Raw genomic sequence first — 144,179 nt, forward strand, 5'->3', positions numbered from 1 at the left:
GTGATTGAGCATGGCTCCAACAGGGGAGGGCTGGATGCCCTGAGGACCACACATGTTCCCTAGACTGTCAAAATATTTTGTTTGTTCATTGATTGCTCTCTCAGCAAATATTTATGGAACACTTACTGGGTACTTTACATACCTTACCTTGGATCTGTTCAACAACCTCAAAGTAATGCCTGGCATGCACGAGTTGCTGAATGAACATTTGTGCAAAAAGTCAATGAATGAATAAAAGTTTGGTATTACAGAGAGGCAAGGATACTACAGTGCCTGAGAGATGGGCTCTTCTGCCAGCTGGCCTGTGTTCAAACCCCAGCTGTGCCACTGCATAGCTGTGTGACCTTGGGCAAGTTCATTACCTCTCTGTGCTCCAGTGATCCCCACCTGACAAGGGCTGTTGCAAAGATGTAATGTATTAATACATGTACAGCAGATAGTACTGTCTCTATAGTTAGTAATAATAAATATCAGCTATTACTATTACCCACATTTATACCACTACACACACAGGTTCAGCAACTTGCCCTGGTGACCCAGCGAAGGTGTGACAAAGGTTGCATTCACCCCCAGACCCATCTGAACAGAAGGTCATGTGCTTTTCATTCCGCTCACAGCCTCCCTTAGACATTTAAGGAGATGTTAAAGTTCTATTTCCATTCTGGTTTTCTCAGAAATAGTATCTTAATTTTCCTATTCAGATCTATTTTCTCAGTGAGATTCAATGTAGGCCAACCTCGTCCCAGATCCTCCTGCCAGGCACTTTTCCTGGGAACCTGCCGACCTCCCCACAGCCCTCCCCGTTGAGACCCCACCCAGGTGAAAGCAGAGCCAGAGAAGCCTGTCCCCTCTGCCCGCCCTCCTGGTCACCACTCGACTGGCCTAGTGGGGAAGCCCCCGGTCTGTTCCTCTGCACATCTCTGCTTTCCCTAAACCCCTTGTAGTGGTAACAACAACACAGCAACCAGTACCGGCTGAGTGCTTGGTGTGTGCTGAGCGCTTCATTCCATTCTCAACGCCCCCCACCCCCCAACTTAAGGCACTTGGGTTTGGGCGCTGGAGCCAGACAGCTTGGACTTGGTTCCTGGCTCTGTCACTTTCTAGCCCTGTAACCCGAGACAGGGGACACGGCCTTTTGCAGCTGTAAAATGGGGCTAACAACAGGACCTACCCCACAAGGTTGTTGTGAAGATTGGATGATTAATATCTATAAAGTGCTTAGAATATTGCCTGGTACTTGGTGAGCAAGATATCCATGTTGGCTTGGAAAAAAATCGTTGAAAAAATACGCTCCTGTTCCCATTTTGTAGTTTGGAGAGGGACTTGCCCGAAGCCGGGCGCTCACGAGCTGCAGAGTGAGGAGAGGACCCCAGGCAGTCTGAGGCCCCACCCCACAGCGCCCCCTGGAGTCCTGAGTGGTGCCGGGGCCTGACCACAGCTTTGCCCCCACCCCAGCTTCCCATGGGAGCCCCAGGCTGAGTGCTTGGGGCTGGTCTCACCTGATGTTCTCAAATGTGGCAATGAGGATGCCCAGGGCCAGCCCGTGGGCCAGGGCTGGCTGCAGCAGCCCCATGTTCGTCATGTTCTCGATGACTGACATGCACCCGATGAACACGAAGAAGGCAGAGCCCAGCAGTTCAGCCAGGCAGGGCTGCACCAGCCGCTGGTACCAGGACACACGCCACCTGCCACCCACGCTCGGCTCCTTTGCCTGGTCATTGCCAAAGTTAGAGTCACACATAGCTACCTGCGCAGGGAAAAGGGACAGTGGACATGGGTGGCAGGAGAGCCCTGTCAGGAGCCCCTGACCCCCAACCTTGAATTCATTCGCAGCCACCCCTCGCCCTGCCAGGCTGCAGAGGAAGATGCGGCAGTGGGCTCACCTCTACAGACATCAGGACAGGACGGCACAAGCCCCGGGGTTCTTGCCTGAGCTGCTGGGAAACCGCACCTGTTGTCCTGGACACTCTTGTCTCCACTGGTCCCACACCACAGGCTCTGCCTCTTTTAAAGGGCTGCAGAGGGTCACTGACAGTGCTCAGAAGCCAATAAAGTCCTCCTGGGTGGTGGCCCTGAAGCCCAGAAGAAGAAACTTTTTTATTTCATCTCGCCAGGGCAGGGCTGGGGTGGGGAGTGAAGAATTGCTGAGCTTCCTGCCAATGAGGGGAAAGGCTCTGGCTTGGCTACATCACCTGGACAGAGCGCACCAGGCCTTGCACTCCAGCCCTCCATGGTTCACATAGGGCCAGCATGTGTCAAGGGGCATGCAGAGAGCCCCATCGCGCTGGGACCTCTCAGGTTAAGAAACAGGAAACTCATCTTCAATTGTTTTTCCCCAGATGCCCACAGGCATCTCCTTCTACCTGAGGCCCCAGCACCTGCCCTCACCCTGATGGCCTGACCCGGGACCCAGTGGCAGAAGATGATCCCCCTCTGGGTGAAGCCGCACAGGCTAGCAAGAGGCCATGGGGTGCAGTGCTAAAACCTGTGCATCTTGGAAACCAGCTTCCTGGATTTATTTATTTTTTTATTTTATTTTATTTTTTTTTTTGAGACAGAGTCTCTCTCTGTTGCCCAGGCTAGTGTGAGTGCCGTGGCGTCAGCCTAGCTCACAGCAACCTCAAACTCCTGAGCTCAAGCGATCCTCCTGTCTCAGCCTCCCGAGTAGCTGGGACTACAGGCATGCGCCACTATGCCCGGCTAATTTTTTCTATATATATTTTTAGCTGTCCATATAATTTCTTTCTATTTTTAGTAGAGATGGGGTCTCGCTCTTGCTCAGGCTGGTCTCGAACTCCTGAGCTCAAACGATCCGCCCACCTCGGCCTCCCAGAGTGCTAGGATTACAGGCGTGAGCCACCGCGCCCGGCCAAGCTTCCTGGATTTAAATCCCAGCTCTGCCATGAACCAGCCACGTAACCCTGAGCACATGCCTCAACCTCCCTGCTCCTTGTTTTCTCCTCTGTTAAGCGTGGGTGGTAGTGACAGTAGCCATGTCACAGGGTCATTGTGAGGTTTAAATGGGCTAATATTTGTAAAGTGCTCAAGACAATGCCAGACATAATAAGCACAATACCAGTGTCCATTAATTTAAAATATATTCTTAGGTATAACTAATGTTTATTGAGCATGTGCTATGTGCCAGGCACTGGACTAACTACTTTGTATATAGTATCTCATTTAAAGCTCACAGCAACCCTATGAGGTAGGTACTATTATTACAATCAGTTTGTAATTGGAAGTGGAGTTTCAGGAAGGTTGACTTTCCCAGGATTGTACAGCTTATATGATCACAAAACTTGTGGGATGTCACAAAAGGACAGACATTGTATATGATTCCACTTACATGAAACACCAATACTAGTTGAATTCATAGACACAGAAGGCAGAATGGTGGTTCCCAGTGGATGGGAAGAAGGGAGAAAAGGGAATTTGTGGTTAATTGGTACAGATTTTCTGTTTGGGAGGATGAAAAAGTTCTGGAGATTGATGGTAGAGTTAGTTGCGTAATAATGTGAATAGACTCAATGTAACTGAACTGTAACCATTTTAACTTAAAAATGTTAAAATGGTACATTTTATGTATATTTTACCATAACTGGAAAAAAAAAAGCCTATGGGCTAAGCTACTACATTCTACTGCCTTTCTAAGATGGATGGATGGATGAGTGGGTTAGTGGATGGACAGATGGAAAGATAGGTGGATGGACAGATGGAAAGATGGATGGATGGATGGGTGGGTTAGTGGATGGACGGATGGAAAGATGGATGGATGGATGGACGGATGGAAAGATAGGTGGATGGACGGATGGAAAGATGGATGGATGGATGGATGGATTGATGGAAAAAGGAATGGATGAAAGAAAGGTATGGAGGGAGGGAGAGATGGGTTTTCTTATTCTTTCATTCTCCAAATGTGTAAATAGCTACTCTGAGACAGTCACTGTTCTAAGGGCTGGCTGGAGATGCAGCAGTGAACAAACAGGCGAGGATTCTGCTCCGTGCTCATAGCTACAGTCCGAGTGTTTGTATGTCTAGCTAGAGACAGAGAAATAATATTACAGATAAGGGAATTTTAAGGACCATTTCTACCATTACTAACTATACATCCAACACCGTGCTAAGCACTCTGCACATATTCACAACAACCTTGTAAGTCCCATTACTTCTTATCCCCATCTTCAGGTGAGAAAAATGAGGCACAAATACGTTAAAGAACTTACCCATGTTTGTGTAGATTCAAAGTATCTGTTTCAGGACAGACGTGGATATATCTGGCCAGAGCTGGGACAGTTTGTTGACAGCCGTTGTCAGCACGAGGCTTGGGAATCCAGGACTTCTGTTGAACATCTGCTCATCTCAGAAAGTTTCAGGATCTGCCTTCTTCCAATTATCTTTAGCTCTATTCTCTCCCTCCACCCTATCCCACAACATGTGGTCTAAGATATTCCTTAGACCTTCCTTCAGATTCCCTGTAAATAGCAATGAAGACAGTCGTCCAACCCTGAGCTTCTCCATCTCCCTCATTCTTTGCTCAAGTCCTGCCAGTGCTGCTTCCAGGATAACTCTCTCCTGTTTTCACCCAGGCCTTCAGCAGTGCTTGCTTGGTCCCTTGAGAAAAATCAAACTAACATTCCTTATACACCTTCCAGATGCTAGGCCCAGCACTGGACACCTAGATGCACCCTCTGAATTCATACTTACAGTATCCTATTATTTAACCCATTTCACAGCAGAAACTCCCTGCTGGAGTGGAGTGCTATAACGCCTCACCTGGTCTCCTTGCCTCACCCAACTGTCATCCATTCCTTTCACACTGGGAGCCAGCAGGGCACAGTGGTAATGGTGGTCCCCATCCCCATAGGGATCTTGTGTGTATGAAATGAGGCAATGCACTTAGCACAGTGCCCAATTCAGAGCAAGTACCCAAGAAATAGCAGCTCTTGGTTTGGTTTGTGTTAGAGTAGGCTAATTGCTAAAAAAAAAAAAAAAAAAAAAACCAACATTGCAATGACTTAGCATAATAAAAGTTGATTCTTTGCTCACATAATAGTACATAGCAGGCTCTTTACCAAATGGTGACTCAGGGGTGACTCAGGTATCCAGACCACTTCCATCTTGGAGCTTCCCCATCTAAGTCCTTGAATATCATCCAGCAAATAGGGAAAGAGACAATGTGGAGGGTTACTAAGGATTGGGCCTAAAAATGGTAAATATCTGTTTCATCCATATTTGATTGGCTAGATCTCAGTCACATGGCTTCCCCTCACTGCAAGCGATCAGGGAGATGTAGTCTAGCTGTGCACCCAGGATGAAAAGAAAGGCATTTTGTGAATACCATGCACTTTCTACCACATGGTAGTTGTTATTTCCCAGACTATTATTGCAATTGGGTCCATCCCTGACTTAAAACCTTTCAGCATCTCCCATGGTTTCAGGACAAAGTCAAACTCCCTTTGCAACCACACAGGCATTAAGTCCTAGCCCCAGTTTGTCTCTTGCCATATAAACATGAAACACTTTCTCAGATGAGCCAGGCACACTCACCCTCCCTGTCCATGCCACCCCTCTGTTTGGAGTCTTCATTTGCCCTCTTGGCCAACTTCTATTCCTTATTCAAATCTCAGATCAGAAATCTGATCTCCTCCCTGACTCCTGGCCCAACTAGATGTTAGTCCTCTGGACAAGCCCCTCCTTCACTAGAGTAAAGGTTGGATTCCATAGAGCTCCAAAACCAGTGGATCTGCAGAGAAAGTCTGCATTCAAGCAAAATAACGTATTTTCACTGCATGAGAATTTTTGCATGCCCTGATGTTCCTACACAATGTACTGGTCTCCCCCAAAACCATTACAATACCCAGTGGGCTAAGGAGATAGTATTTTCCTAAGAAATTCCTTGGCTGACAAACTTCCAGTGTCCCAATTCCAGGTCTAGTTGACATGAAGAAGGCCTGTAATTTTTATCCCTGTGTGAACGGCAACAGTTCAAGACATCTCTTCATCGATACCCACCCTGTCTGCCAGCTATCACCAGGAACAGATGGAGAATGAAATATCACATTTTACCAAGACACATTGCCCTTCACTCCTTTCTTGAAGTTGATGACTGCACTGTTGTGCAAGAATGTGATACTGGTGCCATGGCAGCCATCTTGAGACCATGAGGTGCAACGATGCAGAGGGTGGATCCTTGATGACATCACCATGCCACCAGACCAACCCCAAGACCACCTGCTCCAGACTTCATGTTAAATTAACCTGCAGTTTCCAGATTCTGTGCCAGGGCACCCCAAGGAACCACAGTGCACTCACAGAGGGGCTCTGGATATTTTAAACTCTAAGGGAAACACAGTGATGCTCAATGTCTATCAGACACCATGGGATCTACTAGCTCAGTAATTTACTGTTTTAACGTTATATGGTCCTATATTCCTTTCGGTGACAGTATATCTCTATGATGCTGGTTTTATGGCAGTTGCTATCATAACATGCAAGGACTTCACGAAAACCAATGTGGAACAGGAAATGAGATGGCAGTATCCAATATGATTCTAAAGTCTATGAAATTATGCAGTGCCCCATTGGCACACCCAGCCCGTGTTAAGTAATTGTAGTATTTAAGAATGAAAGTTAGGCCAGGCACAGTGGCTCACGCCTGTTGCCCTAGTGCTTCAGGAGGTCAAAGGGGGAGACTTGCTTGAGGCCAAGAGTTCAAGACAAGCCTGGGCAATAGTGAGACCCTGTCTCTACAAAAAAATACAAATATTAGCCTGGCATAGTTATGGGCACCTGTGATCCCAGCTACTTGGGAGGCTGAGGCAGGAGGATCACTTCAGCCCAGGCATTGGAGGCTGTAGTGAGCTCTGATTGTGCCACTGTACTCTAGCCTGGGTGACAGAGCAAGACACTATTTGAAAAAATAAAACAAACAAAATGAATGAATGTTATTTAATCTCAAATTATTTATTTATAGTAATTTAAGAATGAAATATAAAATATGTGCATTTTTTTCAATGTATATTATTCAATGTATGTGTATTTTGAGCCTCCACCATGCAGAGGCTTCATAATTTGGACTGATCCTGAGATTTGTGCTCTGTGGACAACCATGGAAACACAAAGCAGAAGCTCTCATTCTCTTCTGAAACTGTGGCTTTACTTCTATCTAAATAATCATTTTCAGTTTACGATCACTTGGCGCTCAGGGCAACTTAGCTTTTGGAAATGAGTCTAGTTTTTACCTGCCTGCTCAAATTGCAGCATTAGTTTGGACCTGAGCAACTTCCTTCCTCATGGAAGTCACCGTCACCTTCTTTTCTCCCCTGCAGTGTCAAGTTCAAAGTGTTGAATGTCTTTTAAGTCACTAGCAAGCAAACATGTTGGCTATTTCAGAACTCTTTACACCCAGAAAGTCCTTGAACTAGAAAGCAGTCCACTACATCTCGTCAACAAGGGTCCATCTTCTCACCATCTGCATGTTTTGAATAATGAAAAATGGCTACCATTTACTGAGAACTTACTGGGAGCTTCACACTAGGAACAAATTTTATGGGAATAATCAGAATACTCCCATGTCATCTTTTCTTTCCCTTTTATCCTTTCCTCTATTATTCAAGTTCAATAACTCTATAGAAGAGGAAATCTAAATGTCTGATAAACATAAAAAGACACTTAATCTCTGGAATAACCAGAAAAATTTCAAATTAAAGCAACAGTAATAACATTTTCACCATTAGATTTGTAGAAAAAAGTTTTAAGCTAATTAATATCCATTGCTGACAAAGGTGGAAGAAGCATGTAATCTCAACTAACATATAATAATATTTTTGTTCTAACAGCTTGATTGAGGTATAATGGATATACTACCCTTAAGATAAGATTTGATAATGTTTTTGTTTTGTTTTGCTTGAGACAGAGTCTCATTCTGTTGCCCAGGCTGGAGTGCAGTGGCCCAATCGTAGCTGACTTATAACCTTGAATTCATAGGTTCGAGGGATCCTCCTAGCTCAGCCTGCTGCATAGCTAGAGCAACAGGCGTGTTTCACCACACCTGGCTAATTTTTTGCACAGACGGATTCTGGCTATATTGCCCAGGCTAGTCTTGAATTCCTGCCCTCAAGTGACCTTCCAGCCTCAGCTTCCCAAAGTGCTGGGATTATAGGTGTGAGCCACATGCCCACCGTATGATAATGTTTTCAAAGGGAGTAGAGAGAAAGCATCATAGGAAATGTAAATTATGTATGCTGGTTAGCAACTGGATGAATTTCACAAACGCGATATGAAAGACACCAGACACCAAAGAGTACATACTGTGGATCGTGAAGCTCAAACCTCGGTAAAGCTGAACATGCTATTAGCTTTAGGAGGTGGTTGCTGGCCAGAGTTCTTGGAGACTTTTGGGGTGTTGTCACCTCTATTTCATGGTGTGGATGGTTAAGTTCACTTTGTGAAAATTCATAGAGCTGTTAGTAGAATTTGTGTACTTTGCAGTGTGCATGTTATACTCAAATAAAAAGTTAAAAATGAAACCAGTCTATTCTTACCAAGTTACCTTCCAGACATAATCAAAAGGAAATCTGTAGGTGGATCTATGGCACCTAAGAAGACAACACTGAATTCAGTCTCTATGACATCAGCTATAATATTTTTCCATCATAAAATGTAATTATAAAAATAAGCAAAGTTAGAAAGCCTTTACTATGAAATTGTTATCAATAACAATAAAGGTTAACAGCCAGGAAGTCCTAGCCCAGGCCTTGTACTGAGCATTCAGCAAATATTATTCTGCGTGTTCCTCGTGGTAATCCTAAGGTAGATATTCTTCCCAGTCTGCAGACAAGAAACAAAAGTTCAAAGACCTGCTGACTCACTAAAGACCATATACAATTAGTGTCTGTCGGTTTGCTAACTCTAAAGTTAGCAATTATACTTTTAAGAGGTAAAATATCTCTACAAGAGGTAAACTACCTAAAAACAGAAACCAACAATATCTTTTGACAGACTCATTTAGTTCTATTTCATTTGTGAAAACGGACTTCAGGATGAGGAAATACTGCCCTGTGGCAGAGTTAGGGAACAGATCTTGGCCTTAATTAAGGATCTTCTCCAAATTTATTTTATTCTCCTTCTTCTCCAGAACTTCTAACTTCTTCAGAAAACATTCCCATCTGGCCCACAACATTTAATTGGCTGTAAGCATTTGGACTCTAAGTCTCCTGGCCATCGGGGTCCCACTGAGGGCCTGAATGGAACCAGAGTAGGTGGCCGCACACCCCGGCAATGGTGGGACAAAATAAAAGCTTGGCCATTGATGTTCCCTCTGGCATAAGGGGGAAATGTGAGCTAAAATGAAATCCCAAGGCCCTGTCCACTGAACAGAACTCCTTTGGACAAGGGGACCCCAGAGAAACCTTAAAACTGAGTGCTCAGCCATGAGAGGATGAGAGGTCAGACAGTCCTCATTGTAACCCCTCCGTTACAGCCATGAGGCTTTCTTCCCTAAGGGCTAACAGAAACCAATCTCATGATCCGTCCTCGCTCACCAATGACCAGCATTCCTTCTTGATAAGGGTACACCAACCATAGAGTGCTTCTGATCAGTCTGTGGAGGCTGTACAGAGAGGGTTTTCATGTCCTCTGATTCACATTTTGATGTCAGAGGACCAACAAATCCACCCTTGGATCATGCTAACACTGCCATTTCTGAACATGGATCCCACGAAGGAGCATGAAATTCAACTGTGTATGCACATATTTCTCTTTTCATAAATATTCCTGTACATTTAGCCACCCAGCTCAGCATAAATTCTTGTTCTCATTGTTCCTCCCTTGAAGTACATTCAACTTCTGACCAAGGCAATTGCTTCCGAGCCTGTCAGAATGACCACCCTGCGTGATGAAACCCTCTGTAGGAAATAAAGCTCTCCTTTCAAATAAGAGAAAATATTGGTAAAGTCTAGTGTTGATAAGGATAGAGTAAAACAGTCTCTCTGGTGCATAATTGAGGATATAAATGTATGTTTTGACAATATTTAGCAAAGAGTAAAATGTCAAATGCTTTGACCCAATAACTCCATTTCTAGAAATTTACCCTTGGCGATGTATATACATACAAAGATGTTCATTGCACTATTTACAGGAGCAAATTAATAGGCAAGCTACATAAATGTACATCATTAGAAGACTACCTAAGTTTGTTGTTTTTTAAATGATGATGTAAATTAGGGTTGGCAAACTGCAGCCTATGGGCCAACTTTAGGTAGTTGCTTATTATTTTATAGACTACAGGCTAAGAAGGTTTTTTTTTTTTTTACCTTTAAAATGGTTATTAAGTATCTACATAATATCCTGATATTCTACAGTGTCTAAAATACTTACTACATAGCCATTTGAGGAAAAGAAACCTCTACTAACTTATACTAATAGGTCGCTATGTATGACTGTGGCAATATTGAAGCAAAAATGCAGTTTATAAAACAGCCTGTATCATATGATTCCAATGTGATAAAATTAAATACATAGACTGTACCATACGTGACTGTCTGCACAGAGAAATACCTGAAATATGCTGACCAGTGTATCAGTTGTCACTATCTTTGAATGATGCCAAATATATATTGTAAATTCTGCCATTTATCATAATAGTAGGCTTAACTAAATAGAATGACATCATGTTCAGTATTGTAATGATGTCAGTTTTCTTTTTAATGCCACCCTAAGTAAGACACAACAGGAGTTTAGGAGAACTTGGCAACATGATATTAAATATATAGGTTGTGTTGTAACATATAAACCCTTAACCTTAATGGCTTGAAAACATCATGTGGGTTATTTCTGTTCTTGTTTAATCACTCCTGAGTTTTCAGAAAGAGACCATCTAATGCAGTGATTCAAAGACCAGCTCCTTCCATCTTGTGTCTCCCCATTTTCTTGTCTTCTTTTTTTTTTTTTTTTTTTAACAGAGTCTCACTCTGTTGCACGGGCTAGAGTGCGATGGTGTCAGCCTAACTCACAGCAACCTCAAACTCCTGGGCTCAAGCGATCCTTCTGCCTCAGCCTCCCGAGTAGCTGGGACTACAGGCATGCACCACCATGCCCAGCTAAGTTTTTCTGTATATATTTTTATTTGTCCATATAATTTCTTTCTATTTTTAGTAGAGAAGGGGTCTTGCTCTTGCTCAGGCTGGTCTCGAATTCCTGAGCACAAACAATCCACCTGCCTCGGCCTCCCAGAGTGCTAGGATTACAGGCGTGAGCCACTGCGCCCGACCCCCCCCCCCCCATTTTCAATAATTGGCTTCCAAGTTTGCCAGAGAAGGAAAACAAGGCAGTGAAGCAGACCCATTTCTTAGCTACATCAGGCCAAAAGTGACCCATATCACTTCCACCCACATTCCATCGGTGTGAACTAGTCATGTGACCACACTTTAGATGCAAAAGAGTACTAGGAAATGTAGTCTCAGAAGGGGTATCAGCTCCCCCCACTCGCACCCCACAACGCTGTGGAAGGAGAGAATGAATCTTCCAGGGATTGCTAACTAAATCTGCCAACACTGAATTTCCGGAGGAAAAGTAGGTATGTGAGAATATCCAGGAGAGTTATGAGAAGGAAGAGAATTACAAAAAAAATAGCTGTACCAGATACCAAATGACAATAATTAAAATAGATTAAATAGTTTAGACTGGGGAAGAAATCTGTAGACAAGCCACTGGAATGGAATAGAGAGCCTAGGAATATCCCCAAATATTTTTAGGAATTTATTTTATGATAAAGGTGGAGTTTCAAATCAGTAGGAAGACCAGGGAAAACAGACTATCATTTTGGGGAATAAAAGAAAGCTAGAGCCTTACCTTTTTTTAGAACATCATTATCAGGGCAAAAAATTTTAATGTAAAAAAAATGTGGATTAATTAATTTTTACTATTTCAAATGGGGAAGACCTTTCTGAGCAGGACACAAAACACATAAAATATACAGAAAAAGACAATTTTGGCAAAGGTGTAAAAGCAATCCAATGGAGGAAAGATAGCCTTTTCAACAAATTATGTTGGAGAAATTGGACATCTATAGGCAAATAAATGAACTTCAACCCAAGACTCACATGCCATATAAAACACAACTTCAACATGGATCACAGGCTTAAATATAAATCGTAAACCTATAAAACTTTTAGAAAAAAATAGGAGAAAATTTTCAGCATCCAGGGCAAAGCAACGCAAAATGCTCTTTCACACCAAAAGTATGAATCCTAGAAATAAAAATTGATAAATTGAACTTCATTAAAATAAAAACATTTGGTCTCTGAAAGACTCCATTAGGAGGATGAAAAGACAAGCTACAGCTTGGAGGAAAATATTTGCAAACCACATATCTGACAATATCTAACAAAGGACCACTATCTAGAGTGTATAAAACAGCTCTGAAAACTCAATAGTAAAAAAAAAAAATCCAATGAGAAAATGGGCAAAAGGTGTAAAGGAACATGTCCCCACCCAACAGGATACCCAGATGGCAATTATGTCCATGAAAAGATGTTGAAAATCATTAGACATTAGAGAAATGAAAATTCAAACCACTATGAGAATCCCTATGCCCCTCTCAGAATGGCTAAAATATAAAAACAAAATAAAGTGAACACGCAAGCTTGCAATAACATGAAGAAACTGGATTGCCCATATACTGCTGGAAAACAGTTAGAGAAAACTCTAGAGAACAGTTTGATAGTTTTTTAAAAACCTATACATGACAAAATAAAGTAGTGTTGGACTATAATCCAAAGTATAAAATAAATGTTCATGAATCCATACTGATATATTATGGAATAAATAAATGAGGGAGAAGAACTCCACCCTCGAGGTGGAGCACAATTCTCCATTCCTTCACTGTGGGCTGGCCTTGGTGACTTCCTTCCTGTGAGTACAGTAGGGAAAGGGGGTAAAAAAGAGTAACTTTACAGTGGAGAAACCTGACAAAACTACCTCTGGCCAGGTGATCCAGGTCAGCATCAATAGTGATACATCATGTTGATGGCATCTACCCTTGATAGGATGTGATGAAAATAATGGATACATGCAACAATTTGAATGAATCTTCAGAGAATTATGATGAGAAAAAACCCAACAGGTTACATATTGTATGTTCCCATTTATATAACATTCTTTTTTTTTTTTTTTTTTTTTTTTTTGAGACAGAGTCTTGCTCTGTTGCCCAGGCTAGAGTGCTGTGGTGTCAGCCTAGCTCACAGCAACCTCAAACTCCTGGGCTCAAGCGATCCTCCTGCCTCATCCTCCTGAGTAGCTGGGACTACAGGCATGCGCCACCATGCCCGGCTAATTTTTTTCATATATTTTTAGTTGTCCAGCTAATTGCTTTCTATTTTTTTAGTAGAGATGGGATCTCTCTCTTGCTCAGGCTGGTCTCGAACTCCTGAGCTCAAACAATCTGCCCGCCTCGGCCTCCCAGAGTGCTAGGATTACAGGCGTGAGCCACCATGCCCGGCCTCGAGATGCTCACTTTTACTGCTTCTATTCAACATAGTATAAGAAGATTTAGAAAGAGAATTGGGGAGCAAAAAAAAAAAAAAAAAGAAAAGAAAAAAGAAAAGGCATCCAAAAGGGAAAGAAAGAAGTAAAATTATCACTGTGTAGCCGGGCGCGGTGGCTCACGCCTGTAATCCTAGCACTCTGGGAGGCTGAGGCGGGTGGATCGCTGGAGGTCAGGAGTTCGAGACCAGCCTGAGCAAGAGCGAGACCCCGTCTCTACTAAAAATAGAAAGAAATTATATGGACAACTAAAATATATATATACAAAAAATTAGCCGGGCATGGTGGCGCATGCCTGTAGTCCCAGCTACTCGGGAGGCTGAGGCAGTAGGATCGCTTAAGCCCAGGAGTTTGAGGTTGCTGTGAGCTAGGCTGACGCCACGGCACTCACTCTAGCCCGGGCAACAGAGTGAGACTCTGTCTCAAAAAAAAAAAAAAAAAAAAAATTATCACTGTGTCAAATGTCATGATTTCATACATAGGAAACCCTAAATATCTTCCAAAAAAGGTTAGAATTAATAAATGTGTTCAGCAAAAGTGAAGGATACAAAATCAACACATACAAAATCAATTGTATTCTGATATACTAAAAATGAACAATCCAAAAGATAATAGAACCATTTCATTTACAATAGCATTAAAAATTAAAATACTTAGGAATAAACTTAACCAAGGAGGTTAAACACTTGTACAGTAAAAATTACAAAACATTATGGAAAGAAATTAAAGACATAAGTAAAAGACATAGCATGTTCGTGGATTAGAAGATTTCTCATCCTCAAGATGTCACAAATGCTCAAGGCAATCTACAGATTCAATGCAATCCCTATCAAAATCTCAGTATTTTTTTTTCAGCAATATGAAAACCCACTCTAAAATGTTGTAGAATTTCAAGGGATGCTAAGGAGCCAAGAAAACCTTGAAAAAGAAGAACAAAGTTAGAAGTCTCACACTTCTTGATTTGAAAACTTACTACAGAGCTACAGTAATCCAAACAATCTGGCACAAGCATAAAGACAGCCAAATAAACCAATGGAATAGAATAGAGAGCCAAGTAATAAACCCTCTAAATATATGGCCAAATACAAGGGAGCCAAAACTATTCAATGGGGAAAGAACAGTCTCCTCAACAAACAGTGTTGGGAAAGCTGGATGTTCACATTCAAAAGAATGATATTGGCTCCTTACCTAATACCACATACAAAAATTAACTCAAAGGCTGTGCATGGTGGCTCACACCTATAATCTCAGCACTTGTGGAGGAAGAGGCAAGAGGATTGGTTGAGGCCAGGAGTTTGAGACCAGCCTAGAGAACATAGTGGGACCCCACCTGTACAAAAAATAAGAAAAAGCAGGGCATGATGGTATATGCCTGTAATCCTGGCTACTCAGGAGGCTGAGGAAGGAGGATCACTTTCGCACAGGAGTTCGAGGTTCTACTGAGCTATGGTCATGACTTTGTACTCTAGCCTGGGTGATAAAGTGAGACTCTGTTAAAAAAAAAAAAAAAAAAAAAAAAAAACAAGTCAAAATGGATCAAAAACCTAACTGTAAAACTATAAATACATGAATGGCCAAAAAGCATATAACAAGATTCTCAACATCACTAATCATTAGAAAAATGCAAATCAAAACTACATGAAATACCACTTCTCATTTGTTAGGATGCTTAGTGTGTGTGTATAGATAGAATGCAGAAAATAACCAGTGTTGCAAGCATGTGGAAAAATTGAAATCCTTGTACATTACTGACGTGAATGTACAATGGTGAAACAGCTGCTGTAATAAACAGTATGGAGATTCCTTTACAAATTAAAAATAGAATTACCGTATGATCCAGCAATTCTGCTTAAGGGTATATACTGAAAGGTACTGAAAGTGGGAATGTGAGCAAATATTTGTGCACCAATGTTCACAACAGCATTCTTCACAATACCCTAAATATGGAAACAACCAAATGTCCACCAAAGGTTGAATAGATCACCAAAATGTGATATATACATACAATTTCATATTACTCAGTCTTGAAAAGGAAAGAAATTATTATTTTTTTAATTTATTTTATTTATTTTTTATTTTTTTCCCCACCAGGCCACATCAGAAGAAAGGAATAAAATTTTGACACATGCTATAATATGGATAAACCTTGAAGACACTATGCTAAGTATCATAGGTTAGAAAAAAGAACCAATATCGTATGATTCCACATACAGGAATATCTCAAAAGTATTGCAGGTTCAGTTCCAGACCACCACAATGAAGCGAGTCACACAAAATTTTCATTTTCCCAGTGCATATAAAAGTTATGTTTACACTATACTGTAGTCTATTAAGTAGGCAATAGCATGATATCTAAAAAAAAAAAAAAAAGCCATATAAACACCTTAATTTTAAACTAGTTTATTGCTAAAATATGCAAACAATCATCTGAGCCTCCAAAAATCTTTTTCCTAGTGGAAATTTCTTGCCTCCATACTGATGGCTGCTGACTAATCAGGGTGGTGATTACTAATGGTTGGGGTGGCTGTGGAAATTTCCTTAAATGAGATAACAGTGAAGTTTGCCACATGCATTAACTCTTCCTTTCACAAAAGATTTCTCTGTAGTCTGTGATGCTATTTGATCGTATTTTACCCACAATAGGAACTTCTTTCAAAATTGGAGTCAATCTTTTCAAACCCTGACACTGCTTTGTCAAATAAATGTAATATTCTAAATTCTTTGTTGTTGTTTGAGCAATGTTCATGGTATCTTCACCATGAGGAGATTCTATCTTAAGAAATCACTTTTGGCCAGGTGTTATGGCTCATGCCTCTAATCCTAGCACTTTGGGAGCCCAAGGCAGGAGGATTGCTTGAGGTCAGGAGTGCAAGACCAGCCTGATGAAGAGTGAGACCCCGGCTCTACAAAAAAATAGAAAAATCAGCCAGGTATAGTGGCACATACCTGTAGTCCCAGCTACTCAAAAGGCTGAGGCAGGAGGATTGCTTGAGCCCAGGAGTTTGAGGTTGCTGTGAGCTATGATCACACCACAGCACTCTGGCCTTGGTGAAAGAGCAAGACACACTCTCAAAAAAAAAAAAAAAAATCACTTTTCTTTCCTCATCCATAATAAGCAGCTCCTCATCCTGTTAAGTTTTATCAAGAAATTACAGCAGTTCAGTCCCATCTTCAGGCTCCACCTTTAATTATAATTCTCTTTCTATTTCCATCATGTCCATAGTTCCTTCCTGCACTTAAGTCTCGAATCCCTGAAAGTCTACCTTGAGGGTGAGAATAACCTCTTCCAAATTCCTGTTAATATTGCTATTTTGACCTCTTCCCATGAATCATGAATGTTCTTAATGGCATCTAGAATGGTGAATCCTTTCCAGAAGGATTTTTATTTACTTTGCCCAGATCCCTCACAGGAATCCCTCTCTATGGAAGTTATAGCCTTAGAAAATGTATTTCTCAATAATAAGACTTGAAATTTGAGATTACTCCTTGATCCATAGGCAACAGAATGAATACTGTGATGGCAATTGTGAAAACAACATTAATCTCCTTGTACATGTCCATCATAGCTCTTGAGTCTCCAGGGACATTGACAAGGAGCAGTAATTTTTTGAAAGGAATGTTTTTGTTCTGAGCAGTGGATCTCAACAGTTGGCTTAAAATATTCAGTAATGCTGTGAACAGATGTGCTGTCACCCAGGCTTTGTTGTTCCATTTCTAGAGCACAGGCAGAGTAGATTTAGCATAATGCTTAAGGGCTGTAGGATTTTCAGAATGGTAAATGAGCATTGGCTTCAACTTGAGGTCACCAGCTCCCTTAGACCCTAACAAGAGAGTCAGACTTGCTAATGAATTGTGAAGCCAGGCATTGACCTCCATCTATGAAAGTCCTAGATGGCATTTTCTTCCAATAAAAGGCTGTTTCACCTACATTGAAAATCTATTGTTTAGTATAGCAAGCTTCATCAATGATCTCGGCTAGATCTTCTGGATAACTTGATGCAGCTTTTCTTTTTTTTTTTTTTGAGACAGAGTCTCACTCTGTTGCCCAGGCTAGAGTGAGTGCCGTGGCGTCAGCCTAGCTCACAGCAACCTCAAACTCCTGAGCTCAAGGGATCCTCCTGTCTCAGCCTCCCGAGTAGCTGGGACTACAGGCATGTGCCACCATGCCCGGCTAATGTTTTCTATATATATTTTTAGCTGTCTATATAATTTCTTTCTATTTTTAGTAGAGATGGGGTCTCGCTCTTGCTCAGGCTGGTCTCGAACTCCTGAGCTCAAACGATCCGCCCACCTCGGCCTCCCAGAGTGCTAGGATTACAGGCGTGAGCCACCGCACCCGGCCAGATGCAGCTTTTCCATCAGCATTTGCTGCTTCTCCTTGTACTTTTATTATTCTAGAAACAGCTTTTTTCCATAAACCTCATGAACCATCCTCTACTAGCTCCCGAGTTATCTTTTGCAGCTTTCTTACCTCTCTCAGCCTACATAGAAGTGAAGAGAGTTAGGGCTTTCTATGGATTAGGCTTTGGTTTAAGGGATGATCATGGCTGATTTGATCTTCTATCTATACCACTAAAAGTTTCTCCATATCAGCAATGAGGATATTTCGCTTTTGCATCATTCCTGTGTTGATTGGAGTTGCACTTTTAATTTCCTTCAAAAACTTTTCCTTTGCATTCACAACTTAGCTAAGTGGTACAGGAGGCCTAACTGTCAGTTTATCTCAGCTTTCAACATGCCTTGTCACTAAGCTTAATCATTTCTAGCATTTCATTTCAAGTGAAAGACTCGCAACTCTTCTTTCAGTTGAACACTTGGAGGCCATTGTAGGGTTATTAATTGGCTAACATTCAATACTGTTGTCTGAGGGAGCAGGGAGGTGGGAAGAGAGGGAGAGAGAAAGGAACAGGCAATTACTGGAGGCAGAACACACATTTATTGATTAAGTTTGCTGTCTTATGTGGGTGCATTTTGTGGCACCCCAAACAATTACAATAGTAACATCAAAGATCATGCATGGACCAAACATCACTGACCACAGATCAGCATCACATATATAATAAACAAGTTTGAAATATTGCAAGAATTACCAAAATGTGACACAGAGACATGAAGTGGGCACGTGGATAGACTTGCTCCTTGCAGAATTGCCACAAACCTTCAATTTGTGAAAAATGCAATAGGTGTGAAGTGCAATAAAGCAAAGTTCAAAAAACAAAGTGTGCCTGTATGAAGTGCCTAGAGGAGTCGAATCCATTGAGATAGAGATTAGAGCCATGGTTGCCAAGGAGTAGGAGGGAAGGAAAATGGTGTTAGTGTTGAATGGGTACAGGGTTTCAATTTGGGAAGACAGAAAATATTCTAAAGATGGATGGCGGTGTTGGTTTCACAAACCATGTGGATGTACTTAATGCCACCAAATTGTACATATAAAAATAGTTAACATGGCAAATGTTGTTATGTATATTTTACTGGAATAAAAAGGAGGGAAAAACACCTATGGTGACCCATGAAGATGAAGTCTTGGGGGTACAAAAAGAAGAGGAGGCAGTGGATATCCATATGCAGAAGATACCCCAATTGTGTGCCTATATCAAAATGCCACATGCACCCTATAAATATAAACAACTATTATGCACCCATAATAATAACAGGAAGAGGAGGCACTAGGGATGGAGAGAAGGAAAGGGCAGGTAAAGACGGGAAGGGAGTCTAGGCATCCAAGGGAGGGGCTGCGAGAACATTTCAAGGAGACAGGTGGACACCTATTCTCTTACAGGTCTTCAAGGGAGAAATCTGAAATCGGTTACCCTGGGCCAAAATCAGGGTGTCAGCAGGGCGGGTTCCTTGTGGAGTCTCTGGAAGGCTCTGAGGAAACAATCTGTTTTCCTACTCTTTTCAACATCTAGTGGCTGCCTGTATTCCTGGCTGCTTGGCCCTCCCTCCATCCTCAGAGCCCATCACTCCATCCCTCCATAGTCTCTGCCTCCCTCATCACAGTGTCCTCTCCTCTGATGCTGACCCCTCCTCTGTCCTGCTCATAGGACCCTTGTGAAGACAGCAGGCCCATCCAGGTAATCCAGGACAATCTCATCTCAAGATCCTTAACTTAATGCCAGTTGCAAAGCCCCCTTTACCACAGAAGTTATGCAGGTTATGGATATGAGGACGAGGACATGTTACGGGGCCTCCCACAGCCTGCCGCAGTGACCAGAACGAAGGAAGCACTTAGGCAGGCTAGCCTGACCCGGGCAGAAACAGGAGCCAGAGAAGAGCCTCAGCATCTGGTGGAGGCCAAGGGTTAGGGGTTAAGATACAAGGTCTAGTGTTATGACGCAGAACACAAGAGTACAGTACACAAAGTGGGTACAAGGTCATGAGCCGAGTCTGAGTCACAGGGAGTAAGCCAAGGTCAGAGTAGGACTCAGGATCCTCAGCTTCAGCCAACACAAAGGTGAACCACAGCCCACCCCGTGGAGTGCAGAAGGAGCAGCAGACAGCAGCAGAGGCCCACCACGCAGTCAATGGCAAGTGTGATTTATTTAATCCACAAGTCAATGGAAACAAGAGCTGGTACGACAACTTTTATGACTGAGGTTTCTCAGAGTGTGGGATGAGATCGGTACCCAAGGCCTGCCCTTCACTCAGGGAGCTCAGCGTAGCTCCCCTGGGAAGGCTGGTGGCTTCAGCTTCTGGCTCAGCATGTGCCTTCGACAGACTAATAAGTCATCTCCTGCAAACCTGAGGGGAACAGACACACAGATGCTGGTCAGAGACTCAATGTAAAGCAGAGAAAACAGCTGGGAGAATGTGACCCTGCCGTGGACCCCCAGGGACTGGCTCTGGGGCACTGGCCACACATCTGACCACGGCAGCCCTGCTGTCCTGTTATGGAAAATGAGATTTCACATGGAAACGAGACATTGGGCGAGACTGTGTTTATGGGTGGTGTTAAAGGGATTAAGAAAGCATTATAACAGTTTATGGCTTCTCTACAGTTAATGCCAAAAACCTACCCTTTCTGTGCTGAACTTTGAGCAAACGCAGAGAGGGTTCTTCAACACACACACACACACACACACACACACACACAAGCACTGATGTCCCAGAGCAGCCAGGTACATGGTGGGGACAAAAGAAGCCCCTTACATTAAAATGTGCAATAAATTGTTCCTTTGTAAGAATCACAGTTCACTTAAAAATATTAGAAATAACTTACATTCCAAAAGTGTGGGAATGTCAAGTAAAGTCACATATAGCTACATGATAAAACTTTATAAAGCCATTACAATTATGTTCATTGAAAGTTTTTAGTAGCAAGATGGAAATGCTTATATTATAATATTAAGTCAAAAACATCAGAAATCAAAGTTGCATAAATATATAAATTCAACTCTGTTGAAGACAAAACAATATGTAGAAAAAGAGGGCAAGGAAGAAGTTACTAGAGGTTATCTCTGAATGACAGGCATACAGGTGTATTTGCTATACATTTTTAGAAGTTTCTAAATTCTTTACTCAAAATTATATTACTTTTATCATTAGGAGGATGATAATATAAAAACAGCAATAAATAACTTTAATCAAAAACAAATTTGAAAGGACTTTTAAGGTGAACTTCACAGTTGGGGAAATTTGGAGAGGAGTGGAATGGTAAGCCTAGGGTGGCCGATTTTCAGTCCCAGGACAACCTGGGATGTTCCTACAGGTGACAGTTCTTACCTCTCTCAGGTTCTTTGTTTTGTATCAGCTGCCTGCCTGAGTTCCTATGTCTTTGGATGAGATCTGTAGGAAGCTTGAAGGCCAGTAGCCAGTTTTGACATTAAAGGCCAGAACTAGGATCTAAAGTGGTTGCCACTGGGATAGAGAGACACCCAGGACTCACGACTGGGGAAGCCAGCCCAGCACGGGCAGCTATAAAGGAGGAATTGACCCAAGACCAAGCTAACCAGGAACCCAGAGGGGATCCACACTTACCCCCTAAGGCCCTACTTGGCCATAGCCAGGGAAGTGGACCTTCATCATAAGAGAGAAGAGGGAGAAATTCAACCCCAGGTGCATGGGTTTGTTAGAGAGATGTAATGAGCCGTGTATTTAACATCCAGTAGCCTGGCAATAACTTGATCCAAAAGGTAATCACTGGTCAGTTTTATGAAGATTACTATTGAATCTTCAAGGTCTTTTACCTTCCAACTGCAAAAATTCCACAGTGGGTCTCTCCAGGGTTGTTCGTTTTGGGACACATGGCTTACTTAAATAGTTCCCTGGTTTCTGTGTTATAAAAACACAGAAGTAAGAGCAAATTTTCTGGATATGCTCATGGATGCACATATATGATCTGATAGTTCTTTCTGGGCCCAAAGTTCCAAACAAGTCTTTCATACTTTGGAGAAGAAAAGTTCCCCATTTCTAGGTCAAAGCAACAAAAGTAAAATCACATGCCTAGTTCATTTCCTCCTTTGGTTGCCCATCAATGGCATTAATGCTCCAAGAGGAGCTCAAGAAGCTCCATTTTGTCCAGTAATTCAAGTGATTCTACAATGGGCAGAGAATGACAATAGAATCAATAGAAGTTTAAACATTTAAAATGAAGATGATGCAGACGGGGGTGGAACGAGATGGCCGAATAGAAATCTCTGGCAGTTGTTCCTCCGCACAAACACCAAAATTCAACAATCATCCACACAAGGAAGCATCTTCAGAAGAAGCAAAAGACAGATAAGTGATCTCAGTACCAGATTTTAACATTATATCAAGGAAAGAGGCACTGAAGAGGCCCTAAAAGACCCCAAGCGCCCTCTCCCCCATCCCCGGGCTGTGTGCAGCCAGCACACCAAGTGGAGAATGTTTGCCCAGCAGAGGGAGAGTGAAGTGATTATGGGACTTGTAGCCCACCCTGCTGCAGGGGAACACAGCACAGGGCAGGACTCTGACAGTACCCACAGAGGAAGCATCTACACCAGCCCAGCCAGAAGGAAATCCTCCACCTGGAAACCCGAGTTCCAGCTTGCCCCATCACCAGCTGAAGAAAAGCAGACTAGGGCCAAAATGAATTCATAAGGCAGCCAGGTCACACGGCTTCAGTTCCTGAGCAACTCCTGTGGCTGTGCTGGCTCAGAGGCAGTGAACTTGAGGTGTTTGTGATCCAGTGAGACATGAGCAGTGCCTGGGTCAGCCCTCCCCAAATTCCAGGCATTGCAGCACAGGGAGAATCTTCTCCCACTGAGGAAAGGGAAGGGAAGAGTTCAGAGGACTTTGTTTTCCAACTTGGGTACCTGCTCAGACACAGTAAAATAAAGTACCAACCTGATTCCTGAGGCCACTGAGTCTAGGCCTTAGTTCTTGGATGGAATTGAATTTCTAGACCTATCTGGGCCAGAAGGAAACACACTACCCTGAAAGGAAGGACCCAGTGCTGGCCGGATACACCACCTGATGACTAAAGGGAACTTAGGTCTTGAATAAACATCAGAGATAGCCAGGCAATACTCACCAAGGGCTTTGGATGAGACTGTGCTGGTTGCAGGTGTGACTTGGTGCAGTCCAAGGTGCAGTGGCCATGAGGAAGTGCCCATATTACTCCTCCGCCAACTCCAGCAGCCCAGCACAGAGAGTGAGGGATGAGAATGAGAAACTGCTTGGTAATCCAGGGCATTTTCCCATATCTTACCCAAGTCCACCAAGGTGATACCATAGGAAGTACACAAGAATCACAACATTACTGGGCTTGGAGCACCCCCAGTACCGAAATGGATATAAATTCCCATTGAATATCTGGAATCCCTTCTCAAAAAGGACAGGTTCACACAAGCCCAGAGGGTGAAGATAAATACCGAACTCTTCAATGCCCAGACATTGACAAATTTCCACAAACATCAAGAACATCCATTAAAACATGACCTCACCAAAAAGAACTAAATAATAAGGTACCAGTGATGAGTCCCGGAGGGAGGGCAATATGTGACCTCTCAAGACAAAGCATTCAAAATAACTGTCCTGAAGAAGTTCAGTGAACTTAAAGACAACAGAAAGTAGGAATACAGAAGGCTATCAGAGAAATTTAACAAAGGGATTGAAAATAATGAAAAATGAACAACAAGCAGAAATTCTGGAGCTTAAAACATCAACTGACAAACTAAGTCTCTCAATGTAAATTAGTGCAACCACTATGGAGAACAGTATGGAGGTTCCTTACAAAACTACAAATAGAACTACCATAAAACAGAGTCATCCCACTGCTAGGCATCTATCAAAAAGAAAGGAATTAGTATACGGAAAACATATCTGTACTCCCATGTTTATTGCAGCACTATTCACAACAGCCAAGATTTGGATTCAACCTAAGTGTCCATTAACACATGAGTAGATAAAGAAAGTGTGGTACATATACACAATGGAATATTATATAGCCCTAACAAAGAAGGAAATCCTGTCATTTGTAACAGCATGGATGGAACTAAAGAAAATTATACTCAATGAAATAAGCCAAAAACAGAAAGATAAATCTTGCATGTTCTCACTCATATGTAGGAGCTAAATATTAAATACAATTGATCTCACAGACAGAGAAAGAGAAAAATACATTGATGGTTACTAGAGGCTGGGCAGTGATAAAGTGGGGATGATTTATGGGTAGAAAAATATAGTGAGATAGAATGAACAATATTTGATAGCACAAGTGACTATAATAAACAATAGTTTAGCATATGCTTTAAAATAACTAAACAAGTGGAATTGGAACATTCCTAACACAAACAAATGATAAATGCCTGAGGTGATGGATACCCCATTTACCCTGATTTGGTTAATTCACATTCTACACCTGTATCAAAAGATCGCATGTGCCCTATAAAGATAAATATAATGGTACCCATAATAATTAAAAATAAAACCAATAAGTTCGGGTATACTTTAAAATAAATAAAAGAGCAGAATTAGAATGGTCCTAACACAAAGCGATGGTAAATACCTGAGGTGACGGTACCCCAGTTACCCTGATGTGATTATTAAACATTATAGGCCTGCATCTAAACATCCCATGTGCCCTATAAATACATACTACCGTTACATGCCCATAATAATTAAAAATAAATAAAACATGAACATGATAACCCAGAGTTATGGTTATGGAAAATGTTCGTGGTATATTAAGTGAAAAGAAGCAGGCCAGAAATAGTACATATGGTGAGATTCCATTTTAATTTATTTTCATTGAAAAGAACAAAAAATACCATAAAATCAAAAGACAAATGACAAACTAGGAAGCTATTAATATATTTGGAATACAAATGACAACAGGTTGGCTTCCTTGCTATATCAAGAGCTATTAAGTGTCAATAAGAAAAATTTCAAAAATTCATTTACAACAGGGGAAAAGACTAGTTCACCATAAAAGAAAAACAAAGTTTCAAATTCATGTATGAGGAAAAAATGCAAATTAATATATAACATACTTTTTCAACTATCAGGTTGACAAAGATCAAAAAGTCTGATATACATTTCATCAAGGACATGAAAATAAAGGTGCTCCATGAATTACTAGTAGGATTGCAAAATAGTGCAACCTCTCTGGATGGCATCTTGATAATCTCTATCAATGTCTAAAATGTACATCCTTGGACTCTACAATTCTGCCTTTAAGAATTTATCCTCGGCCGGGCGCGGTGGCTCACACCTGTAATCCTAGCACTCTGGGAGGCCAAGGCGGGTGGATCGCTCGAGGTCAGGAGTTTGAGACCAGCCTGAGCAAGAGCGAGACCCCGTCTCAATAAAAATAGAAAGAAATTATCTGGCCAACTAAAATATATATATAGAAAAAAAAAAATTAGCCGGGCATGGTGGCGCATGCCTGTAGTCCCAGCTGCTCGGGAGGCTGAGGCAGTAGGATTGCTTGAGCCCAGAAGTTTGAAGTTGCTGTGAGCTAGGCTGACGCCATGGCACTCACTCTAGCCCGGGCAACAGAGTGAGACTCTGTCTAAAAAAAAAAAAAAAAAAGAATTTATCCTCTATGTGTACAAAGATGTACGTTCAAGAGCATTCACTGCAGCATCATAGCTCCAGTGTGGTAAGAAGCAAAGAACTGTAAACTAGAAGAGACAGTTGAATACTTTAAAGCACATTCATACAACAAAACCTGGGCTATGTCTGTACATAGTAACACGGACAAACTGTCAAGACATATCATGGAATTTAAAAAAGGAAGTTGCTTGGTAAGTAATTTGCAAAGTATACCACTGCCTATGTAAAGGAAAAGGGAGAGACATGTATGTCTTCATATGCACTGACTACTTTGAGAAAACACAGAATGAACTAGAAATGGTGGCTGTCTCCTGAGAGGGAAGACGTAGACTGGTAGTGAGGGGTCAGTGAGTTGAGTGGTTTTTATTTTTACCCTGCATGCTACATTATTCTGGTTTTGAAAAAAATATTTGCCTATAGGACTTTTCCAAATATATGCCTATAGGACTTTCCAAGTATTTTTAAATATAAACTTTTAAATACATACACACAGAGAAAAATGTGCACAAACATATGGAAATATCTTTTCTGAAAGTTTGTGTTAAATTATGTGCGTGCTGCTGAGGAAAATTCAGGCATTTCCAAAAAGTATGTGGAGGAAAATAAAAAATTATTCATATTCCCACCATTCACAATAGCCATTGCTAACAATCTCGTATTGCTATTTGTCCAGGCTTTGTTCAGATGTGTGTGCGGATGCACGCAGGTGCATACACATGTGCGTACGTCTGTGCACGTTTCTGTATTTGTGCATTCACTCCCGTCTTGGTATGCAGGCCCCAGGACCACATCTGAAGTGAGAATGACTATACATAAAGTGCTTTGGTTGCTTCCCAACTAATCTTTGCAGAAGATTTTCCAAGGCAGATTTTCTAATACCAAGTTCTAGGAAAACGCAGCACCATATCAAGGGCTCTGGGATGGTTATTACCAAATATAACTATCAGGAGACACTACTAATTATGAAGCTGTTCACTAGAATGTGAGCTCCCAACACCAGGCATATCTTTTGTCCTATTTTGTTCATTTTAGTATCCCTCCTGCTTAGAAAAGTGCCTGCCTGGCAGTAGCCAACACTCAACATTTGTGACATGAATATGCTCGCCTTAGACATCTACTCCACAGTTCCCAGCAAATGCAGAGACAAACTCTGTGGCATTCACAGAGGTGGGAAGGTTGTTCGGCCTGAGATAGACAGACCAAAGCTCTCCCAGTATTTTTACCCTCCTACCGTTAGGGTTACACGTTGCTGTCTACATGAGCCCATGGCAACACGAGACAAATGACTACCCAGAAGCAAGTTACTTCCCTTGTGGTTGGTGCTAGTGACAGACTCCTCTCTGGGCATCTAGAAGAGGTGCTAGAGCACCCCCATTACAGATGCCAGACCAGGGATATTCAAAATGGTTGTCTTGACCCATGCAAATAAAAAACATCCTATGCGAAAGAATGCTTCTAGAAGAACCCAGGAAGTATCGACTGATCATGTGGAGACACCACTTTCTCAACCCTTCAAGGCTTTCATTACCAATTATTCGTGTATGTACTTGAGAAAAGCAGCAATACTTCTAAATGTTAATAAGCTGTATGGCCCAGCAAAGCCAAAAATTCTTCTCATGATCTTGTAAGAGGCCAAACACTGTTATCTTAGGTCTCCGAAGGCAAGAAAAAAGCATAAATCAGAAATCACAGGCCAGGCAGGGTGGCTCACTGTAATCCTAGCACTTTGGGAGGCCGAGGCGGGAGGATCCCTTGAACCTCAGGAGTCTGAGATAGACCTAAGCAAGAGTAAGACTCAGTCTCTACAAAAAATAGAAAAAATTAGCCAGGTGCAGTGACAGGCACCTGCAGTCCTAGGTACTCAGGAGGCAGAGGCAGGAGGATCGCCGGAGCCTGGGAGTGTGAGATTGCAAAGAGCTGTGATGACACCACTGCACTCTATCCTGGACAACAGAGTGAGACCCTGTCTCCAAAAAAAACCAAAAAACAAAAACAAGAAAACCATCAGGAATCACAAAGGAATTATAAAAATAATGAAAATGGGCTTTAATATTGTGTACAGAGATGCATAGATGGTGATGTTCTCTCCAGTGCTGTTTGTAACAGGAAAATTTAAACAACATAAAAACAGGACACCACAAGTAAATTTCCAGCTATACACAAATTATTATTATCAATATATTATATCTGTATATCAATATAAATACTATGTGCCCTTAAACAGGATATGGTAACTCTAAACATTTTCATATGTAAAGATGAGTATAATCTATTGTTAAGTTTTACAAAAGAAAGATGGTTTACAGATCAATATATGTAATATGAATCTACTGACTCAAAAAAAAATTTTGTGATTTAACAAATATTTTTCTTTATATGTTATGTATAGGAAAAGAATATGCCCCGTCATGTTAACTGCTACCTCCAGCGTGAGACTACACAGTGGACGAAAACTTTATACTTCATGCACTTTACTTTGCTTGAAAACTTTGTTAGAACAATGAGCACATATTTCTTTTCTAATGAGAATAAAAGTCCATTTATACATCTGCCAGCAGATTTTTCTCCCCTTACATATCCTTGAGCTACATCATTTTCCTCCCTCTACAAACCAGGGATTATGCAAAATTGCCACTGCCAAGGTGGCTCTGGGAATTTTCCAGGTGCAATTGCTTATCTTGACTAAAGCAATGTGTTTTGGCATAAGCCTATCTCAGCTATGGGCTGAGATGGTTCCTAATCATTTTCGTTTGAGAGGCCCAAAGATCCTCACACAGGAATACTTGACTGAGAAGATACATAAGTGCTACATCTGTGTAGGTATGTCTTGTGTCACTTCCAAGTGACAGCTTGGCGACCCAGCCCAGCCCAGAAGAGGCCTGGCCCAAGACCACCCCCTACATTTCAACTCATTGAAATCTGCCTCTGCTTGTCTCCAGCTCCGTGCCTTGCAAGCTACTAGGACCTTTACACTCCTCCTACTTCTGATCTATCAATCAACAGGGTGATCGATTGGGAGTTACAACTCACTCCCCTGACAAGATCCCGAACACGGGTGGGAAGAAGCCAGACACCAAGGGTGTAAACATGCAGTCCCCCGTGTGCGACCTATGGGACCAGACAAAACTCATCCGTGGTGACAGATACCAGAACTGGGCTTGCTGGGGCGGGAGGGCGGAGGTGGAATGGCAAAGGGCACCAGGACATTTTCTGGGTGATGAAAATACTCAGTATCTCCCCAAGGGTAGAGCTTATGCGTAGGTGTATACAGACATTCGTCATAACGCCCTGATTTGTGCTCTTCAGAAGCACAAATGGATGCGTTTCACTATAGAAATTTTGCCTTACTTTAAAAAGTAACTGTGGCGTGAACATCACCAGCTGCAGAACACGTGTGCTCCATGGTACCGCTGTAAAAACATGAAATGAATGTGTGTTTTGCTTAACACGCGCTCACACACTCGGGGAAAGGCACTTGGGGGACCGCCCTCTGGGAGCGGGGTTGGGTGGTCTAGAGTCCCCGTGGCAGGAGGGGCGCGTGGCGCTGGGGAGACTCACTGACGCGGAGGGAGAAGGGCCACCTCCAGGGTGGGCAGAGCGCGGGCAGTCGTGGGGTGGGCAGGGCCGCGGTCGCTGGACGCCGCCCTAGCCAGGCCCAGGCCGGGCCTCAGCGTTTCCAGGCAGCGCCTGCCCTTGGGGGGCTCTGAGCCCCGTTGCCTAGAAACGCCCCATTGTGAGCCTGGCTGTCCTTTGTTGTAGCAACCGAGTCTCCCTAGGTCCTCAGACTAGACTCAGATCCCACTGCGCGGGACACTTTTCTCGGAGCGGAACAGGACCCAAAGCGACGTCGTCCTAGTTCGGTGGCCTTGGCTTCGGCTTAGGCCACTTCTTGGGGCAGGTTAGGTGGCCATGTGGCTACCGTCATGGACGTTGAACTTAAGGAACCTATTAAACAAAATGAGGAAGAGGCACTTTCTAGAGTCGGAAATAACTCAACACCACCTCTTAATCAAGACTCTAACAGTGATTTTTAAGGATGACTTAACGATAGGGAAGCTGAAGTGGGAAACTTAAAGCAACGTCTTTCAGAAATGAAACAGCATTTCGATCTCAAAATGGAAAATAAAAAGTTGATTTCAGCTTGTGAAGATGGAAGACACATACACCCCCAGGTCTTTTCAGCCAATCCTGAAGAAATGAAGAATTTGGAAAACACAACAGAACAAAGATCATTGAAAGGGATAAAAGAACCAGAACTGGACATGAAACTTCGTGAAAAGAACATGTCTTTAACTAAAAAGATGGAGGAGCTGTCCAGTGCGGAGATTTTCTGGCAGAAAGGTTTGGAGGCACAGTGTCCTCACCCTAGAACACCTGCAGCTTCCTGCACCCACCATGTTGCCTACCTTCAGCAGCAACTCCAAGCACGTGCTTTGGAAAAAGAGAATGTCAGCTGTTTGGAATGCGAAGGCTAACGAAAACAGCTATCTCAAAAGAAAGTATCACCAAAGGATGGACATCATTGTGCCAAAGAAGCAGCCAACAGCAAGCCACAAGATGGAAATAAAAAGTTGTCCGTTAGCTTTGGAAGTAGCAGACATGATGAGATGTTTAGAGACACCGTTCAGCATTTATCACGTCTCATTAGAGAAAAAGACCTTGGAATAGATGCCTTAAGGAAGAAGTGTCAGACTTTGGTCACATTTGGCAAACATCCAGCACTGGTAATGAGCTAAGAGGTACTGATAGTAACCGGTTTGAGGAACTTCTAGAAGAACGTGAGAAATTAAAACACCAACTTAAGAACATGGCAGAGTGGCAACAGCAGGCAGTGAGCACAGTACACACTATGCAGCATGAGGCGGCCCAAGCTTAAGGGGCACAGTTTCAGCACAGCAGGGGGCCGCTTTGCAATAGGAAGGTCAGTCTTTTAGGGCAACTCGATATTCTATCACAGCCGTGTATGGAATCATCAGTCTGGCCGCAGCCAGCCAAATCGCCAGAGGCAAGTAAGTCTGCTGTACTGAGGGAGCCTTAGAAACTGCTCCAAGAGGAGGTCGACGAACTGACAAAATCAGTGCTAGAAAAAGAGGCAAGCATTAGACCCCTCCCGGAAGATGATCAGAGACTCTCTGATTTAATTGCTGCCACCTCAGCACGGGAAAGAAAAGCACATAACAAATGCATTTGGAAATCACTCAGCTGAAGAAGAAACAAAATATTCTACACATGTTACTTAAAGGGAAGAACGTTTTCAACAAAGCCAAATATAGTTATGTTCTGTCAGGGAAAATCTCACTAATGAAATGAGTGAAAATGAGATTTTGAAGCAGGCAGTCAGCAACCCGAAGGAGAGAATATCAGTTTTACAAATGGACATGTCCTGAAAAATTGTATGCTGAAAAATTTCCTTCAAAGGAGAATGTCATTAATGTAATGTCATAGTTGTATTCCAGGAGAAAGCTGGGTGCAGTTAAGATCCTGCCTGCAAAGATTGTGTGGGATAGCAGAGCCGTCTAGGTAGCCTGTGGGTAGCAAGGTGAAGATGCATTGTGTCCGTTTGGAGGTGAAGGCAAACTGTGGCTGAGAGGCCTTTGAAATACTCAAGAGTACATTAGCCAAAACTGTAACAGCAAAATACTTACCTCTTTTAAATGTAGTGGGATTCTCAAGTATTTAAGAGTCCTCCCCCATCCCAAAGAAATTTCCTCAAGTCACAGATTTTTTTTGTCTCCATCAGATCACATGTGCTGTGGATCTTCTGAGTGGTTATGTGGAAAGGAAGCCAGAGGCCAGCCCCGTAGGGCACCGTTCTCCTACTCTAGGGGATGCCAGTCCATCTCCCCAGGCTGGGATTCATGTCCAGGAAGTTCATTTTTTCTGTGGCCCAGGTGAGAGCCATCAAGCCCCTTGATCCTGAGTTTAGTTCTTTGGCACCCTGTGCTAAGCACAGCCCCAGTGTGTTGGTGTAGAGTTTTGCATTAGGAAAGCAGTTGAATAGCAAATGCCCTTCCCTGTGACAGTTTTGTTCTTTATCATAAGTGCCAGGGCCACTGACTGCCATGGACATGCACTTCTTAGGGGTCAGGAGAGCACAGGACAGCAGCAAGGGAAGCAGCAGCACAGGAAACATCACTCCCCTTGCCTGAACAACAATAGCTGTTAGGAGGCAACCAGGGAGCCATTCTAAAATCTTCCCCAGGGCGATGGCCTCCTTCCATTCCACAAACACGAAGGTTGTCCCCAGGACGGCGCTGGGGGTATATTTCCCCAAACCATGTCTGTATGGCTGCCCCAAGCAGCCGGTGATGGTTATCAGGTTAGAGGCAGTGAGCAAACAGCTCTCGCCTGACTCCCAGTGAGTGGAACTCAAGCACCCACCAGATAGGATGTTGTGTTGTTGCTGCCCCCAAGTGGAAGCCTTGGAGAACACCTGCCTGACACAGGCTACACCTGATGGCACTTCACACCAGGATATATTCAGCTAACATTAGTTAGGGTGGGAAGTGATTGTAAAACAGGAAGGAGAGCAGGAGTGACTCCATGACAGGCTGAACCTCCCGGAATAGGCCTAAGTTTCGGTTTCCCGACGCTGGTCCTCCCCTTCCCCGAAATACCGCTGATAACAACTAAAAGGTCCCGGGACTTAAAACCAACCAATCAGAAGCCAACACGACCTTGGAGCCAACCAATCAGGAGCCAACACCATCAGCCACTTTTAAAAGAACAAATGAACTAAGGGAGGGAGATAGTGTGCCCAGTGCATGTAACCTACTGAAAAATATAAAAGCTTACTTTTTACTCTAGGGTGGGGTCCTGGTTCGTGGAGAGGCCACTGCGTTGGCACTCTGAGACTTAGACCCCAGCTCAAGCTAGCCAATAAACTCCTTTGCCTTTTGCAGCCTCTGTGACTCTGCCTCTCTGTTCCTGGGGCCGAGGGGAACCGGTTCCAACAAGATGACCACACCGAACTGAGATAACAGAACTCATCAGCTGAAGCGCAAGCTGGCCAGCACTGTGTTGTAGATAGTCACTGCCGCCTTATAAAACCAGTTAATTAGGGCCAGGTGCGGTGGCTCACGCCTGTAATCCTAGCACTCTGGGAGGCCGAGGCGGGTGGATTGCTCGAGGTCAGGAGTTCAAGACCAGCCTGAGCAAGAGTGAGACCCGTCTCTACTAAGAATAGAAAGAAATTATCTGGCCAACTAAAAATATATATAGTAAAAATTAGCAGGGCATGGTGGCGCATGCGTGTAGTCCCAGCTACTCGGGAGGCTGAGACAGGAGGATCACTTAAGCCCAGGAGTCTGAGGTTGCTGTGAGCTAGGCTGACGCCTACGGCACTCTAACCCGGGCAACAGAGCAAGACTCTGTCTCAAAAATAAAAAAGAAAGAAAAAAAAAAGCAGTTAATTAGCAAAGGAACAGTTAGTGAAAGCTGACCCAGGTGTCCTCAGTCAAGGATGGCCCATGCTGTTTGTGATGCCAATTGTTTTCTTCACCAACTCTTCACTCCATTCGTGAGGGAGGGATTCCCACTGTAGAGATATGGGAACGGACGAACACACAAGACCTGACACCAGAGAGATGCATCAACAGCAGTTTATTTGTTACATATACTCACAGCCTACGGGAGGAGGACACTGCACGCTATGCAGGGACACATGGGGTTGCGCTCCAGAACAGAGTGAACATGCAGGGACTGAGTAAGGTGACCCCTGGTTCCCACAGGACGGTGTGACTGGCTTGTCTCAATAATTCCTCCTTTAGCTGGCAGGGAACTGAAACCCACTGGCTGGGGATTAACAGACAGTGTGTCTGGTTCCTGTAATAAGGGGCCATTTAGCTAGAGGATGTTACCTGTGGGAGCAGAGAAGGAGGGGAACCTGTCGTTCGGGCATTTGAGGCCCTTCAGATTTTACCATCTGTCAGGACAGCACTTAATGTGGATCCTGCCTTCAGGCCTTATACCACAACAAACTATTAAAAGGTAATCCTTTCCAGAACTACTAATTGAATTCAGCAATGTCACAGGATACAAAATCAATATTCAGAACTCAATTGTACTTTTCTATACTAGCAATGAACATGTGGACACCAAACTAAAAATACATTGACAATCACTAATAAAACTGAAAAACTTAGGTCTAAATCTAACAAAACACGTACGAGACTTGGATGATGAAAATTACATGATGCTGACAGAGGAAGTACAATATCTAAATAAATGGAGACACATGTCATGATCACGGATTGGAAGACTAAACATACAGAACATGTCAGTTCTCCCCAAACTAACACAGAAATTTAATGCAATTCCTATCAAAATCCCAGCAAGATTTTTTGTAAGTATAGACAAAACTATGGAATTTATTCTAAAATACATACAGACTATCTAAAATAACTTTGAAAAAGAAGAATGAAGTGGGACATCTACCCAATATTGAAACTTATTATATAGCTGTAGTAATGAAGACTGTGCAATATTTACAGAGGGACGGACACACAAATCAAAGGAACAGAACAGGGAACCCGGAAATAGTCCCCCACAAATATACCCAACCAATCTTTGACAATGGTGCAAAACCAAATCAGGGGAGGAAAGATAGCCTTTTCAACAGGCTATAGCTACGTACAGCTTGTGAGAAAATCACAGGCCCAAAACTGGGAAAACAGGACAACACAGAAGGCAGATAGTGGTTCGACTGAGATTCTATTAGGTGGTGATGGGAGAGGAGGGAGCGTTTGCAACCAGTTCTCAGGGAGAGTTACAAGGGCTTTTCATCTTTCTGAATTTAAGAACGTGGACCTGAAAGCGTTATGTGACTGCTTCTGATTCATCACCTTCACAGGTGCTAGAGACGTTCCCAATCAGCCCCCACACTGCAAACCCGGGTCGCCCCAGACCCCATTAACCTTTCCCAATAGCATCATTCTCAGGCTAGCAAAAGGTAGCAAGATGGCTCTCAGTAGCTTCAAAAGCCTTGGTTCCAGGCCTGCCCACGAACTTCTGAGTTGTGTGGGAGGGGCCAAAAGAGCCGTCCAATGAGCGCCTCCGCGGGCTGAGAGTGCGGGGAAATTGCCCAATGAGCGTCACGGCGGCGGCGCCAATAAGCGCGAAGGCTGCTGTGCCCGCCCAGCCTGGTGGAGCCCAGAGCCTCGCTCCTGCCTCTCCCTGGGGCTCCTGCCCCCGCCGCCTGTAGACCCGGCTTCATGTCTCTGGTGGCACGGTACCGGGAACCTCCAGGCCCGTGGCCGCTGGCCTGAGGGAGCCCTCTGTCACCGCCTGTTTTTCCACCTCCAGCTGCGACACGGACGACGAGGGCGTGCGCGGCACCTGCGAAGATGCTTCTCTGCGCAACAGGTGCGTGCCGGGTGCGGGGTTAGGGGACGCGTCCGGGGCCGGGGGGCGGCCGGGGCCCAGGTGGGAGGCAGGTTTATGTGTGAAGATACATACACTTGGACGCCCAAAGGGATGCGGTACCAGACTTGAGGGCTCCTCGCTTCACACCTGTGAAATGCACAGAGCAGGGGGTCGTTAATAATGATAACGATAACTTCTGAGTTCCTGCTGTGTGCCAGGCGTGGTGCAAGCCTGGGGTACCGTGAGTGGGAGGACGGCGCTGACCCAGGCAGACGTGGTCTGCGTCTTCTTGAAGCTAAAGTCTTGCTGAAAAGACAAACATGCAGCAAATAAAAACTACAGTCTTGACGAGTTATTATTATACGAAGAGGAGAAGTGCAGGTTCTCCTTCCTTTGTAGGTTGCATTCGATGCGGGCTTGCCTTGATTCCCGTTGTGCACCTGAAACTCACGCTAATGAGGGGCAATTGACCTGGCCAGGGCCAATGACATTTGCTTGCAGAGCCAGTAGCCCTCTGCCTCCCCTCTCAGGGGTGCAGGCGGGGGCCTTGCCAGCATGGGTATGTGTCAGAGAAAGAGAAAATATGAGGCTTGAGTGTCCTCCATTTTATTCGTTCAACAAAAATTGTCGAGAGCTTACTTGGTGTCAGGCCCTTACTTTGGGCTGGTTGGAGGGGATTCAGTACGGGAATACATGATGAGCAAGACAGACATGGTGTCAGAGGTACTGGGAACTCACAGCCCAATCGGGAAAGACAGGAAACAAATAATTACCCATGAAATACATACATAATTATAGTTTTGTGTTGAGCACTGAGAAATACACTATGCCATTAGAGTTGGTAATTTAGAAAGTGTTGTTTAGGTTAAGGACAAAAGGATTAAAAAATCAGGGGTTTAGGAGAGTGTACAGGCAGAACAAGGAAGGAGTATGGAGTATGTAGAGGAACTGCAAGAATGCCTTCCAGGCCGGAGGAGGAGGCTGGGGCCATGTAGGAATTACAGAGTGGAGAAAACCACAGTTTTGAATTAAGCCTTGCACTTTGTATAGGTGCTTGGAGACCAGGTGTAGTGATTCAGATTGTACATTCTGAAGCCAGATTCTGTCAAGCTGAGTTCTGCCCCATACTAGGTGTGTAAAACTGGGCAAGTTACTAAATTGTTCTGTGCCTCAGTTTTTTCATCTGTAAAATGGGGGTGATAACATTACCCACTTCATAGGTGGCAGTGAAGATTACATGATATTTAATGTTAGTGGAGCTTGTAGAGAGGTGTCTGGCATGTAGCAGGTGTTAATGATGTTTGGTTAAATAAATAATCAGTATTAAAGGCTTAGAGGGAGTCCCTGGTGAAATTTGAGTACTTAAGTGGATTACACTCAGCTTTAAATTCTCCAGCTTTCAGTTGCTATTGACCACATCTGTGGCACTGTTGAATTAAAAATAATTTTTCTCATACTGCCTGCTATTTGCTAAGAGACTCTGAAGTGCCATCACAATTATTGGAGAGAAATAAAATTCTTTTCAGTAGCACAGAAGGGTTAGGTTGATTTAATATTTGTGGGTAATATTTTTTGTTACACTTTAAAAAAATTGATTATAAAATAGTTTAGACACAAAGAACAATACAGAGAAATAGTATAACTAGAGCATGCCTTTCCTTGACTCTCTGTTGGATAGTTTCTATAATTTCAGGTCTTCTCTGCCTCAGTTTCCCATGCCCTATGGGTCTCCAAACATCTCAACACAGCATGAGGAGGTTGGGTTTGGAACTGTAAAGAACATAAAGCAGCAAGTTCCCAGCACGAGCTGCGTGTCTGCATAGCCCGTGTGGAGCTTTTAAAAAAATAGATATTCAGGACCTTTTCTAGACTCATGAATCAAATCTGGGATAAGTCCTGGATAATAAAGACCACAGGTGTTTGCCATCCGGCACGCATTTCACAAAAGCTTTTTTGTACTGGGTTTTGTTTCATCTGAAACACGTGCAAGGAGATTGTGGGAAGAGATGGTGAGAAGTTAAATGTCTTTCAGACTCTGTGATATTGTGAACTACATCTTCACTGTAATGTATTAAACAATCTTGCCCAAAAGTCATGATATTAAATAAGGATTCCTTACGTGAATCATGGGTAAATTACTATCCTCTTTCTGCCTCATTCTCTTCATCTTAAAAATGGGTATAATTGTAACCTACCTTTTGAGTGTGAGGATTAAGATAATTGCTTCACAGTAGTTACTGTCAGGCACACAATGAAGCCCTGAGTAAATTATTATTGCTAGTTTTGATTTCCCTCCAGTCTAAGTATTGTTCAGCTGAAGTTGCTGAATATGTAGTGGCTATGGGTGAGGCTGGTTCCTGCCTCCCTGGGTGAGTTATGGCCATAAAATCTCTAAAATAACACTTAAAAGGCCAGTTAACATCCCAGACACCTACAATTCTGTTAACTCTGAGTTTGCTTTCTCCTTCAGTTCAGAGTCCTTCTGGGGATAATGAGGATGTTACCTGTCTCAGAGGGTGGTTGTGAAGATTAAATGTGGAGTGTATTCCAACAGTGGTTGGCATACAGTAGGTGCTCAAATCTATAGTTACTGTCATCAATTGATGGACACTTAGGTTGATTCCATATCTTTGCAATTGCAAATTGTGCTGCGATAAACATTTGAGTGCAGGTGTCTTTTTGATAAAATTATTTCTTTTTTGTGGGTAGATATGCAATAGTGGAATTGCTAAATGAAATAGTGGGTTTACTTTTAGCTCTTGAGGAATCTGCGTATGGTTTTCCCTGGAGGTTGTACTCATTTGCAGTCCCACCAACAGTGTATAAGCATTCCTTTCTCTCTACATCCACGCTAGCATCTCTTGTTTTTTTACTTTAATAATTGCCATTCTGACAGGGGTAAGGTGGTATCTGATTGTGGTTTTAATTTGCATTTCTCTGATGATTAGTAATGTTGAACGTTTTTTTCATATGTTTATTGGCCATTTGTCTATCTTCATTTGAAAAAAAATTGTGTTAATGTCTTTTGCCTACTTTTTTGATAGGGTATTTTTTTTTTTTTTTTTTTGCTATTTTGTTTGAGTTCTTTGTAGATTCTGGATATTAATCCTTTGTCAGACATGTAGTTTGCAAATATTTTCTCCCATTCTGTAGGATGCCTGTTCACTCTGTTGATTATTCCCTTTGCTGTGCAGAAGCTTTTTAATTTAATTAAGTCCCATTTATTTATTTTTGTTGCTGCTGTATTTGCCTTTGGGGTCTTAGTCATAAATTCTTTGCCTAGGCCTATGTCTAGAAGAGTCTTTCCTATGTTTGTTCTAGAATTTTTAGGGTTTCATTCCTTACATTGAATTCTTCAATCCATCTTGAATTAATTTTTATATATGGCAAGAGATATGGGTTCTATTTCATTCTTCTGCATGTGGCTATTCAATTTTCCCAGCACCATTTAATGAATAGGACATCATTTCCCAAGTGTATGTTTTTGTTGAAGATTAGTTGGTTATAACTGTATGGTTTTGTTTCTGGGTTCTTTATTGTGTTCCATTTGTCTATGTCTTTTCCCAATTTGGGTGCCCTTATTTCTTTCTCTTGCCTAATTGCTCTGGCTAGGACTTCCAATACTATGTTGAACAGAAGTTGTGACAATTGGCACCCTTGTCTCGTTCCAGTGCTTAGGGAGAATGCTTTCAACTTTTCTCCATCATGTATTATGTTGGCTGTGGGTTTGTCCTATATGGCTTTTATAATTTTGAGGCATATTCCTCATATGTCTAGTTTGTTGAGGGTTTTTATTATGAAAGGTGCTGGATTTTGTCTCTGCATCTATTGAGATGTTCGTATGGTCTTTGTTTTTCCTTCTGTTTATGTGGTGAATCACATTTATTGGTTTGCATATGCCAAACCATCCTTACATCCCTGTGATGCAACCTACTTGATCATGGTGAATAATAAGGGATATACATGTGTGGTTTTCTTTTTTTGTTGTGTCCTTTCTTAGCTTTGGTATCAAGGTGATACTGGCTTCATAAAATGAGTTAGGGAGGATTCGCTCCATCTCTATGTTATATAATAATTTCTGTAGGATAGATGCCAGTTCTTCTTTGCAGGTCTGGTAGAATTCAGCTGTGAATCCATCTGGTCTGGGGCTTTGTTTTGTTGGGAGATTTTTTTTTTTTTTTTTTTTTTTTTTTTTTTTTTTTTTTTTTTTTTTTTTGTTGAGACAGAGTCTCACTTTGTTGCCCAGGCTAGAGTGAGTGCCGTGGCGTCAGCCTAGCTCACAGCAACCTCAAACTCCTGGGCTCAAGCGATCCTCCTGCCTCAGCCTCCCGAGTAGCTGGGACTACAGGCATGCGCCACTATGCCCGGCTAATTTTTTCTGTATAGATTTTTAGGTGTCCATATAATGTCTTTCTATTTTTTTTAGTAGAGACGGGGTCTCGCTCAGGCTGGTCTCGAACTCCTGACCTTGAGCGATCCACCCGCCTCGGCCTCCCAGAGTGCTAGGATTACAGGCGTGAGCCACCGCGCCCGGCCAAGATTTTTTTTTTTATTACTGCCTCAATCTTGCTGCTCATTATTGGGCTGTGTGGGGTTTCTATTTCTTCCTGATTCAGGGTTGGGAGGTCGTTTGTTTCCAGGAGTTTATCCGTTTCCTGTAGGTTTTCTAGTGTGTGTGCATGGAAATTTTCATAGTATTCACAGATGACATTTTGTATTTTTGTAGTATCAGTTATAATGTTTCCTTTTTCGTGCCTTTTTTTTTTTTTTTGACAGAGTCTCACTCTGTTGCTCAGGCTAGAGTGCCATGGCGGCAGCCTAGCTCACAGCAACCTCAAACTCCTGGGCTCAAGCGATCCTTCTGCCTCAGCCTCCCGAGTAGCTGGGACTACAGGCATGTGCCACCATGCCTGGCTAATTTTTCTATATATATTTTTAGCTGTCCATATAATTTCTTTCTATTTTTAGTAGAGATGGGGTCTCGCTCTTGCGCAGGCTGGCCTTGAACTCCTGAGCTCAAATAATCCTCCCACCTCAGCCTCCCAGAGTGGTAGGATTACAGGCATAAGCCACTGTGCCCAGACTCCTTTTTCATTTCTGATTGAGGTTATTGGAGTTCTCTTTAATTTGTGGTCTATCAATTTGTTTATCTTTTCAAAGAATCAATTTTTTATTTTATTGATCTTTTGTATTGTCTTTTTGATTTCCATTTTATTTAGTTCTGCTCTGGGCTTTGCTATTTATTTTCTTCTGCTGGCTTTGGGTTTGGTTTGTTCTTTTTCTGGTTCTTTGAGGTGTGACATCAGGTCGATAATTTGTGTGTGAATTTTCTATCATTTTGATATAACATTTAAGACTATGGACTTTTCCCTCAGCACTGCTTTTGCCATATCCCATAGATTTTTGAAAGCTTTTGTCCCCTTTGCCATTTAGTTCAAAGAATCTATTGATGTCCAGATTAATTTCATCATTGACTCAAGGATCATTCAGCAGTAGGTTGTTTAGTTTCCATGACTTTGTGTAGATTTGATAGTTTCTCTTGGAATTGATTTCTAATTTTATTCCACTGGAGTCTGAGAAGACACATGGTATGATTTGATTTCTCTGAATTTTCTGAGACTCATTTTGTGGCCTAAGATATGATCAATCTTGGAAAATGTTCCCTGTGCTGATAAAAAGAGTGTTTTGTAAATGTCTTTTAGGTCGATTTGTTCTGGAGTCTATTTAAGTCCAGTATTTGTTGATTTTCTGCTTTGATGATCTGTCCAGGTTAGTCAGTGGGGTGTTGAAGTCTCCAGCAAATATGATGCTACTGTTTGTTTCTTTGCTTAGATCTAGTAGGATTGTTTTATGAATCTGGGAGCTCCTGTGTTAGGTGCATATATTAATAAATTTAGGATTGTTATGTCTTCTTGATGAATTGTCTCTTTTATCATTATATAATGACTATCTTTGTCTTTCTTTACTGTTGTTGATTTAAGAGAATGGCTATTCCTGCTCACTTTTGGTTTCTATTTGTGTGGAATATTTTTTTCCATCTCTTTGAGTCTGTGTGAGTCCTTGCAAGTTAGATGGGTTTCTTGGAGGCAGCATATGTTGGGTTATGATTGTTCATCCATTCAGCAGTCCATGTTTTTCAAGTGGAGCATTAAGACCATTCATGTTCGGTGTTAGTATTAATATGTGAGATACTGTTCTGTTCATCATGTTGAATGATACCTTGTTTTGCTTTCCCTCTTGTGCTATTATTTTATAAAAGCTGTGAGCTTTAACTTTTAGGTGTCTTTATACTGGTGGGTATCTTTTGTGCTGTTCTAGGTGTAGTGCTCTTTTGAACATTTCCCGTAGTGCAGGTCCAGTAGTGACAAATTCCCTTCGTGTTTGCTTGTCTGCAAAAGTCTTTATTTCTTCATCATTTATGAAACTTGATTTTTCAGAATACAGATTTTTTGGCTGGCAGTTGTTCTGTTTAAGAAGACAAAAAATGGGGTCCTAATCCCTTCTGGCTTGTAAGGTCTCTGCTGAGAAATCTGCTGTTAGCCTGATGGGTTTTCCTTTGTAGGTTAGTTATTGCTTTCATTTTGCAGTTCAGAGAACTTTCTTCCTCGTTTTGACTTTGGCCAGGTTAATGACAATGTTTCTTGGAGAAATTCTATTTGCTGTGAATGTTCCTGGTATTTGATGACCATCTTGTATCTGGATATCTGAATCTTTAGCAACACAAGGGAAGTTTTCCATGCTTTTTGCTTTTTCTTCTTCTCCCTCAGGGATACCTATAATTCTTACATTAGCTCACTTTACATAGTCCCATATTTCTCTGGGTGACTGTTCATTCTCCTTTATTCTCTTTTCTGCATCTTTGACTGGCTTAGTTCAAAAGCCTTATCTTCAGGCTCTGAAATGCTTTCTTTTTCTTGATCTAGCCTTTTGTTGAAGCTTTTTGCTGTGTTTTGAAATTCCTCATATGACTCTTTCATTTTTTTCAGTTCTGTTATATCCTTTCTTATGTTTCTGTCTCTTTAGTGACTTTTTCATTTTTTTATTCATGTCCTGAAATATTTTTTGGCTTCTTTGTGTTGGTTTTCAACTCTCTCTTCAATCCCATTCATCTTTTTTGCCATCCATAATCTGAATTCCATTTCTGACATATCAGCAGTTTCCTTTTGGTTGGGGTCCATTGCTGTAGGTCTATTGTGATCCTTTGTGGGTACCAAACTGGCTTGTTTTTTCATGTTGCCAGAGATTTGTTTTTTTGTTTGTTTTTTTTGGATTTTTTTTCTTTTTCTTTCTTTTTTTTTTTTTTTTTTGCTGGTTTCTTCTCATCTGAAACATCTTTCAATTCAGAGCAGATAGGTTTGCTGTACACCTGTTCTCCTTTGCTAACCTTCCTACTTAGTGAGAAGGAGGTACATTTGTGTGTTATTCTAGAATATTGATCTTATAGGAGAGTGGTGAATACTCTGAGATTCTGTAATGTAGCTGTTCTGTATTGTACCATTCCCCTGTGGTTGTCACAGTCCAAGCTGGTGCTGGAGGATCTTCATGTGGAGTGGTAGGTTGGTCCCCAGGCCATTGTTGGAAGCTTAAGCAGGGGGCTAGGTGAGTCCCTCTCTACAGAGGTGAGCATTGTGGGAGGTTGCTCTGCCCAGGTCTCCCTGCAGTGGTGGCAGTGGCTGCTGGGCAGGGCTATCTAGGCAGTGGCCACAGGTGTCAGGGTTGCAGGTGTTTGCTCCACCCAGGTCCAGGTGCAATGGCACCATATGATGGGAGATGGCTCATGGCTAGCAGGTCCATGGCTGGACCACAGGCATGGTGTCACATAGTTCCACGGGAATGTGTGAGGTTTATTGGGAGGGGTGCGAGGCTGGTGGGGCTGGGCTGTTGGATGGCTGGGGTTCTCTCCCATGCAGGTCCTGTTGAGGCTGCTACTGTGGTACCTCTTGTGTGGTGTTGGCGCCCGATCCACTCAAGTTCCCCAGTGGGGGGTGCAGGTGCTCGGCCCCCAGGCTTGGGGTGCAGGAGAACTCTGCTCTCCCTGCTCTCTTGCTGGCCTGGCAGGGGTGATGTGGAGGTGGTTGCAGTGAAGCCAACCCCTGTGTAGACCAGGTGCTCTGGCCTCAGAGCTCAGAATGGCATCAGGGAGAGAATCTTTGTCAGTGTGGAGTGATTTGTTCCTTTTTTGATGTTGTATGAATCTGCCATCAATTTGTTCATCTGTTCACCTGTTGGTGAATATTTCCTTTTTGTTCAGTGTTTGGCCACTGTAAATAGGCTGTGGTGACCATTCTTGTAGAAATCTCATTTCTTTTGGATAAATGTCTTAAAGTAGAATTGCTTAGCCATAGGGTGGCTGTATATTTAACTGCCAAACTAATTTCCAAAGTGTTTTATCAGTTTACACTTCCTACCAGGAACTTATCAAAACTCCAGTTGCTCCATGTCCTTGGTAATATTCGGTATTGTCTGTGGGTGTGAAATAGCATCTCATTATGGTTTTAAATTATATTTCCCTATTGACTAATGATGTTGAGCACCTCTTCACATACTTATTGGCCATTCCTTCATCTTTTGTGAACTCTTTTGCCTATTTTTATTGATGATGTTTTTGATTGTTTGGGGTTCATTATATATTCTAGATAGGATTTTTTAATTAGATATAAGTATGTATAGATGTATAGGAAAATGAAATATTAAAATTGTATCAAAAACAATTAGGAATGAATCTAATGAAAGATATGACACAGCTTTACACACAAAACCGTGAAACATTGCTGAGAGAAATTTAAAAAGATGTAAATAAATGACAGGTATACTTTGTTCATGCATGAGAAGACTTGATATTATCAAGATTTCTGTTCTCCCCAAATTGATCTATAGTCAACAATCCTAATTAAAATCCTATGTGTCTTTTTTTTTTGAAAAAAATTAACAAGTTGATTCTAAAATATATATGGAAATGCAAGGGGTCGAGAGTAGTCACAGAAATCTTCAAAAGAAGAACAAAGTTGGAGAACTTACACTAATATAAAATATTAATGCTAATATTTTATGTTACTTAATTTTAAGGCTTACTGTAAAACTACAGTAATCAAGTCATTGTGGTCTTGATATACGATCCACAAATAGATCAATGAAACAGTCCAGAAATAGACCTGCCTATGTACTATCGGTTGATTTTTTGCAGAGTGGGTAAGTCAATTCATTCAAGCATCCCCTGGATGCTTCAGTTCAGATACTATTTAAGGACCATTTGAAAAAGGAGCACAAATCCTGCTTGCTGTTCGAAAACCATCTGTTGATACCTTCTGATGAGATCAAGAAAGAACTAGCATTAAAATTTAGCATGAGGGTCAGCAGTTTGGAAGAAAATCTTAGGATGGTGGAGCTCTCCTAAGAAATGCTTCATCACCAAGGCCCTGGATGGCACAACAGTTGATAGCGTGCACCATCAAGACATCCTGAAAATGAAGACTTAACCAACTTATTCTGCTCATCTTTTCCTTTTTATGTATGTGTTAGAGAGAGATATGATACCTACCTCTTTAAATAAGTCCAAAGAACTTTTTCCATGAACACAAAATTAAAATTCTAGGTGATAAAAAAAGTTGATTTAATTGGCAGTAGTTTTTCTTCCTTGGTGGTACATCTTACTATCGATGCCATCGAGTTGATGAAATATGTCATATGGTTAGTTTACATTATAGATGAATAAAAAAAAAACCCACCAGAAATATGAGAGAGAATTATTGTTAATATTTTGGTGTCAATGCCCTGGTAATTCTCTGTATAATATAGACACACATGTGGGTATTTATGGGCACGTATGCTACATATGATTTTGCCAGGTCTAATTCTTCTAGTTTATATTTTAAATGACTGGTTAGGATTTCATTGTATGGATACACTGTAATTTGTTGAGTTAATCTCTAAATGATGGTAAATCCTGAAAATTGATGCTCATCTCCCTTCAGAACTCCCCTCAATAGTGCCAGTGCCCTCTTCCTTACTCTCCCAACAGTGTGTCCTCAGTCTTTTTATCTTGGCCACTCCGACAGACCAGACAGTGAGATCCTTTCTCCTCGGGGACATGGAAACCTCTTGCAGTGATCTAGCTTTGAGCAATGGAAAAAGACAAATGTTAGAAGCATTAGGAAGTGGGAATTTATGGGAATTAGTGATTGGATATATTTATGTCATGTCCCAGGCACCTCACCACCTCTTTGTCCTCCTGTATGTGACTGACCATGGACGGTGTGCTCTTGGGCCAGTCCCAGACACTTGCCAGTCCCAGGGTACCTGAGCCTGCTCCTGCCTCCACCCTCCTCTCCAGGTTTTCCTGGTTCTCCCTGATCTCCAGCCCTCAGGCCTCCTTTGTGCTACTGGAGGGCTCAAGTCTGTGCCCATCCAGGCGTTTCTCTGCTGCTCTGCCTGTCTGGAATGCCCTTTGGGCTTTCTCCATTCTCCAGGGCCCAGCGCGACCATCCCCTCTGCAGAGAGGCCTTCCCCTTTTCACCCTCATCTTCTGTATTAGTCATACTCTTCATTCCTCATAATCTTGTATCTTTGTCTCAGTCCTTCCTCCTCTTGTTCACCACCGTATCCCCAGTGCCTGGCACTTAGCAGACACTCAAATGTTGCTTGACTAAATCAGTAGTATTGAATAGTGTCGGATAATCCAGAGTTGAGAGGAGCAGAAACTCTTTGTTATCCAAGAGGGCAGTAGTAAGTCCAACAAGTTATGGCTCCCAAAAGGGGGCAAATTGATGGGTTTTCAACAGAATTGCTTAACAGTGGAGCAAGTGCCTTCCTTGGGGGAGTAGTCAGGCAGTGACTTGATATCCTTGAAACAATTCTTGCACTGGAATTGGGATTGGCTATATCATTCTTCTTTTTACTTTTTTTATTTTTATTTTTCAGCAGACTGGAAGGAGAGGCTATATCATTCTTAAGGCTCCTTCCAACCCTTAGAATTGTGAGATGGTTATCTGTGCAGCTACTAGTCTACTGTTCTTGCTTCAACTGCAGATCTGGATTTTACCACTAGATGGCACTAGAAGATTCCTTTGAAACTGATAAGAACTGATATGCTCAAGGTGAGAAAAAATCATTTTTCATTGCACTTATACCCTTGATGCACACTTGAAACAAGTGTCATGAAAATTTTCACCCTATGTGTAATGCATTTTATTTTCTATTTTACTCTATTCTTCATTTTTTTAAAAAAAGGTACCTTTGCAAACTAATTGATTTCATCATATTAATGAATCACAACTCAGTATTTGAAAAACAGTATTTTAGATAACTGAACTAGTTTACTATTATGAAGTGCTGTGTCTATGCTGTTTTCCTTAGACTGGGCAAGTATAGCAAATCCTGTTCGTTAGTGAATACTTGACAGGCGTCTGTGTTGAGTTGCTGCATAAAGTAGCTGAACTTACATGTTTCCTTACGGGTGTCTGTGGATGAGAGAGACTGTGGGAGACATGTTTGTACATAACTCACCTATTACGTCAAGGCAGATGTAAGCCTTGTTGGTTAATATAAGGAAAAGTTGTATTATCTGCTTCTCAGAGCTCAAATTCTACCTTCAAAACACAACACGCAGACCCCTTAAATTTCAGCTCACTTATCAAGCAACGTGGAAATGGGGTTATTACTCAGGGTATCAGTTAGGATGCATTAGGCTGCAAATAACAGAAGCCCGGCTGAAGTTGGCTTAAAGTGTGAAAAGACTTCTTATCTCACTAAATATGTTGAGCTGTAGAGCAGTCTTCAGGCCCACAGCAGCTGAACATGGCCTTAGGGATCCAGGTTCTTTTCACAACTTCTCAGTTGTCCTAAGGCTGGGTCTAATGGTTGCTAGAAGGCTTCCAGTGATAATAAGGGTTTCAGCTCCCAGGATCAAGACACTAAGCTTTAACTCCTTAGAGTAGACTGGGGTAGAGAGAATTCAGGCTACCACAGCACTTTCCAAGTTGTACTTGTTTTGTTCATTTTTTCCTGGTTTCCCCACTATGACCTCCCTGAGGGTGAGATGACTGGCACTTAGTTAGTACAGAGCTGGGAGAAATACTTGTGTTTAGTGATGTTTGCCAAATATTTCTGAGTCTCCCTTCCTCTGGCCTCAGCACTTTTTGTTCAGTTGTTATCTGACTAGTTCTGGCCAATGAGTTTGCTGAATGAATACATGGCTGCAAGTCTTCTGTATGAGATGAGGTTATTTGCTATTTAGGGCTCTCTGAAGTAAGTTACCCATATGAGGAAAGAGAGATGAGAAGTGACAATCTTGGAAAATGTGACTATAAGGATGAATGGATGAACAGCTTTTACATTTGTAATGGGGCACTATGTGTGTATTTGTTGGCCTTTTGAGTTGGATGGTCTTCCTCTGGATTCTTGAGCTGGTTCCTGGGAAGTTGGCCATGGAACCTTGGCCTGAAGCTGCTGATCTCTCCTCAACTGCAACCTTTTCCATCCCTTGCAGGTTTGCAGTGAGCACTGGCTACTGGCATGACCCCTACATCTAGCACTTTGACACTGACTAAAGAGAGGAAGGCCCCTGACCAGTGACCATCTCCCTCCCCAACTTCTCAGCCAGAAGGCCTGAGGTTGTAGAGACTCATTCTTATAGGGAGTTCCAGCCTGCACCCTTTCCAACAGTACATGACAGTGCTTGCTTCTCGATATCCTCACCAACAAGGTGTGTTATGAACTTTTTACTCTTTCTTAATCTGATAAATGAAAAATGGCACGTTACTGTAATTTTATTTTCTGTTCTTATAGGTGAGACTGGTCATAATTTTCATATGTTTAAAACCCATTTACGTATCTTTTATTGTAAACTGTTCATGTCAGGAATTACTATTTTCTAACTTAAAAAATATAGGCTGGGCGCGGTGGCTCATGCCTGTAATCGTAGCACTCTGGGAGGCCGAGGTGGGTGGATCGTTTGAGCTCAGGAGTTCGAGACCAGCCTGAGCAAGAGCGAGACCCCATCTCTACTAATAATAGAAAGAAATTATATGGAAAACTAAAAATATATATAGAAAAAATTACCCGGGCATGGTGGCGCATGCCTGTAGTCCCAGCTACTCCAGAGGCTGAGGCAGGAGGATCGCTTGAGCCCAGGAGTTTGAGGTTGCTGTGAGCTCAGCTGACAACCACGGCACTCTAGCCGGGGCAACAGAGTGAGACTCTGTCTCAAAAAATAAAATAAAATAAAATAAAATAAATAAATCGAAGGCAAAGAATCAATGGCAAAAAATTGAAGAGATGAGCAACTAGGGAAATCACTGGAATAGGGTCCCTGAGGAGAGAGCCGGGTGGATGTGGAGCCTGGACTGAGGTGAACTAGCCTTGGAGAGGGAGGGAGGACAGGTGCAAATACAGGTGAGCTCTGGGAGGTGGGGGGGGGGGGGGAGTAGGGAGTTAAGGGCTGATGATCTTCCTAACTCACCTTTCATTAGTGTGGCGACGGCTGTTGTCTCTGTGTGTTGAAGTTCTTGTCTACCTGTTCAGCCTAGAATCATCCGCCAGGTTGTCATTGTTCAAACATACATGCTCTCCTGCCCAATGTTAGGGATGTTCTAAGTGACCCAGGGTTGTCACTCTGGCTTTTACTTCTGAGTCTTTGTCTCTCTGAGGGTTGAGAGAGCAAGGTCAATAAACTGTCAACTGTTTATGCCTCTTCTCTGGGGATCCCCTTTTATCTAATTCACAGACTGTAGTGTGTGGTTTATTTTTCATATAGTGGAAGGGAAGTCTTGATGTTCAATGTCACGGCCAGTTTTCTTGGGGCAGGTACTTTTTTTGTGAGTGAAGGTGAGTAGAGTTTGGTTAAAGCTGGTACTCAGGGTGAGCGTGGTGCCCTCTGAGTGTCAGGAGGGTGTGAGTTTTGGAATCTTATCCTGAGTTTGACTCTAACTTTTCCTACTTACTAGTTGTTTAACAGGGGCAGTTTGTTTTATTTCAGCCTCTTTGATTCTTGGTTTCTTTATTTTATGAGCTGAGATAAAAACTACTGACAAGATGGTTTGGGAGATGAAGTATGCATACTTAAACAGACATGGGCGCATGCTAGACAATAAGTCACATGTGACTCTACGGTCGTGGCAACCAGCTGTTTCAGCAGATGAGATGAAAGGTCAGGGAAATAATCAGTTATGATGTGGGCCAGCTCTGGACAGGGACGTTTGCCTCGTTTGGACATGTACAACATGCAAGAAAAACAGCAGATAGAACATGTATCAGAATTACGTGTCTGATTCTTCCATGTGGCTTCATTTGTGGTCTGTACTGTCCTTAATGGGCTGTCTTTTCTGTGCTTTTCTTTCACGTATGTTTTGAAAAGTATTCATTCTATTTTCAATGCTAATGTCTACCTTTAGAAAGCTATTAAGAACATTTTAAACTTTCCAAATAATTCAGATTTACCAAAGAAGTACAAAAGAATTTCCCTTATAGCCTTTTTCATCTAAAATCCTCACGTGTTAATATCTTATGACATAAGGTTACCTTTTGCATTACACATATGATTAAAACTATCCAAGGGCCGTCCGGAAAGTATCCAGCCATGGTTAATACTACTTTTCATATTTCATGGCTGGGTACTTTCCGGACAGCACTCATATTTAGTTACCACCGTATTAGATGAGGTTTTTGGACATTTTTATTCACTTATGTTTTCTAACAATCTCTAATGATATAATCTGGGTTTTAGAGTCAGATTATAGTTAATTTTAAAAATGTTCTTTGGTGTTTTTCTTTCTGATGATGAGAGGGAAGAGGCTTGACATGAATACTAGATACGTCCCATGAAGGAAAAGATTCTATTGATCTCACCCAGATAAAATATAGAATATTTAAACTAGAAAATGATTACCAGAAACAACCTTAACACATTGACTGACACACTAGAAAACATTTTTTCCTTGGGGCCATGATTTTATTATGAAAACAGAATAAAAACTTTGAAAACAAAATGATCCTTTGTAATTTTTTGTTATTTTTTATTGTTTTCTATGCATGAGTTATATGTGACTTGAAAAATAGTTCACATGGCTCCCATGGTAAAGAGACCTGTGAGTTACATACGTTTCACAAGGCCCCAGGCTCAAAACTAGTGTGAGTTAAATACAACTCACATGGCAGTTAATGTGTTAAAAGAAAAATGAAAAACTGGGGAAAATATTGTACATAAATGATACAGTGTTACTATCTCTGCTATGCACAGACCTCTTGTAAATCAATGTGAAAAATCAGAGAAAAATGAGCAAAAGACACAAATAAGGAATTCATGTGAAAAGATAGTCACAGACTAAAAAAAAAAGCATATGAACATCAATGATCTTTTTCTTTATTTATTAAACTGCAAATTGAAAAGATTGATAGGAAGTACATGCTGTCAGCTTGTGCCTGAGGCTATGCATCCCAGCCTTTCAGAATGGCCGCCCTGCAGCCTGTAACTATGAAAAATAAAACTCTCCTTTCCCCGTTCATGAACCTTGTCATTTCTTCAGTCGACATAATTGGCCCACGAGGATGGGATGTGCAGATCAAAAGCCAACGCACCGACCTCTGCAGGAGCCCATTGACAGATCAGTTGTCCCCCCAGCCTCGCTGGGAGGAATCTGGGTAAGTACTAAGATCTAAGATCTCCTGCTTTTAGGATGAAGATCTCAGAGACTTTCTCTCCACCCCTTCCCATCATTCCTTGTCCCTGTCCTGGCTGCCTCCATCCGTGGATTCCAGAGGGAACATCTTTGTTGGTCCCGGGGTTGGGGTAGGAGGTGCATCCCAGCTTTCGCGGTTCCCTCCATATGGACCCCAGAGAGGACCTTCCCTCGCTGCCCCAGATTTGGAGAGGATAATTTTCCAGTCCACTCTGACTCAGCTGGTCCATAAAGCGTCCTGAGGATGCTCCCGCTAAGAACGGTCAAAGGGACACCTTCATAAGGTGAGTGCGATTGTAGTGAACCTTAGTTCTAATGGGCCAGTTTCGCTATAGAGAAGCTGGGTTCTAAGGAGTCAGTCTCTGCTCAGCAGCCAGCGGGGACTCCAGCGGCTTACATGTTTAAGAACTAGAGAAAAGTTGTTGCAAACATTTCAGATCCTGGATACATCTAACGTGGAATGATGGAAAGCCTTGCTGGCCACAATCAGAATCTTACGCAATCTCTAACTTATCCGCATGCTCAGTTGGAACAAAGAGGCTATTGAACTTCCCCAAAGCCATGAAGATCATGCTATAATTAGTATTTCAAGTCTTCTAAAAGAAATCAAGAGTCTCTCATAGCCTCCCTTAAAGAGAATAATTTGAAATTAAAAGGAGACTTCATAAACTACAAAAAGAAAAAAGAAAAACGGTGCATGCAAAATATTTAAACCACTATTTTTCCCTTCCTCTGGCCTTACCTCTCCTCCCCTCTCCCTCTCTCACTCCTCCCATCTCTATTCTTCCTCATCCTACAGCCTCTGCGACCCTCTTCCTCCCCCTCCCCTATACCCAGACCCCTGTTAACTACCCCTTTACCCATCTGACTCAGCAGGCTTGCCCTACCCAGACCCCTTCAAGATTACTGGAGGTGATGGTAAGGCTACCAGCTCAGGGTTTGTTCTCTGGAGAAAATCGGAGCTTCTGGATCTAGCAAAGGACTTTCCCAGTCTCTGATTAAACTCTAGATTTTGCTAGCTAATTTAATCGCCTAATTACCACCTACTGGCCTAGATGCCCAGATCTCTCTCATTCAGGATGGCATGGAGTCGTCGGTGCTTCAGCCAGACAGCATAGCCCCAACTGGGCCACAGAAACCCCTTGTGAAGCTGCTGGTTTGGCAGTAGGGCCAGGGCTGGGAGAAGGTCTGCTGCCATGGTGGTGCTGTAGTTGTGGCAGCTCTAAGCAGGCCTCCAGACCCTGTGACACTACCCGGTTCTTTGGCCCAGGGGAGACCAGCCTGTCTGGTTTTTGTCAGGGCATGATGAAAGGGGCTGCCGTGAATCGGATTAAACCCCAGCAAGGCTGGGGCTAGTCTGGGGAAATATGGGGGACATTTCTTACACTCAAGGCTGGTCCTCTGGGAGAGCTAGAGGTAACTGTTGCCGATGAGACCATGTTGTTTTGGAAGTGAACGATAGTAGTTCATAGTGGGTGGTGGTTGCTACAGAGAATTGCTGGTTTCTTTGCGCATTTGGATAAAAAAGTTTAAAGATTTCGATATCTTTACAACAGGAGGGACTACAGAGGCACCGTGCAGCCATTCCCATCGTGCTTCTCTTTTTGGGGGCCCAAGATTCAATGCCGCCTGCCTAAGTCGGTCTCCTTGTACAGTCCTGTTAATTCCTGTGCTCTTACATTCATTAACTTGGCATCCGTTTTTGGTCTTCCTCTAGCACACTCAAACTTCTTTTTAAAGGGCCTTGGATTTTTCTCTCTTGCTCTCTCTCCCCCTCTGCTTTGAGATGTCAGTTGATACCCTGTTTTCTTTGAGACTCAATTAGTGTTTGGGCCGAGTGTGAGACAAGTGGACATTGACTTGTTCCATTCTCAATGGCACGGCTTAAATCTAGGTGCCCTTTTGGACTGGTGAGTTTTGCCAGTCTCATGGCTAGAATTGTGAAATCAAGACTGTAGGGTCCTTATATGCATGTGAGTATGTCTTTCTTTATGCATGTGTGTATGCCTTTGTCTATGGTACCAAACTGGCTTATGAGTACTTACAAATTAATAAACTCAAATGTTTTTCAAGTTCCCATGACTTTAGTAATCTTTGGTGAATATAGTTTTCAAATTCTTAGTAAACTAAAATAGAAACATCTTCAAAATGTAATTGAGACATTTTCACCTGAACCTTCTAGTCAGGCAGGTTTATACCATCTCTGCTAGATGTTTTAAATTTAACTGTTGCTTCTGTAGTACTTATAATGCTTGCTTAATTTGTGAGTTAAGGCTGTACGGGCTGACTCCTGGGCTCCTCCAAAGCCTTAGGCTTCTCTTACTCTGAGCTTGTCTTTAGGTTTGAGCCTCTAGATTTTGAGGTCTAATAGAAGGATCGTGGAAAAACACCCAGACCTCCTGTGCTCCCTAGCCCAGCTGTGTCAAATTACTTAACTTTCTAGATTTTTCACTAAGTTATTAAGAGTTAACATACATAATTAAACCTACTAGATGCAAGAAAAACAATTCTGTATGCAAAGACTGTAAATTGTGGATTTCTTATAAAAAAGTTATAAAAAAAAAAAAAAGACATAGGTATGTGGTTTTTGGTAAAGGAAAAGTAATTTTTCCTAGTTTAGAGGTTTTTAAGGATTGTTTTAAAGTATTAATAAAAAATGGCAGATAGGCTAGGCAAAGTGGCTCACACCTATAATCCTAGCACTCTGGGAGACCCAGGCAGGATAGCTTGAGGTCAGGAGTTGAAGACCAGCCTGAACAAGAGCAAGGCCTCATCTCTACAAAAAATAGAAAAATTAGTTTAATGTGGTCGCACACGACCATGGTCCCAGCTACTCCAGAGACTGCGGCAGGAGGATTGCTTGAGCCCAAGAGTTTGACGTTGCAGTGAGCTATGAGGAGGCCACTGCATTCCAGCCAGGTGGACAGAGCAAGACCCTGTCAAAAAAAAAAAAAAAAAAAAAACCTGAATAGATATAAAACACTGGGAAGAAAAAAGTGGAAAAAATTATAAAATGTTATGAAGGTTTATGGCCTTGTGATCAAAACTGAGATTAGATGAGTTTGTTTATAAAGTTTTATTAAAATTAGCTTTAGCCTTAATAATACACTAATACAAGGGTAGAATCTGGTTGTCTCTTGAGCAAGATTGTGTGTGTTTTAGATAGCAAAAGATTTTTATTTACCTTTTCAGTAAACTACAAATAAAAAGGGGGAGACAGGAAGTGACAGATTTTGTTTGCTTTATGTTGTCTTCACTATGTCTTATGAATATTGAGGAAACTGAGTCTCCTATCAAAGAGTAAAGGTTTTGCTTTTTAAAAACTTTAAATTATCACTTTGACTAAATAAATGATATTTAACAAACTTTCCAAAATCAGAATTTCAGATTTTAAGTTCAGGTTTTGTGTGGGGTTTTTGTTTTGTTTTTAATATTCTCATTCACTGTTGTCTTTTTTATCTTATTTCTTTACTTTTTATTTTTTTAATATAGAGACAGGGTCTGTCTCTTGATCCAGCTGGTCTCAAACTCCTAAGCTCAAGCGATCCTCCCACCTTGGCCTCCCAGAGTGCTAGGAATACAGGTGTGAGCCACTATGCCTGGCCCAGGTTTTGTGGGGGGTTTTTTGTTTGTTTGTTTGTTTTTAACCTCTAACTGGCTTTTTTAATATTAGAGCCACTGAAAGTCCAAGAGACACATTCAGCTTATCTGGTATAGTAAAACTATATAGGACGTCTTGTCAAATATGAAATGGTATTTAATTTTCTTTGGGTTACATTTGTATAAACACATTATTAATGTATGTTCCAAAATTATATGAGATTCCAAAAATTCTGGTATGTCTTGGTGTATGTCCATCAGTTATAATTATGGTTATGTTAACCAAATTTCTTTGTTGTCTCTTTGATCATGGCTATTCTAAGACTTTGTCATCTGTAGACAATTGTTATTTTACTCTGATTCTTCTCAAAAACCAGTTTTTAACTGGCTACAATCCAAAATTTATTTCAAGCAAATTTATAGAAAGGACTCTGACTGGTACTTTTAAATACAGTTGCAGCCGATAGCTTGTAAGATTGAACTAGTTGGAATAGGAAAATTTCTAAGACTAATTAAAAAGCTGATGCATTTATCAGGATTGGTAACCTAATATCAAGCAAAATAAAAATTAATTACAAAAAAGATAGTCATAGACCAAACAGAAATTAGCATGAGATTTTTTTTTTAATTTATTAGGCTGCAATTGAAAAGATTGATAAAAATCTAGTGTTGAGAAGAATATAGTAAAACAGGCTCTCTTGTGTATACTTATGATATATATATGTTTTTTGACAATATGTATCAAAGAATAAAATATGCTTTGACCCAGTAACTCTATTTCTAAGAATTTACCCATGGGGGTAAACAGGTAAGTGTAAAAAGATTTACATACAAGTATGTTCATTGTCACACTAATTATAGTAGGAAATTAAAATGGAAGCTACATAAATGTACATTAATCCAGACTACCTAAATTAGCAGGTTTGCTTTTTTTTTTTTTTTTTTTTTTGAGACAGAGTCTCACTCTATCAACTGGGCTACAGTGCAGTGGCATCATCATAGCTCACTGCAACCTCAAACTCCTGGGCTCGCTCAATTGATTGTCCGGCCTCCCACGTAGCTGAGATGACATGCACGCAACATCATGCCTGGCTAATTTTTTTTTTTTTTTTTTTTTTTTTTTAGAGTTGGGGGTCTTGCTGTTACTCAGGCTGGTCTTGAACTCCTGACCTCAAACAATTCTCCTGCCTCAGTCTCCTGGGCTGCTAGGATTATAGGCGTGAGCCACTGCACCCAGCTGTAAGTAGTTCTTAAAATGATGATATGGATTAAGAGTTGCTAAACTTAGCCTATAGGCCATATATGGGTAGTTGCTTATTATTTTATGGACTGCAGGCTAGGAACGTTTTTATAGTTTAAATCGTCATCAAGTATTTGCATAATATCCTCCTGTTCCACAAAGTCTAAAATATTTACTATATGGCCCTTTAAGAAAAAATCTCCGCCAACCTGTTGTAGATCTGATTGTAGAAATGTTGGAACAAAAAAGCAGTTTATAGAACAGCATGTATCATTATTCCAATTTGATAAAATTAAATATGTGACTACAGAGATATCTGAAATATGAGTACCCATTCGTCAACTGTCACTATCTTTGAATGGTACAAAATATATATCGTAAATTCTACCTTTGACCATAAAAGTAGGCTTAACTAAATAGAATGACATCATGTTCAATATTATAAAGTTATAAATTTAATGCTACTGTCCACAGAAAAGAACCCAAACTCTGTAAAATAATTTAAAGAGGTTTATTCTCAGCAGAACATTTGTGACCGTGGCTTGAGAGCCTCGCCCAGGAAGCCTTGAGCAAGTAGTCTCCTTGGGGTTTGTTAGTTTCATTTCATACATTTTAGGGAGACAGGAATTACAGTCATAAATCAATAAATGGAAGGCATACATTGATTTGGCCCCAAAAGGCATGACATCTCAAAGCAGGGGGTTATAGGTGGGTTTAAAGATTCTTTGATTTGTAATTGGTTAAAGAAATAAAGCTTTGTCTAAAGGCTTGGAATGTTTTAAAATAAGGAGGTCTGTTAATCAGAGATGAGCCACCAGACCCAGACCAGACTGAAGTAAACTGGTGACATGCTGACATAGTTTAAACTGTGTCTTAAGGCTTCTTCATGATTTTGTGTCTTATTGTTACAAAAAATAACTCTAAGAGGAACAGGGCATCACTAGACACATCTAACCTCTCTTCTCTTCGCAGGCAACTCAGCTTTAAGGTTTTTTTGTTTATTTTGCAGGGGGTCCACTTGGCCAAGAAGGGGTCCATTCAGTTGACTGGGAAGCTTAAGGTTTCGTTATACTTCAACTCACCTTATGTAAGACACAACAGGAGTTTGGGAGAACCTGGCAAAATGATAGTAAATATATTGGTTATAATAACACTAGCTGCTATAACACAAACTCTTAATCCCAATGACTTAAACCCATGAAATCGGTTTTCTTTGTTCTTTTTTAACCACTCTTGAGTGTTGAGCAGGAAGCCCTCTACAGAGGGATTTGGGGACCAGCTCCTTCCATCTTGTCTCTCCACCATTTTCAATAATTGGCTTCCAAGGTTGTCAGAAAAGGAGAACAAAAAAGGTAGAGGGGCAGACCCATTTCTTAGCCACATCAGGCCAAAAGTAACCCATATTAGTTACAGTAATATGGCCACAGCTTAGATGAAAGGGGACTAGGAAACGTAGTCTCACACTGGGCAGCAGCTCCCACACCCAAAACACTCTGGAAGGAGAAATTGAATCTTTGGGGGAATCACTAACTAAATCTGCCCACATTGAATTGCCAAAGGAAAAGTAAATGTGTGAGAATATCCAGGAACATTATGACAAGAGAATTAGAGAAAACAAGCTCTACTAGATACTAAATCATAATAATTAGAATAGTTTAGAACTGGAGGAGAAATAGACAATCTGGAAGAAGGTGTAAAAGCAATCCAATGGAGGAAAGATAGCCTTTTTAACAAATTATGTTGGTGTAGCTGGCCATCCCATAGGCAAATAAATGAACTTCAACCCAAGTCTCACATCTCAAAATATAACTCAAAATGAATGTGACAGGCCTAAATATAAATCCTAAAACTGTAAAACTTTCAGAAAAAAATAGAAAAGCTTCACCATCTAAGTAAAGCATGTGACACCAAAAGTATGATTCACAGAAATAAAAACTGATAAAATTGAACACCAAAATAAAAACTTTTGCTATCTGAAAGACTGTTAAGAGGATGAAAAGATAAGCTGTGGTCTGGGAGATATTTGCACACCACATATCTGAAAAAGGACCAATATCTAGACTACATAAAGAGCTCTCAAAACTCAAATCCCCTTAGAAAATGGGCAAGAGATGTAAAGAAACATGTAACCTCCAAAGAGGATACACAGATAGCAAATATGCCCATGAAAATTAAAACCACAATGAGATATGCCTACATACCTATCAGAATGGCTAACATTTAAGAAGAAAAAAGTAATAACACCACAAAATCTGGAGAAACCAGATTACTCATATGTCACTGGTGGGAATGTTCAGCCACTCTGAAAACCAGTTTGATAGTTTTTTTTTTTTTCTTTCCTGAGACTGAGTTTCGCTTTGTTGCCCAGGCTAGAGTGAGTGCCATGGTGTCAGCGTGGCTCACAGCAACCTCAAACTCCTGGGCTTAAGCGATCCTACTGCCTCAGCCTCCCGAGTAGCTGGGACTACAGGCATGCGCCACCGTGCCCGGCTAATTTTTTCTATATATATTTTTAGTTGTCCAGACAATTTCTATTTTTAGTAGAGACGGGGTCTCGCTCTTGCTCAGGCTGGTCTCGAACTCCTGAGCTCCAGCAATCCGCCCGCCTTGGCCTCCCAGAGTGCTAGGATTACAGGCATGAGCCACCCCGCCTGGCCTGATAGTTTTTTTTAAAAGCTATACATCACAAAATACGGTAGTATTGGCTTATAACCCAAACTATAACATTTCCTTGAATCCATACTGATAAATGAGGGAGAGGAAACAAATCTCCCAGGCAGGAAGCATTGTCAAATATGAACTGGTGTTTAACCTTCTTTGTTATATTTATATAAATGCATTATTAATGTGTTTGAAAACTGTAGGAGATTCCTAAAATTCTGATGTCTTGATGTACATTATCAATAATAATTACTATTGTTAAAGAGACATTTGACAAAGAAATCTGGTTATATTTAACACTGGGTATCATGTTTTTGTCATCTAGAATTATTGTTTTTCTTTAATTCATCTCAAAAAAGTTTTTAACTGGCTACAGTCCAAAATTTGCTGCTTCACGGATAGTCATAAAAAGGACTCTGACAAGTACTCTTGACTACAGGTTTCTGAGTACTGTGGAGATCATACCATTAATTTACACTAGGAAAACTTCCAAGAATTTAATGAAAAAGCTGAAGCATTGATGAGGATTGCTAACCCAATCTCAAACAGAAAATTAATCATATAGGACTAAGCTAATAGTGGACTAAAATAATTTTTGATGACTTTTTTGCTTGGAACATTGCTTATTTTTCAGTGTTTTCCAGAAATCAACACAACCTTTTTCCTTCTGAGCTATGTATAGCTAACAACAAATTGAGTAAAATATATTTTTAAGAGAAAAATATTTCAAATTTAGCTCACAATTTCTCAAGAACTTGAAAACTATTTGTGAGTATCTTTAAGCAATATAGTTATTTGCCTAAGTTCAAGAAGAGCTGCGTTCTTTTATAACCGTACACAATTGGAGACACTGGTGGTTTTACCAAGGCTTTGACGGGAATGGCATATTTTCAGGTATTATGGCAATGGAAAACAGACTAAGACATGCACAAACTACTAAGACTGGATTATAAAAAAAAATGTAAAATCTGAATAGACCTATAACTGATAAGGATACTAAATAAGTAATTAAAGACTTCTCAACAAAGAAAGGCCAGCATTATCTCAATACCAAAAGTGGACAAAGATACTACAAGAAAATTATGTACTAATATCCCTTATGACTTTTGATACAAAAGTCTCAACAAAACAGCACACCAAATTCTGGAGCATATTAAAAGGATTATCTACCATGACCAAGTAGAATTATTCCTAGAATAGTTCAACATACAAAAATTCATCATTAACAAAACAAGGGGGAAAACCACACAATCATCTCAACTGATACAGATAAAGCATTTGACAAAATTCAAATCCTCTCATGATAAAAACACTCAACAAAATAGGACTAGAAGGAAAATATTTCATTGTAGTAAAGACCATATATAAAAATCCAGAGCTGGTATCACACTCAATAGTGAAAGACTAAAAGCCTTTCAGTGACTCCGTTTTGTTTTATGCCGTTATCAGGGCACCACCGCCCAGCCACAGGCATGCCGCAGGTGGATACCATGCTAAGGGGACACAAATCTAAGGACTCCAGACAGTGGAAGACGGGTCAGTTACCTCCCTCTCCAACAGAAGAGCACCAGGGGGCACATGCAGGTTCAAGTGCACAGCCCCAGTCACATGACCAAAAAGCTCACCAGGTGTGGTCAGGCCTTGTGTGTCTGAATTGTGGGGTAACATCTCCAGGGGACGGGGGCGGGGGGGGGTGGCTATTCATCTGTATCATAACTGTAATAGTGTCCAATTGCTCTTGTAAAAAAATTACCACAAATTTAGTGGACTAAAACATCACAAATGTATTATCCTACAATTATGAAGGTGAGAGATCTGTGATCAGTTTCACTAGGCTAAAATCAAGGTGTCAGCAGGGTGGGTTCCTTCTGGAGTCTGGCAGGCTCTGAGGAGAGAATCTGTTTTCTTGTATTTTCAGAAAGAAAAGATGGCCCTTCCTCGATCTTCCGAACACATCACTCCAGAGTCTCTGCCTCCCTCATCACACCACCCTCCCCTTTGATCCCTCCTCTGTCTTGCTCATAAAGACCCTTGTGATGACATCAGGCCCATCTCAAGTTCCTTAACCTCATTTGCAAAGCTCCCTTCACCACAGAACTTACACAGGTTTCTGGAGATCAGGACGTGGACATTTTCGGGGCCCTCCCTCAGCCTGCCACAGTGATCAGGATGGAGGCGGCAGTTAAGCAGGCCAGGGCAGAAACAGGAGCCAGAGAAGAGCCCCAGTATCTGGTGGAGGCCAAGGGTCAGGGGGCAAGGTACAAGGTCAGTTCCACAACAAAGAACATGTGAAGGAATAAATCCCAAAATGTGTACAAGGTCATGAGCCGAGTCTGGCTCACAGGGAGTAAGCCAAGGTCAAAGTGGGACTCAGGATCCTTGGCTCCAGCTGACACAGAGGTGAACCCCGGCCCGCCCCGTGGAGTGCAGAATGAGCAGCAGCAGAGGCCCACCACGCAGGCAATGGCAAGTGTGATTTATTTAAACAAGTCAACAGAAACAAGAGCTGGTACGACAAACTTTGAGACCAAGGTTTCTCAGAGTGTGGGAGGAGGGCAGTACCTGAGGCCTGCCCATCACTCGGGGAGCTCAACGTAGCTCCCCTGGGAAGGCTGGTGGCTTCAGCTTCTGGCTCAGCATGTGCCTCCAACAGACTAGTAAGTTATCTCCTTCAAACCTGAGGGGAACAGACACACAGATGCTGGTCAGAGACTCAATGTAAAGCAGAGAAAACAGCTGGGAGAATGTGACCCTGCTGTGGACCCCCAGGGACTGGCTCTGGGGCACCGGCCACACATCTGACCACGGCAGCCCTGCTGTCCTGTTATGGAGAATGAGATTTCACATGGAAACAAGAGGTTGGGTGAGACTGTGTTTATGGGTGGTTTCAAAGGGATTAAGAAAGCATTATAACATTGTAACTGCTTTCTGCAGTTAACACCAAACACTCACCCTTTACATGCTGAACTTTGAGCAAATGCAGAGAGGGTTCTTCAACACACACACACACACACACACACACACACACAAGCACTGATGTCCCAGAGAAACCAGGTGCACAGTGGGGACCAAAAGAAGCCCCTTACATTAAAATGTGCAATAGGAGGTTCTTTGTAAGTACTGGAGTTAAAAGCATTAGAAATAAACTACATTCCAGAAGTGTGGGAAAGTTAAATTCATATATAGCCACATTATAGAATGTTATTATAAACACATTAAAATAATGCTCATTGAGAGTTTTTAGTAGCAAGGGGGAAATCCTTATGTAATAGTAAGTTGAAAATGTTAGAAATCAGATACATAAATAAATTCAACTCTGCTAAAAATATGTAGAAAAGGAGAAGGAAGAAGTTAGTAGATGCTGGCCCGAAAGGATATGCATACAGGTGAATTTTATTTTCTTTGCTGTATATTTTCACAAATTTCCAAATTCTCTACTCAAAATTATATTGTTTTTATTAGGAGGAAGAGAATACAAAAACACACCAATAAGTTACTTTAAATCAGAACTGAAAGGACTTTTGTGGGCTGAACTGCACAGCTGGGGAAATCTGGAAAGGAGTAGAACAATAGGCCCAAGGTGCCAGATTATCAGTCTCACGTCAACCTGGAATTTTCACACAGGAGATAGTCTCTGCCTCTGTCAAGTTCTTTGTTTTGTATCAGCTGCCTTCCAGAGGTCTCGTGTCTTTGGATCACATCTGTAGGAAGCTTGAAGGGCAGCTTTTACATTAAAGGCCAGACCTGGGATCTAAAGTCACGGCCACTGGGCTGGAGAGACACCCAGGACTAACCACTGGGAAGCCAGCCCAACACAGGGCAGTTGTGAAGGAGGAGGTGGCCCAGAACCAAGCTAACCAGGAACCCAGACGAAATCCATGCTCGCCCTCTACGGCCCTACTTGGGGATGGCCTGGGAAGTGCACCTTCATCATAAGAGCAAAGAGGGAGACACTCAACCCCAGCTGCATGGGTTCATTAGACAGATGTAATGATCTGTGTGTTTAACATCTAGTAACCTGGTTACAAGTTGATGAAAAATATAAACACTAGTCACTTTTATGACAATTATTACTTTAAACCCTCAAGGTCTTTTACCTAACAACTGCAGAAATTCCACAGTAGATCTCTCAAGGGTTGTTTTGGGACACATGGTTTCTGTGCTATAAAAACACAGAAGATAACAGCAAATTCTCTGAGTTACACTCATGGATGCACTTATACCATCCTCTAGTTCTTCTGGGTCCAGAGTTCCAGGTATGTCCTTTCACTGTTTGGAGAAGAAAAGTTCCCCATTCCTAGGATAAAGCAACAAAAGTAAAATCACATACCGAGTTCACTTCCTCCTTTGGTTGCCCAACAGAGGCAGTAATGCTGCATGAGCTGCTCAAGAAGCTCCATTTCATCCAGGAATTCAAGCGATTCTATTCTGTGGAGAGAATGACAACAGAACAATATAGGTTTCTATGTTTAAAATGAAGATGGTGACTCATAGTTATGAATATGGAAAAATGTCATGATATTAAGGGGAAAGAAGCAGGCTACACATAGTACAGATGGTGAGGTTCCATTTTAATTTACTTTTATTGGAAAGAAAACATAGTATAAGCAAAGTAAGTCAAAAGACAAATCACAAACTAGAAACAGAAATTTATAATACAAATGACAAAGAGTTGATTTCCTTGCTATATAAAGAGCTGTTAAACTTCAAAGAGACAAACTTCTAAAATTCATTTAAAAGATGGGAAAAAGACCAGTTCACCAAAAAGGAAGATGTTTTCAATCTCACATATGCAGAAAGAAATAAACTTCAATAAGAAAAAATTTTTAAATTCATTTAAAATGGGGGGGGAAGATCAGTTTACCAAAAAAGAAAGAAGTTGTTGGATTCATGTGTAAGAAAAAAATGTAAATTAAAATGTAACATTTCAGCTATCAGATTGACAAAAGTCAAAAAAGTTGATATACATTTTAGCAACAACATGAAAAAAAAAGTGCTTCCTAAGTTACTGGTAGGATTACAAAATAGTATCTCCTCTCTGGATGGCATCTTGATAATCTCTATCAATGTTTAAAATGTACATCCTTGGACTCAACAATTCTGCCTCTAAGAATGTATCCTCTATGCGTACAAAGATGTATGTGCAAGAGCATTCACTGCAGCATCATAGCTCCAGTGTGGTAAGAAGCAAAGAACTGTAAACTAGGAGAGACGGTTGAATACATTTAAGCACATGGATGTAACAGGACACTATGCAGCCATTTTAAAAATGTATTAACATGGAACAACCTCCAAGACATATCATGGGATTTAAAAAGAAAGTTGCTTAGTAAGGAATGTGCACAGTATACCACTACCTACGTAAAGGAAAAGGGAGACACGTATGTCTACGTATGCACAGACTACTTTGGAAAATACAGAAGAAACTAGAAACGGTGGCTTTTTCTTATGAGAGGTGGTGGTAGGGTGGGCTGTGTTTGCTTTCACTCTATATACTATTCTGGTTTTTTAAAAAAATTATATGCATGAATGACTTCAAAAAAGCATTTTAAATGTAAGCTTTTAAAAATATATACAGAGAAACATACACAAACATATGGAAATAGCTTTTAAAAAAAGAATCTGTTGAAATATGTGCACACTTTGGAGGAAAATTAAGGCTTTTCCAAAAAGTGTACAGAAGAAAATAAAAAATGATCCATATTCCAACTATTTACAGTAGCCGTTGCTAACAATCTCATACTGCCATTTGTCCAGGCTTTGTTCGTGTGTGTGTGCAGGTGCCCATGGGAGTGTACACATGTGCACATGTCTGTGCATGTTTCTGTATTTGTACATTCACTCCCACCTTGGTATGCAGGCCCAAGGACCACATCTGAAGTGAGAATGACTATACATAAAGTGCTTTGGTTGCTTCCCAACTAATCTTACCAGAAGACATCCAAGGCAGATTTTCTAATGCCAAGTACCAGGAAAAAGCAGCACCATACTGAAGCCTCTGGGATGGTTATTACCAACTACAGCTATCAGGAGACACCACTGATTAGAAAGCTGTTCATGAGAATGTAAGCTCCCAAGGGCAGGCATATCTTTTGTGCTATTTTGATCTTTGTTGTATCCCTTGTGCTTGGAAGAGTACCTGGCACACAGCAGACACTCAGCATGTGTTACATGAATAGGCTCACCTTACACTTCTTATACTCCAGTTTCCAGCAAAAACAGACACAAAGCTAAGAAGGCTATTCAGCCTGGGATGAATAGACAAAAGCCCATCCAATATCCTTATCTGCCACCCGTTAGGGTTACATGTTGCTGTGTACAAAAGGCCATGGCAATATCAGACAAATGATTGCCTAAAAGCAAGTTACTTTCCTTGTGGTTGGTGCTAGTGACAGACTCCTCTCTGGGTATCTAGAAGAGGTGCTAGAGCACGCACCCCCATTACAGATGCCAGACCAGGGATATTCAAAATAGTCGTCTTGACACATAACAAATGAAAACCAATCTGCAGGAAAGGATACTTCTAGAAGAATCCAGGAAGCATCAACTCGATCACATGGACACAACACTTTCTTAAACCTTCAAGGCTCCCATTGCCAATTATTCATATATGTACTTGGCAAAAGCCACAATACTGTTAAATGTTAATAAGTTATATGCAGCAGCAAAGCCAAAAATTCATCTCATGATCTTGTAAGAGATCAAGCACTATTATCTTAAGTCTCCAAAGGCAAGAGGTAAGCATAACCCCGGAAGCACAAAATAATTATAATGAAATGAATAAAAGTGAGCAATAACACTGTACACAGATGCATATATGTTGATGTTTTCTCCAGTGTTGTCTGTAACAAGGAAATTAAGACAAAACAAAATAGAAAACCAGACTCTACAACTAAATGTCCAGGTACACACAAATTATCAATATATTATGTCCACATATCAATGTAATTATGTATGCCTAAACAGGATATGATAACCCTCAATATTTTGATACGTAAAGATAAATACAATCTATTGTTAAGTTTTAAAAAGGGAGCACGGTTTATAGACCAATGTATGTAGTGTGAATCCATTTAAGAAATACAGATCTATGTATAAATATTTATATATGTATAGGAAAAGAATACGCCCCATGATGTTAACTGCTACCCCCAGAGTGTAACTCCAAAACGGACTACTTTATACTTCCTGCACTTTTATATTACTTGAAAATTTTTTTAGAACAACTATATGTTTCTTTTATAATGAGGGGAAAAGTCCATTTACAAATCTGCCAGCAGATTTTTTTCCCCTTACATGACCTTGAACGTCATTTTCCTCCCTCTCCAAAACAGGGATTACAGAAAATTGCCAATGTTGAGGTTGCTCTGTGAATTTTCCGTGTGTAATTACGTATGTTGACTGAAGCAATCTGTTTTCCGCATAAACCCTATCTCAGCTACTAGCTAATAAATTACTCTCAAGCTCCTATCAATGTTTAACTTGTTTCGAAATGGTCTAGTTAGAGCTTTGTTTTGTTTTTTGAAATTAAACAATCACGCCTGGAGCTCACAGTGAATGAGGACAGAGGTCCACTGCCAAGCCCATACCTGGTCACTTCAGCGCGCGGTAACCTGCTGTACAACTCCATCATGTCCACTGCGGATGCCGTTTCCCACCCCGTCGACAGCAGCCGTTCTTTCTAAAACATGCGGTAAAGAGAAATGGAGAACAACCAGGCGCTGCCGTGCAAATCTGAGACACTTAAGCACAACAGACTTTCTCTAAGACTCCTCTTGCAATAGGCCATTCTGACCCCTAGCATCTTTCTTCTTTTTATGTTTCACGTTCTATATTGAACACACATTATCATGATGGGGGAAGCTCACTCAAGTATATCCACAGAGAAATAAAGGAAGAACTTTTCTATGAGCAATGGTTTTGTAAAGTGTTCTAGGGTAATGTCACATGAGACACTTAAGAACCTATTTAAATGGGGGCAGGCATGGGAAATGTCCCTAGCAAATGAATGACATTTCTGAAAGAGGGAGGGAGACTATAGATTCCAGGAGATTTCAGGGGGATATTAATCACATACAAAGTGTGGATCATGTTTGGATCCCAATTCAAACACTAGTATATCTTTTAAACAATTCGGGAAAATGGAACGTGGCCTGGGTTGGGTATGAGATGCGATGAAGGAGTTACTGGCAATTTGTTAGGTGTGATAACCGTATTAGCACTATCCAGGGGAAGAAAGTCCTTATTGGTAGGAGACTCACACTGAATTATTTACAGGTGAAATCATGTACTGTCGGATTGGTTGGAAAACATTCCAGTGCCACCAACAAAAAATTATGTGGGGGACTACATGAAACAATATTGACAAAATAAGAAGTACTGAAGCTGGCTGAGGGGACACGGGGGTTCATGTTGCCATTCCCTCTACTTTTATGTATGTTTGGAAATTTGCATAATAAAGAGTTAAAACAGTTTATAGGAAATGTAAATTTAAAAAAAAATGTAAGAGATGGCATCTCGCTCTGTCACCCAGGCTGGAGTGCAGTAGTGCAATTATAGCTCACTGAAGCCTGAATTCCTGGGCTCAAGGCACCCTCCTGCCTCAGCCTCCCAAAGAGCTGAGATTACAGGCATGTGCATTGCTACTTTTTCTTTAAGAGACTAGGTCTTGCTCTGTTGCGCCCAGGCTGATCTTGAACCACTGGCCTCAAGCGATCCTCCTGCCTCAGCCCCTGAGTAAATGGGATTATAGGCTTGAGCCACAGCACCCAGCTGAATGTGTATTTTCTACACCAAGATGCCTAAGCAGGACTTGGACTGTCCTAGCATCATGAACTTGTGGCCCACATGGAGCCCCAGCTGCTTGTGTCGGGAGGGACTTAACAGAGCTGCTCACATTCTCTTATGTGTGAAGGGAGAATGCCCTTTCTTACTGGGCTAAGGGTAAAAGCAGATGTCCCAGTCTCTGCCCACTGACCTGTGACTCTAATGACTTGCAAGTTTCTACTCCTGCCAGATCACACTGTCGTCTCCGCAGGTTTTCAATCATGATCTGCCCAAACCGATCACCCATGTTCACCTGGAAAGGGAAAGGAAGAGGCTGGGTATCACCACAAGGGGGTCTTTGTTTCCTAAATATGCAAAATAAAACAACAACATCCCAGTTCTCACCAGGCAAGGCCTGTGTGTGATAACACACACCCAGTGCAGGTGAAGGAAAGAGGAGCAGCACTAACACACAGTGCTGCTGGGAGCAGATCTGTGCAGCTCCTGGAAGGGCAACTGTGCGGTGTACATCCATTTCAAATGCTCACCCTGTCACCCAGCAATTCCTCTGACAGGTATATGCACACGTGTATGCTAAGATGTGAGAATGTTTACTACAGCATAGGAAGAATCTGGAAATAGTCTTCATTTGGGATTAAATATATTCTGGCATATTCACAAGGAAATGCTATATAGCCATGAAATCAGAAAAGGAAAATAAATACACATATGGCCATAAAATGACCTCTAAGGTAATCTCTTCAAAAGCAAAGTATAAATCAATATGGATAGTATGCTCCCATCTGTAAGAAAAAACAATCTCTCTTTATATGTACTAGAATGTGGTAGCATTGCTTCCCAAGTTAGAGGGCTGACGTCTGGGATAGGAGAGAGATTGGCTTTTCCTTGTCTACCCTCGTATAATTTTTATTTTTGTACTCTGCATGTGGTATTACTTTTTCAATTAAACTAGCTTTAAAAAACTGTAATTAATCCATATATACAAAAATGCCAGAAAACATAATTAGTGTACACTATTTTAGCATACACACTATTACTCTATTACAAGGTATCAAAAATTCATCACTTTAACAATATGTAACATGATGCCCAGAGTTCAGATGAGAACACTGCCAGTCAAAACCCAATATTATTCTCTTTTCATGGTGAGTAAGGCTTATGGCACTAAAGATCAGACTGCACACTAGTCATTCGGGGTAGGTGTTCATGAGTACATACTCTGTCATTTTATTGCCTGGGTTTGACATTGAGTTGACACTTAACAACTGACAGGCTGAGAACAAGCTGCCTAACTATGTGCCTCAGTCCCCTTGCCTATACAATCAGGATAGTACTAGTACCTACCTTGTGGATTGTTGAGATAATTAAATACATTAGTATAGTAAAACTGGTAGTACAGGGAAGGCAGGGAATATAGTAAGCAAAATCTAAGAATTTGCTATCATTACTTTAGGATCATTACTGAAATTATCATTCATATGGTCTCATCATTTTAAACTACTGATTAGGAGATAATGTAAGGCATGTCAGCAATGAATACACATTGTGAAGTTGCTGATTTTGTGTTTGTTAGGAAATGACTGAATTAAGTTAAATGTTTACTGTTTGCAAGGTAAGGGTAGTAGGTGGGAGCTGAGCCACTTTACTGTGGACAACATATTACACATTGGCACATTCCCAAGCTTGCTCCAAAGTGACAGGGTCTATTGTCAAAATTCACATCATCCATATCTCTCATATGATGCTGAATAAATGCTTGTTGAACAAAAGAATACCCAAGTCCAACCAAGTGAGCGAAGCTGCATGCACCCGAGACGTGTGGAACTATGGAAAGGTGACTTCGTTTTCCCCAGGTGTGGTGTCTGAAAGCAAAGATAGGTTCCCAAGATTCATTCACATCAAAATAAAAGACCGATGAGGACAGCTGCCATCACATCCATTCCTCAGGATAAAAGACGGAGTCTGAGGAAGGTTCCCAATTAAAGAGAGGGAGGGAAGCAACATCAACCAATCAAGAACCATCCACACAGGAACCTGGACCAGAAGGGAGCTGGGAAGGAGGTCGAGAGACCAAAGTCTAACCCTGGATCTGTCCATAATTATGTGACATTGGGCAAGTCCCTCACTGCTTCTATCTGTAATAAAATAAAGAAAATGAGATTAAAAATAAAGCTAAAACAATAAAGTATTCAGTGGTTATCATGTGTTTACCACTAAACATGAATTTCCACAATAATGCAAAGAGCTAGGTATTATCCCTTTAAGAAAAAGAACTGGGGCTCAGAGAGATCCAAAAACAGCTAAAGCTTAATTAACAGCCAGGCAATGCAGTAACTCAGCGTTGCATCTATCACCTGACTTACAGCTCACATCAACCCTATGGAGTGGGGACTATTACTATTTTCAGATAAAGAAACAGACACAGAGGTGATGTAATCTGTCTAGGTCACACAGCTAGAAAGTCTACCTCCAGAGTGTGGACTCCCAAGCACTAAATAATGCTGCCTAAGGTCACAGCCAAGAAGAGTTAGGGCCAAGGTTTAGATCCAAGCTGGATCATCCCAAAGCTCTAAAACTCTTTGACACTAAATCGGAACAAGCCAACAGGCAGCCAGTGAATCAGTCAGTGATATTAGAAATTAGGACATTTGAAACTGGAATCCTACATTTCTAACTTCTCTTGAAAAACTGGGAGTTCTGGCAACTCTAGGCTCACATGCTCACCTGGTAACAACTGGCTGGAACTGAGTAATGGCCATACTCAGGACATGGGACATGGGAGCTCCAGTTCACCACAGTCCCCCAATTCCACACTATTTACACCTGGCCAGCTTCCTCTATCTGCATCACCTGCCTGCCCCTGAAGGCCCTAAAGTTTGCTGCCCCAACACTGATGGCAGCCCACATCTCCTTCATCACTTTCTATGATTCTATAGTACATACAATGCTAAAATAAAAACTCAAAAATCTTTTGTAAAGGCTAAGAGGGAAGGTCCAAAAAAATCTGGCTAAAAGTTTGCCAAAAGTCAAGAAATCAGGAGGAGAATTGCTGGAATCAATAAATACGGGAGACATGTGAGTGGCCAGAGGCAGAAAGAAAAGGAACAGGATAAGGAAAGTATATACTGAGGGGCTGAGAGAGGGGAAGACACTGCTGGAGGCCTGTGCAGAATCCCGATCTCCTGGGCTTCCTTTTACCTGTTCATAGTTTATCAACATGGCCGTCTCAAAACTGTTGGCTGCCCACTTGAGGAGGTTTGCAGACTGCTCTGGAGTCATATAAACCAGCACACATTCAGCTATCAGGAGTGTTGGCAATCTTAAGAGAAGAAAACAAAAGCACAGAAGTATACGTTCATCAATTCACAACTCTCTAATCGTACCTACACTGCCACACTGGCAGGGCAGCTTACCCTCCAGGAAACTCAGAAGGACTGAGCAAGCCCAGCATGGATCAGTGCAGTGGTACATGTGTGATGCCATCACAGCCCAAAGGTGTATACTGTGAAAAAGTGAGCCATGATTTGTTTGGCTTCTGAAAATGTGTCAACTGTGTGGTTGATAGTAGACATGGCTACAAATTCTTCCTGCTGTCCACTCACGCCATGCCAATGCAACATTAGAGTCTCTCATACAAGAGGTGGAGTTTATTTTCCTACCTCTGGAATCTGAGCCAGTCATGTAACTTGATTTGGCCAACAGGACAGTAGCAAACATGATGCAAGCAGAAGCTTGAAAATCACTTGCACACTGCCACTTGCTCTCTTGCTGCACTTGGAAACCTGAAGCCACTGTGTGAAAGAACCCAAGCTAGCCTGCTATAGGATGAGAGGCCTTGTGGAAGAGAATGAGACACCCTAGCTGACAGTCAGTCCCTAGCCAGCCTGCCCACTGTCCACACATGAGTGAACTCCCAGGGATGTCTGCTACACACCTGGCCCCCAGCAGAAGAACCATTCAGCAAAGCCCAACCCAAACTATCAATTCACAGAATCCTGAGCAACTGAATTGTAAGCTGTTTTAAACCAGAGTTTGGAATGATTTGTTACACGTCAAAATCTGAATGATACAACCCAGAACTACTGGTATTCATTTAATAGATTCTAATTTTTATATAAGCTTTCACTATCAAGAATTGAAAACATGAATAGTTACATTATAGTTATTAGTATGCACTCTCAATTAGGACACCCAAAGTAATCAACAAATCAGGACATAGGAAAAGCAATAAACTCCTTAAAAGGTATCTAAAAGTCTTAACTTTTAAATAAGAACACTGGCAGCCCACAAATTATGCAAGTCAACTGGACACAATTCATGCACACTTTTTTTTTTTTTTTTTTTTTACTTCCTTAGGCCCAAAATGCAAGAGGAGGGGCAGTTTTCTTGACTAGTCTGGGACAGGGTCAGTGCTGAAAGGACTAGGGAAACCTGGAGAAACTCTCTGCCCCTGTCTCTAGAATGCTCCTTCCACAGGCTTTTCCTAGTTCTTACTGCTCCTTCTCAGACTCCTTTGCTGGGGCCTCTTGCCCTCCCCCTGGTACTGATGTTCCTCATTGCTGTTTCTCACACGAAGAGAGTGGGTTACTTTCATCTGTTTTTACTGGTGGGAGATCTTAGAAAAAAGTTGTAAAAAAATCTGATGTCCAGCAAGAAACTGGTTGAAAAGAGCATGGTGCACCCACCCAACGGACTGCTACGTGGCTCATAAATATGATGCTTCAGAATTGTATTTATTGACATGAAAGCCATCTGCGGTCCCCAGAGTCAAGTGTCCTACGATATGGTTCCCGATACTTCTTCAGAGCAGGCATCACAAGAGTAATTAAACAGTCCAATGAAGTTAGCTATTTAATGTCTTTTTTCCTCACACAATGTATAAGCTGTTTTGTTCATGTCTCTGTAGAGAGTACTGTAACTTGTAGATTCTCAATTATTTGCTGAATGAGTGAATGAACACATCAGTTACTATGTATGTACAAATACATATACATACACACACACATTTGATTATTTTAAAAGTTTCAAAAGTGTATGCATAGCATGACCACATCTTTAAGAAAACTATATATTCACAAGTTTAGGCATAAAATTTAAGGTGGTTATGTCTGAGTACTGGCATTAGGAGTTATTTTTATGTTCTAGGAATCATCAGAATCATCAGTGACAGCCACAACTACAGAAATAAACAGCATTTCTGAGATTGTTTTTAATAGTTACCAACAGCCTCAACTGCTAACATTTATTGTTGGGTTCTATTACTATTCTCATTTGTCAAAGGAGGAAACTGAGACAGAGGTGAAGTTAAGATGTCTGAGGTCATGGTCCAGAATTACTAATTACTACTACACCCTTTTCATGTGATAGTCCGTTTCTTCTTTGAGCTGCCTCGTTATCTATCCTTTGCCCATTTTTCTATGGGAATTTTGTTTTTTTACGTTTATTCTTTATGAATCCTGGATGCTAATCCTTTGTTTATATGTGCAATTATATGTTCTTATCCATATATTGTCTTCTCTCAAAGCTTGTTCATGAAATTAGGGACCAGTGCTTTAGTAAGTAACACAGGTGGTTCTGATGTGGAAACAGATTTCAACATTGCTGCTTAAAAATCTCAGAAATATTCTCTAAGTAGCAATGAAATGACAAAACTTACAGAATAAAAAATGGGACATGCATATTATGCTGCACTGCCAACTGCCCTTATCTCATAATTAGCATGAAATCACAAATGAGTAACAGATTAAGAAAAAAATCTCACTGTGTATTCATGTTACATTTCTTTAGTTTCTCCTCCAATTCATGCGTATCTCGGAGATCTGCTCCAATAATGGCATATCTTTTTGAATCCAGTGTGTGTCCATCTGCAAATGCGAGAAAAGACAAATTCAACAGAAATTAATCAAAAAGATAATTCAATGGATATGGCTTTGTTTTTGTAGAGACAAGGTCTCACTACGTTGCTTATGCTGGTTTCAAACTCCTGGCCTCAAGCAATCCTTCCACCTCAGCTTCCCAACGTGCTAGGATTATAGGCATGAGCCACCAAGCCTAGCCTGGGATATGGCTTTTCATGGTTTTATTGTTTTTCCCCATTATAAAAATACAGGCTCATTGTTTAAAAAAAAAAAAAATCAGATAAGAGGGTGAAATGTAACCAAAAATCATACCTTCCAAAGACAACTGTTGGTGTTTTGATGTATAACATTCCAGCCTTTTGTTATCTCTGTGCTCAAGTTCACATACACAACAAAAACACATTCTCTCCCTCTCTCTCATGGGTGCACATGCACACACAAACACACATCCAAAACAGACCAAAGATCCTCCTGCCTCAGCCTCCTGACTAACTGGGACTACAGGCACAGGCCAACATGACTGGCTACTTTTTGTTTTTTTGTTTTTGTTTTTTTAGAGATAAGATCTCACTATGTTGCCCAGGCTGGTCTCAAACTCCTGGCTTCAAAGGATCCTTCCACTTCAGCCTCCCAAAGTGCCAGGATTATAAGTGTGAGCCACTATACCTGACCCACGTGTGTGTCTATTCACATAACAGTCTCTGTGTGCCAGGCACTGTACTAGGGTCTAGGGACACGGCGGTGAACAAGACATATGGGGGTCCCTGCTCTCAGGAAGCTTATATGGTAGAAGAGGGAGAGTGACAGTGAATCATTAAATAACTGAATAATCAAGATTCTATCAGAGAGTATTTAGTACAATGAGAAAAACAGAGTGAACTGTTGGCCATTGCAGGAACAGGTGTTAGCCAAAATTTTAACTCCGCAAAAACAGATAGTTAACTTTTATGAAGAACATAATCAGCAATGTGAATTATTGAAAGAAGATTTCTGTAGGAATGTAGCATTTCCGTGTGGTATCACGTCAAATCAAAATGACTTGAATATTTCTTTTTTTTTTTTTTTTTTGAGACAGAGTCTCGCTTTGTTGCCCGGGCTAGAGTGAGTGCCGTGGCGTCAGTCTAGCTCACAGCAACCTCAAACTCCTGGACTTAAGCGATCCTACTGCCTCAGCCTCCCGCGTAGCTGGGACTACAGGCATGCGCCACCATGCCCGGCTAATTTTTTTTTTTTTTTGTATATTTATATTTTAGTTGTCCATATAATTTGTTTCTATTTTTAGTAGAGACGGGGTCTCGCTCTTGCTCAGGCTGGTCTCGAACTCCTGACCTTGAGCGATCCACCCGCCTCGGCCTCCCAGAATGCTAGGATTACAGGCGTGAGCCACCACGCCCGGCCGAATATTTCTTTGCAAGGTAAAATGAAGTCTATATATGATACAGGGCAAAAAATCCAAGCATTTTGAAAAAAGCTATCTTTTCAACACACTTCTTCATAAGGAAATTTTGAATGAACATTTTCACCAGTTAGCAAAGGTCGCTAACTGACTTTAAGAACCATGACCTCACACTCAAATTAGCATTTTGGCCTCACCTAGTTGATATCACCAAGGCACCTAAAGAACTATGGATGGAATTGACTGTGCTCTCAGTAGATGACACTTTAAACTCATTGTTTGATGCTAAGAAATATCCAGTTGAAGTATGAAAAAATGGAGAATACCCACACCTTCAGCAACATGCCCAAAAAATGCTTTCTTGCTTTTCAACCATTTACTGTTGCAAATCTACATCAAGACGCCCTTAAGGTCACAAATGACTGATACCTATATCTAGAGGATCAACTGAAACTGTGGACCTCCATGCATGCTGCACCCAAATATTCAAATACTGTCCAACAAAAAGCAGACACAACAAAGTCATTAAAAAGTTAACTTTAAAATTAACAAATAGGCCGGGTGCGGTGGCTCACACCTGTAATCCTAGCACTCTAGGAGGCTGAGGTGGGAGGATCGCTCGAGGTCAGGAGTTCGAGACCAGCCTGAGCAAGAGCGAGACCCCCGTCTCTACTAAAAATAGAAAGAAATGATCTAGACAGCTAAAAATATATATAGAAAAAAATTAGCCGGGCATAGTGGCACATGCCTATAGTCCCAGCTACTCAGGAGGCTGAGGCAGAAGGATTTCTTGAACCCAGGAGTCTGAGGTTGCTGTGAGCTAGGCTGACGCCACGGCACTCTAGCCTGGGCAACAGAGCAAAACTCTGTCTCAAAAAAAAAAAAAAAAAATTAACAAATAGTTTTCATTTTTTTGAAATTATTAAGTACATAGATTTTTACAAAATAATATACATTTTTAAGTATATCTAATTGAAGTTTCTTGAATGTAGCCTTATTTGATTACAGTTAAATTAATGCAGACTTCCAACATGAAAATGTTCCCCACCTCTGTCCAAGGCCTTCACATGCACTCACCACTCACTCACTGACCCACCCAGAGCAACTTCTAGTCTTGCAAGCTCCTTCATGTGAAGTACCCTACACAGGTGCACCATTTTTAATCTTCCAGACCATATTTTTACTGTACCTATGTTTAGATATATTTAGGAACACAGATAGTTACCACTGTGTTACAACTGCCTACAGTATTCAACAGAGTTTGCAGCCCAGGAGCAATAGGCTATACCATTTAGCCTAGGTGTGTAGTGGGTTCTCCCAGCTAGGTTTGTATAAATACATTCTGCAATGTTCACACAACCATGAAATCACCTCATAACATTTCCCTGTCATTAACAGATGCATGATTGTAGTCAAACAAATGACAATCCTTTAATAGATACTACTTAAAATTTGTATGAGTAAAACAAATGGTTGGAAAGATATTTTCTGTGGAAATTTTATTGGGACTGCAGCCAATAGGAGGATGAGTAATGCATTCATTTTACACAAAAGGAGAGTTATCTGGTCGCCAGATGTTTCCTGTGTCATCATGTTAACCATTTGTGAAGGCCATCATCACTGAGCACATTCTCTGACCTGAATTACTAATAACCCCCTGAACTTCTGTCAAACACAAACAGAAAACAATGGAAGACTGTGGTAGAGATTTACCCATAACTTCAAAGGCTTAGAAATAACACAATGTTAGAAACATTCATAATTAAAAGTTGAGCAGAAAAATTGGGGGAAAAAATTGACTGCGGGGGCCAAGTAGGTAACAGAATTGAGTGAAACAGGTCACGCATAGGAGAACAGGGAGCAGTGGAGACAGACCAGAGAATGCGTGACTCCTCTGAATGAGGGGCCACCAGTCATCGCTGGACAGGAATCAGGGTCTAATGTTGCCACATATTCTGATTTTTCCAAGGAAAGCTGGAAAATTGAGATTTTCATGAAAAATCTATTTCTGAAATGTTGGCAACTAATTCAAATTCTTTTAAAAAAAAATTCAAAAATCCAAGACATCATATAGAAAGTTGTTTTAAATACCCTGATAGATACAAGTGCAACCGTGATACTAATACAAGTGCAAATATATCAGCAGAAGTATATGTTGTACGATTGATCTCATGGAAATGGATAGCAGAATGATGGTTACTAGAAGCTGGGAATGGTGGCAGGGAAGGGGTAGAAAGTGGGGATGGCTAATGGGTACAAAAATATACTTAGATAGAATGAAAAATATTTAAGGCACAACAGAGTGACTATAGTCAATAATAAGTTATTATATACTTTAAAGTAACTAAAAGAGTGGAACTGGAATGTTCTCAACACAAAGAAATGATTAAATGCTTGAGATTAATGGATACCCTAATGACCCTGATTTGATTATACATTGTATGGCTATATCAAAACATCACACACACCCTACAAATATTATATAGCTATTACCTACCCATAATAATTACAAAAAAAATTTTAAAGATGTGTAGGTTGTATACTAGCACACATACACACACATCCCAACAAACAAAGAAATGAAGGAAAAATACTGATACAGTCCACATTATATGACTTAGGTTAAGGATACTTGCCCATCTGAAGTGTGTCCTCTGAATGTAATTCTATAATGGGGTTTGATAGGGGAGGCTTGTTTCTGTGGGAAGATGGGAAAGAGGAGAAAGATGAGTCAATTTACTCATGAGCTCATTTACTGCAAACTACAGACACTCACTACAGAAATGGCCAATACATATGGCTATTGTTCAAAGCAAGTGCCACTCTAAAAAGGGCTCAGTTTAATTGTATTTGACCCTGGGCATATACAGTAAAAATTCAGTGGATACGGGTCTAAGCCTTCCATACTCAGCATATGATGTCAAAATCACAAACTGACCATGAAGCACCTAGACTAAGAAATAGCTAAAGACAGGCTCACAAGAACGTTTCAATGATTTTTAGGCCATCTCTAGTTTCTTGCCTATTCTTAATCAAACATTTTGAGATAGCTATTATTTGTCATAGGCAATCAAAAGAGTTGACTCTTACACAAACCTAAAGTTCAGTAACACTTATAATTTTCCCAACCCAGAATATGCAAAAAAAATTAGCTATCACAGAGCCAAATTCAATATCGCAGAAACCATACACAAACACAAATCCATTTTTCATGCCAGGAAAGCATCTTTGCCTTTAACTTTAGAGCCTATTTAAACCAGCATAATAGTACTTTGCCATTCCCAGAGCATCAGAATAGCCATTTCTCATATGGAAAGCATATTACAAAATATGATTTTATATTAGGAAAGGGTGAAAATCTTATTTTCATAGGACAAGTTAGGAAAAATAAAGCTTAAAAAATACTTCCAATTTGTAAAGATTAGACATCTCTAAAGGACAGGTTGAAACTTATGTTTATTGAAATGTTTTTGCGTATACAAATTAGGATTTTATTTAAATGACTAAATAGTGGGAGGAAGAATATAGTTAAAACAATTAAGAAGCCTTGATCATCTTGGGCCTGACATCAAGGTTTAAATCTCAGCCCCATGCTTTCCTGGCTAGGTGACCTTGGGAAAATTAACTTTTTTGAGCCTCAGTTTCCTCAACTGCTAAAAAGGGATCACAACACTTAATTCATGAATCTGCTATGAGGATTGAATGAGAGAATCCTAGCGAAGCACTTAACATGGTAAGAGGCCAAGAAAAGCTCTCAACCTCAGCAAAGATTGCAAACATGTCATCTGCACTTTACAAACTCCTTGAATGGCCCCCATAATATCTCCTGTATAATAACTAACTTCAGTCTTCCATTCATTCATTCACAAACAAAAAACCTATCGACTGCCCATCTATTCTGGGATAGGTACCTTTCTATGTCATGGGGATAGAGTAGTCAACAAAAGATACTAAAAAATTCAGAAGGTTAAACTATGATAGGACTTTTTAAAAAATGTTCAGAGAAATTGTATTAATGTATATTTCGAAAATTCACAAAAGGTGTACTGCATTTTGAAGACTGCATGACACAATGAAATAAGGGTCCCAGGGCAGGAAAGAAAGTGGGATGGGGGTCAGAGGAAAGCAACACCCTCAAATGAGGCCTCTGGCATTCAAACCTGCCATCTACTCACAACTGGGTATGATTCTACTTGGCTCCTTTTTTTCCAGCCAAAGCTACACTTACTTGATGTTGTGCAGCTTTCTTGAGACTATCATCGGAAAGTCCACTTCAAAATATTTAGTTGGGAGAAGATCTTCATCCTAGGGAAAAGCACACAACAGTCTTCATAATTATTTCTTCACTCATAGATTTACTGATCATCTTCCATGTGCCAAGCACTAGGCACCTAAGAGCAATGGGGCATTTGAGGATTTCAGATCACGGGAATGAAACAATCAGAAAGGTATTTCTCGAATTACTTTGGTATCAGCATGAAGAATAGATTTAAGGGAAGCAAGAATAGATGAAGGAAAAAGTTAGGAGGCCACGGTGGTCGCCCAGGTAAGGAGGACGGTCCAGGTAACAGGCTGAACTAGTGAGTGACAGCAAGAATGGGGGTGGGGAGAAGGAGCTGCCATATACTCTGGAGGCAGGAGACATGCAGTATTTTTCAAAAAGCAGCTTGTGATCCATAACAGAGGGTCAGAAAGTCAATGTAATGGGCTTTTTTGACACAGGGTCTCACTCTGCCACAATCACAGCACACTGAAACCTCAAATTTCTGGGCTCGGCTGGGCTCACATCTGTAATACTAACCACTCTGGGAGGCTGGGGCAGGAGGATCACTTGAGCTCAGGAGTTCGAGACCAGCCTGAGCAAGAGGGAGACCCTGTCTCTATTAAAAATAGTAAAAATTGGCTGGGTGTGGTGGTGTACGCCTGTAGTCCCAGCTATCAGAAGATTGAGGCAAGAGGAACGCTTGAGCCCAGGAGTTTGAGGTTGCTGTGAGCTAGGCTGGCGCCACAAGCACTCTAGCCCGGGAGACAGAGTGTCAAGTGATTCTCCTGGCACAGTATCCTGGGTAACTAGGACTACAAGCACTCATGTGGTGGGTTTTGACCAGCATTGTTTGGGATGAAATAGGATAAAATAAAATAGCTAATGTCAGAAAGCATCACACGTACGAAGGGTAAATATTACTTTGTGATGTATTTTCTTTTCTGTTCTCAAAGTGGTAAAAGGTGGTAAGGAACAGGCACTCTAGACCCAGGGGGGCAGGGTTCAAATCCCAGCACCACCATTTATTTGCTGTGAGGTCTTGGGAAAGTAATTCAACTTGCTGGGCCATGGTTTCCTCATCTGAAAAGTAGAAAAAATGCTGACACCTCATGGGATTGTGAGAACTAACAAGGTAATACACAAGAGGCACTCAGAAGAAGGTCGACCTCAGTGAACATCATGTGTGTCTTTGTTATTTACAGACTCAAGTGCATAGATGTGGGTCCTGGCTGAGCACGAAACATTGATTTCTTCTGATGGGCTGGAATCAAAGAAGTGTGAAAGACACACACACATAGCCCTGGTTCCTCCAGCTTAGTTGGTGGCTATACCCAACCTCCATACAGTCAGTCATTAGTCATCCTAGTTCTCTCTCCATCCTCTCCCCACCATCCAATCAACCAGCTACTCAGCCCTGCTAACTGTTCTTGGATCCATCCAATCCTCCTGAGCTCCATCGTCTCCTGCACAGACTGTCACAACGCCCCCTTCTGGTCTCCCAGCTCCACACTACTGCACACTGTCCTACACACTGCATGTGCCCTTCAGCAGCTCTTCACACCTCAGTAAGAAACAAGGCGCTCCACAACCTGGCCCTCTTGCCTAGCCTCTCCCCTAATGCTCTAGTAACACTTAAATCTCAGAAATACACAATCACTTACTTAAAAACAGAAGCCTGCTGACACCCAGAACCTGGCAAGGGCTTCATGGCTGTAGTACGGGATGAAGGGAAAGGAGAGTTAAGGAGGACATGTTGTATCTATCTTGAGCACTTGGGCAGGTAACAAGAACCATTCATGGAGACAGAAACAAGAGATGGAGAACAGGTGTAGAGGGCAAGTGAAGCCTTGGGGCAAGGGGTAGCAGACCCCTGCAGACAGGACGATGGGGGCAGAAGTCACAAGGAGCCACATCCCAGCAGGAAAGTGACCTTTCAGAGAAAACATCAGTGTGTGAGATACAGCTACACCCACCCAATGGAGACTGGTCCTCTGTTGAAATCCCAGGGGATCTAGCCTGGGGTTTATCTTTTTCAAACCAGAAAAGACAGGCTCATGTCACATCCAAGGAGACCTGGGCTCATGAATCTCACTACTGACCACCTTTTTCTTGGATGGAGTACATAAGCTTCAGTGTACTGTGCTCAAAAATAAAAACCTTATATTTATTATTCCACCTATTAGGGGACAAACGAATCATGGGACCAAGTCAAAACGGTCTCAGGCCAGCGGAGGGATTTCTCCAGCAGCCTCTGTTAATAGTAACATGGCACATTCTCTTACACTGGATTCTGCTCCAGTTCCTTACACCACACCAAGGGACATGACATTACAAAGACTCTACAGAAAAGAAAAGGTTGCCAGAAAGACCCCCTTGAACAACCACAGGGGCTGTGTGCAGGGGAAAGAGGAAGGAATTTGGAGTTTGATGAGCTGATTCCACTGCTCATTCCCCATTCCAATGCCACTAGCTGTGGGATCCTAAAAGACACACCCCCTGGCAGTACCATTTCCCCCAACTGTGTAAAATCCCAAGACAGCTCTCATGTTAATTCATAAGGTCATGTATGTAAAAGCACTTCATAAGTGTCACTGATTGTATCTTGAAAGAAGAATGCAGAAGGAAACTTATGTAAAGACTATGTCAAAGCCACTAAGTTCTTACTTAGTAAGAGAAAGGTTGGCAGCTCTGTGACCAAAGACCTTCTTATCTGGTGAGCTGATTAGAAACAAAATAAATAAGCAGGCCTTGGTTTACCTCAGCAGGAAATCTGGGGAAAAGCACGTACCCATTACTGTCAGATAACTGACCTGACAGAAGAACCAAGAAAAATCTGTACAAACCTACAAATAAGAAAATGTAATCAGTGAGGACTTTGTAGGGAAAAGGTTTGCAGCAAATAAATACCAAGCCCAGGAGTCAAAGACCAGCATAATCAGTTCTGATTCTGCCACTACCTAGACCCAAGTTTCCTTGCCTGTGAGAGCTGTAATTATATCTGCACTCATGCCCCAAGAGAGCAGTTAACGGATCAGAGAACTACAGAAGAACCTTGCATCATATCATCACCCAGCCTTGCCAACCTCTGACTTTTACCCAAGATGCCATTTGCCAACAAAATCTTAGTTATCATCAAAATCACAAACGTGTGGGGGCTCCCTGTCCCAGCAATTCTACTGGTGGAATTTTTCATCCTGACATATTTCCACACATACAGAGGGAAATATACACAAAAATTTTTATTTTAACTGTTTGTAACAATTAGAAACAACCTAAAATATCCATCCCTAGAGCCCTAGTGAGATCAAATATGGGACTGATGATGGTCATGGGGGCATCTAGGCAGATGGGGGCAGGACTGGGAGACAGACTGTCACTGCATACCTTTCAATATGTATCTTTAACATTTTGAACCAAATGAGTATCTTCAAAAAATTAAATCTAAACAATTAGGGAGGGAGGAGGAAATTTTAACTTACCTTTAATCTCCAAAAGGTGGTATCCATCCCAGCCCCAAGGTTGAGAATTTGACAATGACATTCTGTTTTCCGTAGAAACGCCTTCATAAGCTGGTTGACACCATAGACTCGAGCAAAATATCCTGAGAGGGACAGAGAAACAAGGTATCACCCAGTGAGGACAGAAATTATCCCTGTAAAGCCCACACCACCAGAAAAGCAAAACTGAAAACACCTGCCTTTCTTCAGTGTCCAAGGTTTATCTGTAGACTTTATGGGACAAATAGCAACTTTTAAATTCTTTGATTTTTTTTTTTTTAAAGACATAGGAACCAAAGTACATATAATCTGCTCAATGCAGGAATTAACTACCTTAAAAAATGTCCTATAGTTTTACATATGAAAAAGGCAAATGTTTTACATCAAAATACCTGATCCAAATGTCTCTCTTGGAAATGTGCTTTTCATGGCTATAGTGAAAGCTACTCAGGACTCTGGTAAAACTCAAAATTGTGAGGTCATATGGAAAACAGTATTTTAGGCCAGGAAAATGGGAGATGAATGTTAAAGCAAAGGAAGCCATATTTCTTATCCTATTCGTATCATCTCCACACTGAAAGGGTCAGCATCTCTGTGTAAAACGGCAGGGGTGTGGGGTTTGGGAGGCAATGGTAAGCAAATGGTGCCTAACAAAATGACTTGACTGGTTAAGCTTTGGGGTGGAGGGCTGGGGAAAAGGAGATAGGAGATAAGAAATGAAGAAAGGAAGACAAAGTCTGTCTGCATCCTTAAGCTCTCCTGCTCAAAGTTTGTTCATGACTGTTAACACAACCTGACTAGTTTAAGAGAAAAATCTGAGAGTAGCATTTAGAAACTTTTGCTGCAGTCTGACAGAGGAAGTATATGTCTGCTCAATCTACTAATAAATAATTTGGAATTGTATTTTGTATCTCTTTTTCATTGTTTTCTACTAAATCATTTCTATTGTATTTTACAGAGATATCTGTGATGGATTGGATATTAGTAGGAAAACATCCTCACCACACACAATAGGAGGTGTTTGGGAGGCACTCTCCTATTGCCCTGCAATCCAGAAGTTCAAATCCAGAGAGAGGGAGGCAGGTAGGCTGACATGCTGCCAGCAGGGGCAGAGGATGGGTGCCCATCCTGGCCTCTGGAGCATGTTAGGAAATCTGCCCCCTGAGCACGGGAGGGATTGCAAAGCAAAGCACCACACATCCTTGTTCTCGGGAACCACCACTTTAAAATTTGTGTTTCTTATAGAACCCATGTACAGGATCCATCTTTAGGGCCAAGGGTCCCAGTACACACAGGAATTATTACCATTTGATCAATTTCTCCATCTGGCTGAGAAGTCATGCTCCTGTCTCAAATCCTTTGACTTCCTTGATGGAAATTACTTGCAGAGCCTAAGAAATGTTACCAACACTATCATACTGCAACAAAAACTAATTAATTCCCCATCTCCTCCCTCCCTCTCAGGTTCTACACTGCTAAGGCAGAGAGGAGCTGAATTTCTCCCTTTCCTGGATTCTCTAAACTTGCCTGGCCAGGCGCGGTGGCTCACACCTGTAATCCTAGCACTCTGGGAGGCCGAGAGAAATTAGCTGGACAACTGAAAATATATAGAAAAAAATAGCTGGGCATGGTGGCACAAGCCGGTAGTCCCAGCTACTTGGGAGGCTGACGCCATGGCACTCTAGCCCGGGCAAGAGTGAGACTCAGTCTCAAAAAAAAAAAAAAAAACCCAAAACAAAACAACAACAACAACAACAAAAAAAAAAAAAAAACTTGCCTGCAAAAGAGGAACCAGGAATTTAACTTCAGGCTGCTTCCATTCAAGTGGTCCAGACAGCGCATACACATCCAGAGACTTAGTTCTTGGGAGCTTATATGGAGCAGACATTGGAAACTGCGCTCTATAGCCATATTCCAGAGATATTCCTGAACAAGCTGCCTGGCGGTGCAAGCTTCAAAAGCCATACTTAAATGACTGACCCCATTCATACTGTGACCCAGGAAAGGAAAATAAATTCTTCAGAATCTTGAGAGCCAAATCATCTGAACCTAGGCCTACTACTGTCAGCATCTCTGAGACCTCCTCTTCATCTGAGAATTACTAGGTCTGACAATTTCTCTCCAGCCTACAATGAAGGATATCAACAAAGCTGTGGAAAACTCACATCCTCTAGGCTTACAACCCTCAGGCTAAATAGCTGGGTGGGAACCTTACAATTTCTACCCTTAGGGAAATTACAGAAAGACAGACAAGAGGGGTGAAAACTCAGGTGTGCTCAGCCTGAAATATACAAATGCCTTTAGAAAATCTCCTTACAGAAGAACCCAATTAAATCCACAAAATTAGTCACACATCTAGATGAGCTGTAGGCAAAATGGAGCCTTTTCTTCCTCTACCAAAATGGAGTGAATCTGATATAGTACTGAAAGGACTCCTGTCCTCACACCAGTTTTATAAAACGGTTTCACCATATTTATTTTAATCAGTATAAGAGCAGGAATGTGGGGGGAAAAGATTTATATTTTTTTAAAATTAAAAGAAAAGTAATTCCTGCCAGGTGCAGTGGCTCACGCCTGTAATCCTAGCACTCTGGGAGGCCCAGGCGGGAGGATCCCTTGAGGTCAGGAGTTCAAGACCAGCCTAAGCAAGAGCAAGACCCCCGTCTCTACTAAAAATAGAAAAAAATTAGCAGAGCAACTAAAAATAGAAAAAAAAAAAAAATTAGCTAGGCATGGTGGGGCATGCCTATAGTCCCAGCTACTTGGGAGACTGAGGCAGGAGGATTGCTTGAGCTCAGGAGTCTAAGGTTGCTGTAAGCTAGGCTGATGCCACGGCACTCTAGCCCAGGCAATAGAATGAGACTCTGTCTCAAAAAAAAAAACTCATAACTGACATGGACAGTTCACGAAGATACATAAATAAATTTTAAACACATGACAATGATGATCAACCTCACCTATGAGCGGAATATAAAATAAAATTATAATAAGATGCCATTTTTCATTTATCAGATCAACAAAGAGCAAAGTTTCATGATACATCTTGTTGGTGAGGATATCAGGAAGTAAGCACTGTCATGTACTGTTGGAAAGGGTACATGCTAGAACTCCCTGTAAGAATCAATCTCTACAACCTCAGCCTTTTGGCTGAGATGTTGGGGAGGGAGATGGTCACTTGCCTCTGTTGATTTCCGGGGCCTTCCTCTCTTTAGTCAGTCTCACAAAGTGCTGGATGTAAGGGTCATGCCAGTAGCCGATGCTTACTGCAAACCTGCAAGGGATGGAAAAGGAGGCAGGTGAGGAGAGATTAGCAAGTTCAGACCAAGGTTCCAAGGCCAGTTTCCCAGAAACCAGGCCAAGGATCCAGAGGAATATCATCCACCTCAAAGGCCAACAAATGCACATATAGTGCTTCATTACAAATGTACAGATTCATCCATCCATTCATCATATCACATTTCCCACAGAGGTCATTTCTAATCTCTCTTTCCTCACTTGCTAATGAAGGAGCTCAGGAAATTTGACCCCAAAATATGATTCTGTGGTATGAAGAATATTTTAAATTAAAGGCCATTCAAGACCAAAAAACATTGGAAGGGGCTTTCTCTCTCTCTGCATAAACGGGACCAACAGATAAAAAGATCAAAGGAGCAATTGACTTCCCTTCCTCTCCATGTTATCTCAATATATTGCAGGAAAGAGGATCAAGAATGCAACCAGACCTGGCCCAAATCATTTAAATATAATACCTGTCTCTCAGGTTAATTTAATTTGCTCAGGTTAATTTATTGCAATTTCCAAAGTGAATCATTTACAAATCAATCTGTGTTCCCCATCCATTTATCCTCCCTAGCACCATGTGTTTCCCCTAAACAGAATTACTTGTACTCCTCATCTCCCGCTCCCCTCCAAAAGAACAGGTATAAAAATATCTGAACTTCACTGGGATACTGAGTAATCACTCTATGACTCTCCCCATGTGCATGGTAAATAAACCTTTCTTTTATTAATCTGCCTTAATTGTGAGAGTTGATCTTTCAGCCAGCTTTCGAGGGTAAAGAAGTTGCAGCTCACCCTTACACTAGCTCCTTTTTCCCAGGACCCTAAATAACAAACATCATCACCTCATACTTCATATAGAAGACTTGCACCCATGTATTCACTCAGCAAACTCATTGGCCAGAGCCAGTCATATAACAACTAAACAAAAGGTTCAGCCCAGAGGAATGGAGACTCAGAAGAAATATCTGGCAAATATCACTAACTCTAAGTATTTCTCTGGACTCTATATTAGATGTCAGTCATTTCACCCTAAGGGAGGTCATAGTGGGGAAACCAGGAAAAAATGAACAAAGCAAGTACAACTTGGAAAGTGCTATGGTAGCCTAAATTTTCTCTACCCCAGCCTTCAGTAAGGAGTTAAAGCTTAGTGTTTCAAGCCTGGGAGCTGAAGCCCTGATTATCACTGGAAGCCTTCTTGTAGCCATCAGTAGAAACAGCTTTAGGACAACTCAGGAGTCATGAAAAGAACCTGGATCCCTAAGGCCACAGTCGGCTGCTGGGGGCCTGCAGACTGCTCTACAACTCAATGTATATTTTGTAAGATAAGAAGTGTCTTCTCCCTTTAAGCCAACTTCAGCCGGACTTCTGTTATTTGCAGCCTAATGCATCGTAACTGATACCCTGAGTAATAACCACATTTCCATTTGCTTGATAAGTGAGCTGAAATTTAAGGGGTCTGTGTGTTGTGTTTCGAAGGTAGATTCTGAGCTCCTGGAAGCAGATAATACGGCTTTTCCTTATATCAACCAACAAGGCTTACATCTGCCTTGACTCAATAGGTAAATTATGTACAAACATGTCTCCCACAGTCTCTCTCATCCACAGACACCTGTAAGGAAACACATACATTCAGTTACTCTATGCAGCAACTCAACACGGGCAAAGTATTCACCAACAAACAGGATTTGCCATACATGCCCAGTCTGTCCAAGGAAAACAACATAGACACAGCACTTCATAAGAGTAAACTAGTTCAGTTATTTGAAATACTGTTTTTCAAATACTGAGCTATGATTCAATATGATGAAATCAGTTTGAAAAGGTGCTTTTAAAAAGTAGAATAGAATAGAATAGAAAGTAGCATGCATTACACATAATAAGTGTTAAAATTTTCATGAAACTTTAGTTTCAAGTGTGCATCAAGGATGTAAGTGGAATGAAAAATGTATTTTCTCACTGTGGATGGCAGTTTTATAAACACTGATTTCAAAGGAATCATCTAGTGCCATCTAGTGGTAAAAGCCAGGGCTGCAGTTGCAACAAGAATGGTAGACCAGTAACCGCACAAATGAGAAGACTCATCCCACAGTTTTGAGGGTTGGAAAGGGCCTTAGAAATCATCTAGCCAACCCCAGCATCTACTGCAAGAATCGTTTCAATGATATCAAGTCACTGCCTGACTACTCCTCCAAGGAAGGCACTCACTCCACTGCTGAGCAACTTTGTTGAACGCCGATCAAGTTGCCTCCTTTTGGAAGCCGTAACTTGTAGGACTTATTGCTGCTCTCTTGGACAACAAAGAACAGTTTCTATTCCTCTCAGCTCTGGATTATTCAACACTATTCAATATGACTGATTTAGTCAAGCAAACTTTGAGTGTCTGCTAAGTGCTAGGCATGGAGATAGAGTGGTGAACAAGAAGAGAAAGAAGACAAAGATAAAAGACGATGAGGAATGAAGAGTATGTCTAATACAGAGGATGAAGGTGAAAAGGGGAAGGCATCTCTGCAGAGGGGATGGTCGCGCTGGGCCCTGGAGAATGGGAGAAAGTCAGCTGTCCAAAAGGCATTCCAGTCAGGCAGAGCAGCAGAGAAACGCCTGGATGGGCACAGACTTGAGCCCTCCAGTAGCACAAAGGAGGCCTGAGGGCTGGAGATCAGAGAGAACCAGGAAAACCTGGAGAGGAGGGTGGAGGGAAAAGCAGGCTCAGGTACCCTGGGACTGGCCTCAAGAGCACACCGTCCATGGTCAGTCACGTACAGGAGGACAAAGAGGTGGTGAGATGCCTGGGACATGATATAAATATATCCAATCACTAATTCCCATCAATTCCCACTTCCTAATGCTTCTAACATTTGTCTTTTTCCATTCCTCAAAGCCAGATCACTGCAAGAGGTTCCATGCCCCGAGGAGAAAGGATCTCACTGTTTCGCCTATCAGAGTGGCCAAGATTTGGGAGAGTAAGAAGAGGGCACTGGCACTATTGAGGGGAGTTCTGAAGGGAGATGAGCATCTAGTTTCAGGATTTACCATCAGTTAGAGATTAATCCAACAAAGTACAGCATATCCACACAATGAAATACTAACCAGTCATTTAAAACATAAACTAGATGGCAAAAACATATGTATCCATAAACACCTGTGTCTATATTATGCAGAGATTTATCAAGGATTGATACCAAAATATTAACAATTATCCCAGACTCAGGTGTTTATTTTTTATTCATCTATATTTTCTAAATTTTCTACACTAACCATATGACATTATTTCATCAACTCTAAGATGGCATCAATTACAAGATGAACCACCAAATAACAAAAAACTCTGCAAATTAAATTGACTTACTCTTATCCCCTACAATTTTGTCTCTATTAAAAAAGTTCTTCTGGACTTATTTAAACAGATTATCGTATCTGTCTCTTGCACACACATAAAGAAGAAAAGACATAGCAAGATCTCATTCTCTACACAAAAATAAAGAAAATTAGCCAGGTGCGATGGTGCACACCCGTAGTCCTAGCTAATTGGGAGGTGGAGTTGGGGGATGGCTTGAGTCTGGTAGTTTGAGGCCAGAGTGAGCTAGGATTGCACCACTGCACTCCAGCCTAGGCAATAGAGTGAAACCTTGTCTCTTAAAAAAAAATATTTTTTTTTAAAAAAAACGAAAAGGTTACCAGAATAAGCTGGTTAAGTCTTCACTTTCACGATGTGAGTTTCCACACAATATCGACTGTTGTACAATCAAGGGTGTTGGTGATATGGCATTTCTCAAGAGAGCTCCACTATCCTGAGATTTTCTTCCAAGTCATTGACCCTCATGCCGTAAGTTTTGATAGTGGTTTTTTCTTGGTATCATCAGAAGGCATCAATGGACAGTTTTCAAACAGCAAGCTGGATTTGTGCTCCTTCAAATGGTATCTGAACTGAAGCATCCAGTTCAGTGGTCACAGCTGCCCAGACTCGCCACCCAAAATACAACCCAAGTCGGTGGGCCCAGGTGATGACAACTCTAACACAACTGAGGACGACTGTAGGACACATAAAGAACAAATCACATCTGATTTCAAAGAAGCTAAATGAAAAAGAATGTGTCACAGAATCAAATATAGTACTGCTTCACAACAAAAAACTCCAGTAAGTTTGACTATCATAAACAAACATAAAAGGCAAGTATTACTCCAGGATAAATATCTGTAATATGTCACAAAGTACTAATATCCTTACAATATAAAGAAACTCATAAATTAATAACCCTAAACTCACAAAAGAAAAAAAATGGACAAAACACAAACTTTGGGGCATTTCACAAAAGAAAAAAAATTGATGAATGAACACACAAGAAGTTCAGCCTTATCAATAATCTAAAAAAATGTAAACTGAAAGCAAAAATAGTGCAGTATTTCTCCAAGTTGGCAACAAAATTGTTGTTGAACTGAAGTTGGCTTTGGAGGGGGATGAGAAAGGGGGCACTGGAGCTGCAGGGACCACAAATTAGCAGAATCCTCCTGCAAGGCACCATGGCACAGGTATAAAAAGCCCGAAACACATGCACACACAATGACTGAACAATCCCACCACTAAGACTATCCTAAGGAAATCATCAAGAATGGACACAAACATTCCTGTACAAGAACACTGAACATGGATTTACAGTATCAGGTGAACAAAGCACGCTACAAAATTGTATGTACAGGATGTTCCCAATTTTGTTAGAAGATACATATACACATACATGACTGCCCAGAGTAGACACCAAAACTTTAATCACAGTGATCTCTACACCATCCATTGACACTGAGCATCAAATTCTACCTGTCAATGTCCACTACAGTCCTCTGCTAACAAAATCCAGAGAACATCCTTTCTATTTGTGTATCCTGATTTCATATGAAAAGGCCAGATGCAAAGAATCAAACATCTCAGATTTGGAAAGACCTCAAAGATTTTTCTGTCTTTTTTCAACCCACGCTGCTTTCAATGTCCATGGCATTCACATACCACCTGTTCCATTTAGTTATGTCTTTAGTCACTCCCTTTTTTAATACTCAGGCCTGATGTGCTACTTAATATTTTCTTCTAACGCAACACAGTAATAAATAGCTAACTATTAAAATGTAAAATGTCTGTGTACCACCCAATGTCATCTCATATTTCTCCCATGGGAAACACTGATCAGATCCAACCATCTATTCATTCCAGAAACATTACTGATTGTGCCCTGTCACAAGGAAGGTGTGAAATCCACCTCCAACAGACCTTTCATCACCTGAGGCTTCAGGGAATGGGAAGGGGCCTCCCTGCTCTGCCAGCCTGTGAGAATCAAGACTGGCGCCTCAAACTACTTTAATCCACATTCATGGATGGACTGTGGGGGAGACTTGGAGGGGGCAGCTGACTATGTGCCAGGCATTATTCCAAATGCCTGATGAATACAAGCACATATAACCAACAAGAAGGCAGTATTCTACAGAGGTCAAGGTAGTCACCTCAGCTGTGGAACTTAATTCTATTCATGCAGAAAACTTAAGGTTATTGCTTTTCAAACCTACTTACCCACCTGGATTTTTTCCCCCCCGGAGACAGAGTGTCTCTCTTGCCCAGGCTAGAGTGCCATGGCATCAGCCTAGCTCATAGCAACCTCAAATGCCTGGGCTCAAGCAATCCTTCTGCCTCAACCTGAGTAGCTGAGACTATAGGCGCATGCCACCACACCCAGCTAATTTCTCTATTTTTTTGTAGAGACAGGGTCTCATTCTTGCTCAGGCTGGTCTTGAACTCCTCAGCTCAAGCAATTCTCCTGCCTCCTAGAGTGCTAGGATTATAGGCATAAGCTACCACACCTGGCCCTCACCTGATTTAGATCTCTCACTCACACCTGTTTTTTCCCCCACCTAACGCTTTCATTACTTAAATGGTATGCATAGGTGTACATATGTGTGTATGCATGTATATCTGTGTACATATGTATATACTGTCATGCATCACTCAGTGACAGGGATACATTCTGAGAAATGCATCGTTAGGTAACTTCACCATCGTGCGATCAACGACTATATTTACAGAAACCCAGATGGTAGAGCCTACTACACACCTAGGCTTTATGCAGTAGACTATTGTTCTTAGGCTACAAACCTCTACAGCACGTTACTGTACTGAACACTGTAGGCAACTGCAACACAATGACTCCAAAAACCTTGGAGTCACCTTGGTGCCCTAGTCTCACCTCACATCTACTGTCAGAACATTCTAGCAGTTCTACCTTCACAATGCACGCAGAATGTTGGCTTCTCAGCACCTCCACCAGCACCTTATCCAAGTACCACCCTTTCTCACGTGGGACACTCCCACAGCTGACTAACTGACCTCCCTGCCTCTGTCCTTGCCCCCTCCAGTCTATTCCCAGCAGAGAAGCTGAACTGACCCTGGTCAAACCCAAGGCAGGTCACCTCACTCTTTAGTTCAAAATCCTCCAATGGTGCCCATTTCGCTTAGAGTAAAAGCCAGGCCTTCACAAGAACCTACCAGGCATGGCCTGCAACATCTGCCCCCACTAACTCCCAGAGTCCACCTACTGCTCTTCCCCCTCAGTCACCCTGACTTTGTTGCTCCTGGAATAGGTCAGGCCAGCTCCTGCCTCAGGGCCTTTCTCCTGTGCTCTCTCTGCCTGGAAGACTGTTTTCCCCCGATACCCACATGACTCCGCTCACTCCCTTGCCCCTGCAAGTCTTTCCTCTACACCAGCCTCCTCAGTGAGGCCTTTCCTGGCCACTCCATCTCAAATGACAAATCCTCCCAGCACATCTACTGCATCTACCACCATCAGACATGCCAGGTATTTTGCTTATCTGTTTCCTGGCTGTTTCCTTCACTGGAATCCAGCTGCATAAGAGCTCCAACTTGTCTATCTTGTTCATTTCTGTGTCCACAGTTTCTAGAATGGTGCCACCATAAATTGAGCAGGCATTCAATAAGGAATAAGTGGATGCATTAACCTAAGAGATGATGGGGAACTAATTAGGCAAGGGAGGGGGGAGGAAGCATTCCAGGCAGTGGGAACAGTATGCCCAAAGGCCCCTAGGAAGGAAAGACAAGGGACATTCAAAGGAACTGAAAGGATGGCTCAGGGGAGGGAAGGGTAGTATGAAGTGAGCTGGGAAAATGGGACAGGGCAGGCAGGGTGGCACTGGAAACCACAGAAGGAAACTTGGTCTTTTCTAACACCAGCAGGAAGCCATTAAGCTAGGGAATGACATGATCAAATGGGCCTTTTACACACCTCTGGCTTCAGTGTGAGATAAGGATGCATGGGAGGTAAGTATGACTGGCAGAGCCCAGTCGGCAGACTAGTGTGGTAGCTCAGATCACCTTGGCTTGGACTGAGACACCAGAAGCAGAAGTGGAGGAAAGGAAGTAGATTCCAGAAATACTTAGCAGATAAAATCAACAGGTCTAGCTGATTGATCACATAAGGAGGAAAGTAAAAGGGCAGTTCCAAGGTGATGCCTACCTTGTTACACCTGTGACCCCAATGAACAATGGCATCATTCACTGAGGGGGCTGTGGAGAGGACCATGGGAAGGTGATCTCGAGTCCAGTTGTAGAAATAGTGAATTTGAGATAGTTCTGAGACATCCAAGGTGATCTCGAGTCCAGTTGTAGAAATAGTGAATTTGAGATAGTTCTGAGACATCCAAGTGTAGATTCCCAGTTAGCAGTCAGATATTAGGCCAGAGTGACCAGATCATGAAAAGATACAGCATTTCATGCAATCAAGTGCAGATGTTTTACCTGCTAGCTGCTGCGGAACTGAAAGGTTTTAAGTGGCAGGTTAAGATTTGCAATTATGAACAATCACCCCAGCCAGCAGTTAGAAAAACCAGGAAGTGTTGCATTAGATCTAGTGAGTGGCTAGTGTCTGAGGAAAATCTGTGGCCGTAGGAAAGAAGAGACTTCTCCTGCACAGCTGCTTTGGATTTTTCTAAAATATGAACCCAGATCATGCCAGCTCCCCCACTTAAAAATCCCTCAGGATAAAACCCACATTCCTCAGGACCGTCCACAATTTGTTCTCTCACCACCTCTCTGAATTCCCTCTTGCCACCCAATCCCCACCTGTTGTCAAGTTCCCCTAACACACCATCCTGCTTCAGTCTCCATGCCTCTGCTCATGCACAGAAAAGCAGCCCTGACTTCTATGAGCTGGCTCTGTACCAGGAGCCAGGCCTTAATATTGATGGAAGTTGGCTGGTGCACCCACAAAGCCCATGCTGTTCTCCTGTTGGACATAAACAATCTCACAGAACACCAAGGGCCCTCTGCAACAGCGATGAAGTGAGATGAAACAAGTCCACTTCATAATTTTGTCTAAGCACAGACAAAAGGCCACCGTGCCACTCACAAAATATCAAATATCTGAGTGACTGTGGCTTCTTTACACATTACAATTTCAGCCCTACTCTAGCCAAACCTCTTCTAGAACAGATTGAATGTGCTACGTGATGACAGAATTGTCCCCACCTCCCATCAGCACTCAGTTCAGAGCAAGTCCCTGCTCCAATGAACCTTCCTCCTCATCCCCCAGCCAAAGCCCAAATCCTAAAAGGTCTAACACCCTTTCACTGATCTATGCCCCATAGTTCCTCCCGGTGCAAGTTTTCCCTCATTGCCACAAGTAAAACACTCAACTTCTTTAACTACAGGTGTGTTTCTGGTGGTCTTTACTGGAGGACATTGACAACTGTAATGGAAGGAGAGGATAGTTAAGATTCTTGGAGGGAAGTTAATGGAGTTTCACCTGAAGGCTTCCACTTTCTGTGTTAAGCAATGGCTGACATTAGCTTTACAATGAAGAAGGCATGGGGTAAATCAGAAGTTAAGGGAAAGTGGAAAATGGCTGAACTAAGTGTTCTGGAGAATGGGACAGTGAGTTGACCAGAGAAACATATTAGAATTGTAAGGCTCTATTAAGGGCACAGGTGAAGCTGGGTGACATGAATTTATAATAGTACCAAGCTGCCCTGTTGTGTGATTTCGATCACCAGTGTTCAAAATGAAAATGGTAATTTGATTCAATCAGGGTTTTGGGTCTAGTAGGCCCAAAGGGCAAGGGAGAAAGATACTGTCAAGAGAATTACTGAGTGATGGACTATGAACTCTAAGATCAACTGACAGGGAACAGCAGAGAGGGAGGATACAGAAAGCTATGGAGAGCCTCAGGAAAAATAATGAGCACAGCAAAAATAACTAAGCAAGCAACCTAGACAAAACCCGGCTGGAAAATGTTGCACTGGTCATCTGTGAGGTAGTGCAGCATCAGGATGAAAATCCAGGGTATCATGGTGGGAACAGGTGACAGAATCTGATGAGAAGAGGTAATCACTGCAAACAAAGCATTCAAAAAAGTGAGTGCCTGTGTGTAAGCTGCAGCCTCCACATGGACACTGCGGTCATCTAGGATATCAAGAACTGTGGTAGATACAAAACCTTTTAGCCAGGCACCCAAGTATTCAGTGAATTACGTGAATAACTAGGAGAAAGTAGACAAGAGCAACGCAGAGTGGTCCAGCTGGGCACGATGGATCTCAAAGAAACAGGCTAGAGAACAAACAGCTGAGAGGACAGAAATCTCAAACTCCCTGATCCTGAGATGTGCAGGCTATAACAGAACAGAAGCACTACTTGAAGGCTTCAAGAAAAGGATAGTCCTAGGGAAGCATCAGGGTTAAGGCAAAGGGAGAGAGGGAATGGCCAAGGAGAAGGCTGAGAAAATAGAAGCACGTATGGATTAAGGAATAATGGTTTCAGAGGACAAGGGGTTTGCTGTGAGGGCTGCATCACAGGTTAACAGAAGCAGGGAAAATTGATTTAGGGGCATAGCATGATTGCCATAATAAGGAGGGGGCGGGGGGAGCCTTGACAAGTAATAAGCAAGCACAAACCTAATATATCCCATCAGAAAAGTTCTGATAGTACATGTCCATGTTGGTGATGATCATGATGATGGTTTGAGGGCAATGGGGGTAGTGAAGATGACACTAACCACCAATATTGAGCACCTACTGTATGCCAAGCATTTCTGGAACCACTCTCCACATATAATCTTCACAACAACCCTCTGAGACAGATAACATTCCCATTATTCTTAGAAAGGCTCTGAACTAAAGGAGAAAGCAAATTCAAACAAAAGTAACAGAATAGTAGGTGCCCTGGGAGGCTGATTTTTTAAATGTTATTTTAGGGATTTCATAGCTGTTACTCAGGGCAGCAGGGAACAGCCTGACCCATAGCTACTACATATTCAGCAACTTCAACCAGATACAACTCAGAATGGAAGGAAATCAAAACTAGCAATAATACTTTACTGAGGGCTTCACTTTGTGCCAAACATTGAGTTGATTATCTCACTTGATCCTCATATTCAAAAGGTAGGTTACCCTTATTATCCCCATTTTTAAAATGGAGACTGAGGCAGAAAGAGGAGAGTAATTTGTCCATAATTCACACAAGGAATTCTTATTTAATATTGCGACTTTTGGACAAGAATGTTTAATATATCACAGTGAAGATGCAGATCACAATATCACAGAATCTGAAAGACATTCAACTTCTCACCACCTCTTCTCACAATCTCCTTGCATGTTTTTTCAGAGGTGGGAATGCCAAGTACAAGAATGCTTTTACGAAATGCATCCGGGATGGCAGACACCTGTGGTCTTTATTATCCAGGACTTGTCCCAGGAGATTCTGATTCATGAGTCTAGAGTAGGTCTTGAACATCTACATATTTTTTTTTAAAAGCCCCACAGGCTATGTTGATGATCAGTTCAGGTTGGGGCCTACTGCTGTATATTTTTTTGCAGTTCCAAACCCAACCTTCCCCTGCTGTGTTGAGATGTTTGTAGATCCACAGGGCCTCAGAAACTGAAGCAGAGAAGATCTGAAATTACAAAAACTATTCAACAGAGTCAAGGAGAGGCATGCTTTAATTATATTATTTCTCTATACTTTTGTGTCTGAATTATTTTATAACCAATTTCAAGTTTGCAAAAAATATTACCAATAAATATTAAACCAACCTAACCCTACTATGCTACTAAAAAGAATTTTCTCTCCAAAAGTTTGATGGTACTTCAGATTCTCTTAGCAAATACTAGTCGATATGGGAAAAATTATTTCTACTTCAACAGTGCTACAGACGTGGTCAATAGCAGCCAAAAGCTGGAGAAGCAGCAGCTGAGTGCAATCCACTCACAAACTTCACCTGGGACTGTGCTAAGCTTTTTAAACTGATGCGTTTAATCAAACACCACTAACATCTACCACATGCCAGGCTTTGCTCTAAATCCTCTAATATTAAATATCATTTAATCTCATAACCAGATACAAAGTGGGCATTATCACCCTCACTTTACAGATCAGGAAACTGAGGCACAGAATGGATTAGTAATTTGCCCAGTTTTACACACCTAGTAAGGGACAATGTGACAGTGTGTGGCTTCAGAGTCCATGCTCTGAATCACTATGCTTACTCTCCAAGAACCTAGAAAAAGTGCAAAGCTTAATTCAAAACTTTGGTTTTCCTCACTCCACCATTCCTACATGGCACCAGCCTCCTTCTCCAACCTCCATTCTTCCAGTTCGTCTAACACACTCCATACTCCTCCCTTGCTCTCCCTGAACACCCTCCTACACCCCTATTTTTTAAAGACTTTTGTTGCTAGCCTAAACATCACTGTCTAAAGTATAAACGCTAATGGCATGGTGTATTTCTCAGCACTCAACACAGAATTGTAGTTATGTATTTCATGGGTCATTTGTTTCCTGCCTCTTTCCCAACACCTGTGACTTCCAGTGCGTCTGACACCACGTCCGTCTTGTTTATCATGTAATCCCCTCGTGGAATCCCCTACTAAACAGTCCAAAGTAAGGATCTGACATAAAATAAGCTCTCAGTAGTTTTTGCTTAATGAATATATAGATGGCACTCAAGTCCCTTGTTTTCTCTTTCCCTGACACCACCTGTGCTGGCAACACCCTCACCGCCATTCCCACCACCACACTCCTAATAATGGAGGCAGTAGGCTACCGGCTCGGCCAACAACCGTGGCCCTGGGACAGGTCATTCCCCCCTCAGTGGCCTGAGTATTAGGTGCACGACTGAGATCAAGACAACTCCCAATAGAATGTAAACTGCAAAGGAGGGAGAAACCTGTACTTTTCCTCTTCCTCGTACCTCAAGACTGTAGTCATTATTTGCTGCATATTTGTCTTTCCAGCAGGAGTTTGGCTCTTAGAAAGTCAAGACCACGTCTGCCTGGGTCAGCGCCGTACTCTCATTCACGGTACCCCAGGCTGGCAATACATCTGCCAAACACCAGCAGCTCAGAAATTATCGTGTAAATAATGGCACAAACCGGAGCTCAGAAATTATCAGGTAAAAATAAACGAACCGCTGCTCGGTGCACTTCACAGGTGTGAAGCGAGGATCCCTGAGTCGCGTACCACGTCCCTCAGGGCATCCAAGCATATTCTCCACACACAGGCCCGCCTCCCACCTAGGCCCCGGGCCCCAGACGCCGGCCTCTCACCCCGGGCCCGGCACGCACCTCTTACACAGAGAAGCATCTTCACAGGTGCCGCGCACGCCCTCGTCGTCTGCGTCGCTAGTCGAGGCGGAAGAACAGGGGGTGAAGGAGGGCTCCCTCAGGCTACCGGCCATGGACGTGGAAATTGTGGGGTGCCGTGCCCACCGGGGACATGAAGCAGGGTCAACAGGCGGCAGGGGCAGGAGCAAGCCTCAGGGAGAAGGCAGAGGAGAGGCTCCGGGCTCCACCCGGCTCGGCTGGCGCAGCTCATTGACGCCACCCACTACAGCTGCCCCAGCAGCCTTCACGCTTATTGGCCCCTCCGCCGTGACGCTCGTTGAAGAATTTCCCCGCCCCCCTCAGCCCGCGGAGGCGCTGATTGGACGACTCTTTTGGCCCTGCCCACAAGCCCGGAATTTCGCAGGGAGTGGGGAAAGGAAACGGAAATGACGGAAAAGAAAAACACAATCCTTTCTGGGAAATGTAGTCTTAAGTGTTTTAGGAGGCCGCATGGTCACCCAGGTGAAATTTGACAACTAGAATTAACTGAGGGCTGAAGAGCTAGGTGGATTCTCAACATTGGCGCAAAAGGTAGAGAATCCAGCCAGAAAAGCAAGTGTAAGTTGTTACATTCAGTCAAGGTTCAGTGTCATTAAACAATTTAACAAAAATTTTTTTGAGACTGACACTGTGTCAGGGTTTGTGCTACAGGCTTGGCACACACAATTGCCTTTGAAATCTTGGAGGGCCTAGAATGCCCGAACGACAGGTTCTCCTCCTTCTCTGCTCCCACAGGTAACATCCTCTAGCTAAATGGCCTCCCTTATTACAGGAACCAGACACACTGTCTGTTAATCCCCAGCCAGTGGGTTTCAGTTCCCTGCCAGCTAAAGGAGGAATTATTGAGACAAGCCAGTCACACCGTCCTGTGGGAACCAGGGGTCACCTTACTCAGTCCCTGCATGTTCACTCTGTTCTGGAGCGCAACCCCATGTGTCCCTGCATAGCGTGCAGTGTCCTCCTCCCGTAGGCTGTGAGTATATGTAACAAATAAACTGCTGTTGATGCATCTCTCTGGTGTCAGGTCTTGTGTGTTCGTCCGTTCCCATATCTCTACAGTGGGAATCCCTCCCTCACGACTGGAGTGAAGAGTTGGTGAAGAAAACAATTGGCATCACAAACAGCATGGGCCATCCTTGACTGAGGACACCTGGGTCAGCTTTCACTAACTGTTCCTTTGCTAGTTAACTGGTTTTATAAGGCAGCAGTGACTGTGACTGCCGCGTGCTGGCCAGCTTGCGCTTCAGCTAATGAGTTTTGTTATCTCAGGTGTGGTTATCTCTTCCCACCTTAATGTTAATTGACCATATCCTGGTGTGAGGAGCCATCAGGTGTGGCCTGTGGCAGGCAGGTGTTCTCCAAGGCTTCCACTTGGGGGCAGCAACAACACAACATCCTATCTGGTGGGTGCTTGAGTTCCACTCACTGGGAGTCAGGCGAGAGCTGTTTGCTCACTGCCTCTAACCTGATAACCATCACCAGCTGCTTGGGGCAGCCATACAGACATGGTTTGGGGAAATATACCCCCAGCGCCGTCCTGGGGACAACCTTCGTGTTTGTGGAATGGAAGGAGGCCATCGCCCTGGGGAAGATTTTAGAATGGCTCCCTGGTTGCCTCCTAACAGTTGTTGTTCAGGCAAGGGGAGTGACGTTTCCTGTGCTGCTGCTTCCCTTGCTGCTGTCCTGTGCTCTCCTGACCCCTAAGAAGTGCATGTCCATGGCAGTCAGTGGCCCTGGCACTGATGATAAAAAACAAAACTGTCACAGGGAGGGGCATTTTGCTATTCAACTGCTTTCCTAATGCAAAACCCCACACCAACACACTGGGGCTGTGCTTAGCACAGGGTGCCAAAGAACTAAACTCATGATCAAGGGGCTTGATGGCTCTCACCTGGGCCACAGAAAAAATGAACTTCCTGGACATGAATCCCATCCCTGGGGAGATGGACTGGCATCCCCTAGAGTAGGAGGACGGCGCCCTACAGGGCTGGCCGCTGGTTTTCTTTCCACATAACCACCCAGAAGATCCACAGCACATGTGATCTGATGGAGATAAAAAAAATCTGTGACTTGAGGAAATTTCTTTGGGATGGGGGGGACTCTTAAATACTTGAGAATCCCACTACATTTAAAAGAGGTAAGTATTTTGCTGTTACAGTTTTGGCTAACATGCTCTTGACTATTTCAAAGGCCTCTCAGCCACAGTTTGCCTTCACTTCCAAAGGGACACAATGCATCTTTACCTTGCTACACACAGGCTACCTAGACGGCTCTGCCATCACACACAATCTTTGCAGGCAGGATCTTAACTGCATCCACCTTTCTCCTGGAACACAATTATGAGATTACATTGATGACATTCTCCTTTGAGGAAATCTTTTGGCATACAATTTTTCAGGATATGCAAGTCCAACATCTTTTAGTCTTTTTGGGTTCTAGAGGCAACGTATTTCTTGTTAAATTTTACTTAAACCCATTTATGTCATTACTTGCAAATTAGCCCAACTTGGGTAGGGTCCCCTCCAACAAAAAGCTCTAGAATTTGTCCAAATCAAAAGCAGTGAAGAGGCAAGAATGGAACCAGTAATATCAGTGAAGAGTCATCCTTTTCTCATGCTTCCTGGAGTCTATGGACCACCCAAAGGACCACAAGTTGTCCATGGGTTTCTTATGTAAGAAACTGCCTTCCATGGCCCTGAACTACCTACCATGAGAGTGGCAATTGCTGGCCACACACTGAGCACTTCTGCAAATAGAGGGTCTTAGAGACCCTGGCCTGTGACCCTCCATACTCAGCTGTCCATTATTCCTTAGATCATGGAAGCAGCACCCCACAAGCTTGGCATGACTACTAAGATCTCCTTGGTACAAGATGGAACCAAGCCTGGGCTCTCTGGCATATCCCACAAGGTAGGAGTGACCTTCTCATCTGACTTCAGTCCCTTGCCAGATGGCATGGTGCTGGAGGAGGTCACCCCTCTCCCAGACCCCTTGGCTACCTGGGGAATCCTTTAGGATCAACTGAGTGAACATCATTGAGACTTCATACACTTTATGGATGCCATTGCCACCATCATACACGATGGAGCACAGTGCAATGTTGCTGTTTTACCTCCCTTACCCAGTTTATCTCTGATGAAAAATGGGATCCAAGGGCCTGCACAGTGGCCAAACTTCAGGCAGTCATCTTAGCACTGAATGCCTGTCTTAGTCCATTAGGGCTGCTATGACAAAATAACCATACACTGGGTGGCTTATAAACAACAGAAATTTATTTCTCACAGTTCTGGAGGCTGGCAAGTCCAAGATCAAGGCATATTTGGTGTCTGGTAAGGGCCTGCATTCTGGCTTATAGATGGTGCCTTTTTGTTGTGTCCTTACATGTTGGAAGGAGTGAGGGATCTCTCTTGAGTCTTTATTGTAAGGTCACTAACCCCATTCATGAGGGCTCTGCCCCTTTACCTAATCACTTCCTAAAGGCCCCGCCTCATAATACCATCACCTTGAGAGTTAGGATTTCAACATTTGAATTTTGGGAGAACACAACCATTCAAACCATAGCAATGCCCCAGCCAGCAAATGGCCTCATCTGCATATTTTTTTTTACAAACTCTTGGGCCATTTGCCTAAGTGTTGCCCTCTGTGGTGTAAAGAATTCTGGAAATCTCTTGCCTCCTAGATATCCAAAATATAAAACAAGGTGAAAGTTACCTCTTCATACACTAAGGCCACAGTGCAAAGCCTCACTAGGACACTCCCTATCCTCTTTAGACTCCCAGAAATTACTGGTAGTGACCAAGGCACTCATGTCACTTCTCAGAATACACAATGCTCCATAGGCTCGTGGAGAAGGCATCCAATGGAATTTCCACATCTCCTATACGCCCCAAGCAGCTGGTGTAATGGAGAGGTATATAGGCTCCTCCAAAACTCCTATTTAAGTTACAAAGTAGCAAATGCACATCACCCTTTCCTCTGCCCCCACCCTCTGTTTCATTAATGCCAAAGTCACTGATAAGGCACATATCCTGGGGACACATAATCCCTATACCAATGCCACACAGGTCCCTCCAGGCCCTCAGTTTCCTCTATTGGCCATAAAGGGGGACATCTATAAATCCCATGTTTTTCATGACCACCTCACCATGTGGTCTTCTTTCTCCTGGTTAAGTGTTTACTTAGCTCCCTAGGGAAGCACTGTTCCTCCTCCCTAAGAGCTCACTCACCGAAGTTTAAAGTTATGTTAGGTCATCCAAGGGTCCATTGTGGTAGAAGTCCTGAAATTACGACTCAATATTGTGTTGCTTTGACATCTGGTACACTCGAAGAGGACCTCAAATGGCTGAACTGCAAGTTCCCCTCCCTCTCTGCTCCCACAGATAGGGTCCCCTAATCGAACAACTCTCCTTATCGTGGGAACCAGGTACAGTTTACTCCCAAGTAGTGGGCTTCAATTCCCAGCCAGCTTGTTAAAGTATTCAAAAAAGCCAATCACCCCCTCCTACAGAAACCAAGGGTCTCCCCACCCACTTCTTACTACAGAACCTGCCTTCAAGAGCACCTGCTTTTTCACTCAGTTCCCATGCAACCCCTGAGTGTCCCTGCATGGTGTGCAGTGTCCTTCTCCCCTGGATGCTAAGCGTATATGACTCGTAAACTGCTGTCAATATCATCTGTCCAATGCTCTAACATCCCCCTTGCTAGAGGATGGCAGTCGTTCCCTTACCAACATGGTGAAAAGGAGGTAAAAAAAAACACTTCTGATCCAAACTTTGTAAAGGCATGAACCTGCTATGATTAGGCTCCTGGGCTTGATCTTATTCTGGTCATAGTTTCTTTGGGATTTACAAAAAGTAACATACAGTCCTAGGGTGGCCTATGTGTGTGTAACTAGCAGAAAGTAAGGCTGCACATGCAAGGCCTTGAATGTCCTGTTAATGTTTGGACTCCAAGAAATGGGAACTCCTAAAATACCATAGAGCAGGGAAGTAACATTATGAGATGATAGATGTTAGAAAGTTCACCCTCACAGCAATGTGGAGAATGGATGCAAGGGAGGGCAAGAATGGAATCAGTTATATCAATAAGGAGTCCACTGCATCAGTCCATACACAAGACAGGAAGGGATGGACCACATTAGTGGGAATAGACAGAGGTAGAGAATTAAGGGCTGTTGGGTGGTTGACTGGATATGAAGTGTGCATGTGTGCATGTGTGTGTGCGTGTGTGTGTGAGAGAGAGAGAGAGAGAGGTCAATCAGAATCCTGAGGTCTCTTGATTGAGTGATGAGAGGGTTGCAAGGGAGAATACTGAGTTCTTTCTTGGACATGTTGATTTCGATAGCCATTATGATAAGTGTCTAAAGACAATCAGTTAAACCAGTGTGGATTCCGGAGAAGGGTGAGGTCAGATATGAACATTCAGATGTCACTGACATACCAGGGAAATCTGACTCACAGTAGTGGATGAACCTGCCCTGAGACTGCAGGGAAAGTGCAAACATCCTGTTAGCCGAAGACAGTACCGTGAAAAACATTCACATTTAAGAAGTGATCAGAAGAAGAAGTCCCAAGAAGCCTGGGCAAGAAGGTTCTGACCTTAGGAAGTGGACCCTGGGGAGAGTGAGATCACAAAAGACAAAGAAGGTGGAGAGAATGTAAAGAATGAAGATGTGGTTAACATGTATCGGACAGTGCAGGGAGCTTAAGTGAGCAAAGGACTGAAAAGTGTGCATTAGAGTTAGCAATATGAAAATCCCTGGGATACTAATGGGACAAGGTTTGTGGAGCTTTCAAAAAGAAGCTGATGAAAGATGAGGTGGTGATGAGGAGTAAAGAATTCCTTCAAAAGCTTAACTATGAAGGGTAGGGAGAGGAGGTGGTTGCTGGAGGAGCAGGAAGGATTGTATTCTATGCCAGGAGGAACGTGGGTGTGCTCATATGCCTAGGGGAAGAGACAGGCAGAAGATAAAGCAGCGTGGAAAACTAACAGAATGAAATCATTGAACAAATCTCAATCCAAAGTCTACAGGGTATAGTTTTGAGCCTTGAACTAAAAAGCTTGATCCTGTTCATGCTAAAACAAAAGGGAAGCAGTGGAGAAGGACGGAGAGAGGATGGTGGGATGCAGGAAAGGCGTATGGGAAATTAGGAGTTCTTGCTTGCTGCCCTCTAATGTCTGCATAGGGTATAAGGCATGACCATGCTTGAGGAAAGTGATAAAGATTTCAAGTGGCCCTTAAGGAAATGGGCAAGGGAGTTGACCACAGACATCTGTTAGGATTTGAGGTAGAAACTGTTTCAATGCTTATCAATAGGAGACAGTTGTAGTGATTTTTTTTAAAGAAAGTATGCCAGAGAATAACATATTCCCAAATATACAAATAACCAGTATTTCTAAAAGATCTGAAAGAAAATAGGTTAAATATAGAGTGGTTTCCTAGGAAACTTTAGAAAAAGGACTGGGACTTAGCCATAAAAAGAAAACTTCCATTTTTTCAATTTTGAGCATCTGTACTTCTGTGCTTTTCACCTTTTTTTTCTTGCATAAGGAGTGTATATTTGTGTATTTTATAATTTCTGAAACTTAACACAAGTTAATACTTTAATTATTGAAAATATATACAAATATCTGCTCCTATTAAAAAAAAATAAAAATAAAACATTACAAACACTCCTTGAAGCATCCTTTGGCCACAACGTCCAATCCTACCAACACCCACCGTCATGAGAAGTAACCACAATTTTCAGTTTGGGGAATACCTTTACAGCCCTTAACAGACACTACAAAAATCATGAAGAATACTTGTGTTAAATTTAAAGACAGTAAAACTGAAACGAAATGACTTTTTCGAAAAGGCCACTCAGTGATATGAAGTACATGCACATAGAGGCTTGGTTTCCATTAATGTCTCTGGTTTGAAAATCATCTATTTCTTTGAAAGGTCCTTCAGCACCACCCCTGGGCTCTCACCAGGAGACATTAGCAAAGGTGTAGTTGTGGCAACACCTCTGCAACAGCATTTAAAAGAAGATACTGGGATACCCTGATACCCACACAACTCAGGGCTCACTCCCTCACCCCTGCAAGTCTTTCCTCTACACCGGCCTCCTCAGTGAGGCCTTTCCTGGCCACTCCATCTCAAATGACAACTCCTCCCTGCACATCTACTGCATCTACCACCATCAGACATGCCAGGTATTTTGCTTATTTGTTTCCTGGCTGTTTCCCTCACTGGAATCCAGCTGCATAAGAGCTCCAACTTGTCTATTTTGTTCATTTCTGTGTCCACAGTTTCTAGAATGGTGCCACCATAAATTGAGCAGGCACTCAATAAGGAATGATAAGTGTATGCATTAACCTAAGAGATGATGTGGAGCAGGGACTGACATCTCCTTTTTTGGATATGGATCCTGGGGTATTTTTAAAACTTTGTGTCACATTTTTAGGTAGTTTGTTGTTTCCTGGTGAATCTAGAGGTTTCTTATCATGAGGAGAAAGCCTTGCTAACAGAGGTGGTGAATGAGATTCTACTTCTAGATACTTAACATAAAGTTCTGAAAAAGAATGATTAAGCATAGATTACTGATTAGGCCTCAGAGGTGTGCTGGGGACACTTTTTGATCCTCCTTCAAGCCACCCAGTCATGCACCTGGTGACAGCACCTTGATCTGCCTTCAACAACTGCTGCATTTCCTCCCGTTTGATACCCAGGGTGCTTCCCATTAATCGTACTTCACGTTGTTCCCTTTTTGGTGTTTGAAAATATGCAATGAAGAGGTTTCTCATGAAGACTTTGTCCACTTTTCCTCCCATGCTGTTTAGTAACTCCATCAATTTCTTTTGCACCCCCTCCAGCTCTTCCTGTTGGACCTCAGTTTGTTTTTCCAGTGTTTCCATTTGTTCTTCCTTCAGCTCCAGGATTGCATTTGCTTTATCCAAATGCTTCTGCAATGACTCAAGTTTTCCTCCTAGATGTTCTGCCTTTTCTTTCCATTCAGCCAATGCTAGAGCATACTGGGTTTCCTGTTCCTCTGAGACAGAAAGCTGTACTGCCATTTCCTCTCTCTGTCTGGAGACCATATTCACGTTCTCATGCAATGACTTCACCTGCAAGCTAGCTTCCCGGCTTGCCTTTTCCATTTCCTTTGCAAAGGAAACTAGGTTTTCTTCCAATACTGTGACTTTCTTGGTTAGTTTATCCACTCAATCTTTTGCAGCCAAAACTTCATGATTATAGGAATCTTCTGATTATAATAGTTGGTTGTGCAATCTCTGTAGCTCCTGATTTAAGTGAAGCTCTTTGTCATGAAAATATTGAGCCTCATTCTGTAGGGCCTGGTTTTCATTTGTTTCTTGTTTCTGGCTTGATCTCTGTCCTGCTGAAGCAGAACTGCTTTCTCTTGCACTGACTTAAATGTGTTTAAAAGCTGGTGTAATTCTTCACTTTTGCCCTGTTCTTTTTCTTTCAATAGTTGCTCAAAATCGTGTGCCTCCTCCTTCATTTTGAGACACTCAAACTCTTTTTCTCCTAGTGTCATGGCATACTTCATATTGGTCCTTTGTAATGCTAGATATTCTGTTTCCTTTCCCTGGATGTTTCTGCTATTTTTTCATTTTGATTTTTCAGTTGACACATGTCCATTTGTAAAACTGACGTTCTTTCAGGTTGCTGACTGCCTGCCTCAAAATCTCATTTTCGTTCTCTTTGATAGTGAGATTTTCCCTGAAAGAATGTAACTGACCATTTTTGGCTTTGATGAAAAGGTTCTTCCCCTTGAGTAACATGTAGAATATTTTGTTTCTCCTTCAGCTGAGTGATTTCCAAATGCATTTGTTCACGTGCTTTTCTTTCTCATGCTGAGGTGGCAGCAATTGAATCAGAGAGTCTCTGATCATCTTCCTGGAGGGGTCTAATGTTTGCCTCTTTTTCTAGCACTGATTTTCTCAGTTTGTCAATCTCCTCTAGGAGCAGTTTCGAAGGCTCTCTCAATATAGTAGACCTACTTGCCTTAGGAGATTCGGCTGGCTGTGGCCAGAGTGATGATTCTATGCATGGCTGTCATAGAATACCGAGTTGCCCTAAAAGACTGACCTTCCTATTGCAAAGTGGCCCCCTGCTGTGCTGAAATTGTGCCTCTTGAAGTTGGGCCACCTCAAGCTGCATAGTTTGTACTGTGCTCATTACCTGCTGTTGCCACTCTGCCATGTTCTTAAGTTGGTGTTTCAATTTCTCATGATCCTGTAGAAGTTCCTCAAAACCATTACTATCAGTACCTCTTATGTCATTACCAGTGCTGGATGTTTGCCAAATGTGACCAAAGTCTGACACTTCTGACTTAATGAATCTATTTCAAGGTCTTTTTCTCTAATGAGACGTGATAGGCCAGGCGCGGTGACTCATGCCTGTAATCCTAACACTCTGGGAGGCCGAGGCAGGAGGACTGCTTGAGGTCAGAAGTTCCAGAACCAATGAATGCTGAACGGTGTCTCTAAACATCTCATCATGGCCACAACTTCCAAGGCTAGTCCACAATTTTTTATTTTCATCCTGGAGCTTGCTGTTGGCTGCTTCTTTGGCAACAATGATGTCCATCCTTTGGTGATACTTTTTTTTGAGATAGCTGTTTTTGTTAGCCTTCGCATTCCAAACAGCTGACATTCGCTCTTTTGCCAAAGCACGAGCTTGGAGTTGCTGCTGAAGGTAGGCAACATGGTGGGTGTAGGAAGCTGCAGGTGTTCTAGGGTGAGGACACTGTGTCTCCAAACCTTTCTGCTGGAAAATCTCAGCACTGGACAGCTCCTCCATCTTTTTTATTATAAAGACATATTCTTTTTGTCCAGAACTTTCATGTCCAGTCCTTGTTCTTTTATCCCTTTCACTGATCTTTGTTCTGTTGTTTTCCAAATTCTTCATTTCTTCAGGATTGGCTGAAAAGAGCTGGGGGTGTATCTGTCTTCCATCTTCACAAGCTAAATTTTCATTGAGCTGTTTCATTTCTGAAAGACTTTGCTTTAAGTTTCTCACTTCAGCTTCTCTTTCTTTAAGTAACTAATTCATCCTTAAAATTACTGTTAGAGTCTTGATTAAGAGGCGATGTTGAGTCATTTCTGACTCTAGAAAGTGCCGCCTCCTCATTTTGTCCAGTAGGTTCCTTAAATTCAACGTCCATGAAGGTAGCCACACGGCTGCCCACTTACCCCAGGAAGTGGCCTAAGCCAAAGCCAGGGCCACCCAACCAGGACAATATCGCTTTCGGTCATAGAACTGACCTGGTCCGCTCCAAGAAAAAGCGTCTAGCCCAGTCGGATCCGAGTCCAGTCTGAGGACCTAGGGAGACTCGGTTGCTACAACAAAGGACAGCCAGGCTCACAATGGGGCGTTTCTAGGCAACAGGGCTCAGAGCCCCCCAAGGGCAGGCGCTGCTTGGAAACACTGAGGCCCGGCCTGGGCCTGGCTAGGGCGGCGTCCAGCGACCGCGGCCCTGCCCACCCCACGACTGCCCGCGCTCTGCCCACCCTGGAGGTGGCCCTTCTCCCTCTGCGTCAGTGAGTCTCCCCAGCGCCACGCGCCCCTCCTGCCACGGGGACTCTAGACCACCTAACCCCGCTCCCCCAACCCCGCTCCCAGAGGGCGGCCCCCCAAGAGCCTTTCCCCGAGTGTGTGAGCGCGTGTTAAGCAAAACACACATTCATTTCATGTTTTTACAGCGGTACCATGGAGCACACGCATGTTTGCAGCTGGTGATGTTCACGCCACAGTTACTTTTTAATGGAGGCAAAACTTCCATAGTGAAACGCATCCATTTCTGCTTCTGAAGAGCACAAATCAGGGCGTTATGACGACTGTCTGTCTACACCTGCGCATAAGCTCTACCCTTGGGGAGATACCGAGTATTTCCATTACCTGGAAAAGGTCCTCCTGCCCTTTGCCATTCCACCTCCGCCCTCCCGCCCCAGCTAGGCGGGTTCTGGTATCTGTCACCACGAGTGAGTTTTGTCTGGTCCCGTAGGTTGCACACAGGGGACCACACGTTTACACCCTTGGTGTCTGGCTTCTTCCCACCTGTGTCTGGGATCTCGTCAGGGGAGGGAGTTGTAACTTCCAATGGATCACTCTGTTGATGGATAGATCTGCCGCAGGTATCGAGTGAACGTCCTAGTAGCTTGCAAGCCACAGAGCTGGTGCCCAGCAAGAGGCATATTTTCATGCATTGAAATGCACTAGGGGGTGATCAGGTGGCGCTGGGCCCGGACTCGCCTGGGCTCAGTAGGCAGGCGGTGTCACTGGAAGTGACACGAGACATTTCTACACAGATGTGGCACTTACATATTTTCTCAGCCAGCTATTCCCATGTGAGGATCTTTGTGCCTCTGAAAAGGAAATGGAGATAGGGCTTATGCCAAAACAGATGGTTTTAGTCAAAATAAGCAGTTACACCTGGAAAATTCCCACAGCCACCTTGGCAGTGCCAATTTTGCATAATCTCTGGTTTGTAGAGGAAGAAAAATGATGTAGTTCAAGGACACATAAGGGAAGAAAAATATGCTGACAGATTTGTAAATGGACTTTTCCTCTCATTATAAAAGAAATTTTTCTCCATGATGTGCATATATTTCAACAGAAACTTTTTTAAAAAGCTATTTCCATATGTTTATATGTATTTCTCTGTGTATATACAAGTTTACATTTAAAATATTTTTTTGAAAAGTCATACATATATAAATTTTTTTAAAAACCAGAAGAAAGTAGTATATAGGGGGCCAGGCGCAGTGGCTCACGCCTGTAATCCTAGCACTCTGGGAGGCCGAGGCGGGAGGATCGCTCGAGGTCAGGAGTTCGAGACCAGCCTGAGCAAGAGCGAGACCCCCGTCTCTACTAAAAATAGAAAGAAATTATCTGGCCAACTAAAATATATATAGAAAAAAAAATTAGCCGGGCATGGTGGCGCATGCCTGTAGTCCCAGTGACTCAGGAGGCTGAGGCAGGAGGATTGCTTAAGCCCAGGAGTTTGAGGTTGCTGTGAGCTAGGCTGATGCCACGGCACTCACTCTAGCCTGGGCAACAAAGCAAGACTCTGTCTCAAAAAAAAAAAAAAAAAGAAAGTAGTATATAGGGATAAAACAAAAACAACCCCCCCCCCACTACCCTTACTACCAGTCTACCACCTTCTTTTTCAAGAGACATCACCATTTCTATTATAGTTTCTTGGTATTTTCCAAAAGTAGTCTGTGTCTCTCCCTTTTTCTTACATAGATAGTGGTATATTATGCACATTACTTATTAAACAAGGTGATTTTAAAATCCCATGATAGGTCTTGGAGGTTGTTCCATGTTAATACATTTTTTAAATGGCTGCATAATGTCCTGTTCTATCCCTGTGCTTGAGTGTACTCAACCATCTCTTCCAGTTTACAGTTCTTTGCTTCTTACAACATTGGAGCTATGATGCTGCAGTGAATGCTCTTAAACGTACATCTTTGTACACATAGATGATAAATTCTTAAAGGTAGAATCGCAGAGTCCAAGAATGTACATTTTAAACATTGATAGAGATTATGAAGATGCCGTCCAGAGAGGTTGTACTATTTTGTAATCCTACTAGTAATTCAGGGAGCACATTTATTTTCATGTCTTTGCTAAAATGTGTATCAGCCTTTTTGATCTTTGTCAATCTGATAGTTGTGTAGGTATGTTGTATGTTAATTTGCATTTATTTTCTCATTTGTACTCAAAAGCATCTTGTTTTTATTTTCTGGTGAACTAGTCATTTTCCCATCTTTTAAATGAATTTTAAAAGTTTTCTTATTGATGTTTAACAGCTCTTTAGATACCAGGGAAATCAACACTTTGCCATTTTTATTGCAAATACATTTTTCTAGTTTGTCATTTATCTTTTCACTTTGCTTATGGTATTTTTTTTAATTCAATGAAAATAAACTAAAATGGAACCTCACCATATGTACTATTTTGTATCTTGCTTTTTTTCACTTAAATTATCACCATTAACTTTTTTCCCACATCCATAACTATGGGTCAGAATCTTTATTTAAAACATATATATCTATACTGCTCTATTGTCATTCTCTGCCCAGAATAGAATCGCTTGAATTCCTGGCGCTTGGAGCTTCTTAAGCCGCTCTTGCAGCATTACTGCCTCTGTCGGGCAACCAAAGGAGGAAGGAGGAAATGAACTACGAATGTGATTTTGCTTTTGTTGTTTTGACGTAGAAATGGGGAACTTTTCTTCTTCAAAGAATGAAAGACATGCTTGGAACTTTGGGCCCAGAAAGAACTAGAAGATCGTATACATGAATCCATCAATTCATGAGCATACGCAGAGTATTTGCTGTTACTTCTGTGTTTTTATAGCACAGAAACCAGGGAACTGTTCGAGTAAGCCATAAGTCCCAAAACAAACAACCCTGGAGAGATCTACTGTGGAATTTTTGCAGTTGGAAGGTAAAAGACCTTGAGGGTTTAAAGTAATACGCTTCATAAAAGTGACCAGTGTTTGTCTTTTTCATCAACTTATAACCAGGTTACTAGATGTTAAACACACAGATCATTACATCTGTCTAATGAACCCATGCAGCTGGGGTTGAGTTTCTCCCGGTTTTGTTTTGTGATGAAGGTGCACTTCCCAGGCCATGGCCCAGTAGGGCCGTGGAGGGAGAGCATGGATCTTGTCTGGGTTCCCAGTTAGCTTGGTCTTGGGTGGCCACCTCCTTCACAACTGCCCTGTGCTGGGCTGGCTTCCCAGTGGTTAATCCTGGGTGTCTCTCCAGCCCAGTGGCCACCACTGTAGATCCCAGTTCTGGCCTTTACTGTAAAAGCTGCCCTTCAAGCTTCCTACAGATGTGAACCAAAGACACAAGAGCTCTGGAAGGCAGCTGATACAAAACAAAGAACTTGACAGAGGCAAAAACTATCTCCTATGTGAAAATTCCAGGTTGACGGGAGACTGATAATCTGGCACCTTGGGCCTATTGTTCTACTTTCCAGATTTCCCCAGCTGTGCAGTTCAGCCCACAAAGTCCTTTCAATTTTTTTTTTCTTTTGAGACAGAATCTTGCTCTGTCACCCCAGCTAGAGTGCAGTGGCATCATCATAGCTCACTGCAACTTCAAACTTGTGGGCTCAAGTGATCCTTCTGCTTCAGCCTCCTAAGTAGCTGGGACTACAAGGGCACACCACCATGCCCAGCTAATTTTTCTATTTTTCATAGAGACGGGGTCTCACTCTTGCTGAGGCTGGTCTCGAACTCCTGCTGACCTCAAGCGATCCTCCCACCTTGGCCTCCCACAGTGCTAGGATTACAGATTGTTTTTGATTTTTAGTCATTTATTGGTGTTTTTTAATATTAGCCTCCTCCTAATGATAAAAACAATATAATTTTGAGTAAAGAATTTAGACACTTCTAAAAATGTATAGCAAAGCAAAGAAAATTCATCTGTAAGACAATCACTCAGAGACAACCTCTAGCAACTTCTTCCTTCCCCTCTTTTTCTACATATTGTTTAGTTTTCAACAGAAGTGGCTTTATAGATTTATGTGACTTTGATTTCTGACATTTTCAACTTAATATTATAACATGAGCACTTCTCTCTTGCTATCAAAAACTCTGAACGTGGCCGGGCGCGGTGGCTCACGCCTGTAATCCTAGCACTCTGGGAGGCCGAGGCGGGTGGATCGCTCGAGGTCAGGAGTTCGAGACCAGCCTGAGCAAGAGTGAGACCCCGTCTCTACTAAAAATAGAAAGAAATTATATGGACAACTAAAATATATATATACAAAAAAATTAGCCGGGCATGGTGGCGCATGCCTGTAGTCCCAGCTACTCGGGAGGCTGAGGCAGTAGGATCGCTTAAGCCCAGGAGTTTGAGGTTGCTGTGAGCTAGGCTGACACCACGGCACTCACTCTAGCCCGGGCAACAGAGTGAGACTCTGTCTCAAAAAAAAAAAAAAAAAAAAAAAAAAAAAAAAAAAACTCTGAACGAGCAGAATTGTAATGGCTTTATAAAACTGTATCATGATGCTGTATGTGAATTTACTTGACATTCCCATGCTTTCGGAATGTAGGTTATTTCTAATACTTTCAAGTTAACTCTAGTTCTTACAAAGGAACAATTATTGCATATTTTAACATAAGAGGCTTCTTTTGTCCCCCTATCCACCCAGCTGCACTGGGACATCAGTGGTTGCGTGTATATGTGTTGTAGAACCCTCTCCGCATTTGCTCAAAGTTCAGCATGTAAAGGGTGGGTTTTTGGCGTTTACTGTGGAGAGCCCATAAACTGTTATAATGGTTTCTTAATCCCTTTAAAACCACCCATAAACACAGTCTTGCCCAACCTCTTGTTTCCTTGTGAAATCTCATTCTCCATAACAGGACAGCAGGGCTGCAGTGGTCAGATGTGTGGCTGGTGCCCCACAGCCAGTCCCTGGGGGTCCACAGCAGGGTCGCATTCTCCCAGCTCTGTCTGTTTTCTGTGCTTCACACGGCCAGAGCCTCTGTGAGCATCTGTGTGTCTCCTCCCCTCAGGTTTGCAGGAGATGACTTATTAGTCTGTTGGAGGCACATGCCGAGCCAGAAGCTGAAGCCATCAGCCTTTCCAGGGGAGCTACGCTGAGCTCCCCGAGTGATGGGCAGGCCTCAGGTACCGATCTTATCCCATGCTCTGAGAAACCTCGGTTACAAACGTTGTCGTACCAGCTCTTGTTTCCGTTGAGTTGTTTAAATAAATCACAGTTGCCATTGCCTGCGTGGTGGGCCTCTGCTGCTGTCTGCTGCTCATTCTGCACTCCACGGGGTGGGCTGCGGTTCGTCTCTGTGTCAGCCCCTTCCCCTTCTCCTTCCCCTTCCAAGTCCCACTTTGACCTTGGCTTACTCCCTGTGACTCAGACTCAGTTCGTGACCTTGTACACGTTATGGGATTTATTCCCTCACATGTTCTTTTGGCATGCACCTAACCTTGTATTTTGCCTCCTGACCCTTGGCCTCCACCAGAGGCTCTTCTCTGGCGCCTGTCTCTGCCCTGGCCAGACTAGCCTGCTTAACTGCCTCCTTCAATCCCGTCACTGTGGGAGGCTGAGGGAGGGCCCCGAAAATGTCCACGTCCTGATCCTCAGATCCTGTGCAATTTTTGGAGCAAAGAGAGTTTTGCAGATGATTAAGTTAAGGAATGGTTCTTAACCATCTGGATGGTCCTGATGTCTTCCCAGGGGTCCTTCTGAGCAGGACAGAAGAGGGGTCAGAGTCAGAGGAGAGGGTGGTATGATGAGGGAGGCGGAGACTGTGGAGTGATGTGCTCTGAGGATGGAGGAAGGGCCATGAGACTAGGAATACAGGCAGCCACTAGACGCTGAGAAGGGTAGGCAAACATTCTCTCCTGTGAGCCCTCCAGACACTCTAGAAGGAACCTGCCCTGTTGACACCTTGATTTTGGCCTAGTGAAATTGGTTTCAGATTTCTCACCTGCAGAACTGCAAGAGAATATACTTATGGTGTTTTAAGCCACTAGGTTTACGGTACTTTGTTACGGCAGCAATTAGACCTGTCCAGTCCTGTTGGGCTTTTGGTCACATGACTAGGGTTGTGAACCTGAACCTGCATGTGCAGGATGGCCATGAGGAAGCCCCCTGGAGCTCTCCTGCTGGAGAGATAACAGCCCCTTCTTCCACCATTGGGCATCCTTACATTGGTGTCCACTGAGCGTGGCTGTTCACTAGTGGCCTGCCTGTGGGTGGGAGGTGGTGCCTTGATGACAGCATGTCATCAACTTAAATCACCAAGTGAGAAAGTTCTTTCCTTTTTAATTTCTTTTCAAGTCTTCTCAGTTCAATGAGAAGACCTTAGGCTGGTAATTGTTTGTCTTTATGCTTCTGTAATATTCACTAATGCATGTTTTTGACACCAAGGCCTTGGGACCAAGCCTTTGTGGATGGTGGTGAATCAGTTTAGTGGATTAAGTCCACTATTTTAAAAAGATATAAAATAGAATAGAATGAAAAAATATCATTGTGCATTACCAGTAGTAAGGTTGAAGAGTATTTTTTGAAATCTGTTTCATTTTTGTGTATAGAGTAGTCCCTCTCCCCTTATCCTCAGAGGATATAGTCTAAGACCCCCAGTGGATGCCTAAAAACACAGATAATACTGAATCCTATATATACCATGTTTGTTCCTATACATACACACCTATGATAAAATTGAATTTACAAATTAGGCACAGTAGGAGAATAACAACAACGGTACACTGTATACACGTATACTGTAATAAAAGTTATGTGAATGTGGTCTCTCTCTCAAAGTATATTACTGTAGTGTACTCACCTATTTTCAGACCTCAGTTGACCACAGGTAACTGAGATCTTGGAAAGCAAAACCAAGGAAACAGGGAGAATACTGCATAGGTACAGTGTTAGCAGGAACAATGTTTTGTTTTGTGTTTGTTTTTTCACCATAGGTTAAAGTCAGAGTCTATTACAGAATGTCATTAACTGAAGCAGTAACAATATGTTGCTAAAATTTTTTTTTAAACTGCTTTAATTTCTTTTTTTCCCCTTATATCTATTTTCATGCATTACCCCCTGTTCTAGGCAAATGATACTCCCTTACCATTGAGGGCTGTGTTATAAAATATCCATCAAAATATCATCAATTTCTTTTTCTTTTTTTTTTTTTTTGAGACATAATCTTGATTTGTTGCCTTAGCCAGAGTGCAGTGGCATCATCAGAGTTCACTGCAACCTCAAACTCCTGGCCTGAAGCCATCTTCCTGCCTCAGCCTCCTAAGTAGCTGGGACTACAGGTGTGTGCCACCATGACTGGCTAAATTTTTTTTTTTTTTTTTCGTAGAGACAGGGTCTCACTATGTTGCTCATGCTGGTCTTGAACTCCTGACCTCAAGCATTGCCCCTTTCTTAGCCTCCCAAAGTGCTGAGATTACAGGTGTGAGCCATCACGCTCAACAGGTCAGTGATTTTTCATGATACCATTGTAATTGTTTTGGGGTGCCACAAACAGTGCCCATATAAGACAGCAAACTTAATCAATAAATGTTGTATGTTCTAACTGATTGGCTGTTCCCTGTCCCTGTCCCTCTCCTTGTCCTTCTTATTTCCTGAGACAACAATATTGAAATTAGGCCTGTTAACAACCTTACAATGGCCTCCAAGTATTCAAGTGAAAGGAAGAGTCTAGCATCTCTCACTATAAATAAAAAACTAGAAATTTTTTTTTGAGACAGAGTCTCGCTCTGTTACCCCCAGTAGCTCACTGCAACCTCAAATTCCTGGGCTCAAGCGATCCTCCTGCCTCAGCCTCCCAAGTAGCTGGGACTACAGGCACAGCCACTACACACAGATAATTCTTCTATTTTTTGTAGAGATGGGGTCTCGCTCTTGCTCAGGCTGGTCTCGAACTCCTGACCTCAAGCGATCCTCCCACCTCGGCCTCACAGAGTGCTAGGATTACAGGCATGAACCACCGCACCCGGCCAAAAGCTAGAAATACTTCAGCTTAGTGAGAAAGGCATGTCAAAAGCCAAGATAGGCTGAAAGCTGGGCCTCTTGCAACCAAACAGCCAACTTGTGAATGCAAAGGAAAAGTTCTTGAAGGAAATTAAAAGTGCTACTCCAGTGAACACGAATGATATGAAAGCAAAACAGTCTTATTGCTGATATAGAGAAAGTTTAATGATCTTGATAGAAAATCAGACCAGCCACAATGCTTTCTTAAGCCAAACCCTAATCCAGAGCAAGGCCCTAATGCTCTTCAATTTTCTGAAGGCTTGAGAGAGATGAGGAAGCTGCAGAAGAAAAGTTGGAAGCTATCAGAGGTTGGTTCATGGAATTTAAGGAAAAAAGTCTCCAGAATACTAAAAATGCAAAGTGAAACAGCAACTGTGATGGAGAAGCTGCAGCAAGTTATCCAGAAGACCTAGCGGAGATCACTGATGAAGGTGGCTACAGTAAACAACAGATTTTCACTGTAGACAAAACAGCCTTGTGTTGGAAGAAGATGCCATCTAGGACTTTCATAGCTAAAGAGAAGTCAATACCTGGCTTCAAACTTCATTGGAGAGTCTGACTCTCTTGTTAGGGTCTAATGGAATTGGTGACTTTAAGTTGAAGCCAATGCTCATTTACCATTCTGAAAATCCTAGGGCCCTTAAGAATATTAAATCTACTCTGCCTGTGCTCCAGAAATGGAACAACAAAGCCTGGGTGACCGCACATCTGGTTTAATGAATATTTTAAGCCCACTGTTGAGACCTACTGCTCAGAAAAAAACATTCCTTTCAAAATATTACTGCTTCTTGACAATGCACCTGGTCACCCAAGAGCTCTGATGGAGATGTACAAGGAGATTAATGTTTTCATGACTGCCATCACAACATCCATTCTACAGCCCGTGGGATCAAGGAGTAAGTTCGACTTTCAAGTCTTATTGTTGAGAAATACATTTTCTTTTCTTTTTTTTTTTTTTGACAGAGTCTCACTTTGCTGCCCAGGCTAGAGAGAGTGCCGTGGCGTCAGCCTAGCTCACAGCAACCTCAAACTCCTGAGCTCAAGGGATCCTCCTGTCTCAGCCTCCCGAGTAGTTGGGACTACAGGCATGCACCACCATGCCCGGCTTATTTTTTCTATATATATTTTTAGCTGTCCATATAATTTCTTTCTATTTTTAGTAGAGATGGGGTCTCGCTCTTGCTCAGGCTGGTCTCGAACTCCTGAGCTCAAACGATCCGCCCACCTCGGCCTCCCAGAGTGCTAGGATTACAGGCGTGAGCCACCGCGCCCGGCTGAGAAATACATTTTCTAAGGCTGTAACTGCCAAAGTGATTCCTCTGAGGGATCTGGGCAAAGTAAATAAAAAACCTTCTAGAAAGGATTCACCATTGTAGATGTCATTAGGAACACTTGTGATTCATGGGAGGTCAAAACAGCAACATTACCATGCATTTGGAAGAAGTTGACTCTAACTTTCACGGATGACTTTGAGGGGTTCAAGACTTCAGTGCAGGAAGGAACGGCAGACGTGGTAGAAATAGCAAGAGAACTAGAATTAGAGGTGGAGCCTGAAGATGGGACTACATTGCTACAATCTCATGATAAAACTTGAAAGGATGAGGAGTTGCTTCCTATGGATGAGCAAAGAGAGTGGTTTCCTGAGATGGAATCTATTCCTGGTGAAGATGCCATGAACATTGTTGAAACAACAACACAGGATTTAAAATATTGCTTAAATTTAGTTGATAAAGCAGTGGCAGGGTTTGAGAGGACTGACTTCAATTTTGAAAGTTCTACTCTGGGTAAAACACTATAAAACAGCATCACATGCTACAATCTTTTGTGAAAAGAAGAGTTAATCTATGTGGGAAATTTCATTGTTGTCTCATTTTAAGAAACTGCCACAGCCACTCCAACCTTCAGCCACTACCACCCCAATCAGTCAGCAGCCATCAACGTGGAGGCAAGACTCTCCACCTGCAAAACAAAATTTTTTTTTTTTTTTTGTGACAGAGTCTCACTCTGTTGCCTGGGCTAGAGTGCCGTGGCATCAGCCTCGCTCACAGCAACCTCAAACACCTGGCCTCAAGCAATCCTCCTGCCTCAGCCTCCCAAGTAGCTGGGACTACAGGCATGCATCACCATGCCCGGCTAATTTTTTGCATTTAATATTTCTAGTTGTCTATATAATTTCTTTCTACTTTTAGTAGAGATGGGGTCTCGCTCCTGCTCAGGCTAGTCTCGAACTCCTGAGCTCAAACGATCCACCCACCTCGGCCTCCCAGAGTGCTAGGATTATAGGCATGAGCCACCGCACCCAGCCTGCAAAACAATTTTTGAAGGCTCAGGTGATCGTTAGTAATTTTTAGCAATAAAGTGTTTTTAAATTAAGGTATGTACATTGCTTTTATAGACATAATGCTATTGCACACTTAATAGACTACAGTAAAATGTAAAGATAACTTTTATATGCACTAGGAAACCAAAAAATTCATGTGACTCACTTCATTATTTTTTTTTCTTTTCGTTTTGCTTTTTTTTTTTTTTAACACAAGGCACTTTGTTAGTATCACTTCATTGTTAAACTGAACCCACAATACATTCAAGATCTTCCCATATGTGAAATCATACAATCCGTGTTCTTTTGTCTAACATATTGCATCTCCTACATCAGGGATTCCTGCAGTGGGCAGGCCTTGCCTCCAAAGAACTCATACATTCACCCTGCAAGGTGGGCAGAATTTGGGGACTGTCACACAAAGGGCATCTTCAGAACCACTCTGTTAACCAGAGAGAAATGACAACCTGCCAAGAGAGGAAGAGATCCTTGTCCCTGTCCTTCACCCTTGTCCTGCCTGATGCTGGAGAGTTCAGCTTTGAAAGAGCTAAGGGGAGAAAAGAAGATGTCTCAGAGCCAGGTTCTGTAATAATCAGGGGCCTAGGAGGAAGGGAAATGGAATTTCAGTTGAGAATGAGATTAAAGTCTTTAAATAGATGGAAATTTTTTTTTTTTTTTTTTTTTTTGAGACAGAGTCTTGCTCTATTGCCCAGGCTAGAGTGCCGTGCCATCAGCCTAGCTCACAGCAACCTCAAACTCCTGGGCTCAAGCAATCCTCCTGCCTCAGCCTCCCAAGTAGCTGGGACTACAGGCATGCACCACCATGCCCGGCTAATTTTTTCTATATATATTTTTAGCTGTCCATATAATTTCTATTTTTAGTAGAGATAGGGTCTCGCTCTTGTTCAGGCTGGTCTCGAATTCCTGAGCTCAAACAATCCACCCGCCTCAGCCTCCCAGAGTGCTAGTAAAGGTGACTTTTAAATTAAGTTTTAAGCGTATGGTTCTGACTTGACCAAGGACTCACTAAGTGTCTCTACAGAAGTAGAAAGCAGTTTTCCTAAGATCTAGAAATGGCACAAAAACAGTTCTAAGAAAGGCAAGTTTCACTGGCAACCACAAAGGGAGCGTAACTCACGCTTTTGTCCCACCGTATTCTCTACTATCTCAGCTTCTCAGCTGACCATCTACATATAAAAGCCCTAAAGGCTCTGTGTGCCCCCACAGATGGAAGAAGACAGGAAATCTAAAGCTGTCTAAGGAAGACAAAAGGATCAATAAGTCAGTACCTCAAAAAGTCAAAAGCCATATAAATATCAAACCAAAACAGACTCATTCCCTGACTGGGAATCCAACCCAGGCTGCTGGGGCAAAAGCACAGAATTTTAACCACTTGGTGACAAGGAAGAGTGGCTTTTATTGTCAGTTATTCCCACAGGGGCAGCATACCAAGGATTTTATCTTTTCGGTCAGATGTTTGCTCTTTCCTTTTGTCAAGAAAATGTTTTAAGGCTAGCCATGACATTATTATGTATCTGTTATGATTTGATCTTTCTATACATATATAAGGCAATTGTTTAGAATAAGAAATCTCTAAAATATACAGATAGATACATAGATTTTTTTAAATTTGGGAGACTAATATAAAGGATCCATAATAATGTCATCTGGTCCTTGAAAAATAGAATTTTTTTTTTTTTTTGAGACAGAGTCTTGCTTTGTTGCCCGGGCTAGAGTGAGTGCCGTGGCGTCAGCCTAGCTCACAGCAACCTCAAACTCCTGGGCTTAAGCGATCCTTCTGCCTCAGCCTCCCGAGTAGCTGGGACTACAGGCATGTGCCACCATGCCCGGCTAATTTTTTTTTTCTATATATATTTTTAGCTGTCCATATAATTTCTTTCTATTTTTAGTAGAGATGGGGTCTCGCTCTTGCTCAGGCTAGTCTCGAACTCCTGAGCTCAAACGATCCGCCCACCTCAGCCTCCCAGAGTGCTAGGATTACAGGCGTGAGCCACCGCGCCCGGCCAACAAATAGAATTTTTTAATGATGTACTTAATTCTCATAACAGAGAGAGAGAGAGATGGAAAGTGGTCTTGTATGTAAATGAAACCTCACAGGTAGCAGCTTTCAGAGATTGTCTCTAGTTAGATCTTTAAAGATGCCAGACTCTTAGGTAATTTTTTTTGGAAGGGCCACTTTAAAATATGTCAAAGAAATATATTGGAGGGTAAAAAACTTTGATTTCTTTTAACCAGCCAGTGTCTCTGGAGGTGGAACTTGACTTACTGCACCTGTGAGGGTTTTAGTCAATTTTTAGAGGCCTTGTTTCCCATAATTCAGAGTTTCTGTCAGTTTTGACCAAGAGTTGGTCAAATCTAACGTAAGACAGACCAAAACCAAAACCAGAAAAAGCGATGGCACAATTTATATATTGTTGAGATCCCTAAGCATAGTGACGTTTTGGCCAGCCGACAACTAAACCTTTTATAGCCTTCAGCTATCAAATTCCGAGAAGAAACCCTGAGCCACCTCCTTACCTGGAGGTGGGGCCCAAGCTGAACACTGCTGGCAGTTTATTTTCCCTGGCAAAATAAACCTTGGATCTAAAAACCAAGAATTTTAGAAGATCGAGGAATCTGGGGAGAGAGCAGCCGCTGACCCTCGGTGAACCTCACCCTCAGAGTAAAACTCCAGCCAGCAGGTCCCTTAGCACGACGGGAGAATCCCCACAAGTCCAAGGGGCTCTAAGCCAAGGTGTCCCTTCATGTGATTGCTATTAAGGCAACTCCAAATAAGTGACTGAGGCAATTATCTCAATCAGTTGAGGTTTATTAAGCCAAAATTTGAGGACACAGCTGGGAGAAACACAAGGCACAGATGTATTTGTGACTATCCTTTCCAAAATGGGATTTGGGAATTCAGGGTTTAAAGAGGAGAGGGGCTACAGAAAGAAAAAGGAGGAGGAGGTATGAGTAGGGAAGGAAATGGTTACATTCTTGTGAAGCCCAGGAATTGACTTTTTTTTTTTTTTTTTTTTAACCTAAGGTCCTTTTTTTCCATGACTGCAAAGCGTGGGGGAAGACTTGGGATCTCATCATCTCGCTCGCTTCTTTGCTCCCTGCCCCCAATTCCCCTCAATAAAGTGGTTTGACCCCTCCCCTACCAAAAAAGATAAGGTGAACGTTTGAGAGAAAAAGGGAGTGATTGAAGAAGCATCAATTATGTAGACGTCCCTAGGTAGATGGAAGTATGATTGATCTCTTGTCCTTGTCTCTGTCCTGAACCTAGGAAGATAAACTTTTTTTTTTTTTTTTTTTTTTGAGACAGAGTCTCGCTTTGTTGCCCGGGCTAGAGTGAGTGCCGTGGTGTCAGCCTAGCTCACAGCAACCTCAAACTCCTGGACTTAAGCGATCCTACTGCCTCAGCCTCCCGAGTAGCTGGGACTACAGGCATGCACCACCATGCCAGGCTAATTTTTTTGTATAATATAGTTTTTAGTTGGCCAGATAATTTCTTTCTATTTTTAGTAGAGACAGGGTCTCACTCTTGCTCAGGCTGGTCTCGAACTCCTGACCTCAAGTGATCCACCCACCTCGGCCTCCCAGAGTGCTAGGATTACAGGCGTGAGCCACCGCGCCCGGCCAAGATAAACTTTTAATCAAAATTATTAGTGTGGAGTTGAACAGACTTTAGTTTTGGGAGCTAGACATGTCCTTGTTTATGGGAGCCCAGCAAGGAATTTCCTAATGAATGATCTCTGGGGGCAGTTGTTATAGATGCCTGAGGTCTTTTACCTTTCCTTGGGGATCTGGCTAATTTGGAAGTGAGTGTTGCATAATCTGCCTCCAGGATTGACCTTCTCTTTTGCATAAGGAGTTGGGGTGGTCCTGAAATTTTCATTTTCCTTTACATGCTCCTGGTGCCCTTTCACAGACACGCCCATTCCTTTCCCATCCCACCACCTCCCTAATACTTGATAATCGCTAATTTTTCTCAATTTATACTTTTCATCACTTCGAGAATATTATATAAATGGAATCCCCCAATATGTAACCTTTCAGGATTGGCTTTTTCTCACTCAGCATAATTCTCTGAAGATACGTTCAAATTGTTGCATGGATCCATTATTTTCATCACATCGTATCAAAGGTACATGCTGTCAATGTAACGTTATCACTATTGATGGGGACCTTGATGACCTGGCCAGAGGTGGTGTTTGTCAGGTTTCTCCACTGCAAATTACTCTTTTTTACCACCTTTTCCATACAGTACTCTTTGGAAGGAAATCACCGTGCACAGCGCACACTTAAACAAGTGGGAAGTTACATTCCACCTCCTTGAGGGTGGAGATTCCACAAAAATTACTGGGAATTCTTCTGCCTGGGAGGTTTCTTTTCCCTCATTTATTTATTTATTTATTGAACAATTTATTTATATCAGTATGGATTCGTAGACATTTATTTTATATTTTATACTTTTTCATATTGGTTTATAATCTAACACTATTTATTTTGTCGTGTATAGGTCTTTTAAAAACTATCAAACTGTTTTCCAGAGTGGCTGAACGTTCCCAGCAGGGACATAATATGAGTGATCCAGTTTCTCCACATTCTTGCCAGTTTGTTGTTATTGATTTTTTTTCTTTTTAAATGTTAGCCATTCTGATAGGTGTGTAGGCATGTCTCATTGTGGTTTTAATTTTCATTTCTCTAATGTCAAATGATGTTCAACATCTTTTCATGGGCATATTTGCCACCTGTGTGTCCTCTTTGGTGGTTACATGTTTCTTTATATCTCTTGCCCATTTTCTAATTTTCTTAAATTAATACTATTGAGTTCTTTTTTTTTTTTTTTTTTTTTTTTTTTTTTTTTTTTTTTGAGACAGAGTCTCGCTTTGTTGCCCGGGCTAGAGTGAGTGCCGTGGCGTCAGCCTAGCTCACAGCAACCTCAAACTCCTGAGCTTAAGTGATCCTACTGCCTCAGCCTCCCAGGTAGCTGGGACTACAGGCATGCGCCACCATGCCCGGCTAATTTTTTCTATATATATTTTAGTTGCCCAGATAATTTCTTTCTATTTATAGTAGAGACGGGGGTCTCGCTCTTGCTCAGGCTGGTCTCGAACTCCTGACCTTGAGTGATCCACCCGCCTCGGCCTCCCAGAGTGCTAGGATTACAGGCGTGAGCCACCGCGCCCGGCCACTATTGAGTTCTTAGAGCTCTTTATATGGTCTAGATACTAGTCCTTTATCAGACATGTGGTTTGCAAATATTTTCTCCCTGGCTGTAGTTGTCTTTTCATCCTCTTAAAAGAGTCTTTCAAAGAGCAAAAGTTTTTATTTTGATGAAGTTCAATTTATCAATTTTTATTTCTACGAATCACACTTTTGGTGTCAAATATTTTACTTTTCTTAGACCTAGATGCTGAAGATTTTCTCCTATTTTTTCCTAAAAGTTTTATAGTTTTAAGATTTATATTTAAGCCTGTGATCCATTTTGAGTTTTGTTTTACATGAGATGTGAGACATGGGTTGAAGTTCATTTATTTACCCATGGATGGCCAATTACACCAACATAATTTGTTAAAAAGTCTATCATTCCTCCATTGGATTGCTTTTATACCTTTGTGAAGATTGCCTGTCTTTTTCTGTGTATTTTAGATGTTTGTGTCCTGCTCAGAAAAGTCTTCTCCATTTCAAATAATAAAAATTAATTAATCGAGAATTCTTTTACATTTTCTACATTAACATTTTTTCTCTACCAGATAATTATCTTCTTAAAAGAGGTAAGTCTCTAGCTCTCTTTTATTTTCCAAAAGGTTTGCCTATTTCCCCACTATTCCCATTGATTTGAAAGTTGACCTTTATCATGAAGTAAATTCCTAAAAAATATTTGGGGACATGCCTAAGCTCTTTATTCAGTTCCAGTGGCTTGTCTATGTATTTCTTCCCCAGTTCCAAACTATTTAATCTATTTTCATTATTGTCATTCAGTATCTGGTAGAGCTAGTTTTCTCTAATTCTTTTCTTTCTCATATGTTCCTGGGTATTCTCACACATTTTCTTTTCCTTTGGAAATTTAGTGTTGGCAGATTTAGTTAGTGATGCCTTGAAGATTCATTCTCTTCTTCCACAGTGTTGCATGGGTGGGTGGGGGCAGCTGCTGCCCAGTCTGAGACTACATTTCCTGGTCCGCTTTGCATCTAAGCTGTAGCCATCTGACCAGATCTAATATGGGTCACTTTTGGCCTGAAGTGGCCAAGAAGTGGGTCTGCCCCTCTACCTTTTTTGTTCTCCTTCTCGGGCAACCTTGGAAGCCAATTATTAAAAATGGTGGAGACACAAGATGGAAGGAACTGGTCCCTGAATCCCTACGTAGATGGCCTCCTGCTCAACATCGAGGAGTGATTAAAAAAGAACACCAACAAAAAAACCTTTTAATGGGTTCAAGCCATTGAGAGAGGCTGTTACAGCAGCTAGTGTTATTATAACCAATACATTTAATATCGTGTTGCCAGGTTCTCCCAAACTCCTGTTGTGCCTTATAATTTAGGGTTGCATTAAATTTAAAGCTTCAAGAGAGAACTGACATCATTACAATATAGAACATGATGTCTTTCTATTTGGTTAAGCCTTCTTTTAGGGTCAAAAGTAGAATTTAAAATATAAATTGTGTATCATTAAAGGATAGTGACAATTGATACATTGGTAATCATATTTCAGCTCTCTCTTTGTGCAGTCACATATTGTGCAGTCTATGTATTTAATTTTATCAAAATGGAATCATAGGATACATGCTGTTTTATAAACTGCCTTTTTGCCCCAACATTGCTACAATTTTACATAGAGATCTACAACAGGGGTTGGCTCTTTTTTCTTACGGAGCCATAAAGTAAATACTTTAGACTTTGTGGAACAGAAGGATATTACACAGATGCTTGATAACCACTTAAAATGCAAAAATAAACCTTCTTAGCTTGCAGTCTGCAAAATAACAAGCAACTAACCAGAGTTGACCCAGAGGCTGCAATTTGCCAACCCTTAATTTAAATCACCATTTTATAAATTAGGTAGTTTTCTATTAATACACATTTATGTAGCTTCCATATTAATTTGCAACTTTGTGGGAATGAACATCCTTGTCAGTAGATCTTTTTACACTTACCAGTTTATGCCCAAGAGTAAATTCCTAGAAACAGTGTTATTGGGGTCAAGGAATGTGACAGTTTACTCTTTGATTCACATTGTCAAATATATATATTTATATCCCTATCAAGTATGCACAAGAGAGCCTGCTTTACTATATCCTTATCAACATTGGACATTAGAAATGTTTGCAATTTGCAGCCCAATAAATGAAAAATAAAAGACCTATCTTTGATGTTCATATGCTTATGTCTTTGTTGAGTCTATTACTGTCTTTTCACACATTATTATGAATTTATTATTTACAAATTCCTTGTTTGTGTCTGTTGCCCATTTTTCTTGGTAATTTTTTTACATTGATTTATAAGAACATTTTACATAGTAGGGATAGTAACACTGTGTCACTTATATACACTATTTTCCCCCAGTTTTTCATTTGTCCTTTAATCTTATTTCTGGTAATCATTTTTCTTTTCTGGTTTAGAGGATCTGTTCTTTATCTAGTCAAGATCAATAGAATCTTTTCCTTTATGAGAAATGTCTAGTATTCATGTCAAGCCTCTCCCCTATCATCATTATAAAAATATCCACCCACGTTTTATTTTAGCACTTTTATGGTGTGTCTTTTACATTGTATGTAACCTTTGGCTCATTGCAAAATTATTTTGAGGTGAAGAATGAGACAAAGATCCAATTTCATTTGTCTTTATCATGAGGCTTCCTAGTTTTCCTAACACTGCTTAGGGGCCAAGGGAAATCTTCTCCCGTGCTTTCTGCAGACTCATGGAAAATTACTGACAAGAGACACAGTCATAGGAGAAAAGGCAGACAAACTTATTTTATCATAGTTTTATAGGACATGGGAGCCTTCAGAATGAAGACCCAAAGACACTGGTGAAACTGTTCATTTTTATGCTTAGATTCAACAAAGTAGGGACAGCCATGTAGAAATGGGATTGGACTTGAAGGGTACGATCTACTGCTAACAGACTGAGTGGGGAAACCCAGCAAAGCCTGTCTGGTTAGGTCCTTCTTGGCCTCTCTGAGCAGCCTACCTTCCTTTTGAGTGTTTGGCAAGACCCTCTCTGGAATAAGGGTCTTATGACCTACAATCAACCAATGTAGGTCAGATAAATCCTTTATGGCTAGTTTTTCACGGGAAGGCGGGGGAAAGTTCCAGTAATATTTTTAGGTTTTATGGCTGGCTTTGAGCAAAAGGGGTTCTGATTTCTATGACCTGCCTTAGGGAAGAGGGATTCTAGTTTCCATGGCTAGCCTGCAGGGAGAATAAGGACTTAGAGACAAGAGGACAGGAGAAGGTCAAAGAAAAACTTTTGTTTTGGGGGCTGCTTCTGAGGCCTTTATTTTGGGGTATTGTTTTATGATCCCCAACAACTATTTAGATTAGACATCTTTGACTCATGACTGTAAACTTCAATATAAATTTCCATGCATGTATTTGAGTCTAAAGGACTCATTACAAAAACGTACCAGTCATTAAGGATTCTTGATGTATTTTGATTCTTGCAAATATTCACTCCCGGTCTCAACTAAAGAATTCCTTGAAAAACAAGATATGCCTTATCTTTCACTGGGAAGCTATTTTACTGGATAGCAATTTGTATCCCAAAGATAAAATTCTCATTATTCAGGTTGATGATATTGTTTGTATTTAACCTGAACAGAGGGACAAAATTATTGAGAATTAAGAAATACAGGTATACTGAAGCTGTGTATTTTTGCTTCATCTGTATACATGTGTAACTGTGATTATGGAAATGACATAGTTTGCAGAGTGCGGTGCCAAACTTAAAGAGTTAAAAAATGATTGTAAGATGACATTTCACCAAGTTAGAAGAATGAAAAGAAGTAAGGCACTGTCTTTGGAGGCAGAGTCAGTTGAATTCGAGCTCCACTGTTCACAGGTGTGTGGTTCTGGTCTATGGCCCTTTACCTCTCTGGGCCTTAGTTCCCTTGTCTATAAAATGGGTATAATAATTATACTAGCAGCCTCACACAGTTATTAGGAGGGCCGAATAAAATGAAGACAGAATGCACTGTACCTGGGGTCGATCATGGACATCCAGTTGCCCTTGGACCTGTAGTCTTAATTTAACCCCCACCCATCTCACACTGACACCTCCAGCTGGGTTTCAGCTTCTGTTTTGTATTTACCAAGGCAGCTCCTGACTGCACAGCACACTTAGCTGAACCTTGACCCTCTGCCTTGTTCCCGTCACCCCCCACCCCAAGATTCCTATTACTGCCTGGAGTCCTGCTCCCCTTACAGGCCACTGTCACCTGACTTCCATTCTTATTCCAGCCAGGAAAGGCCTGGACCATCCATGAGTGAGACCTTGTACCTCCAGCCAGAAGTCACCACGCCCTTAGAGCCTTGGGCTGCTGGCTGGGGTCCGCTGGGTCATGCCACCTTTGCCTTCTCATGGCCGGTGGTACCAAGGTCCCAGGGGACCTTGTGGATAAGTAGGATACTTAATTCTCACTGAGTCATTTGCATTCCCAGAGAGGATGATTGGGAATGCAAATGACTGCTCATACTGCCAGAATTTCTGGCATTGTGACAAAGTAGGGGTCCGCCCTGGGTGTTGACCCAGGGTCAGTTCATCTGTGTTAGCTATAAACTCTAGGACAGTTTATCTGAACATGGCTTTTGCCCTCATGTTGTGGTTTATGGGACAGGATTTGATGTGCCTGACACATGTCCCTGATTTGACTGTAAATTGCATGAGAGATGATCTGTTACTCATCTCTCTTCTTGATAGATGGGTGTGTCGTAAGGTAACTAAAGTGTTGCCCTGCCCCCGCCCAGGAGCAGGGGCCTGTGGTCCAAATACTCCAAGGAAATGTCGGCTTGCTCTGGTGTGTCAGCTCCAACGTCTCCTAAGAATTCTGAAATCTGAAATGCAAATGGTATTTTGGAAACAAAGGGAGTGCAGGAAGCAGGATTCTTCTTTTTTTGGTAAGGAATAAAATCCCAGCTCCAACTGGTTTAAGAAAGAAAAAGACCTGAAGAGACCAGGGCTGGTGCAGGCACAGCTGGACCCAGGGCACGTACGGATTCACCTCCTTCTGCCCGCTCCTGGCTCCCTTCTCTTCAGGCTCCTCCCTCCTAGCGGTGACCCTGGCTGCCAGCAGCCTCAGGTCTCCTCACTCTCAGCGACCCGACAGAAAGGGCACGTCTCATTCCCAGCGGTCTCCAGGAAAATCCCCAGAACAGCCTGTCTTAGATCACATTTCCATCTCTGAAACAGTCAGTGTGGCCTGGGAGATGGAACATCCAACGGGCTGACACAGGGCCGATGGACGCCCAACTTCCAAGGGGTGGGGAGAATGAGGTTGGGGGAGCTGAGCGATGGTGGGTGGGTGTCTGCTCTGCCCAAACCATGTGAACGAGAGTGCAGGAGCGGTGGTTTCCCCAAGGAAAACCAAGATGCCACTACCCGAAAGGAGGGAGCAGATCTTGAGCAGATATTCCTGCCAGATGCCCACAGGGTCACGGGACAAAAGAGAGTGAGACAGATTGTCAGGGAAGCCAAGCACTGAGAGGGAAACAGGAGACTTTTGTGATTTTTAAGGAAACAAGTGCCTTGTTTTTTTTTTTTGTTTTGTTTTTTGTTTTTTTTTTTTTGAGACAGAGTCTTGCTCTGTTGCCAGGGCTAGAGTGCTGTGGCGTCAGCCTAGCTCGCAGCAACCTCAAACTCCTGGGCTCAAGCAATCCTACTGCCTCAGCCTCCCGAGTAGCTGGGACTACAGCATGCGCCACCATGCCCAGCTAATTTTTTCTGTATATATTTTTAGTTGTCCAGATAATTTCTTTCTATTTTTTAGTAGAGACGGGCTCTCGCTCTTGCTCAGGCTGGTCTCGAACTCCTGACCTCGAGCAATCCTCCCGCCTCGGCCTCCCACACTACTAGGATTACAGGCGTGAGCCACTGTCCCCGGCCCAAGTGCTTTGTTAATATGACCAAACAATCATTGCATCAATGTTCATAGCAGCATTATTCACAATAACCAAAAGGCAGAAACAACCCAAATGTCCATGGACTGGTAATTGATAAACAAGATGTGGCCCTATATATACAATGAACTGTTAATCAGTCATAACAAAGAATGAAATTCTAACAAATGCTACAACATGGATGGCCCTTGAGGATATTATGCTGAGAGAAATCAGCCAGACTGAAATGGGCAAATACTGTGTGATTCCCCTTATCCGAGGTCCCTGGAGTAGTCAAGTCCACAGAGACAGAAGGTCGAGTGGTGGTTCCCAGGAGCTTTGGGAAGGGGCAATGGGGAGTCGTTTCAGTTTTGCAAGATGAAGAGTTGCAGAGATGGATGATGCCGATGGTTGCACAACAATGTGAATGTACTTAATGCCACAGAACTGTACACTTAATAATGGTTAAAGTGGTGAATTTTATAATCTAGAAGGTATATTTTATCACAATAAAAAATTACATTAAAAGAAAGACACAATTATAGTTGGGACCCGGAGGAAGGAAGTCATTTTGCCCCATGCGTCGTTGGCAATATCCTTAACTCAGACTTTGCCTAGAGCAGTGCTCTGTAGAGAGAAGAGGTCAATAAGAATTTACCGGATACATCAAGAAAGCATCTTACAACGTTCTGGCTCCATCGCCAAGCCAGCAATAATTTCTGAGCAACGTTAAGACCATCATCCCCCGAATGCCATGTCACAGCACTAAATGTTCGGGTTGGTGCAGGGACCTCAGCACTGTCTCACAGAAACATGATCATTGCCACGTGCATGTGAGACAGAGGAGCCTTCCCCCAGTGGCCCAAGTCCCCTTAGGTTCCCAACCAATTTTGCCCCCCGGAGGATATCAGGCAATATCCAGGGACATTTTTGGTTATTACAATGGGGGAAGGGGGAGTGGGACAGTCGCTACTGGCATCAGGTGGGTAGAAGCCAGAGATGCTGCTAATGCACCATGCACAGGACAGCCCCCCACACCAAAGACTCATCCTGTCCTAAATGTCAACAGTGTGGAGGGTGAGCCAGCCTAGACGGTCCTCTTACATAACCACGGGCTCAAACACACACTCTCACCTGTGTCCTCCGAATTAACTTCCTGGTGTTTATTTTCAATGAATCACATGAAGTTTACAGCATAAAAATAAACTTATAAAACTAACTTCTTGCTCAATATCCTTTAAAGCAAAGAGCCATGCAATAAATCTGCCTTGGATTGAATTCTGTGACTGGGATTCTGCAATAACAGTGCAGAGACAGGTAGTGGAAGGAAGAGGGTCATTGACACGCAGCTGTGTCACAAACCAGGGCCAATACACTGTCCCTTCCAGATGGGCCCCTCTGAACCATCGGACCTCCACAGACAGATGGAAACCACCCAATAAAGTTTGATGCACAGAATAGACGTCTGGAGGTTGGAGAGGGGGTTAGGGGTAAGGAAGGGAAATGTATGCTGTTTGAAAAAATATGTTTAACATGATCCTGTAGTTTTGAGAAAGGAACACATATTAGCTTTTTCTCTGTTTCTTAAAAGGTGGTGTCACTTAAAGAATGCTGCAGTTTGACACTTTTTATCAGTCAGAAGTTACATTTTCTACTTCATTGACAAAATTTCTCTTTTAAAAGAAAATCCCATGGCTGGGCGCGGTGGCTCATGCCTGTAATCCCAGCATTCTGGGAGGCGGAGGCAGGTGGATCGTTTGAGCTCAGGAGTTCGAGACTGGCCTGAGCAAGAGCGAGACCCCGTCTCTACTAAAAATAGAAAGAAATTATATGGACAACTAAAAATATATACAGAAAAAATTAGCTGGGCATGGTGGCACATGCCTGTAGTCCCAGCTACTCAGGAGGCTGAGGCAGGAGGAATGCTTGAGCCCAGGAGTTTGAGGTTGCTGTGAGCTAGTCTGACACCACAGCACTTACTCTAGCCTGGGCAACAGAGCAAGACTCTGTCTCAAAAAAAAAAAAAAAAAAAAAAAGAGAGAATATTTTTGGTTTCTGCTTTAGGTAGTTTACCTCTTAAAAGCATAGTCTTTGGAGTTAGCAAACTGATTCAGACCCTAATTATATATGGCCTTTATTGAGTTGCTAGGTCTTTGAATTCCATTTCCTGTCTGCAAAATGGGAACAATAACTACCTTAGGATTGTCTGTCATGAGGAGTAAGTAGGATAATGCTTGTTGAATGCTCAGTGCAAGGAGTGAGCTAGCACTTACGGGTTGTTAACCTTTATTGTTATTGCTATTGCAATAACAATAGTTATTGCTAACAACTTTAATTGCTGGAATAGGAAAGTGCATAGTAAAGGCTTCTGATTTTTAAAGGCAATTTTTTAAGGCATGTTTTTGTATTTATATTTTATGGTGATAAAATGTCTTAGCTGAAAGCATGGAGAATGAATTCAATATTCTCTTAGGTGCCATAGATTCACCTACAGATTTCCTCTTGATGATGTCCAGGAGGTAACTTCCTAAGAACAGATTGGTTTTACTTATCGTCTTATTCAAGTATAACATACACTCCTAAAAATGCACAAATTGTAACAGTTCTATGAATTTTCACAAAGTAAACTCACCCATGCAGCCAGCATCCTCACCAAGAAACAGAGGTGACAACACCCCAAAAGTCTCTATGTCCCCTGACTTCCATGAGGAAGGAAGCTGCTCAGGTTCAAACTCATCCTGCAATTTGAGCAGACAGAATGGTGAAAATTAGACTCACGTCCAACAGCTAAGTTGCCCTGAGTTCCAAGTGAGCATACACTGAAAATAATTCCAGAGCTATTTGGATAGACGAAAAGCCACAGTTTCAGAAGAGAATGAGAGCTTTTGCTTGAAGTTTCTGTGGTTATCCACAGGAAACAAATCTCAGGATTAGCCCAAATGATCAACCATCTGCGTTATAAATGGTGGCCAGTTTCAAGAAGAAATTATTCAACTGAAAGTCCAGTATCTCTGGAAGGTTGGGGATGATGTATCAGCTAGAAATATTCTCTCCTGCAAGTACCTGGAATAGAAGGACATAGTGTTTATTTTCAGAGGCCCCCAAACTTTCTTGGTTCACGCCAGACATGGGCCAAAATGAATAAAAAATAGTTCTGTTTATTAAATAGTTAGGTACAAAAAACTTAAAAAGTGCTTTAGTTCTAACAATTTAGTCGCCATTTGAAAAAAAATACATGTACATAGAAAAAAATAATACACATTGTCCATACATACAATAATATACCTACATTGGAAATAATATACATACACTGAATAGTATACATACATTGAAAAAACACACATATTTTATTTATATTTTTATTTCAGTCTTAAATAACTATAATTAAATAGCTCAATTTATTTGAGTGTTTAAATAATTTCCATTCTTAAATACTGCAGTTATTTACCATGGAACACGTGTGCCTTTGGGGCACTGCACAATTTCACAGACCTTGGAATCAGATTGGATGCTGCCACCCTCATTTCCTCTTCCACGCTGGTTTTCATGGAGTACGTGCATGTTATCACGGCAACTGCTGTAAAACCAACATTGCAAAGATCTAATGTCATTCAAAGGAATGTAGGACCATCTAATATTAAAACAGTAAACTACTGAGCTAGTAGATCCTATGGTGTCTGACAGATATTGAGCATCACTGTGTTTCTCTTGAAAATTTAAAATATCCCTAGCCCCTCTGTGAGTTCACTGTCCTCCCTGGGGTGCCCTGGCACACAATTTGGAAACTGTAGGTTAATTTGACAAGAAGTGGAGAGCAGGTGGTCTTAGAGTTGGTCTGGTGGCTTGGTGATGTCCTCAAGGATCCACCCTTTGGCAAGTTGCACCTCATGGTCTCAAGATGGTTGCCATGGCACCAGCATCACATTCTTGCATGACATTGCAGTCATCAATACAAAGAAGGAGAGGAGGGCAATGAGTCTGGGTAAAATGTGACCTGCTTTCATTTTCCATCTTCACTTGGTGGTGGATGTCACACAGGTGCCTATAGATGCAGGGACATATTAAACTCTTGCCATCCAAATAGGGACAAAAATTAGTGGCCTTGGTCATGTCAACTAGACCTGGAATTGGAAGACTGAGAAGTTTTGCCTGCCAAAGAAATTCTTAGGAAGACACTATCTCCTTAGTCCACTGGGTTGTATAGTGGTTTTGGGGAGGCCAGTACATTGTGTATGAGGACATCAGGCCATGCAAAAATTCTCATGCAGTGAAAATACATTGTTTTGCCTGACTGACATTCAGATTTTCCCTGTAGAGCCACTGGTTTTGGAGCTATGGAATCCCACCTTGCCTCTAGCAAGGGAGGGGCTTGTCTAGAGCTAACATCTAGTTGGAGCAGGAGTCAGGGAGGAGATCAGATGTCAGATCTGAGATTTCAATGAGGAGTCAAAGTTGGCCAAGAGGGCAAACAAAGAGCTCCAAACAAATGGAACAGCATGGACGGGGGGAGGTGAGGAGGGCATGTGGCTAACCTGAGAATGTGTTTTGGGTTTATGAGAAGAATTGGGGCTAGGACTTACAGCCAGGGAAGGGAGGATGTTTTTATCCTGACACCATGAGAGATACTGAAAGGTTTTAAGTCAGGAAGGACTTGATTGTATCTACAGTCTTGGGAATAACAACCACTATGTGGCAGAAATTGCTCGGTATTCATAAAATGCCTTTCTTTTCCTCCTGGGCACACAGTAGGCTACATCTCCCTGATCGATTGCAGTCAGGTGAAGCCATGTGACTGAGTTCTAGCCCAGCAAATATGGATGAAATGGATATTTACCAGTGTAGGCCCAGCCCATAATAACCTCCTGCGCAACCCTCCACCTTGTCTCTTTCCCCATTTGGTGGAGATCCAAGGACCTAGATCGGGGGAGCTCCAAGATGGAAGCAGCCTGGGTCCCCAAGTCACCATCTGGTGAAGAGCCTGCTGTGCACTATTGTGTGAGCAACACAGCAATTTTTCTTATGCTGAGGACTTGCAATGTTGGGGTTATTTGTTACAGCAATGAGCCTACTCTGACTAATGCAAACCATAATGAGCGCTACTATCTGTTGGGGACTTGCTCTGAATTGGGCAATGTGCTAAGTGCATTACCTCATTCCACCTGCACAGGGATGGGGACCACCATCAGCCCACTTTTATAGAAGAGGAAACTGAGGCTGAGAGAGCAGACAGCAGAAGGACAGAGAAGCCTGACCCCAAGCCCCTGGACTCAAGTGCCAAACTGTGCCCTGCTGGCTCCCAGTGTGAAAGGAATGGATGACGGTCGGGTGAGGCAAGGAGACCAGATGAGGAGTTAACACAGCAATCCACTCCAGCAGGGCGTTCCTGCTGTGAAATGGGCTGACTAATAGGGTTTTGTAGTATGACTTGAGAGAATGTGTCTGAAGTACACAGCGCAGGGCCTAGCATCTGGCAGGTGTACAATGAATGTTAGCTTGATGTTTCTCAAGGGACTAAGCAAGCACTGACGAACGGCTAGGTGAAAACAGGAGAGAATTATCCTCATACTCCACCTGCAAGGAGGATCCCGTGGTGTCGCCCCGGAAGCAGCACTGGCAGGAATTCAGCAAAGCATGAGGGAGACAGAGAAGCTGAGGGTTGGATGATTGTCTTATGTTGCTATTTTTTTGTTGATTTTTTTATTTTTAATTTTTAATTATGTGTACAGAATAGTTGTGTATCTTTATAGAGTGCATGTGATGTTTGATATGGGCATACAATGGTGAATTAATCAAATCAGGGTAATTGGGGTATCCATCACCTCAGGTGTTTAACATTTCTTTGTGTTAGGAACATTCTAACTCCACTCTTTTAGTTATTTTAGAGCATAGGCTAACTTATTGTTGATTATAGGCACTGCTGGGCTATCAAATAGCTTATGTTGCTATTTACAGGAACGCGGAAGGAGGTCTAAGAAACATCTTGTACAATGTGCTGTAGGATATGGAAGAGGGAGAGGACCAGGCTAAAGATAACGAGCAAGAAAGCAGATCCTGAGACCTTCTAAGATGAGATTTGTTCAACGCAGGCCTTGGATTCCAGGCCTTGGGCCGACACGGGCTGTCAACAAGCTGTCCCGCCTTGTCCACATGTATCCACTTCTGTCCTGAAGTAGATACTTTTCATCTGCACAATCATGGGCCAGTTCTTTCACTTCTTTGTGCCTCATTTTTATTATCTGAAGATAGGGATAAGAAGTAATGGGGCCTGGGCATGGTGCTCACGCCTGTAATCCTAGCACTCTGGGAGGCCGAGGCAGGTGGATCGTTTGAGCTCAGGAGTTCAAGACCAGCCTGGGCAAGAGCGAGACCCCGTCTCTACTAAAAATAGAAAGAAATTATATGGGCAGCTAAAAATATATAGAGAGAAAAATTAGCCGGGCATGGTGGCACATGCCTGTAGTCCCAGCTACCTGGGAGGCTGAGGCATTTGGATTACTTGAGCCCAGGAGTTTGAGGTTGCTGTGAGCTAGGCTGACGCCACAGCACTCTAGCCTGGGCAACAGAGTGAGACTTTGTCTCAAAAAAAAAAAAAAAAAAAAAAAGAAGAAGAAGTAATGGGACTTCCAGTCTGAGCAAGAGCAAGACCCTGTCTCTACAAAAATAATGGAAAAATTAGCTGGGTGTGGTGGCACATGCCTGTAGTCCCAGCTACTCTGGAGGCTGAGGCAGGAGGATCACTTGAGCCCAAGGACTTTGAAGTTCCTGTGAGCTATGATGATGCCACTTCACATGCCATCTAGCAGGGGTGACAGAGTGAGACCCTGTATCAAAAAAAAAAAAAAAGAAGAAGTAGTAGTAATGGAACTTATCCCATAGGGTTGCTGTGAAGATGTGCAGAGCGCTTAGCACAGTGTTGGAGATGTAGTGAATGGTCAGTAATGGTAGAAATGATCATTAAAATTCCCTTATCTTCTACATTGTTTCTGTCTCTAGCGACACATACAAACACGCAGACATGGCTATGAGCACAGAGCAGAATCCTTGCCTGTCCTGTTCATGCTCCCTCTCCAGCCAGCCCTTAGAAGGGTGACTGGCTCACTGCAGCTATTTACACATTTGGTGAATGACGGAATAGGGAAACCCACCTCACTGTATCTCTCCTCCCCACCCCCCATCCCCTTCCTTCCTTCCTTTCTTTATTCTCTTTTTCCTTCCACCCATCCAGCCATCCAGCCATCCAGCCATTTTAGAAAGGCAGCAGTGGTGTATATCACAGGTTTTTTTTTCAATTGTGGTAAAATACAAATTATATAAAATTCACCATTTTAACAATTTCTAGATGTACAGTTCAGTGACATTAAGTACATTCACATAGTTATGCAACTATCTCCATCATCCATCTCCAGAACTTTTTCATCCTCCCAGACAGAAACTCTGTACCCATTAAACACTAACTCCCCTTTCTCCCTTCTCCCCAGCCCCTGGAACCACCATTCTGCTTTCTGTGTCTATGAATTTGACTACTACAGGTGCTTCATATAAGTGGAATGACATACAGTATCGGTCCTTTTGTGACAGCCCACAAGTTTTGTGATCACATAAGCTGTGTAATACTGGGAAACTCAACCTCCCTGAAACTCCACTTCCTCATCTGTAAAATGATTGTAATAATAGTACCTGCATCATATTGTTGTGAGGTTTAAATGGGATACTATATATAAGGTAGTTAGTCCAGTGCCTGGCACATAGAATGTGCTCAATAAATATTAATTAGACCTAGCTATATTTTCTATTTTTATTTATATATATTTTTCTTACAGCCTGAGTCTCACTCTGTCTCCTGGGCTGGACTTTATGGCACAATCATAGCTCGATGTAAGCTTGAACTTCTGGGCTCAAGTGATCCTCCCACCTCAGTGTCCAGAGTAGCTGGGACTACAGGCACATGCCACTAGGCCTGGCTAATTTTTTATATTTTTTAGAGTCAGGATCTCACTATGTTGCCCATGCTGGTCTCAAACTCTTGGCCCAAACTGATCCTCCTGGCCCGGGCTCCTAACGTGCTTGGATTGATTACAGGCACAAGATACCACAGCCGGCCCTAAGCAAATATTCTGAATGAATGGACACTGGTATTATGTTTATTGTTTGCATCTGGTGCTGTCTTGAGCATTTTACAAATATTAACCCATCTAAACAGCACAACGACCCTGTGACATGGCTACTGTCACTACCATCCATGCTTGACAGAGGAGAAAACAAAGGAGCAGGGAGGTTGAGGCATGTGCTCAGGGTTACGTGGCTGGTTCACGGCAGAGCTGGGATTTAAATCCAGGAAGCCGGTTTCCAAGATGCACAGGTTTTAGCACTGCACCCCGTGGCCTCTTGCTAGCCTGTGCGGCTTCACCCAGAGGGGGATCATCTTCTGCCACTGGGTCCCGGGTCAGGCCATCAGGGTGAGGGCAGGTGCTGGGGCCTCAGGTAGGAGATGCCTGTGGGCATCCGGGGAAAAACAATCAAGGAGGAGTCTGCTGTTTCTTAACCTGAGAGGTCCCAGCGCGATGGGGCTCTCTGCATGCCCCTTGACACGTGCTGGCCTCCTTTGGACCGTGGGGGGCTGGGGTGCAGGATCTGGGCCGTCCTGTCCAGGTGACGCAGCCAAGCCAGCGCCTTTCCCCTGGTTGGCAGGAAGCTCAGCAATCCTTGACTCCCCACCCCAGCCCTGCCCTGGTGAGATAAAAAAGTTTCTTCTTCTGGGCCTCAGGGCCACCTCCCACCTGGACTTTATTGGCTTCTGAGCACTGTCAGTGACCCTCTGCAGCCCTTTAAAAGGGACAGAGCCTGTAGTGGGACCAGCGGGTCCTGTGTTGGAGATAAGAGTGTTCAGGACAACAGGTGCGGGTTTCCCAGCAGCTCAGGCAAGAACCCCGGGGCTTGTGCCGTCCTGTCCTGATGTCTGGAGAGGTGAGCCCACTGCTGCATCTTCCTCTGCAGCCTGGCAGGGCGAGGGGTGGCTGTGAATGAATTCAAGGTTGGGGGTCGGGGCCTCCTGTCTGGGTTCTCCTGCCACCCATGTCCACTGTCCCTTTTCCCTGTGGCAGGTAGCTATGTGTGACTCTAACTTTGGCAATGTCAAGGTGAAGGAGCCGAGCATGGGTGGCAGGTGGCGTGTGTCCTGGTACGAGCGGCTGGTGCAGCCCTGCCTGGCTGAGCTGCTGGGCTCTGCCCTCTTCATCTTCATCGGGTGCATGTCTGTCATCGAGAATGGGCTGGACACCGGGCTGCTGCAGCCAGCCCTGGCCCACGGGCTGGCCCTGGGGCTCATCATTGCCACACTGGGGAACATCAGGTGAGACCAGCCCCAAGCACTCAGCCTGGGGCTCCCGTGGGAAGCTGGGGTGGGGGCAAAGCTGTGGTCAGGCCCCGGCACCACTCAGGACTCCAGGGAGCGCTGTGGGGTGGGGCCTCAGCCTGCCTGGGGTCCTCTCCTCACTCTGCAGTCCGTGAGCGCCCGGCTTCGGGCAAGTCCCTCTCCAAACTACAAAATGGGAACAGGAGCGTATTTTTTCAATGAATTTTTTCCAAGCCAACATGGATATCTTGCTCACCAAGTACCAGGCACTATTCCAAGCACTTTATAGATATTAATCATCCAATCTTCACAACAACCTTGTGGGGTAGGTCCTGTTATTAGCCCCATTTTACAGCTGCAAATGAGGAAGGCCATGTAACCTGTACCAGGTTATAGGGCTAGAAAGTGACAGAGCCAGGAACCAAGTCCAAGCTGTCTGGCTCCAGCGCCCAAACCCGAGTGCCTTAAGTTGGGGGGTGGGGGGCGTTGAGAATGAAATGAAGCGCTCAGCGCACACCAAGCACTCAGCCGGTACTGGTTGCTGTGTTGTGGTTACCACTACAAGAGGTTTAGGGAAAGCAGAGATGTGCAGAGGAACCGACCGGGGGCTTCCCCACTAGGCCGGTCGAGTGGTGACCAGGAGGGCGGGCAGAGGGGACAGGCTCCTCTGGCTCTGCTTTCACCTGGGTGGAGGCTCACTGGGGAGGCCTGTGGGGAGGTCGGCAGGTTCCCAGGAGAGGCAGCTGTAATGATGACCTTGAATGGGGCGCCTGGCAGGAGGATCTGGGACAAGGTTGGCCTATATTTAATCTCAATCAGAACATAGATCTGAATAGGGAAACTGAAATACTGTTTCTGAGAAAACCAGAATGGAAAGAGAACATCTCTTTCAATGTCCAAGGGAGGCTGCCAGAGGAATGAAAAGCATGTGATCCATGAAAAGCACATCCTACCTGGGTCAGCAGGGCAAGTTGAGGAACCTCTCTGTGTGCAGTGGTATAAATGTGGGCAATAATAGCTGATATTTATTATATACTAACTATAGAGACAGTACTATCTGCTGTACATGAAGTAATTCATTATAGCCTTGCAACGGTCTTGTCAGGTGGGAATCATTGAGGCACAGAGAGGTTATGAACTTGCCCAAGGTCACACAGCTATGCAGTGGCACAGCTGGGGTTTGAACCCAGGCCAGCTGGCTGGAGAGACCATCTCTCTGGCTTGTAGTATCCTGCCTCTCTGTAATACCAACCTTTTATTCAATCATTGACTTTTTCCACAAATAATGATCCTTCCTGTGACACAAATATTGACACCTCCTGTGTCTAGGCACTGACTTTGAGGTTGTTGAATGGATCCAAGGTAAGGTGTGTAAAGGACCCAACACAGCACCTGGCACACAGTGTTCAATAAATATTTGCTGAGAGAGCAATCAATGAATGAACAAAGTATTTTGGCTGTTAGTCTAGGGAACATGTGTGGTCCTCAGGGCATCCAGCCCTCCCCTGTTGGAGCCATGCTCAATCACAGTCTCTCCCCAGGTTGGGCAGGTGGGATGGTGGAGGAGAGGCCAATGGCCTCACGGGTTCTAGCTGTCCAGGATCCCTGGGGAGCCAAAGCATCCCGTTTGCTTTGGCAGAGCCCAGGCTGAGCTACCTCAGGCCAGGTGGCCCTGGCGGCCCCTCTTCCTGACTTTTGGAGACTGAGCACCGGCTGGTGCTTTCATATCATGCAGGAAGCTCACCTGAGGGCCTGGGCCTAGAGCTGGGCCTGACAAGCTGGGGGCAGCTGGTCAAGAACCATCAGCGTGTTGGACAAAGTCCTTTTGTCCAGAGCCAAGGTCCTCTGTCCAGTCTCAGCTCAATGCCCTGTGTCCACTGGGGGTGGGCAGGCTCACTGTTGGGCTCTTAACATCTGGGGCACTTTGGCTGTTGTGTGATGTGGGGGGTCATGGTGTCACTTTCCCTCTTATTGGGGGGTATCGATTCCCAGGAAGCAGAGGGATATAATGGGCCAACATCTGAGAACAGTCCCTCTGTCAGAGTGGGGCTGCGACACAATGGGGTGTGGGGACTTGGGGTGCCTCCTGGTTCTCGGGCCAGGGCTGATTGAGCACCTTGATGAACAGGAAGCTCTTTACCCATGAGCAAGGCAGGTGCCAGCCAACTGGAAGCTGCCCTCTGACCCCAGGTTCTGACTCATCTAGCTCCCATGCTCATCCCAAACCCCTGATCCCAATCCCTGACCTGATCAGGAACTCCCACCCCCACCCCCACCCCCGGTTCTCAATGCCATTTCCAACCTGAATCCTAACCTCCGAGTTTCACTCGTCACTCTCAGACCACAAGTGGGGATTTCTTGGCTGAGCAGTTACATCCAGAACTCTCATTCTGGCCTCGCTACCCATAAGGGGAGGCCAGGACATGGCTCTTGGGCTACAAACTCGGAGCCTGGGGTTTCAGTCTGACCTGCGGCCACCTCTCTGGAGGTGGGAGAGAGCTCTGAGGGAGTCTGGAAGGAGTTAAGGGACAGTCTCCCTGCATGTTCTTCCTCTGAGGCCACCCTGAGGTCTGGGCTTAGGCTTAGGGGCTGCTCTCCCCTTCCCTTAGCTCCCCCTGTGTCTGTCACCCCATCCCTGGACACCTCAGGGAAAATGGGAGCCATCTGGTGCCTCTTCCTATCTGGGCTGGACCCTGGACGGACTCTGGCCCTGCAAGCTCATCCTAGGGGGGCTGGTTGGGACACATTCTCTCAGGAGACAGGCTCGTGGTTGGTCCTGGACTGTGGCCTCATGACTTCCTTCTGCTCTTGTGGGTTACAGTGGGGGACACTTTAACCCTGCGGTGTCCCTGGCAGCCATGCTGAGTGGAGGCCTCACCCTGGTGATGCTCGTTCCCTACTGGATCTCCCAGCTGCTCGGCGGGCTGATCGGGGCTGCCCTGGCCAAGGTGGGTGACCCCCAGGGGGCGGGGCTGGAGGCTTCGGCTCTGATGGGACAGCCGGAGGTGCCTGTGTCGGTGGGGGGACGGTGGGCAGTGGGGAAATGCTCAAGTCTTGGCTTGTTTCTGCCTGTGGAACTTGGTGGACCCTTTCCTACTGAGGAGGGCACATTCTGTGGGGCTTGTTCCTTCCCAAACCACCCTGTTCTGTTCCCGTTTGGACACAGCCCTTCCCTGCAGACTAGGAAGCAAATTCAGGACTTGGCATCTTCTTCCTGAGCCCATTTTTGGCTTTGGAGTTGATTAGGATAGTCGTAATGGCTTTTGTTTTGTTTTGTTTTGTTTTAAATTCACTCATTCACTTGTCCTTCCTTCTACAAACATCTCACTAAGCACTGACTGTGGATTCGGGATGAATACGATTATTATCCTTGAGAAATTCCTGAATTAACTTCTGTATGTTCTCCACTTTGCTTGCCTTTAAACTAAGTTACTTTTGATGGGAGTGGATATTCAATTCATGGTTAGAATCTTCCCATCACAACAGGAAGGCCAGCTCTTCCTCTCAGCCACAGGATTTATATAGCTCTACACACAAATCTATGGATGGACTCCCTCTCTCTTTTCTTCTTCTTCTTCTTCCTCCTTCTTCCCCATCCCTCTTTCCCTCCTTCCTTCTGCCCTTAATTATCAGTGGAACCTGAGACCCTGGGAGACCTGGGCCTTGTGTGCCGTGTGGGATGGACGGGAGAGCCGTCAGCCTGGCTGCGCCTGGGTCTGAAGCTCTCAGCCCTGGCCCACTGCAGGCTTTGGTCCAACGTCTCATTTTGTGTCTTCCCCTGCCCTGGTCTCTCCATGCCACCACGTGAGACCCACAGCCTCTTTCCCTGTCCATGGAAGGCGGCCTGGATCTTCCCCCTCTGAATCTCTATGGAGAGTGGGGCCCAGACCTGCCCTCAATCCCCGCCACGTGAAACTTGTTGAACATGATTCCGACAAGTGCGCAGCAGCAGCTGCCGTTCACGGATCACACCCTCCTTGCTAAGCACTTTCCACATATTCTCTTAATCTCCCAGCAACTTCACGAGAAACCACAGTGAGTCCTTAGAGAGCGCTAAGTGCCAGGCATGCCAAGACCCTTACCTGTGACCTAGGGGCTGTCATCATCACGCCCATTCTGTAGATGGGGAAACGGTGGCACAGAGAAGTCAGTAACTTGCCCAAGTTCAGACGAGCTGGTGAGCAGCGGAGCCCAGGAGCCTGTGCGCTTCACTGTCTTCCTTCTCCAGGTGCTGTGACCACCTGAGGCCCATTTCCTGTGGAGCTCAGGGAGCCTCAGCTGCAGGGCTCTGCTGGCACAGGCCCCGCCCAAGGTCCTGTGGGGCCTAGCGCTGTGTTCACCTGATCACATGTGTTTGTAAAGGTTGCAAGCAGATGTGCTTATGTTCTTTTTCTCAAAGAGGGCCATCTAAGTTATATAAACTCAGGCCCATAACCCCTGGAGCCACTGCTGGGTCGTTCCCACTCCTCAGATGAGCAAAGTGAGGCTCAGAGAGGTCCCATAGCTCACACAGAGTCACACAGTCAGAACTGGGGGAGGCCGGGCGTGGTGGCTCACGCCTGTAATCCTAGCTCTCTGGGAGGCCGAGGCGGGTGGATCGCTTGAGCCCGGGAGTTTGAGGTTGCTGTGAGCTAAGCTGACGCCACGGCACTCACTCTAGCCTGGGCAACAAAGTGAGACTCTGTCTCAACAAAAAAAAAAAAAAAAAAAAACAGAACTGGGGGAGCTGGGATGTGCACCCAGATGTGTCTACCTGCGCATTAGCCTAACCCGTCACTGGCTCTTAAGGTGGGCAGCGTGCACGATTAGGCCCCCTCCCCTCAGCTCCCAGCTGTCTCTCTGCCCTCTGTGAGGCTCAGCAGCTTCTCTCTGCAGGCAGTGAGTTCTGAGGAGAGGTTCTGGAACGCATCTGGGGCGGCCTTTGTGACAGTCCAGGAGCAGGGGCAGATGGCAGGGGCGTTGGGGGCAGAGATCATCCTGACGATGCTGCTGGCCCTGGTCGTGTGCATGGGAGCCATCAACGAGAAGACCAAGGGCCCTCTGGCCC

General features: G+C 42.8%; 3 protein-coding genes across 6 annotated transcripts in view; 1 reads left to right on the top strand and 2 right to left on the bottom strand.

Annotated features, from left to right (window-relative positions):
- The window catches only part of LOC138394065 (aquaporin-8-like), a 21,641-nt gene extending 19,900 nt beyond the window's left edge, over window positions 1-1,741 (bottom strand). Inside the window, exon 1 of the mRNA XM_069485683.1 lies at window positions 1,500-1,741. Coding sequence (XP_069341784.1) covers window positions 1,500-1,741 — 242 coding nt within the window. The remainder of the gene's footprint in view (window positions 1-1,499) is intronic.
- An 18,476-nt stretch (window positions 1,742-20,217) lies between these two features.
- On the bottom strand, window positions 20,218-98,008 carry LCMT1 (leucine carboxyl methyltransferase 1). 4 transcript variants are annotated; one of them, XM_069485896.1, is made up of 11 exons: window positions 97,786-98,008; window positions 85,077-85,168; window positions 81,880-82,001; window positions 78,365-78,441; window positions 76,773-76,834; window positions 72,644-72,746; window positions 70,081-70,201; window positions 67,073-67,174; window positions 65,685-65,776; window positions 62,426-62,523; window positions 20,218-20,283 (listed from the first exon to the last, which is right to left on the bottom strand). In XM_069485896.1, the coding sequence occupies exons 1-11, from the start codon at window positions 97,896-97,898 to the stop codon at window positions 20,261-20,263; spliced, it is 1,005 nt and encodes a 334-aa protein (XP_069341997.1). In that variant the 5' UTR covers window positions 97,899-98,008; the 3' UTR covers window positions 20,218-20,260. The 4 variants fall into 4 exon arrangements, with proteins under 4 accessions (XP_069341997.1, XP_069341995.1, XP_069341998.1 ...); XM_069485894.1 differs by lacking the exon at window positions 20,218-20,283 and adding an exon at window positions 60,572-60,772; XM_069485897.1 differs by lacking the exons at window positions 20,218-20,283; window positions 97,786-98,008 and adding exons at window positions 60,572-60,772; window positions 97,413-97,453.
- A 40,724-nt stretch (window positions 98,009-138,732) lies between these two features.
- Window positions 138,733-144,179, top strand: part of LOC138394430 (aquaporin-8) — an 8,377-nt gene continuing 2,930 nt past the window's right edge. Inside the window, exons 1-4 of the mRNA XM_069486386.1 lie at window positions 138,733-138,744; window positions 138,882-139,129; window positions 141,954-142,080; window positions 144,008-144,179. The exon at window positions 144,008-144,179 is cut by the window's right edge and continues 43 nt beyond it. Of these exons, the coding sequence (XP_069342487.1) occupies window positions 138,733-138,744; window positions 138,882-139,129; window positions 141,954-142,080; window positions 144,008-144,179 (559 nt within the window). The remainder of the gene's footprint in view (window positions 138,745-138,881; window positions 139,130-141,953; window positions 142,081-144,007) is intronic.

The sequence above is a fragment of the Eulemur rufifrons genome, chromosome 14 (assembly GCF_041146395.1).
Source record: "Eulemur rufifrons isolate Redbay chromosome 14, OSU_ERuf_1, whole genome shotgun sequence".
NCBI classification, from domain to species: domain Eukaryota; kingdom Metazoa; phylum Chordata; class Mammalia; order Primates; family Lemuridae; genus Eulemur; species Eulemur rufifrons.

Bases quoted from the DNA above. Each gene is read 5' to 3' on its own strand.
- LCMT1 (XM_069485896.1), bottom strand. From the start codon at position 97,898: ATGGCCGGTAGCCTGAGGGAGCCCTCCTTCACCCCCTGTTCTTCCGCC. The intron at 70,202-72,643 runs GTGAGATTTTTT...TCTTCTCTTAAG, and splicing joins AAATGTAACATGAATACACA to ATTGCCAACACTCCTGATAG. The intron at 65,777-67,072 runs GTCAGTGGGCAG...CGCATGTTTTAG, and splicing joins GCAAGTCATTAGAGTCACAG to AAAGAACGGCTGCTGTCGAC.